This window comes from Lepidochelys kempii, chromosome 1 (assembly GCF_965140265.1).
Source record: "Lepidochelys kempii isolate rLepKem1 chromosome 1, rLepKem1.hap2, whole genome shotgun sequence".
Taxonomy (NCBI): Eukaryota; Metazoa; Chordata; order Testudines; family Cheloniidae; genus Lepidochelys; species Lepidochelys kempii.
Window position 1 is genome coordinate 14,881,747 of NC_133256.1, and position 123,363 is coordinate 15,005,109.

At 47.7% G+C, this 123,363-nt stretch overlaps 1 protein-coding gene across 1 annotated transcript; it reads left to right on the forward strand.

The window, feature by feature from the left end:
• Nucleotides 1–566: 566 nt before the first annotated feature.
• MYO7A (myosin VIIA) lies at nt 567–117,387 on the forward strand. Its single transcript, XM_073335284.1, has 48 exons — nt 567–1,204; nt 8,240–8,353; nt 13,227–13,379; nt 22,581–22,765; nt 25,429–25,550; nt 30,377–30,519; nt 30,626–30,739; nt 31,883–32,036; nt 34,011–34,087; nt 34,922–35,041; nt 36,533–36,675; nt 36,988–37,198; nt 37,920–38,055; nt 41,440–41,546; nt 53,519–53,656; nt 63,251–63,409; nt 64,506–64,598; nt 67,541–67,635; nt 71,082–71,166; nt 72,425–72,643; nt 73,259–73,366; nt 73,982–74,191; nt 74,641–74,844; nt 76,443–76,619; nt 78,624–78,713; nt 81,360–81,487; nt 83,478–83,604; nt 87,063–87,182; nt 88,080–88,253; nt 89,481–89,708; nt 91,615–91,785; nt 93,048–93,165; nt 93,512–93,638; nt 95,531–95,700; nt 96,272–96,462; nt 97,118–97,242; nt 97,957–98,114; nt 99,579–99,732; nt 100,522–100,677; nt 101,832–101,937; nt 104,966–105,079; nt 107,083–107,170; nt 108,162–108,268; nt 110,269–110,454; nt 111,274–111,390; nt 112,582–112,665; nt 114,960–115,079; nt 116,616–117,387. Exons 1-48 carry the CDS (start codon nt 1,100–1,102, stop codon nt 116,706–116,708), a joined length of 6,624 nt encoding a protein of 2,207 aa, XP_073191385.1. The 5' UTR covers nt 567–1,099; the 3' UTR covers nt 116,709–117,387.
• Nucleotides 117,388–123,363: the final 5,976 nt, after the last annotated feature.

Below are 123,363 nucleotides of genomic sequence, written 5' to 3' on the forward strand. Positions count from 1 at the left end.
GATGAAGATGGAGCTGGAATACAATGCACTCCGCTGACTCTGATCCTAGGGACTTTAATCCCAGGCAGTCATATTTCATGTTTACGCAGTGAGTTGGGGTCCTAGATGAGCAGTGTGATTGGGGTCCAAACCTGCAACCCTTACTCATACAAATAGTCCTTATGAGAGCAGTTCTCTGGACTACTCCCATGGGCAAGGATTGCAGGATTGGGCCCTAGAAAAGCAAAGCATACTGTAATTATGTTGATGTTGTTATTCACACTTGCAGGTAATTTCAATCTATAGTTTAGCCTGAGTTATCCCATGAAGCTATGCAAGTAATGCATCTCTGAACACCTTCCACTCAATTATTTAAAATCCAGTTGCTATGGAACTACTGTGGGTGATCAGTTTAAAGAAAATCCAGATGGCCTTTGGTTTTGGGTTCCCACTGCGCTTTGGTTAATTTGGTGTTGCAAGGTATTAGGTTAATTAAAAGCCATGTGTTACATGGGGACGACTACACTTGTGGATTAATAAGTATCCAAGAGTATTCAGCGACTCAGACCTGACAGACATCAAGTTGCTGACAAGTTATTTCACTGAGAAAGGAAGGGAAAGGAAAGAAGTCACAGTGAAATAAAGAGTTTTGCCTTGAATCTTACAGTGACATTTTCAGGAGGCCTGAAGTCCGAATTGCTGGTTGCAGCTTCCTTTACATCTCCTACCGAAGATCACCCATTACTGGAGACGCTGGGAGGACTGTAAGTGGAGAAACACGGTTGTCTGCTCAGTATATAGATTCCCACAATGCAAAGTAATTCGGGATAGTTCTAGCATATTCCAGTGGTGAGCCATGAGAAAAGCTAAAGCTTTCCTTAAGCTCTTCTTTGGAAACTCTCCTGTTAGGAGAAAATCTTTTCCAAGAACCACACTGTGGCCCAAGACAAACAGTTCCTTGCCGCGGAAGTGAGTGCTTATGATCATTGTTCTGCAACAGGAGGCATAAAGCAAACCAGCTGATATCTTTGAAGATTCCTTGCCAGCTAGCGGAGTATGTGTAGGAACCAGGGAAGCGCAGTAGTCTCTCTAGAATGCTAAAGAGGCAAAAGCCATCAACATGCAGCAGTGCTCCAGCGTGGTGGAGGCTGAAGAGAAGGACCAGGGCAAATGGACGCTGCTCCGGAATGTCAGCCAAGCCTTGAAACCCCGGACTCTTTTATCGGTAAGATAAGGGCCACTGGCTCTAAATGCTGACAATGGCTTTCAGACTCCTTCGAAATCTATATCACATTACAGTTTGATCCTCTGTAGGGCTTGTGCCAGCTTCTCGCACAATTACATCTGCACCTCCTTCTTTGTGCCCCCCGCCCCTCCCCGTGAATGGTACAACATCCCTGAGCTCATTTGTAAAGCCCCTACTCTGGCCACATTTATGCCCCTCTTAAAAAAAAACAACAACACTTCTACTGTGCTGATTACAGTGAATCGAGTTGACTTGTATATAAATTGCCTGTTCCCCCTCCCCTCACCTCTGTCCTGAGATTGTGAGCTCCTGGGGGCAGGGTCGGGAGGGTTTGGAATGTGCCTAGCATAGTGGCTACTACTGGTTGGTTCAGATATGGTTATTTATGAAATGACTGAAAGTGTTCTTGGTTCTGTGGTGCTGCGCCCTATATCTTGAATTAACCCCAAACTACCAAGATGCAGGGCATTTCATGAGGATTATTGACCAGTTTAATTGAGGTGTTTAATGGCCCAGCGCCAATCACCATGAAATGTCCTGGGCGGATGTTTTTGTTTCCATTGAACCTGATCCAAAGCCCACTGAAGTCAGTACAAAGACTCCTAGTGATTTCTGGGGACTTTGCATCAAGCCCTTTCCAAGCAGAAAAAGGAAATAGGGATATGGTGGGTCTAGCTGAGTTAGTCCAGGCCATCACAATTGCCTTTTTGGCCAGTGTTAACAAATGTAATTTTAATTTGTACTTACAGGGCATTTTGAAAAAATTAATATCCAGTATGTTAGCTAGTCAAATCATTTATTTATTTGTTGTAGTACAGTGGCATACAATAGAAGAGAAGTATAAAACTATACTTCATGATATTGGGCTACGTATTTATCTCTGGTGTCTGGTGACATAATGGGCCACGAAACTCGGCTGCTTAGTACTGACCCCCAGAACGCAGGTATAAAATATTTTCTTTGAGGGGTATAATGTAATCTTTATTGTACCTTTGAGTATTCTCTGGCAATTAGGGGCTTAGAATAGGAGACCTGGGTTCTGTCCACTGTGGTTCGACCAACTATAAAATGAGGATAATACTGTCAACTATTGTAAAATGCTTTGAGATCCTCCACTTAAAGAAGCTAAAGTATAAGTGCTAAAGTATACAATTTAAGCTGATATATAATTGAACAATATGTCACTTACTTTACCCATATGTTTTTTCTTTCCTCTTCTACCAATTTTTCAATTAGTTCTAAAGATAAGGTATCTATTTTTGATTCTCTAAGCATATAATTATTTTCCTTATTTATCAGGTACTTCTGAAGACATTTTGAGCCAAATTATAAGATTATTTTTTTAAACAGTAACAGCCAGAGCCTCAGTTGATATAAACTGGAATGCCTTCATAGACATCATTTGGTTTACTGATTCATATAACCCCTTTCATTAGAGGATCTCAAAGCACATTGCAACAGTAAACAAATATTGTTGTTATTATTATTAATTCAATACCGCTTTACTGATTGACACCAGCTGAGAATCTGACTCTAACTTTTCAAAGAGTTACAGGGAATCAGAGCCAATGTTTATCGAAGCCAACTGCATCTGAGTGGCTACATCCAGTCATTTGCAGTGTTACTCACCCTGTGTAACAAAGAGGCTGAATGTACGAAATTGTCTTTAGTAACAATCCAGTTGGTGGCACTGCAGTGTAACATACAAGACTGTAAGGAGCTGTTTATGTATTAGGCAATGTCGTCAGTGCTAAGACACTTCTGCATTTGGGGGCTCTGTCACACTTTCGCACAGCTCAGTTGAGCCTCACGCATCGAGCTGGTTTGAGAGCAGGAGTTGTAGCAGCAAGTCTCAGACACTAGAGGCAATGTGGGGCCTCCTCTGTAGGCAGCCAGCTCTGTCTCTGCTCTCTCTAGTCCCCCTGCTGGTGCCAGAGGGGCATAGAGCCCTAGGAGAAGGGGCTCTGCTAATAGAAAAGGCAAAGCAAGAATATGAGGAGCCAAATTAGGGTGACCAGACAGTAAATGTGAAAAGTCGGGAGGGGAGGGGAAGAGTGGGGGAAGCTTTCAACAATCCCCAGGCTCTGGCTCCCCCTGCTGAGGAAGTCCCCATCCCAGATCAAGAGTGTGGCATGCTGACAGGGCAGTGTGTGTAGGGAAACTTGCCCAGGGCTTCATCACCAGGTCTATCAATCTTGGATGAAGCCTTTCACAAACTCTAAATCCATACTGTAACGTTTCACTCCATATTCTTTAGGAAAATGTGCTTATGGTATGAATATGACATAACTGAGATATACTTTATGGAAGATGGGTCTTGTGAGGTATCATTGGAAAGATTATACTTTACTGAATGTGATTATCCAATTTGTATGCATGTATCATTTTTGTATCTAAAGTTAGAAATATGGACTATGTAACAGTTACAACTGGGTGTGTATTGGGAAGACACCCACCAGACGACAGGCCATAAAATTTGATGAACCATCAGGAAGGAACAACAAAACCAGGAAGATACTAATCCCTCTCCCTCCTGGGAGGTATCCGGGGACGTAACTGTGATACTATTAGGTCAGGTGGTCTTGTCACCTGATACTAAACATTACCTGGGACTTCTTGTAACTTTCCACTGGAAGAGAAGGGGGATCAAGTTTGGGAAACAAAGGATTCCCACCTTATGTAAATCCTATTTAAGGGTGGGGAGGATGGCAAATGGGACTCCTCCTCTCCATGGCCTGTCTGCCCAAGAAGAAAGACTACTAAAGCCACCTGAAGGGAAGGCAAGGGGGAGTCCAGACTGAGACAGGGGTCCAGTCTGAAAAGGAATATAACTGGAACTCTGAACCACAGAAACTTTGCAACCTGCCTAAAATAACATTTAGGATGGGAATTTACATTTTTGTTTCTTAAGTATATTGAGCTTAGCTTGCATATTTTGCTTTATTTGGTCAGTAATCTGCTTTGTTCTGTTATCTCTTATATTCACTTAAAATTTGCCTTTTGTAGTTAATAAACTTATTTCTTGTTTATAATATAACCCAGTTTATGAAATTTCTAACTTGGGGGGGGGAGGGGAGAAGTTGTGCATATCTCCCTCCACATTGAAGGAGGTGGTGAATTTCATAAACCTTTGGGTTTGTACCCCTAAAAGTGGTGTGCACGTGAGTGCTGGGGGAGCCCTCTCTCACAGAGCTGACTCCAGTCTGTGTCTGCAGCAGGGTGTGGCCCTACCTGTGTGTGTGTGCTGCAAGAGGCCGGAGAGCCTAATCCAGCAAAGCAGTAAGAGGGAACTCAGACTGATTGAGCAGGGGAAGCTCAGTTAAACCCCAGCACATCAGGTGGCATCCCAAAAGTGGGGTCCAACCTGTCACACATACATTTAAAAAAAGCTGAAATATACATTTATATGCAAATAAGATGCAAATAAGGAAATTTGCTCAATAATTAATGTGCATAAATGCTATACATGGAGATGCATAAAACTTGGTAGATATGGGTAGCAGAGTTTAAAGTAGTTGACTATTTAATAACAAGATACTGTATTTTAATTATAACTTGCATATGGCTGTATAATCCAGGGATAATACCATGCTGTTAGAGAGCTTATTCCTTCACTCTCCCACTTCCCTGGTCCTTCTCGCATGAACAGAGAGCAACAATACCCAAAGTCCGAAGGTGCAAACAATTCAATGTTTATTGGGGTGAACTTCCAGCAAGCTTAAATCCAAGTTCCTTTTTCCTTATTTTCGAATCCCAACTTACTTCCTATTTGCCCCTAATTTATATAGTAATATTCTTAGCTATACCTTAACCAATCATTTTACTGAAATTTACCTAACCAAACCTAACATATTGTAACATGATTAGCTAACCAATTATATCCCCCCACCTTAATTAGTTTACACCCAGCAAAATTAATTATACAGCAGACAGAAACAATCACAGAACCAGACAGAGACCATGCAAATAAACAATAGCAAAGTGGGAACTATAATGACAAAACAGTACAGAAGTGAGGATTTCACAACTACATCTATAAAGACATAAAGGTTTCTTAGCTGTGTCTATTGGTAAGTGAGTTCTTACCAGACAGAAAACTATCAACCTAAATTTCCTTTTACATCTTCTAGGCTCTTCCCTTTCTCTGGAGATGATAGATCGGATCACCTTCCTAACAGCCCCATATTGACTAGTTTGGAATGTGAGGATGTGACCGGTCGCTTCCCAGCTTATGGCTGCCCCTGCTGCTTAGCCAAAGGCATTGGCCTAAGAACAGGGCCTCAGACTGTCACTGTGAGAGAAGGCCCTTACACAGATTCTTTCTTGTATACCTCTATTAATAGCTAAATGATAAACATATACCTACATTCTTAAAGTATAGGCCTTTACAGGCAGGCCTGAATATCTATATCCTAACACATGCTGTTGTACTAAACAGTAGGGTTGCCATTGCCAGAGCTGGCCTAGAATTTTCAAACCTTGCTCAGGAAAAACTCCCTGAAAACATTGAGAGTTTGCTTAAGTTACTGGCCTGAATGATGACTTTAACAGTCAGTATTTAGGCAAAAGGCAGCATAGTACAGTGCCTGAGTGTGTGCTAATGCAATAAGCTAGCACAGTAAGGGTACCGGTGTTGCCAGCTCTCACCATCTTATTGTAAGTCCTGGAATATTTGTGGTTTCTCTGAAGGCCGTGGCTGCTGGAAGCAAGAGATTACCTGAGAACCTCAGGTTCGTTTAGAAAAGAGCAGTCTTCTAGCCTGCATCGTTGAGGAGAACAGAGCAAAAGGGTGAAGCAAGTTCACCCGAAGGGCTTAGAAACCAGAAGGCCAAGAAGATGAGTCTAACATTTATTATTTAAAATATCTCATGGTTTTTGTGGCCTGACTCATGATTTTGGAACACTGGGGGTTGGCAAGAGTTGGGTGCAGAGTGGAGAAGTATTGGGAGTGGAGAAAGCTGCGTGACCCGGGACCCCCACCTCAAAAGCATTACCGCGCCGTGGATTGGGTGGCGTATTGAAGACGTTGCCTCCCTGATGCCGCAGCAGCTCCCAGGGTAGCAGTCCATGGAGGCCGAGACAGCAGGTGCAAACAGCAAGAGTGCATGCATCTCCGCCTAGAGCCGCAGATGGACAGCCCCCAGCCTGAACAGCCTGTAGCCTTCTGGTGGGTTGGGGGAGCTTAAATGTAAAATTGCATTAAAAATAGAAAGGAAAAACATACATAGAACAGAAAAAAACGAGATCCTAGGGATGAAGAGGAAGAGAGAGAGAGAGAGAGTAAAGGGCTGGAAGAAAGGAGAAGAAGCAAGGAGAGATGGTAGCAATTGACCCAAGGCCTGGGGGACAGCCATCTAGCAATCTGTTGCAAAAGGTGGAGGTTCCACCTTCAAATGGTTGGGAACCACTGATGTACAGTGCATCGCCTAAGTCAATTTCTGGATGTAGGTTTCATTAAATCAAAGAAATGTAGGGCTGGAAGGTATCTCAAGAGGTCATCTAGTCCAAGAGGAGCATATGGCCCTCAAAGGGTTATTCATCCTCTCCATTCCCATTGAGTAGATGACCAGAGTGATACATGTTTAGCAATGTTTTATATTCCTTGTTAGTTGGCTATGAAAGAAATTGCTGCAGAAAGTGCAGAGTGCCCTTAACTCCCTTTGCCAGCAGTGGAATTGGAGGAGGCTCAGCACCTCCCAGGATCGGGTTTAGAGGCAGGAAAGAATTTCATGTTTTCATTGAAGGTTGGTTCCTCCTTCTTTGAGGACAATGGTGAACAACTCGTGGCGAGGAGTAATTTAAAACCCGTGTAGGAAATGTGGGGTCACATTAGTGGCCTGATCCGACAGTCCTTACTTAGGCAAAATTCCCATTGACTGCCTTAGGGAATGCAGGGTGATATGTCTAAAGCCTGCTTTCTAGTCACAGCGTCATGCTTGCATCGGAGTCACTTTTGCTTGGGCTGAGAATAAGCTGTTCTGTGCAGGTGAGACTGAGCTGGAAGCCGCAGTCAGACTGCTGCCCATGCAGAGATAGCAACCTGTTGTCTGCAGACAGTACACGGGCACTGCCCTCCATTCCAGGTTCTCTTCGGTGCCAGCTATACGTTGGACTAGCCAAAGACATTCACTGCCCAGCGGCAAAATAAACAATCTTTCCCCTGTCTCCTGCTTCCTGTCATGTGAGAACGGGCACAGCGCAAGATTCGGCCCCTCAGCACCTTTCCCTGGGCCCCTGTGCGGATTCAGACCTTCCCGTTGCACAGAGGAAAGGCCGGGTTTGGTCCGACCCCTCTGTTCATCGTTTTGCACTGGCTTAGGCAGTACTCTATGTGCACGACCCGCTGATGGGACCATTTGTCAACACATTTGATTCTGGTGTGGGAGGCTTTCGGGTTCAGATCAGACTGAACCTGTGTCTCTTGTTGGTTTTCTTTTAATGTCCCTCCCATGCCCACCCTCTGCCTGTGATGTTGTTTTAAAATATATTGTATTGAAAAAGGGGCAGACTAGATTTTACACACGTGAAAGGGTTTCCCATGAGTAGCGGTCTGATTAGCAGCAGGTCAGTTTGCCAGAACTGGATGAGAGAGGTAGCATACATTGCAGTGCTAGGGCCTAGTTGCCTCACACTAACCTTATGACCCGCCTATGAGGAACGGGTAGCATTGTTGCCTAGTGGGTAGGGCACTGGACTGGGACTCAGGAGACTTGAGCTTTATTCCCAGCTCTGCACTGGCCTGCTGGCAAGTCACTTCCCCCCTGTGCCTCAGTTTCCACATCTGTAAAATGGTGACAATGATACTTTACCCTCCTTTTGTGAAGTGATGAAAAGCTACTGATGAAAAGCACTATGGAGTTGGGTATTGCATGGACTCACGCTTGCACTCACACCCGTGTTTTGAGGTAAAACATTCAGAAATGACTCTATCCGGGAATGTTGAATCCTCCCTGCAGTGCTGTGTTCTTCTGCTCATCTTCACTGAGAACATGCCTATCCTCTGTTTCGTTTCAGGGGGATTATGTATGGATGGACCTCAAAACCGGTCGGGAATTCGACGTTCCCATCGGAGCTGTGGTCAAACTTTGTGACTCTGGGCAGATCCAGGTGGTGGACGATGAAGGCAACGTATGTATGAAGGAAAAGAGGATTGTGATTGTGTGTCCTTTGTATTAGTGTCAGATGTAGGGGCCCCAAATAGGGTTAAGCACTGGGTGCTGTACAGATGCACAGAATGATCCAAAACCCATTGAAATCAATAGGATTCTTTCCATGAACTGCCATAGACTTTGGATCGGGACCACACAACATGAGATAGTCCCAGTCCCCAAGGACATAGGTGGAAGACAAGATACACGGAGGAGGTGTAACAAACAAAAGGAGAGAAAGGGGGCGGGGGGAGTAACTTTGACAAGGGCGACCACAACAAGACAGTGCAGTAACACAAAGTAGCTAGTGAACAACTTGTCTATTTCAGAGCCAATTAAAGGGGCTTATTTAAGCCTTTTCCTGTTTCCAGTTTATTTTATTGGAGAGGAGGGATAGTCCAGGGATTAGGGTGCTAGCCTGGGACTTGGGAAACCTGGTTCGATTCCCTGCTGTGCCATAGGTTTCTGTATGACCTTGGCAAGTCCCTTACGCTTTCTGTGCCGGAGCTCCCAGCCACCATGGCAGGTGAGGGGACCCCCGCAGCAGCCCATCTCCTGTGGGTGACCCCAGAGCTCCCGCTTGCTGCAGGTGGCGGGGAACCCCCTGGCGCTCCCTGCTGCTGTGGCCGGCGTCCCCACCACCAGAGCTGCTCAGCCCCTGCGACCCTGGAGCTCCCTCTCACTGCAGTGGCAGGGGGACCCTGGAGCCCCAGTAGCAATGAGTGCTGAGCTGAACCTGCCTCCCCATTTTGTCAGGGATGTATTCCCCCTTCCAGGGTGGGAGCTGGGAGCAGTGCAGAGGCCGGCTGGGAGCTCCAGCCCCGGGGCAGAAAATATCACCGAGGTCAATGGAAGTTCTGGATCCCGTGACCTAATCGGAGCCTTAACAATAATACATAAGCCTTGCCTTTAATACAATGGACTCCAAAGAGATTTAAACTTAGTACAATGAGGTTTTCCAAGGATACTGCAGGAAATTGCAGTATCTGTCACATGCACTGCCCTGCCTCACAGGGGGAGGAGGGTTGAGAGGATAAATACATCCAAGATTGTGAGGTCAGACATGACAGTAATGGGGGGGGGGAGGCTGTGACAGGGCCTTGTCCTGCTCCTGTCTCTTTTCTAGCCACAAACCAACCACTCGGAGAAAATGCTTTGTGCTGTTTATTTACACTGTTCTTTCCTACCGCCTGTCCAAACCTTTGCAGCTCTGTATTTATCATAACATACAGTCCTTAGCTCACCCAGCCAAGGAGAGGGAAAGACAGAGGGTCTCTTTCTCTGAGAAGCCTGTCACTCTCTCATGTCCTTCCTGTGCCTTCTCTACCTCTTGGGTAATGAGCTAATTAGCCTTTGGGGCTCTCCTCAGCCCATCCCAGTCCACCAATGAGGTGCAGCTCTTCCTAATCAGGGCTACTCCAGAGCAACTACTTGTGGTTGTGGTCACCAGAGAGCTGCATGAGGTGCTGTTTCCCAGCACTCTATCACAGGGCCTATATAAATACTTTAGATTAGGGCTTTTAGTTACCACTGCTCCTGCTAGCCACTCCTCTTCTCCTATAGGATCCCCACTAACATCTTCCCTAACCTGCTCCTGAGTTCCCACCGAGCCCTTCAGTAGCCAGCCCCAGTCATCTGTACCAGTTTCTTGGTTTTTTACCAGTAGGGTTGTCAACCCTTCTGGATTGGCTGGGAGTCTCCCAGAATCAGCCTCCATCTCCTATTAAAATCTCCCAGATTGCCTTTAATCAACAGCACAGTGGGGCTAAGGCAGGCTCCCCACCTGCCCTGGCTCTGCGTGGCTCCCGGAAGCCACCGGCACATCCCTCTGGCTCCTAGATGCAGGAGAAGGCCAGGGGGTCTCTGTGCGCTGGCCCCGTCCTGAGTGCCAACTCCGCAGCTCCCATTGGCTGGGAAGCGCAGCCAATGGGAGCTGTGGAGGTGGTGCCTGCAGGCAGGGGCAGCAAGTAGAGCCGCCTGGCCACCCCTGAGCATAGCAGCCAGCGGGACGTGCCGGTCGCTTCCGGGAGCTGCCTGAGGTAAGCGCTGCCTGGCTGGAGCCCGCACACCTCACCCCCTCTTCCACCCCGCCCCAGCCCTGAGCCCCTTCCTGTACCCAAACTCCCACCCTGAGCCCGCACCCCCTCCTCCACCCCCAACCCCCAGGCTCAGCCTGGAGCCCCCTCCGACTCTCCAAACCCCTCTGCCACAGCCCAGAGCCTGCACCCCAACCCTCTGCCCCAGCCCGATGAAAGTGAGTGAGGGTGGGGGAGAGTGAGCAATGGAGGGAGGGGGGATCGAGGGAGCGGGGCAGGGCCTTGGGGCGGGGCAGGGTGTTTGGGTTTGTGCAATTGGACCATGGACAACCCGAGTTACAGAACAGCTTTGTAGGTCATATCATGCAGCACAGCCTCTGAGCAAAGTCTCCATGAGCTCCCGGCTGGATCCGTCTAAAGTGCCCGTTTTTGGCTCCAGAGCCAATTAAACCATAGGAATAATTTGCCAAACCTGAAAGGACAAACTTGCTTAAGGTGATGTACAAACCTGAAGCTCCAAAACCTCGAGAGCAGGTCAGGGATGAACCGGGCAGCCTGTGAAACCCAGTGGATCTGGCTACCAAGATCAGAAAAGTGGCTAAATGCAGTAATTATTCTCATTGTTTATATTACAGCAGTGCCTAGAGGCCCCCGCTAAGATCAGGCCCCATTGTGCTAGGTGCTGTACAAATAGGGTGTCCAGATGGCCTGGTTTTATTGGGACCATCCTCCCTCTCCTCCCCCACCCCCCGACATCCTGATTTTTCACACTTGCTCTCTGGTCACCCTATGTACAAATGCTGGCTAAGAAATAGTCTCTGCTCCAAAGAGAATAAAGAATAATAGGTTTTCAGGAATCAAAATGCCTCTGCAGTCCTCCTCAGAGCAGCTCAAGGAAAGGGTAAATGGAGCTTTGACCCATTCATCTAAATCCCCATTTCATGGACACAGGAATTGTCAGACCGATGGTCCCTCTAGTTTAGTAACCCATTTCCACAACTGACCAGTAATGGATGTTTCAGAATCATAGAATCATAGAATATCAGGGTTGGAAGGGACCTCAGGAGGTCATCTAGTCCAACCCCCTGCTCAAAACAGGACCAATCCCCAACTAAATCATCCCAGCCAGGGCTTTGTCAAGCCTGACCTTAAAAACCTCTAAGGAAGGAGATTCTACCACCTCCCTAGGTAATGCATTCCAGTGTTTCACCACCCTCCTAGTGAAAAAGTTTTTCCTAATATCCAACCTAAACCTCCCCCACTGCAACTTGAGACCATTACTTCTTGTTCTGTCATCAGCTACCACTGAGAACAGTCTAGATCCATCCTCTTTGGAACCCCCTTTCAGGTAGTTGAAAGCAGCTATCAGATCCCCCCTCATTCTTCTCTTCTGCAGACTAAACAATCCCAGTTCCCTCAGCCTCTCCTCATAAGTCATGTGTTCCAGTCCCCTAATAATTTTTGTTGCCCTCCGCTGGACTCTTTCCAATTTTTCCACATCCTTCTTGTAGTGTGGGGTCCAAAACTGAACACAGTACTCCAGATGAGGCCTCACCAATGTTGAATAGAGGGGAACGATCATGTCCCTCGATCTGCTGGCAATGCCCCTACTTATACATCCCAAAATGCCATTGGCCTTCTTGGCAACAAGGGCACACTATTGACTCATATCCAACTTCTTGTCCACTGTAACCCCTAGGTCCTTTAATGCAGAACTGCTGCCGAGCCATTCGGTCCCTAGTCTGTAGCAGTGCATGGGGTTCTTCCGTCCTAAGTGCAGGACTCTGCACTTGTCCTTGTTGAACCTCATCAGATTTCTTTTGGCCCAATCCTCTAATTTGTCTAGGTCCCTCTGTATCCTATCCCTACCCTCCAGCGTATCTACCTCTCGCTCCAGTTTAGTGTCATCTGCAAACTTGCTGAGGGTGCAATGCACACCATCCTCCAGATCATTTATGAAGATATTGAACAAAACCGGCCAGAGGTCCGACCCTTGGGGCACTCCACTTGATACCGGCTGCGAACTAGACATGGAGCCATTGATCACTACCCATTGAGCCTGACAATCTAGCCAACTTTCTATCCACCTTATGGTCCATTCATCCAGCCCATACTTCTTTAACTTGCTGGCAAGAATACTGTGGGAGACTGTGTCAAAAGCTTTGCTAAAGTCAAGGAACAACACGTCCACTGCTTTCCCCTCATTCACAGAGTCAGTTATCTCATCATATGACAAGGATGAGCCAAACCCCTCCGTCCATCACTAGCAGTGTTGGTGGCTGGTTTATACCCAGAAACATGAGGTTCTGTATCCCTTATCATTTTGTTATCCTTGCTAATAGTGTAGATATTCTTCTTTTTCATGTAAGGCCTGATTCTCACTTCACTACAGCCCCTTTACACCACTCTGGCAGTGCAAAGGGGGCTTAAAGTGGGCTTAAATTGCACACCCACTTTTAAAGCCCCTTTATACTTCCAGATCAGTGTGAAGGGGTCTGTAACTCCATGAGAATCAGGTCTATAAAAGTCTAATTCCCTTTTCTTTTCTTTTCTTTTCTTTGATCCTGCTAAGCCTTTGCTCTCAATAGTGCTTTGGGACAGTGAGTCCCACATGTGAACTGATGATGTTAAAACACAGCTATATCCTGGTCTTGCAGGGATCTGAGAGATCATTTCCTTTTCACTATGATCCTTTAAAGTTAATGGCTGTCATGCCCATGTACTGCATACATCCTTTCATCCTGTCCTTTCTGAATCTGTCTCGGGTGCATATCATGGTAGGCTCACTTTTGACCTCTTTCCCCTTTTTCTCTCCAGGAGCATTGGATTTTCCCTCACAATGCCAGCCACATCAAACCCATGCACCCGACCTCTATCCATGGGGTGGAGGACATGATCCGCCTGGGGGACCTGAATGAAGCTGGGATTCTGAGGAACCTGCTCATCCGTTACCGAGAGCACCTTATCTATGTGAGTGTCCACCCGGAGAATGTCATCTCACCCCAGCTTTGTTGTGTTTATTTTCATTTCTATCCTGAACTGGTCTAAGCCCCATGCGTACCTATTCTCTGCCATGTCTGCTGCAAAGTTTATATGCTGTTCCTGCAGGACATGAGATACCATTACACGTGGAGGTTTACTGAATTGGGGAAAGGATATATCTTCTGGATGTTAAGAAAATCTAATTCCTTTTATGTGACCAAATGGGGAGCGCCCCTCACCGCTGGGCTAGCGAATTCAAGTCCCACATGGGAGCCTGGGTTTACACCTGAGAGTGGATCCTGAGTGCAGGGAGTTTCTGCAGTTATGAGCAATGTGCTTTGGGTGAAGCATTAAACTGAGTTTCTCATTGTCCAAGTGGAACTTATAGATCCCATGGTAACAACTAACCATCCCCAGGTATTTGCCTGGGCGCGCTTTAAGATCGCAACATGTTTAGCTGACCTAACTGAGGATTACATGCATAGGGGATGTGGTTGAAGAATCCCCACAGTGTGACAGGCTCTGGGAATTAAATAACCTGCGATGTGACAAGGCAGTTTTCCCACAGTGACCTTGCAATACCTGGTGCGTGCACTTAAGACTTATTCATTCTGAATTTCCTGGTTTCTCTCAGCTGCGGTTTGATTGCTACGATATTTTTCTTAGAACTCTTAAGTTCCCGACATGCACACACCGCCTTAACGCTCCTTTAAGTGCTGTTTGACTCAGCAAAGCGACTGTAAAATCAGCATTGTGGATTTGCAGGTTTGTCTCTCAATGATCTCATACCTGGTATGCTCAGTTCCCTAGCTTTGCAAACTCAACTATTTCCTCCTGACGCCGCATTGCTGGTTCTAACACTTCCACAACCCAGATTCTGCCCTACGTAGCACTTGTGCAGCTGCATGGGTTTTCATTTAGGACATAATGTGGAGGCAAATTGAGCTGCACGGTCGTTCTGCTATAACATTACAACTCCAAAAGGAAAGGAGTCGGAGATCAAAGGGTCTTGGTTTGTTTTATCAGAGTTGCAGAATCGCTGGCTGTGGGCTTGCAGGGTCATAAGATGCACAGGTTTGTGCCTGAAGTAAAACATACCTGGAGTGCATGCAAGCATGCTATTTGATGTTGCCAAATAGTCAATGTGACCACAGAAGAATGGGGCATTTCTGGATAGCTCTTAAATTGTAAGGCTTGCAGGCACTCAATGGCAGAAGTACATCGTTTTGTGCCCTCACCAATGCCTATGCTGCAGTGTAAACTCAGGGCTCAAGCTTAATCTCCCTTTCGTATACACACAAATCATGCTAACCCAGGGCTCGGGCTAAGATCGTATGGGGATGAAGTGTTGGAGTTAAACCAGGGTTCAAGCCTGATTGCATTGCAGTGTAGATGCAGCCCCACTGGACTTGTGTTCTGGGATCCACCAAAAGTATCCCACAATCCCCCAGACAGACATTCTTTGTCCTCTGGACAGTCAAGTTTGGTGGGCTGTCAAGTTTTCCCATGCTGCACCACGAACAAGGCGTTAGCGCGGCCATATTTTGGGAGGACACTAGGAAGTCTGGGACATGGGTGGTTGGATTTGGGCCTGCATAATGCAGTGAGGATACGGGGTTCAACAATTCCTAACCTGGAGTTACAAATGAGTGTAGACGCTTAAGCCCTAGGTTAACTAACCCAGGGTCTGCTAACTTGAGTTCTACTAACCTGGGCTTACACTGCAGTGTAGACATACCCTCTAAGGTCTTTTTTTTAAACAATTTAAGGATTTCATTTAAAGATGAGTGATTCATAGGCTGGTAGATTTTAAGGCCAGAAGGGACAATTATGGTCATCTAGATGCTTGTTTGAATCTTAGGAAAACTATCCAAACCTCTTAGGTCAGTAAGGCCCGGCTGGAGAACTCACAAGAACAGGCTTTCCTAATATCTAGAGAGAGCACTCCGCCACAGAAGTAGGGGCCTGTTTGCAGAGCCAGATCTGACACACACTCTCTCTCTCTCTCTCTCACACACACACACACACACACACCCCTCGCAAAAGTTTGAGGGTGTTCAGATGCTTGAGTTTGGTCTCACACATGCACACACACACATATCTCGCAAAAGTTTGAGGGTGTTCAGATGCTTGAGTTTGGTTCAGGCCTGTCTCTACTTGTGAGATTTCTAGCAGACCCTGTTTCCAGGTAGGTCAAAAATATGGCAAGAGCAGCCTTTCCTTTTGGTATTTTGCCAGCTCCGCTCCTTGCCTCAGATGGAACTGGGGGTATGTGAAAATGAGAAAAAATGTTACATCAGCATTTTCCAAATCTTTCATAAATGCTGGGTTTGGTTCCAGAGCTGGGTGAATTCTCTGGCCTATGTGATGCAGGAGATCAGACCACATCCTCCTAATACTCCCTTCCGGCCTTGAAACCTATGAAGAACCAAGGCAGTCAGAATAGGTTTAGCAATAACTAAGGATACAATTTACTCATGGAGGTCACTGATTCTGTGACTTTAAGGAACCCCGGTGACTTCTTCGGCTGCACCCCTGCCACAGTGGTGGGGGCTGGAGCTGTCAGTCACCTGCAGCAGCAGTGGGGCTAGAGCCCCCCTTCCCCCGTGGCGGGCTCAGGCTTCAGGTTCCCCAGCGGTCAGCCCCTTCTCCCCTGTTATTTTTAGTAAAAGTCAGGGACAGGTCACGGGCCTCCATGAATTTTTGTTTATTGCCCATGACCTGTCCTTGACTTTTACTAAAAATAGCCAGGACAAAATATTAACCTTAGCAATAGCCCACCATTCCAGATGTTGAACAACGCACCTTCAGCTTTGCAGGAATCGGTCTGCAGTGTCTCACCAGCTATTGCATTGTACAGATTTTGAAGGGCGGAAGACAGTGGGGATGGGGCAATATCCTCCCAATAACTTTCTGGTCGCTTTGAGTGGAAGATAATTCCCTCACATTTTTGTTTCATTAGAGAGAAATGTGCTGATGCACTGGGAAGGGTTAACATAGCCTCTTAGGTTGGAATATGCATTTTTGGGAATTAGGTGAGGTGAGCTGGTTTATATGTAACAAACAGTTGTCTTGAGTAAAGGTAAAGGTCAGCTGCTTTGCAGTCATGTCTTCACTCAGCGTTTTTGAGGCTGTCTGTTGCTTCTTAGTGGTATTGACTGAGGACAGATTCTCCTCTTGGTTCCAATATTCTGCTTTCCCTGCGTGTGAGGTCTTTCATAGGCATCAATGAGAGTAATACATCCATCTTCAAAAGTTTAACTGACTAATTCCCACAGTCTGTGAAGCAGGTGATTAGTATTATCCCGTTTACAGATGAGGAAACGGAGGCAAGGGAAGTTAAAGCCAACATTTACGAATCCACATTTAGGCATCTGAATAAATGGCCAGATTTTCAGATTTTAATGAACAGAAGCTACAAGCATTCAGGTCCTCTGATGCTTGTGCCATTGATTTAGGAGCCTAGGTTTAGGCCCCAAATCTGGAAATGGTGTCCCAAGGCCCCATGGGATTCAGTGTCTAACCCACCATTAGCTATCAGGACTTCCAGGCCCCCAGCCCTGCAGTCAGGCCCTGCCGGTGATGGCTGATGTAGGAGACTGGGCTGCCCCTTTCTCATAGGCTGGCTGCAGACACAGTCTGGGGGAGGGGGAGTCAGGATGCCAGCTGTGGCTGAACGGCAGCATTCCTGGCAGGTTCAGGTGGTGGAATTAATGGGCTTGTCCAGGCATGTATGGGGGTGTCAGCCCAAAAGGCAGGGCGGGATCCTGTGGTCGTTTTCTGGGAAGTGGAAGCCCCCATGGGAAGAAAGTCCATTGAAATGTCCTGTCCCTAGTTTTCGGTGTGCGGGAAGGGCAAAGAGGGAGACTATTTTAGAGTGAGTCCGAGGAAGAAAAGTGACAGAGACAACAAACGGAAACCAAGAAGCAGGAAGCCAGAGGAGGGTAACGCGAGGGTGCTACTGTGCCAGGAAGCCAGTCTTGTGCTGATGTGCACCTCTCCAGCAGGAGAGCTGCCAGGCATGAGGCCTCTTGGAGCCCAGGGCTATCACGCCTGGGTGCAGCCTGAATCACCCAGCTAGATGGCCCTGTCCTGGGCCCTGGAGAGGCTGGCGCTCCTGTGAGCGCTCGCCTGGCTCTGACTAGGGCACAAAGACTGTGAACAGCTGCTGATTTAGAGGCAGGAGTGGACAGATCTCCTCCTGTGGGTTTCTGTGCAGCAGGGAGGGGGGCCCCCTGTTTCACAGGAGATTGGTGGCTGAGTTCTGCGTGCCCGGTGGATGCTGGGTGTCTGTGCCTCCAGCCAGTGCATTAACCTTTTATTAGATGTGCAAAATGCAGCCCCAGGTATCCGTCTCTCATTAGGAGTTTACCCCCTACGCAATGATGCCTTTTTAATCTCTTTAACAACTCCAGGCTTGCCCGCGCTCGCTGAAATACTACCCCATTCCCTTAGCCATACACTGTTTCGGTTCTACAGCAAAGTGAGATGGCTGCTAGAGGACTGTGCCTCCCCAAAGCTGGGAGAAGGAGACAAAGGGACTAGCACAGGCTTGGACAGCTGGGCAGTACAGCTGGGCCAATCCTTTGTAGCAAAGAATGTAGTCAGTGAGCTTTGCCCCTGTTTCTGTTTGCGCATTGTCTGCAAAAAGGCTGCGGTGACATTTAGGCCAGGTCTCCGCTGCCGGGGCACTCCCAGGACAGGAACACCAGTGTGCTGTCTGATCGACAAGGTGCTTCTCACGCGGACGCAGCTATACCACCTAAATATGTCTACATGTGCATTCAGGAGCTTAACTTTAAGCATCAACTTTGTAAGATTTTGGTCAAAGATTTTAAAATCTGTTTGACTAATGAAGCAAAACAGATTGGCTTTTTTCAGAGTAACAGCCGTGTTAGTCTGTATTCGCAAAAAGAAAAGGAGTACTTGTGGCACCTTAGAGACTAACCAATTTATTTGAGCATGAGCTTTCGTGAGCTACAGCTCACTTTTAGTTCTCACATCACTGAGGGGCTTTTGGTGGGGGGAGGAGGGGAGGAGGTTTGGTTGGAGAGAGAGAGAAATTTTGACAGGTGAATAAACTGTCCCTTTACATTATCTATCACCCTGGCAGAGGAAGAGTGAGTAGAGTTTTGGGAAGTGTGGCTGGCAGTTCTGCGCAGCTGCATATGTCCCTGTGAATGGAGCCAAGGTGGTAGAGACCAACCCAGCAAGCAGCGGTTCCATGAGGTACAATTTGCTCTCACCAGCTGAAAGTGATAGTACTCAGTGTGGTCCGTGACAGGCCTGCGCTGCTTGAGGGGGTTCCCGGCGCTGATGAATCACGGATGAATCCTGCAACGAGGCTTCCGACAACCTGTGTCTTTCCCGGTTCAGCTTGGGGAAAAGATTCGCCATGACTTGGCGAAAGGCTTTTGTAATCCTGCTCTAATACAATACGTATTTTCCTTTTTCTCCTTCCTTCTTTCCTTTTTAACCCTCAGACTAACTGTGGCGGGAGGGTAAGTATAACGCACAGAACTATCGAGCCACCTTCCATTGCCGCAACGCATTGTGACATCATCCACTGGCTCGCTCGTTTACGTTCACCATTCCTGGCGTTTCTCATTTGTCTTGTGCTGCTTTTCTGCTGCCCCATGAATGCACCCAAACCATTATCCCTTTGGCTGCAGTGCTTTGCCGCAATGACAGAAATGTGGCCTTTTCCTAGAAGAGCAAAGTACCGAGTCTGCGGATGGGATGCCAGATGGACAGGGCTATCACCTGCTATGTGTAAGGGCCCGGTTTGGAGGAAATAAGCAGATATGACAAAGTGAAAAGAGTGATGCAAGCACTGTTCTGCATGGCTCATGCTTGTGTGTGCTGAGAAAACCTGTGCTGAGTAGCAGGGGTGTTTTGTCATGACACTTGGTTACTGAGCAGGGTTTTGTCTATCTGGAGATGAACTCAAAGCCATCTGCTACTGAATAGGGGTTGCTAAAGTGCAGGAGTATCTGGTCATGGTGTGACCCTGCATTCTCTGAGCAGCAAAAACTCCAGTTGAAGCCAAGGCGAGTTTGGGGTGCTCTGGGAATCAGGCACAGAGTGGATTTGTTACGTGGCTAATGAAAATGTAGGTCACACGGGCAGTAACAAGTTTGCAGTGGAACAGCATTTCCTGGTGTAAACTGTCAGCTTTTGTAGAACCATCAACCATACGTACAGCCAAGCTGATCTTTACACCAAAACAGAGGGGCTTTACTCTTAACCAGACTTGGAAATGGGAATTGCAAATATTTTCTTGTAGCTGCCCTTTGGCCCATCATCAGTTCGGGGGCCAAAGTCTTGAATGCTGTCAGCTGTTAAAATTGGGCAAGCTGTTGTATTTGTCAACTAGAAACAAGTCAAACCAAGCTTGTCTCTTGAGATAACACAGGAGTTTATGCTGACAGACTCTCAATGATCACAAGAGAAAGGTCAGTGGGAACATCAAGAAAACATTCCGGCCAGTAATGGTTAACTCCTTTAAAAGGATCTTTGGCTGTAGTCAGAATCACGGGTCTTGGCCGGGACATACAAGTTACCACCAAAGGTTGGAATATAGGGATGTCACAAACTTGCGCCAGAAGCAAAGTCAGTCTTTCTGAGAATGAGTTAAGAGAACATGAAATGGGATATTTCTGCCTCTATGCACTGTTAAACATGACCTAAAATTGCCTAGAAATGCCACATAACTTGTAAATCTCACCAAGTTACGAAGCAGCATGAAAACTTCAGACATCTTTTAGGTTGTGAGTTCAAATCCAGCCCAGGATTCAATCAGAGAGTTACTCCCTTTTGTTGACTGTGAAATGAGTTCGGGGGTCCAGTCCAGCTCCCAGTGGACAAGGGTTCCTATGACAAAATCCTCCACAGCTGGCACTAATTGTCAGCCTGATTGAAAGTCTGAGCAGATGCTAAGGATTGAGTGGGCCATAGAGATGGAGATGGAGCTACCCTCCCATCCCTTCCAAATCAGGATTGAGGCACATTAGCAGGATTATGTGGAAGAAATTTGAACTGGGGCTGCCCATGCTGGTCTCTTGGTCTCTTAGTCCGGCCTTCTCAGGAGTGCTGGCCCAGTATGCTGATTCCAAAAGTGAGTAAAAATTCTAACTCACTCTATCTGCAATTTGCAACACATGTTAGCAAGAGAAAGCTGGACTGTGCCTTACTCTGTAATAGGGATCTTTTATTAATTGCCTGAAACCACCACAGAAACATTCTAGCTCACTCTATGTAAGCTTAGGGTCAGTCACCTATTGGCTGTCTAAGAAGGCTAGCTGCCATGGCTGCATTCCCAGGCAGCTCAAACCCCTGTTAAAGCCTAGTAGAGTTCTTTATCGAGGGAGGGGTCCCATGGAATGGGCTACTTGGCTCCTCCCATCTGGTGATAGTAGAACATGCTATTAAAAGGGTGTAAGGCATTTTATTTATTTATTTATTTATTTGCATTAAAACGACCAGCTCTTTCTTTGGATAGTGTATTCTAGGCAGTATTGGTCTTTTCATTACTTGGTCCACCAGGAGACAAATTGTGTCCTTAACCTTTGGCTTGGGATACATGACTCTTGTCCTGGTCTGTTATCTATATAAACTGGATATTCTTCTTTGAGTTGTGTCCCTGTGGGTGCTGCACTCTAGGGATCTTCATATCCTGGCACCTAAGATCGGAGATTGGTCCTGCTTTGAGCAGGGGGTTGGACTAGATGATCTCCTGAGGTCTCTTCCAACCCTGATATTCTATGATTCTGGGTAGCAGTGTCCGTTTGGCCCGCACCTGCACTCTCTCTGTCTCGTGCTGTGCTCTTTTGTTATATAGCGTTGTGCGGGCAAACCGCTCTCAGATCCTTCTCAACTGCCCTGGGCCTGAGATGGAGCCTTAGCAGAGCCTGTTGGCAGAGGTTCTACTTGTTTTTTTTTCTTACTAATTTTCCACAGCAGTAATAGAGCTTCAGTTAGTGTTAATACTTCCTTCTTCTATTTTATTTCTTTCCAAAAATTTTTTTATTTCGCTTGTAAAATAGTTGTCTCCTTTGTGTACGTTAGCTTTCTCTAGTTCTTCCCATTCAGTCGGTGGAGCACTTCTTAAATTGCAGTAGGGCCCTTCAGTTAGAGAGGCTGCACTGAGGTGCCAGCAGTTAACTTGGCACGATCACTCACGCACATCATAGGATATGTAACTTGGCTCGCGGTCAGTTCCTGTAATGGATTTCATATAAGGGGCCATGGTGCATGGCAGGGGGGGGGGGAGAAAGAAGGTGCACCTTGAACAGTGCTGTCTAGCGGCATTATGCCCTTGTCATTATACTCTCCTGAGGCACTAGGGGGGAACATGGTGAGAAGCAGCACCTTTAATGAGCTGCAATCTGAACTGTCTGCAGTGCTGCCTGGAGTCACCAGCGCAAACAGGGAGTGAGCCTGTGGGATCCCTGCCCCCAGACACTCCTCCTTTGGGGCCACTAGCTTTGCCAGCCATGCTAGCATGTCCCCCATCTTTGGCTTCCCCAGCACCTCCTGCCAAATGAAGGCTGCTCTCTGCATGATTGTGTAGAGGAAGGGGCTGCTTGCACCCTCTTCCTCCTCTGCCGCCCCCATGACATCCCCAAAGGAGTATCACAAAAGGAGGGTCGTAGGAAGGTGACAAAGGTCCCCAGGGAGTAGCTGTCCAATATCACAGCACAGCTCCAGGCTCCTGAGAGATCTGTGGTAGAGATGGATCAAAGGCCTTTGCTGTGACATACCTTTATTATTTGGGCTGTTTGTCAAATTGTAAACAACAGGGCTACAACAACACTGCAAACAACTGTATTATTTGGGCAGTCAAGGCAGTGGTCCCTCGTAACGCACCTGACAGATGTGGGTCTCTGGTGGCTCTGACTGTGTTTGTTGCAGAGACGGTCCCACGTTGAAAACCCGGACCTAAACTTCACAGTGATTGAAATCTGGCTCAGAGTTCAGGGTTTGTTTGTGTTGATTTGCACAGTTAGGGCTTTTGCTTCATTTTGACTCCAGAAGTCACCCTGCAAATGGCTTTTTGAAATGAGCAGTGCCTTTCCGGTGGCTGTTGAAAATCCCTCTCCTGTTTTGCCTTTGCCTTTGGTCCTGGGTACTAAAGCTGCTCAGGTGGGGCACCTCGTCCCGATAACCTTCTTTGTGCTTCTCCCCTAGACGTATACAGGCTCGATACTGGTGGCAGTGAACCCCTACCAGCTGTTACCTATCTACTCCCCAGAGCAGATCCGGCTGTACACCAACAAAAAGATTGGGGAGATGCCTCCCCACATCTTCGCAATAGCTGACAACTGCTACTACAACATGCAACGCAACAACAGGGACCAGTGTTGCATCATAAGGTGGGTTTGTGAATGTCAGGCCCAGCACGGGTCCCGAATTAGGACTCCATCCTGCCAAAGGTGCTGAGCATGCTCACCTTGGTTGCTTGTGAAAAGTGCAGGGTAGACCGCACTCACGGCTAAAGTCCAAAGAGTATTTAGCCAAACAGCACAGCATAGGCAGTGTCCGTGTCAACTTCCTCACACCAGCCTGTTAGTATGGCCCCTCCGGGAGGAGTGTACGGGGCGTTCAGAGTCTATGGGAATATCTGCGCTGGAGCTGGAGGGGTAATTTCCACTTCGGGGAGACGTGTGTCCTCTAGCTTCGATTGAGCTATCCCACTAATCAGGGCCACCCGGAGGATTCTGGGGGCCTGGGGCAAAGCAATTTCGGGGGCCCTTTAATTAATTAAGCGCCTGTTTAGTTTTTACTCACCCGGTGGTGCTCCGAGTCTTCGGCAGCGTTTCGGGGCGGTGGGTCCTTCACTTGCTCTGGGTGTGTTCGGCGGCACTGAAGGACCGGCCGCCGAAGTGCCGCCGAAAACCCAAAGCGCCGCTGAGTGACTAAAAGCGCCTCGGGGGGTGGTGCCTTTTTTGTGATCGCTCCCCATGTTCGCTCCCCTTGGCTACGCCACTGGCCCTTCCACACAAAAAGGTTGCAATACTATAGAATACTATATTCTCGTGGGGGCCCCTGTGGGGCCCGGAGCCTGGGGCAAATGGCCCAAGTTGCCCCCTCCCCCCACCCTCTGGGCGGCCCTGCCACTAACAACAGAAGTGTGGCTACTGCAGCGCGAGCAGCAGGATGGGCTAGCCACATTCCTGCCCAGGACCCTAGGTACTTCCTTGGGTGGCTAGCCCAACCCACTGCCATTCCACCCTGGCTGTAGTTCCATTTTTAGCATCTTAGCGCCATCACAGCTAGCAGGCGCCTGTCTTGCTGAGGTGGGAATTACACAAGACGTACCTGTGGCTTGGCCTTTTTGCTGAAGCTGATTGGTTCAGCAATTGTGTTCAGTCACAGAAGTTAAGGATGGAAAAGACTTATTAGAACATCCAGTCCAGTCCAACATCTCTCCCCATGCAGGGTTGGTCAAGCCTAGTTTTTAACATTCCAAGTGATAGGCCTTCTACCACTTCCTTTGATAATTATTCCACAGCCTAATCGAGGTGAATCTCAGGATGTTTTCTCTGATATCCATCTTAAACTTTCTCTTTAATTTCATCCCATTATTCCTGGGGTGACTATAGATGCAGAGATCTATAGCTTTGAAGACTAGAAGGGCCCATTATCTTCACCCAGTCTGACCTCCTGCATAACACAGACCATAGAATTACACCCAGAAATTCCTGCCTCCAGCCATAACTTACTCCATAGTTAAGCTGTCTAAGCACCTGATTCTGCCAAGCTTTGGAGCAGTACCTTGCTCCCGAGTAGGTTGGCTGAAATCCATGGGACTACCTGCACTGTAAGACACTGCCCAGTATGAATTAGAGTGGCAGAATCAAGCCTCAGTCAGGTGCTCTGAAACTCTTTTGTAGTCTGGACCTGATCTCAATAGAGAGATGGTCAGACAGGCGATCTCCCCTCCTTCTCCCCTCCTATTTACGCTCAAATGAATCGTCTGCAATAGCATCAGAGCCCCATGGCATCTATAAAAATGGCTTCCGTGGAATTGTAATGTTTTAGACGTACCGTGTGTATTCGTAGCTGTCTTTTAATGCAGTTCGGCAACTTGAAACAAGACAGAAAACTTGCTTCACTTGGCCAGCCAGCTGTCCTTTGAACACAAACAAGTATCTCTGATCCAAACTAATTCCTCTGTCTTCTCGATGTTTACACTCTTCAGAAGGCTATAATGCTGGCCTGAATTCGCTTATCGATAAGGCTGTAATTCTGTCACGGAGGTCACGGGTTCCCTGACTTTCCGGGATGTCTTCTGGTGCAGGGCTGGAGCAGCTGTCAGGCCAGGGGCCACCGGAGCTGGTGGCCCCTGCTCCGGTGGCCCCTTAACAGCTGACTGGCAGCCAGCCCAGCCCTGGGGCCGCCAAAGCAGTGGCTGGGGTTGGGTCAGCCCCTGCCACAAGAGCAGCAGTAGTCAGCCCCTGCCACAGCAGCAGCAGCGGGGCTGGAGCAGCTGCAAGCCTCATCAGCACTCTCTTTGCCCCTGCTCAGGAACAGGTCACAAGCTTCTGTGAATTTTTGTTTATTGCCCACGACCTGTCCCTGACTTTTACTAAAAATACCCATGACAGAATCGTAGCCTTACTTATCAACGGTGTTCAAACTGGACACAGGCCTGACCCCAAATTTAAGATCCAGGCCCCAGAGAACTTTGGGTGGTACTCCTGATCCAAAATCAAAGCTGGATCCTAAGCCTGAGGTTGATTCCTATCCCTGTGATAGGCCACACACAATCCCCAGATCCAAACATGAATCACTCTGAGGACGTTCCATGGTCTGTATTAGCCAGGAGGTCATCGTGGTCCCCTTTGGTCTTTGAATTTAGGAATCTGTGAATACATGTGAAGTTTAGGGGGTTTGAAATCCAAATGTAGAATCCACCTGTACTAGAAACACATGCCTTGAGATTTCCAGGTCGTTCATTTGAATGCAGAGTCCAGGGCCCTGGCAGTGGTGAGACAGGGCATTTACTCACATGCATTCCTTTCAACTTGTACAGTGGCGAGTCTGGTGCAGGGAAGACGGAGAGCACTAAACTGATCCTGCAGTTCCTGGCTGCTATCAGCGGGCAGCATTCTTGGATTGAGCAGCAGGTGCTGGAGGCAAACCCCATTTTAGAAGGTGAGCCTTGAAAAGACGGTGGGTGGAGGGAAACACTTCTGCTATTAATAATATGGAGGGGGCTAAGATTAAACTGCATTCCCAATAATTGCTTTACAGCAGGAACCAGAATTGCAAGAGCTCAACACCTGCCCCTGGGATCAGACTTTCAAAAGGGCTCAACCCTAGAGCTGGTCAGAAAATAGATTTTCCATCGCGTGGAAAAAAAAAAAAAGAGATTTCAGCATTTTTCTCCTCCCTAACTGGAACAAAATGCCAAAATATTTTGAAATTTTTTACTAACTGAAATTCCATGAAAATTTCATTTCAGGTCAATCAAAACATTTTGTTTTGATACATTCACAGCTTTTCGTTTTGATTTCAACCCTTTTTTCTTTTAAAAAGATGTTTATATATAAAATTAAGAAACTGCTAAACAAAAAGCAGTTTTGAAACAGAAAATCAAAAGAGTCGATGTTTTCAAAATGTTTTTTTCCAATTTTTTTTCCTAGATGAAATATAGTCAAAATTCATACAATATTGGGGGGGAAAGGGGGGTTTAATTGAAGCTGCATTTTCCAACAGAAAACTGTTTCGACAAAAATTTTCCAGTCATCTCTACTCAACGTACAGTATACAGAGCTGTTCTGAAAATCTGTGTGCTTCTTCTGGGGCAGAAATGGGCCCTGTGCTCTTCTTAAAATCTGTCACCATCCTGATGTAGACACGCTGCTCAACTAACAGCTGTGAAGGTTTTGCTCAGTTGTGATTCCGTACAGCACCTTCCATTGGTTTCGCTCACTGGTTAACATGAGCCTGTGTTTAACTTGATCAACGCCTCAGAACCAAACGCTTTGTAGTAGAAAAAGTAATAATAGCCATTCCACCTTGTGCTTTGATCAGGTTTGAACGCTTTAAGCTGCTTGTACAATAACACAGCTTTCTGGTTCTAGAAAGCTGCTGTGGAATGAATGTGGAGAGCCAGAATTCTGAATGAGTCAGGAGGAATAAACAAAAGAGTTCAAGGAAGATTCAAGACATAAGGAAGGCCAGATTGTCAGCCCTGTATTTACATAGGTGAGCAGGGACTCCCATGAATAGTCCGATTGACTTCAGCGGCACTAGTTTTGTGAGTTAACTGCTCATTGCCGTGAATACGGATTCACAGTCTTGCCCCAAAAGATGGTTGCAACTTAGAGTTGGGGGCCAGGGGGCCACCCTGATTCAAGTCGCGTGATACCTTACTCAGCAACTAGTCCTGTTGAAATCAATGGGAGTGCACACGTCGTAAGGTAACTACTCTGCAAGAACAACGAGGAGTCCTTGTGGCACCTTAGAGACTAATAAATTTGGGCTTTTGTTTGGGCATAATCTTACCCACTTGGTAAAGCAACTCCCATCTTTTCATATGCTGAGTATTTATACCTCTCTACTGTATTTTCCACTCCAAGCATCTGATGAAGTGGGTTTTAGCCCACAAAAGCTTATGACCAAATAAATTTGTTAGTCTCTAACGTGCCACAAGGACTTCTTGTTGTTCTTGCTGATGCAGCCTAACACGGCTACCACTCTGATACTCTGCAAGAGTAAGGGTGGCAGGGTCTGGCCCAGCATCATTGAAAACATTGGGCAAGAGTCCGACGTCCTTACTCAATAGTGCTTTACTTCAAAAGGAGTCAATAGGAGTTTGTGTTACTAAACCAGAGCAAGGGTGCCAGAATCTGGCCCAGTGTTACTGAGGTTCTAAAATGCTGCCATGTGCCATGCCAGCTGTGATAGACACCCTGGTGGACAGGCACATAACAAGATCAACAGCTTATTTCAGTCGGAACAGACTTGATCGAATGAAGTAATAAGACTTAGAGGGGAGTTTTGTCTGTCTAGGAGATTCAGCTTTGGGCCTTTAATTTGTGGGTTAAACTAATTATCTTTCTGAAAAAAGAAAAGGAGTATTTGTGGCACCTTAGAGACTAACAAATTTATTTGAGCATAATTAATTGTATCCAGTTTGCAAATTAATTCCAATTCAGCAGTCTCTCGTTGGAGTCTGTTTTTTTGTTGAAGAATTGCCACTTTTAGGTCTGTAATTGAGTGACCAAAGAGATTGAAGTGTTCTCCGAGTGGTTTTTCAATGTTATAATTCTTGACGTCTGATTTGTGTCCATTTATTCTTTTACGTAGAGACTGTCCAGTTTGGCCAATGTACATGGCAGAGGGGCATTGCTGGCACATGATGGCATATATCACATTGGTAGATGCGCAGGTGAACGAGCCTCTGATAGTGTGGCTGATGTGATTAGGCCCTAGGATGGTGTCCCCTGAATAGATATGTGGACACAGTTGGCAACGGGCTTTGTTGCAAGGATAGGTTCCTGGGTTAGTGGTTCTGTTGTGTGGTGTGTGGTTGCTGGTGAGTATTTGCTTCAGGTTGGGGGGCTGCCTGTAAGCAAGGACTGGCCTGTCTCCCAAGATCTGTGAGAGTGATGCGTGGTCCTTCAGGATAGGTTGTAGATCCTTGATGATGCGTTGGAGAGGTTTTAGTTGGGGGCTGAAGGTGATGGCTAGTGGCGTTCTGTTATTTTCTTTGTTGGGCCTGTCCTGTAGTAGGTAACTTCTGGGTACACTTCTGGCTCTGTCAATCTGTTTCTTCACTTCAGCAGGTGGGTATTGTCATTGTAAGAATGCTTGATAGAGATCTTGTAGGCGTTTGTCTCTGTCTGAGGGGTTGGAGCAAATGCGGTTGTATCGTAGAGCTTGGCTGTAGACAATGGATCGTGTGGTGTGGTCTGGATGAAAACTGGAGGCACGTAGGTCAGCATAGCGGTCAGTAGGTTTCCGGTATAGGGTGGTGTTTATGTGACCATAGCTTATTAGCACCGTAGTGTCCAGGACGTGGATCTCTTGTGTGGACTGGTCCAGGCTGAGGTTGATGGTGGGATGGAAATTGTTGAAATCATGGTAGAATTCCTCAAGGGCTTCTTTTACATGGGTCCAGATGACGAAGATGTCATCAATGTAGCGCAAGTAGAGTAGGGGCATTAGGGGACGAGAGCTGAGGAAGCGTTGTTCTAAGTCAGCCATAAAAATGTTGGCATACTGTGGGGCCATGTGGGTACCCATGGCAGTGCGCTGATTTGAAGGTATACATTGTCCCCAAATGTGAAATAGTTATGGGTGAGGACAAAGTCACAAAGTTCAGCCACCAGGTTTGCCGTGACATTATCGGGGATACTGTTCCTGACGGCTTGTAGTCCATCTTTGTGTGGAATGTTGGTGTAGAGGGCTTCTACATCCATAGTGGCCAGGATGGTGTTTTCAGGAAGATCACCGATGGATTGTAGTTTCCTCAGGAAGTCAGTGGTGTCTTGAAGATAGCTGGGAGTGCTGGTAGCGTAGGGCCTGAGGAGAGAGTCTACATAACCAGACAATCCTGCTGTCAGGGTGCCAATGCCTGAGATGATGGGGCATCCAGGATTTCCAGGTTTATGGATCTTGGGTAGCAGATAGCATACTCCTGGTCGGGGTTCCAGGGGTGTGTCTGTGTGGATTTGTTCTTGTGCTTTTTCAGGGAGTTTCTTGAGCAAATGGTGTAGTTTCTTTTGGTAGCCCTCAGTGGGATCAGAGGGTAAAACTATTTCCCCATGTTTATTTTCCCCCCACACTGTTCCTCAGATGTTCTTGTCAACTGCTGGAAATGGCCCACCTTGATTATCACTACAAAAGGGTTTTTTCTCCCCGCTCTCCTGTTGATAATAGCTCACCTTACCTGATCACTCTTGTTACAGTGTGGTAACACCCATTGTTTCATGTTCTTTGTGTATATAAATCTCCCCACTGTATTTTCCACTGAATGCATCCAATGAAGTAAACTGTAGCCCACGAAAGCTTATGCTCAAATAAATTGGTTAGTCTCTAAGGTGCCACAAGTCCTCCTTTTCTTTTTGCGGATACAGACTAACACGGCTGCTCCTCTGAAACCTATCTTTCTGAAGTTACAGTTACAGGAGAGGCTTGAAGCTGTTAGAAAAAGAGCATTATTGTACTGGTCAGCACAGGACTGAACTTGATGGAACTCCTGTGGAGTTACCCTTGTTAGAGCTCTGCACTAACCTCCCGCTCTAATGTGACATATGACAAATTATTTTAATAGGTGCTCTTTTTATGGGGATAGCTGTAGCCAAAATTTCAGAAAAAGCCTTTCTTTCATGGTTGTAGAAATAAAACAGACATTAAGGTCAGTGTGATTTTCCATTCGGGTTTCTATGTATATAGATCTTGCTGTGATCTGGAGGATGCACTTGGTTTGAGGCCTATATTCCTTAAATTAATATCTGAATTAATTAATCTCTATCGTGCTGATTTGTATTGTTTGTTGAACATGGGCTTCCTCTGGTGGTTGGTGTAGCACCTCCATATTTCCCTGGATGACCCACCATTCCTTTCTGTCCCACAGGCCAAATCGCATTCTCGTGTACTTATCGTCCTCCACCTCACCACCTGCAGTCTCCCCCTTTTGACATCACCCCACTAAAGTCTATCCAAAATGCTACTGCCAAAATCATCTCTCACCCATCACTTAGCTCAGATAACCCCCTTCTCCTTGAGCTGACAAATGTCTCTTTCTTCACACTGTCTCCTATGCTCCCCATAAACATCCCCATTTTTTCTGCCCTGGGTTGGATTGGGACTTATGACCTACAGGTGAAAGGCTCTGCAACCTGGTACCAATCCCCTGAGCCATCCGTGCTCCATTTTGTGTCTTGTTTCTGTTGCCCTAGACAAGACAGATTCCTTCCTGAGTCTGGGTACAGATCTCACCTCTGCCATATTGTGTTGCTTATTCACAGCTTTTGGAAATGCGAAGACGATTCGTAATGACAACTCCAGTCGATTTGGTAAATACATCGACATCCATTTCAACAAGCGGGGAGCCATCGAAGGGGCAAAGATTGAGCAGTACCTGCTGGAGAAATCTCGAGTCTGCAGACAGGTGAGGCTGCTGAGAAAAGGCAGGGGTGTGTATTGGTCTTTCCTTTGTTTGGCTATCGGCAGGCTCATCCTCCTAGCGGAACTGATTCCCTCCTCTTCTGCTCCAGGCCCAGGATGAGCGGAATTACCATGTATTTTACTGTATGCTGAAAGGAATGACAACAGAACAGAAAAAGAAGCTGGGCCTTGGGAAAGCCACTGATTATAACTACCTCGCTATGGTAAGAACAGCAGAGCAAGATCTTGGGGAGAACAGCTTAGGCCTTGTGACGTGTCCTGCTTACCTTTGTATATAAGGGAGTTACAACCAGAGCTGCGAGAAATGTTCCCTAATCTGAAACCGTGTCGGACCCACATGGTAACTTTGAGGTTTGTTGCAAACTTGAGACCCAGCCTAGAGGTCTATGGTAGCTCTGCTCCTGCAGGAGTGAGCCCCACAGCCTTAGAGTAGCAGCTGAAGAAGTCCTGTCTCTTGCATGTAGGGGCTTCTCTACTTCCATTGTTCCTGAGGAGTGGGACAGTTGAGGTGCTGCTTTTAGGTATGCTCGGCCCAGACCATTTAAAGTGTATTTGGAAACGAGGGCCGAGACCTTAAATGTGACGTGATGTTCTAGCAGAAGGCAGTGGAACGAGTGGAGACCAGGGCTGATGAGCGTGCCGTGATCTGTGTTCTGAGGAGGCATGCTGCTGCAGTCTGCACTAGCTGGCTATTTCCCAGGGCTGGTGCTTTCAAGCCCAAGTAGATCTCACTGCCATAACCCAAGTGGGAGGTGGCAAAGGCATGTGTAATCAAGTTATCATCAGCATGGGTAGGACAGTTGGAGATGGTGGAAGGTGATCCTTGCAACCCAGTATCAGTGAGGAGTCCAGAAGGGGAGGACTCCTGTACTGCAGTCTGTCTTGACCATCTTTGGCCATGTGTCCCAGATCAAAGGGGACCTGTGACGTGTTTTCTTCTGTCGCTATCTTGCTAGGGTTTAATGTCGGTCAGCCCTTTCTCATCCATATGCTGATCTCAGCCAGACACTGGGACAGATGGATGGCAGTGTTGTCACTGTAGGTTGCAGGTCTGTTTGGACCGTACTTTTGTAGAATACTTACAGTAGGGCCAAATCCAGAGGTCCATAGTCAGTTTTCACTCATTCATTGCTTAGAAAAGGTCCATGGACTTCAGCAGAAACTTAGCTGAGTGATAACTGAGGATTTATCTCATAATATGAGATTTTTTTCAATTGACTTTAGTGGGGAGAATGCGAGGGCCCAATATACAATATGGCTACAGATTTCTGTATCTGTGCTCTTATTGCACATACGCTGCTTCCTGCATGCACTGCATACACTGTGTCACTGCCCTTCCTTCCCAGGGTAACTGCACTACCTGTGATGGCAGAGACGATAGTAAGGAGTATGCAAACATTCGCTCTGCAATGAAAGTCCTGATGTTCACTGACACGGAGAACTGGGAGATCTCAAAGCTTCTGGCAGCCATATTGCATATGGGGAATTTGCGGTATGAAGGTAAGTGGAAAATAATTGCATATTTACTTATTTTAAATGCCGAACTATCTCGGATGCTGATACATCGTCCAGGTGCCAAAGCCGGTGAGATAATCAAAATACCTAGCTCTTGTCTAGTACTTTTCATCTGTTGCTCTCAAAGTGCATTACAAAGGAGGTCAGTAGCATTATCCCTGTTTTACAGATAGGGAAACTGAGGCACAGGGCGGGGAAGTGACTTGCCCAAGGTCACCTAGCAGGTCAGTGTCAGAGTCAGGAAGAGAACCCAGATCTCCTCACTCCCAGTCTAGTGCCCTGCCCACTAGCCACACTGCCTAAAGACAGAGTCTCTGCCCAAAGAGCTTGCAGCTGGAATTGAATTTGTACCTTGAATTTCATACATACTGAGCCCCCAAAATTGTGCTTGATGTCAGTGGTAGCAGCAAGTGTTCAGCACCTCTGAAAATCAGCCTGGAGCAGAATCTATCTATCTACCTACCCCACAAACGTCTGTGGTCCTTAATACAATGGTATCTCACCACCTTACAATCTCTAATCAGCGGTATCAAACTCATTCCATATGGCTGGCCTGATCCGATACCCTACCATTTGGCATGGGCCACATTCAGCAGAAGTGATTCAAATAGAAATAGATTAATATAAACCATGTTGGCAATTACTTTCATTTATTGTATGCCCCTCCAGCACCTCTTAAATGCAACCATGTGGTTCTACACCTGTACATGAGGTCCTGCTGGATTGCCACGCCAGAGTCAGGACTATGGGCATGTAATTTGTAGATTGCACCAGTGTGTTGTGCTCTAACTTCCCCAGGTGGAACCTGCTGGTGCGCACTAAATGTTCCTTAGTGTCCTGTTTGAAACAGGATTATATCAATGCACACTAGCAGGGTCTACACGGGACAGTTAGAGTGAAGCACGCTGCAATCACACCCCTGTTGTGAGGACTCTGGGGTTGCGTAGACAAGCCCACAGATCCATGGAGAGTCGGCGGGCCGGATGAATCTGTTCATCTGGCTGGATCCAGCCCACGGGTCGTACGTTTGACACCCCGGCCTGATGTATTGATCCTCACAACCCCCCTGTGAAGGGCTGTGCTGTTATCCCATTTGCCACCTGGAGATCTGAGGCACAGAGAGCCTAAGGGTAACACTTTCCAAAAGCACCTCAGTCTTATTTTCAGAAGTGACTTACAGTCTTATTTTCAGAAGTGACTTAGGAACTTAGGAGAAACAACCCTGCTGACAGTCAATGGGATTTACTCACCTAAGTGCCCAAATCACTTTTACAATGAGATTGAGGCTCCTAAATCAGTTAGGCATTGAGAGACTGAGCGCCGCCACCACACCTAAATGCCTTTAAAATCGGGGCCTAAGTGACTTGCCCAAGGGCCAATAGGAAGCCTGTGTCAGAGCAGGGATTTTAACTAAGCCCAAGGCTAATGTGCTGCTATCAGACCATCTTTCCTCTCCATTTTAAAGGCCCTGTTGTGCCCGGCTAGCATGTGTGTGTGATGGGGGTGGTGCCTTTCCCCTACCCTGTGCCACTTTCTTAAAGGTCAGGCACTTCTGAAACCCCTCCCTACTCTTCTGAGCAGTGGGGAGGAGGCAGGATCACGGCCTTGCCTCCCTCTGCACGGTGCCATGGAACGGGACCATTGACGCTCAGGAATGAGCCTCACCCCAGGAAGGGTGAAGGGGTGTAGCAGCAAGGACCTGCATCGGGAGCTACGAGAGGAGTTTGGCCTCCTCACCCCCAGGGATGGTGCAGCTCCTCACTGTCCCCAGCTGAGCCATAGATTACAAGCTTCTGATCTAATCCATTCTTTGAGACTGAGTGTGGGTGTACGGTGAGTGGCAGTCAGAAGTGGTCAGATGCAGCACCCTGGCAGGGAGCGCTCCGTAACCTAGATGAAAAGGGACTGACCACACAGTCAGCTTCTGCCCATGTCTTCTCTGTGACTTTCCCCATGCAGCACGGATGTACGATAACCTGGATGCTTGCGAGGTTGTTCGCTCTGCGTCGTTAATCACTGCAGCTTCGTTACTGGAGGTCAGTTGCTCTTCTGTCATATTATCTTGTTTGTTTCTTCCTGGGATTGCTTATTCCTTATATTATGATAGTGCCCAGAGACCCTGATCTAATTGTGTAGGGTGCTTTGCTAACAGAGGTAGAAGCAGTCTCTGCTCATGAAGAATGTAGAGAGCCCAATTGCCGTTTGTGATCCAGCTGCTTTACCCTAGTCTGACAGCCTAAAGTGGGTGCACACTGATTGAAACTCTCCCTGGGGAAAACCCCAGGCATAAGGAGGTTCCCCTGGTGACATATACTTGCTGGAATGGCCCACACCTTTTGTAGCTCCGACCATTGGGCTCCTGGCCCCTAGAGAGCGATGTATAGGTTAGAGCAGCCCTGAGGTCACTCTCATTTACATCCAGGGTTGGGCATGCCCCTGGCAAGATTGAGAATACAGGGTACTGTAAAGTTACTCAGGTGTATAAGTATTTGCAGGATCAGGCCTATAAACCCCAGGAAAAGTGGTTTTGTTGTTCTAGGTACTCTCATCACATTCCAGTTACACCTTGCACTGATGTGCAGTAGCACTTCACAGGTTAAAAGGGCTTTACAAACATGAACTAATCCATCCCTGCAAAAACCTCTGTGGCATAAATGTTAGCTCCCGGCTGCGGCTGGGTAAACCAAGGCAGAAAGGCTGAGTGAGTCACCCAAGGGACTGACTGTGGAGGGAGTCAGTGTCTGAGCTGAGATTGGAGCTCAGGAGTTCTTCGCTCCCAGCCCTGCGACCAGGCCAGTAGACCGCATCGTTCCAAAGAGCTGTTTGTGTTCTGAATCAATCAGCTGTACGTGTTGTTGTACCATGCTCAGGTGGACCCTCAGGATGTGATGAACTGCCTTACTAGCCGCACACTAATCACGAGAGGAGAGACCGTCTCCACCCCGCTCAGCATGGAGCAGGCGCTGGATGTGAGGGACGCTTTTGTCAAGGTAACACCCCGTGTGCGCTCATTCTGGCGTTTTCTTTTTAAAACGTGCACCCGCCCGTTTTCAAACAGATTTAGATTCTCCATCACTAGGAAGTCATTGATCTCAAGCGGGGCATCAGTTGCTAGGTGGACTTCTCTGGCCTATGTTATGCAGGAGGTCAGATTAGACCTAGTGGTCCAGTCTGGCCTGGCCATCTATGACTCTGTGTTAGTGCCAATTCTGGGGAGCACATAGAGAGCTGTGTCATGAGCTGAGGTGGGCCTATGCCAGAACCCCTGGCTTCATGAGGTTTCAAATCCAGACCTGAGCCCATCTGGACTCCGACAGCATCCAAATTTAGCTCTTGGGGTCTGTCTCTGTAATTGGTTGAACCAGCACTGTGAGTCTGAGCTCTTCTGAACTTCAAGGAAGTGCAACAGACCCAAACCCACGGTCAGATCCTTAGCTGGTGTAAAACAGAGAGGCTCCAGTCGCCCCCAGAGCTGCACGTTATGCTTCGGGCTTATCTGCAACAGTGAGGTAAAGAAAGACAGACAGCATAGAAATAGTACGCTGTGAGTAGGTCTGTGTAGCATCGGAAAGGACACAGCGCTGTGGGGATTCAGGGCAATGAAGGCTTGTGTTATGGTGTGAAGGAGGCATGGCGTTTGCTTCACAACATAGGGTGTACCACACAAACAGTGCCCTGATCCTCGATGGCAAGTGCGGACCTACCCTACCCCTGAGCTCCGGGCTCAGGTACAGCAGGTCAGGTCCTTGGACTGCCTGACTGGTGTGCAGTGAGGATGCCCCCACCCTGCAAAGTTCAGATCTGTCTCCACTTCCTCCAGGTTTGTGGGGATTTGAATCTGAGGTTTTAGATCAGGCCCATCTCTGTGTAGTACTACCTTGGATTATGTGACACAAGGTGATGTCTGCAGTCCCAGGAATGCTGAGGCAGTGCCCGTTAACTCTGGCTGGCTGCTGCTGTGCCATTTAAGGAAGCAGGGTCTTACTGAGGCAGGACTTCCTTTATTTACATAGCAATGTAGCATCTCTACTGATCTGCATGCGGTAGATAGAAGTCCAGGAGGATTGTTTAGAGGTGTGGGCAGCCTGTGATAAATGGATATTTCAACCCCTGATCTTAAATAGAAATTGCATCCTGCAATGCAAACTAGAGATGGACCTGTAGCACATAGTTTGCACCCAGAGCCAAGGCCACCGAAGTCTGGGTGTATTCAGATCTGGGATTTTGCGCTGGGCTGTCTTTAATATAAACTTGCAAGCTGCATGTTCCTGGGCTGCAAGCTGGGCAACTGAAGCTTTAAGCCACCAGTTCTGTGTTAATGACTGCCACTCTGAAGCAATCACCTTGCGGTGGAATGTGTCCTTTGGGGGAAAGTCTAGTTTGTGGGGCTTGTACTGGAGAGGGGATGTCACCACAGGTTGCAGGCCAACAGGGTGAACAACAGCCATGTGTCACCGAGCTCCATCTCTTTGATGATTCAGGGAATCTACGGGCGGCTTTTCGTGTGGATTGTGGAGAAGATCAATGCTGCCATTTACAGGCCTCCCTCCCACGAACTACAGAGTGTCAGGAGGTCCATTGGTCTTCTCGATATCTTCGGCTTTGAGAACTTCACTGTGAACAGGTACAAATCCTGAGACGCCATTGCAGAGCCTGCATCTAGGACCCACCTTAGTGTGTACTCTCACCAGATCTCACAGGCTAAGCAGGGGTAGGCTGGATAGGAGACCTCCAAAGGTGACGTGTATGGTGCTAGGGTCTCAGCAGCTGGTGCTCTTCCTTTTGAGTTAATACTCAGCCAGTGTCAACCTCACTGAGTGGCCTAAAGTGCTTGTGAGTATCCCGTAGAGCATATGAAGTGAAGGGATGAACAGCTACGTGGAAATCAGGGGGATACACTGAATCTAATCTGGTTTTGTCAACCTCATCTCCCCAGTTTCGAGCAGCTCTGCATCAACTTTGCAAATGAGAACCTCCAGCAGTTCTTCGTGCGCCATGTCTTCAAGCTGGAGCAGGAGGAGTACAACCTGGAGAACATTAACTGGCAGCACATAGAGTTCACCGACAACCAGGATGCCTTGGACATGATCGCCATCAAACCCATGAATATCATATCACTCATTGACGAGGAGAGTAAGTTCCCCAAGGTATGTTTGGGGCCAACCATTCATCCTAGCCACTCCATCAGTTTCACCTCTCTGTGTGTTGTTAAACTGACTTTGAGTTTTACGGTTTCAAAATTACGACACAAGTTTCATGCGAACCAGTTTTAGCCAATGGGCTGATATGGTGTCATCTGTGTGTTCAGTATTACCACTGTGCGATTGGTCACTTGAGTCACATGGTATTGTTTCTCTTCCCTGATTGCATGACTGCAACTTTAATAAAAAGTGGGGAAGCCATCCTGTATATAGCACTATATCATATATCTACCAAGTGCATTTGTGACAGCTGCCTTCTTGGTTGACACACCAGAGACCGAACCAGAGCTAAAAGCACAGCTTCAGAGAAAGAGCTGACCCTATCTAGGTGGGGCTGTAAAAGACTTTTATTATCTGCGGATCAGGCACAGAGGAGTTTAGGTTCCATATTTGTTGCCTTTACTGGCATCTCAAGTTTTCTTTCACCCTTTGTTACTGTTGCAAACAAACTCATATTTATGGTGGTGAGGGTGTACGTACAACAGCCTTGTTAGGGAATGGTGTGGTCAGATTGTTTTTATTTTAAATTACTCTCCTCACGTTTTCTCCCCGTGTTTCTCTCGTTGAAACAAACTCTTATCCCACTGCCCTAATGAAAAAGAAACACAATGATTATTTGAGAACTATTTTAATGGGACAAGAATTGGCCTTTTTCTTACTTATGCAGGGTACAGATGCCACAATGCTGCATAAGCTGAATTCCCAGCACAAGCTAAACACCAACTACATCCCGCCGAAGAATAACCATGAAACCCAGTTTGGCATTAACCACTTTGCTGGTGTTGTCTACTATGAAACCAAAGGTATCTGTTGTTGTGGGCCGGCTTTAGGGAGCTGCTTGGTTAGGGTGGGGGAGAGGGACAGGGCGGGTTTCCATTGTAAAACCCTCAGCTCTGTGGATGCTGTTTGTTATGACAAGGGAGCCAGAGGCACTGAGAGGGGAGTATCCTGGAAATATTAATGATTTGTGCTGTCATTCCTGCCCGGTTTGTTTCCCGTTATTTCCTTTCTTTGTGTGTGGGTCTGTGTCTAAAATGCCAGGCAAAGACCGATTTTGGCCACCTTCTGGGATTAGAAGAAAAGAACTTTGGCTAGCATTTCTACCCCTTATTGCCAAAAGTTAAACATCTAAACGCTGCAGTGAGAATGATCATTTTTTTTCCCTCCTCTCCTTCCAGGCTTTTTTGCAGGGCCGGGTCTGTAGGTGTCTGTCTACTGCCTAGCACAAGGGTGACCTGATCCCACTTGTAGGCCCTACTGCAATACAAATAAATAAAAATAAATTGGAGTGTACGTAGTGTGACTACCCCTTACACCAAACCCGCTGGGTGCCAGCAGCATGCCTGATGTATCACAACTCAGAGGCAATCACTGTAAGTGCTTCAGCAGCTAGGGCCATGTAGGCGCCAGCCCTGGTGGGTCCCAGTAACCACCCCGACGTGGCTAAGGGAAAGGGTATATTGATAGGGCTGGCAGGAAAGGGGAAGACTGTAGATTCCTTAGGTACAGAGGCTAAAACAATCACAGTTCAAGGTCAGAAACAGCAGTAAATGTGTGGGTCCCTGGGGCAATCCACTTGCAGGTCAGGGCTCTGCAGGCATAGTGCCTGGGGTCCCCTCTCCTGCCCAGTCTCTATTCCAGCAAACAGGAGCTCACAGGTTTCCAGGCCAGGCTCAGTTAATGTCTCTCACTGGGGGCCCCACTGTGCTGACTCTCTGTCCAGCTGTTGCTGCTTTCCCATAAGTCCCACTCAGACCTGCACCCAGCTCTGATGTGTGGCCCTCACAACCTGTTCTACCCACTCCTCTGTGCACAGCTCCTGGGGCTTCTCTCCAGCTCCCCGCCGTCATTCGGCTCCCACTCACAAACAGAGCCCAGCCACCTTCTGGTTCAGCACCTTTTCCCTTACCAGGCATGGGGAAAAGAAAGCGCAGGGGGCTGATGGGAGTCACAGGAGGCTTCAGTTGCTTTCCAAAAAAACAAAAATTTAAAGTATTTTTTTTAAAGAACTAAAATCCTTAAAAGTCACTTCTTCCTTCTGACCATACCTGAGGTCGGGTTTGATGGCCAGGAGTTCCAATGTTTTTGCTAAAACGTTTCAGAGTAAGCCCATTTGTACAGTGGGTGTACGGACTGAGCAGCACTAGCATATACAGCTGTAAGTGTGTTTCTTCACTGACCACTTTGGGCTGTGTGATGGGGTCAGGACTCAACACCGCTGGCGCCTCCCTCTGGTTGCCCCGGGAATTAGCTCCTGTCAGCTGCGGAGCACCCTTGGCGCGTGGTGGCTCGCCCGTTGTCTGCTCTGCTGCCTTGAAACCCGGGTTGCTCCCCGCTCGGTGGCATCCTCTTCGGGACACTGCCCTCCAGCTCTGTCCACTGTTCCAGTCTCACCCCCTTCCGGCAAGTCTTTCGGCTTGCACCTGCCTCAGTGGCCAACCACAACCCCAAAGTCTAGCCCTTACTTCAGGAGCAGATTGCAGTCTGTCTTGGCCCCACTCCCCTGTGGCCAGGTGCAGTGTAAGGGGGGGACCCAGGCCAACTCGCTACTCTGGGTCCCAACCCAGGGACCCTCTAGCGGAAGCCTCCTTCTGCCCTCCTTCTCTCCCCTCTTGTCCGACTACATTCCCTTTGGCCCTGTGCACCTTCTCGACCCTTTTTAGCAGGGCCCGCAGCCTGGCAGGTAACTGGGCCTCTGCTCCCCCGAGCCTGCCCAGCACTGCTCTGACTAAGGTGCTACCTCCCTCACCTCAGGAACCAGTCCTCCCTTGCTAGCCAGGGAGAGACTACCCTCTCCTCTGCTAGGCAGCCTTTATATAGGACCCAGCCCGGCCCTGATTGGCTGCCTCTCCCTTTACCCTGATTGGCTCTCCACAGGCCCTTGCTGATTGGCTGCTGGTCTGCACAGCTTCTCTGGCCTGCTCTAGCTCTTTTTCTCATGGAGTGGGGCAGCCGCCCCACTACAGGCTGGATTTTCAAAATGTGCTGTGTGATGCAGTGCTTTTGTGCTCTATCGTTTGTTCATACAAATGACATGGTTACACGCCTGAGCCCAATTTGCCCATTAATGCCAATGCAAGTGGCTGAGGCATATGGAAATTCAGTCATTTGCACGTGGAAGTAAATGCCCTGTGCATACAAAGGATGCGTTCTTAATCCAGGTTAGCTAACCCCTGTTAACCCACATGGGTTAAAATAGCAGTGAAGACACAGCAACTCTGCTCTGAACGTGGGTTATAGCTGAGACTGGGGTTGAATTTGAGCTGCTAGCCTGAGTTAAATGCCAGGTTGCCATGTCTTTGCTGCTATTTTAACCCCAGTTAAATGTCTTGAGTGAAGAACACACCTTTTTTTGCAGTGTAGATGTACCCGAAGTTATGCATGCACAAGGAGTCTCATAGTCTCTTCAACTCAGCCTCACACCATGTCTGCCCTTCCTCCTCTCCCTCTTCTCCCCTGATCTGTCCCCCTCACCTCTCTCCCTTCCAATATCTTTCCATTTAGCTGATCCCTTCCTATCTAACCCCATCCGAAAACACAGTTATGGCACAAACATAGTTTGCCACCAATACATCATTCACTGTCTACTCCTCTGTGTGTGCCTAGCACAATGGGACCGCATCTGTGGCTGGTCCCTAAGCACCACCATACTGTGATTATAATTAATAATAATAACAAAGGGAAACTGAAGGTCAATTTTTCATTGGCACTTCATGATCCTTAAGGGCCCAATCCAAAGCTTGTTGAAGGCAAGAGAAAGACTGTCATTGACTCATTGACAGAACAAGGAGCAATGGTCTCAAGTTGCAGTGAGGGAGGTCTAGGTTGGATATTAGGAAACACTATTTCACTAGGAGTGTGGGGAAGCACTGGAATGGGTTACCTAGGGAGGTGGTGGGATCTTCATCCTTAGAGGTTTTTAAGGCCCGGCTTGACAAAGCCCTGGCTGGGATGATTTAGTTGATATTGGTCCTGCTTTGAGCAGGGGGTTGGACTAGATGACCTCCTGAGGTCCCTTCCAACCCTACTCTTCTATGATTCTGTGACTCCAACAGGCTTTGGATCAAGCCGTAAGTGTCTGCAATACGATCGGGCTGCAAAGTGACTGAACAGCTGGCTGCGGGACATATTTTAGCTCATGTTTCACTCTGCCACCTAACGCACATGTTCTTCCTTTGTTCCTGTAGGGTTTTTGGAGAAAAACAGGGACACGCTTCATGGAGACATCATTCAGCTGGTCCATTCCTCGAAAAACAAATTTATCAAGCAAATCTTCCAAGCAGACGTGGCTATGGTAACACGCCTAGGAAGATACTTAATTGTCCGGTCTCATGTAGTTGGGATTCCTGGGTGGAGAGGGAAAATTTGCAAGGAAACCTACAGAAGTGATACTATGTCTTGCATACTCCAAACCTGTTTTTGTAATGGATTAACGTAGTATTAGCATGGGGTCCTAGACACAATCACTCTAGTAGTCACAGCTCAGCAGGACCGTTCATAAAATATTGTTATCTAGCTCATCACCTAGATAAGGCAGTGATTGGCATGATAGATATTAATTATTTTTATTGTTTTATTTCATTCTACAAGTATGAAAGATCTATAGATAGCTAAAGCTGCATAGCAGACCAGATATCCAAAAAACAAAACCAAATCTTTGCTCTGAACATTAAAGTCTTAGGTCACAGACAGGTCCAGAACAGTTACCATCCAGAGCAACAGTGAAATGACACCATCACTAGATATTAAGCCAAGAAAGCACTAAGCGCGGGACTGGGGGAGGGGCTGGCGAGAAGTGAGGGTCTCCAAACAATGGAAGCAGAGAGACAAGTCACCATTTCTGCTTTTCTTAAAGGTGAACTATAAAGCTTACATCCCCAGAACTGTGCCCATGGAGAGAATATAATGTATTCCCTCCAGACAAACCACAGTGCTAATGGGTTGGTTGTTAAGGTTGTGAGGGGAAGCACTGAAGAGTTGGAACTTCCTAATGTGGAGGTTGCAGACACAACCTTAACTCTTGTGAGTACGTGTCACTACGACACGGGCTTTACTTATGGGATCATAGAGTATGTCTCAAACAATACTATGTGAGAGACATTTTTTCTTGAGCAAGATGAGCATCTACAATCTCCAGAGACTCTTCTGGGAGCTCAACAACCCTGCGCCCCAAAGTAAAGGAAAAACAGCTTTTCATGATTATTATTGGCTTTTGATATGTAATATGTCATTGGACGTCTTGTCATTGGATGTCTACACGTATATTCCCTGTGGGCAAATCCTGCAATCCAAAACTGCAGGACAGCAGAAGATTTAGGGATAACATTTTCAAAAGCAACTAAGGACCAGATTTAGGTGCCAAACGATGCAGATAGGCGCCTATTGGGGATTTTCAATGGCACCTAGGTGCCTAACATGCATTGGTTTCAATGGGTTTTAGGTGCCTAGGCCCTTCTGAAAATCCCGCTAGGTGCCTAGCTCCATCTTTAGACACCTAAACAGGTTAGATGCCTAACTCCAGTTGATCTCTATGGGAATTAGGTGCTTAAGAAGTTTAGGCACTTTTAAAGAGCTCACTGTAAGTGCCTAGGTCACTTTTGAAAATGGGACTGAGGCTCCTAAGTCATCTAGGCAGTTCTGAAAGATTTGCCCTTAGCATGATAGTTGTGCTCCTACTGAAATCAACAGCAAAGCTCCCATTGACTTCAGGGGAGCAACATCAAGAATATAGGCCCCATTCAGTTAGGTGCTGAAGTAAATGTCTAACTTTCAGCACACGAGTGGCCCTACTGACCTTGATGAGACGACTCGTGTACTTAAAGCAACACACATGCTTAAGTACTTTGCTGTGTTTTCTTTTCATATTTTTGTTTGTTCTTTTTTTATCATCCTGAAAAGCTTGGCAGTTCACCTTGGAATGATTCTTGCTTGTTTGGGGCGTGGGGAGGCAGCATAAATTTAAACTTTCATAATCCAAAGGATCAATAAAACAGATCCTTTCGGGCTTGCACGGCTGTCCAGACTTCTTCAGTGACACCTTTAGCCAGCTATCGCCCCCTAAATTCTAGCCCGCACTCTTCAGCAAATTCTAAACAAAATACTGGCGATCCGTTTCAGCAGAGTTGAGCTGCATACGCAAGCTTGGCATTGTCTCAAATGTAAGAATAGAGAACTTTTAGAGCATCAAGTGACTTTCTTGAAAATAACCCCTTCTTGGATAGTTTTAGCTTTCTGTGGTGGTCCTCTGAATCTGTCCCTGGTGTCAGTCTCTGCTCCCTGGTATTTTAATGATGACTGCTCTTGGGGTTTTTGGAGTAAGGATATGTCTGCACTGTAAATTAAGGTGTAATGGTAACACAGGTTGGCAGACCTCCACTAGCTTTAATATGGCCAGCGGGAGCAAAAATAATGTAGACCTGGGGTATGGGCTTCAGTGGAGGCTAGCTGCCCGAATAGAAGCCTACCAGATACCCTAGGTACGTACTCAGGGGGCGAGTCTGGGCCAAGGTTCTCTGCTATTGTTACCCATGCTAATGAGATCAAAGCTAGCACAGGTGTGCCCAGCTGAGCTACAGTTGCACCTTAATTTGTGGTGTAGACATACTCTATGAGATTTGAAAACACCTCTCCGATATGGGACTGGAGGAGGAGAAATTGTTGCATTACAGCCAGAGACGACCCCTGCCTGCCGATAGTTGGGGAGCATTGTGAGGGTAGCAGGCCTCAGAAGTGTTATTGAACATGCTCGGTCTGTGTGAGCATGCTCAGTACAAGCCAAACAGCAAATCTGGGGTGGCACATGACCCCACATGCTCCCCCTGATTGCAGTCCACCTTAAAGTGGCCCCTACATAACATAGTTTGGGAAGAAGCCTCCGATACCCAAATCCAGCTTTTGACCTTAAAAATATCATGCAACAAAACTGCAAAGAGATTAATTTTTTAATGGTTTGAACTGCTTTTGATGTTTTCTTTCAGTAACCATAAAATTTTGCAATGCAGCAGAGTTGTGCACAAACGATAAAGGCATGGCTGATTTGGGCTGGGATTTCCTTCTTGTTCCCTCTGGTGCTGAGCGTTGGTGAGACAATCTCTGGATGTACCTTCCAGAAGAGACTCATATAGGAGTTGCCATAACAGATAAAGCCACTGGTCAATCAAATCTAGCATCCTGTATCCAGCAGTGACCAATTTTTGATGCTTTGGAGCAAGCTAGATAACTTACGTACCTAGCCAAATGTATCTAAAAGCGGCTGGCAGATGGAAACCATGACGCTGCCTGGAGGCATGACATTTGATCAGCCTAGTCTCAGTGCACAGGGAACTTTGGATGCTGCAAACTGAGTATTGCTATAACACAGTGCAATTTTAGGCCCTAATCCACCAAGTGTTAATGCACGTGAGTAGCTTTATGCCCAGTTGTGTTAAGTTATTCACGTGTGTGTTTGCAGAATTGGGGCCTTTCTTTGTACAGTGTCTCTCATACAGCTCAGTCCTGCAAGGCATTGGATTTAGTCGGAGTTGAGGACGTGGAGGATCTCCCAGGATTGGGGTCTGCACCAAAGCACTTAGACTCATAGGCCTGGTCTACATTACACAGTTCGGTCGACGTCAGGCAGCTGACATCGACCTAGATATGTCAGTGTACACTCTACAACCTTGTCCCGCTGACGTAAGTGCGCTTCTACACTGACATTATAACTCCGCCTCAGTGGCGTAGCTAGGATAGGAAAACTGGGTGGGCTCCGGCTTTCAGGTGGGCGGCAATGACAGGGGATTATGGTTTTGTGGGATGCTGGGCCAGGACAAGTGGGGATCCCTCCCCACCCTTTCCCCCTGCAATCCGCCCTCCCCCACCCCTGCTCCTGCCAAGGAAATGTGGTTGGGGTTTGGGGGCTTGCCCCATCCCCCAGTCCGGCGCTCCTGCCGGGGAGCTGGTCCCAGAGTGGGGTCTTGACCCGCTCGGAGCTCCTGCCAGGGAGTAGGGTCAGGGCGCAGTTTGGGTGGGCTTGGATGCTAAGTGGGTGGGCCATGGCCCACCCAGGCCCCCTCATGGCTATGCTCCTGCTCCACCCCCACGAAAGGTGTAGGGCTTATATGGGTGTAGTTAGGGCAATGCAGAGTCAGTGTAGACACTACGTTACTTACCTCAGCTGTTGGCTTTCTTGACAAGGAAACTGGGCTGTTAGAGCCCGACTGCCCCTGGCTCCTCGCTCAGGGAGCTGAGATGCCTGGGAGACTGTCCCCAGCTCCCGGCGGGGAACGGAGAGGCGAGAGCCTGGGGGGCAGCTGGGCTCCCAGCAGGCAGCTGCATGGAGCTGAGAGCCCTGGCTCTCAGCCCCCCACACTGCCCCTCTTCAGTCGGTGAAAGTGCTCCTGGTGAAGACGCGCACCTCCCACGGAAGGAAGGTAGTGTGGCCATCCGCTGTGGTGGCTGTAAGTCAGCCTAATATAGGTCGACTTAAGTCTGTAGTGTAGACATGCCCTTAGACTTTAAGGCCAGAAGGGACCCTCATGATCATCTAGTCACACCTCCTGCACATTGCAGGCCACAGAACCTCACCCACCCACTCCTGTAATAGACCCACAACCTCTGGCTGAGTTACTGAAGGCCTCAAATCATGATTTAAAGACTTCAAGTTACAGAGACTCCACCATTTACACTAGTTTAAACCAGAAAGTTACCTGTGCCCCACACTGCAGAGGAAGGCAAAAAAAAAAAATCAAAAACCCAGGGTCTCTGCCAATCTGACACAGGGGAAAATTCCTTCCCAACCCCAACTATGGCGATCAGTTAGACCCTGAGCATGTCGGCAAGACCCACCAGCCAGACACCTGGGAAATAATTCTCTGTAGTGACTCATTGCCTTCCCCATCTAGTGTCCCATCCCTGGCCTTTGGACCTATTTGCTGCTAGCAGTCGCAGGTTGGCTATATGCCAATGTAGGCAATCTCATCATACCATCCCCTCCACAAATGTATCACGCTCAGTTTTGAAGCCAGTTAGGTTTCACTTGACAGAGTTTGGTTGTACGGTTGCAGAGAGAAAGCTTATGACAAAGGGGGATGGAAGTTAAAAAATAGAGCAGGCTGGGGAAAATATCATCTAAAGTTTTGCAATATTTTGTTTCTGATTTTTGGGGGAAGGGGCCTCAAACTTTAGTTTATATGGAAATTTTCTGACCAACTGGCACTAAAAGTGGGGGAAGAAGGGAGAGAGTTAGGGAAACTTCATTAGATTTTTTGTCAGCATTTTGTTGTTGTGGACATTTCCCAGCCAGCTCTGTATTAAACATTCTGGCTGAAGGGGAGCAGTTGTGTTTCTTAGCGGGGTTTGAAAAGGGATGGAGAATAAATGATTCGGAGAGAGGCAGGAAGGTTGTTCCAAGTGGCAGGAGCTGTGGGACGAATGCCCTTTCACCAACAGTAGTGAGAAAGCTGTGAGGAGGCCAGTGTTTAGATAAGTGGAAGGAGAGAGGATAGAAATAGACACGGTCCCGAGAATTATCGCATTGTTCTGGGAGGCACGAGTGGTGCCGAATCACAAGGACTGACCGAAAACTCAGAACTCCCCTCTTAGTTATTCCTTCTTTTCACTTTTTTTCTATTCTCTATCTCTCTTTTTTGCCTTTGCTTCTTGTAGTTTCTCTGTGGCTATGCATCCAGTACTTTTGGCCAGTCACCAGCACCCACTCCAAAGGTAAAATAAATACATGAGTTCCTCTTTGAACGTTCACTTCTCTTTGATAAATACTGTGCTCCTTCTGGTTCACTCCTACCCCTGTGTTGTTTGTGATGGACCTGTCACAGCTGTCCATCTTGTCCACAGAATCTGCTTAGGCTGTGTTCAGTAGATAGAGGAATATGAGCCCTTGTGTGTATTTGCTAGATTCAACCCAGGAAAGCTGAGGTTCTGCAGAGGACCCAGCGATGATGGAAAGCCAGTTTGGATAAAGTCATAACCAGCCCACACTCTTGGTCTTTAAACCAAAACCTTTTTTGAGGTTTGAATAATTATGGTTAACTTTCATTGAACTCGATAGGCTAGATCTTTGGCTGGCCTAAATCAGTGTAGCTTTGTTGACTTCAGTGGAACTACGCTGATTTGCACCAACTGAAGATCTGGGCCAGTTCCATTTTCACACAGCTCAGGCCTTCTGACTTTCATCTGGGAGAAGAGGGGGGCTGTTTGATTGTATTGGCGGCTCAGTTGGAAGTACCGCTATTCTCATGAGCCGGCTTGTTCTAAGGATAGCTCAAACTGACCCCAGAGGATCAGATACTGTAAGTATTAAACTTTTGGGTGCTTATCCAAACTGGAGCTCTTAACCTGTCAGAGGTCCTTCCGAATTAACCTTTAGTCTTCGCTCTCGTTCTGATAGCTTTCCAAACCTTCCCTGCTTCTTGTTTGGCTGTCGTGTAGCATATAGTATAATAGAGACTAACATTTGTGGTGCTAGAATTGTGGTTGTGTCAGCATTTCCACGACAATCCTCTGATATCAGGAGGGTTATATTAGAGATGGGCCTGACTTGCAAACTTCAGATTCAGATGTGGGTCTGAATTTTAACCTCTCCCAACTCTGCAACAGTCCAGGGTGGCTGAATTTGGAATTCCAGTGTGGGCGCTTATAAACAGAGGCCCTGGTTTTAAAAAAAGAAAAAAAAATTCACATCCAAATTTTGAAACCAAATCTTCTTCCTTTCTGCTCTCCACGTTCCAGGGCATGTGGGCTGTAGAGTGTCATTTGGGCCCATCTCTAGTTTTAGAACTTCGCTACACACCAAACAATCCCTTCGAGGCTGAAACGTGATGGGTTCTAAACACAGGAGAGAATTGATGTGGAAAATGTTTGAGAAATGCAGCTGCCCAGTTTGAGTTTGAGGAAAACAACAGGACAAACAGGTTTTACCAACTTCCTCCATTTTTCTGCTCTCTTCTGGCTCAGAATAACTTGATCTTTTAAAAATAATGAATTAAAATAGTAATTGTTAAGCACTGAGTCAAGCGGTGGAATGGTCATGTGGGAGCATATTTTTAATCTGTGCTGATTTTGATGATCTGTGTAACAGAGATCCTAGGGCGACAATAATACTTAGCACTATTAAGTAGCATTTCAGCATTCTTCAATCTCAAAGCACTTTCAAAGATTGTAAGCTGTTTGGGGCAGTGACCATCTTTTCATTTGATGTCTGTACAGTACCTAGCATAACGGGCTCCTGATCCTTGATTGGAACCCCGAAGGACGTCCCACAATAATTTTTTTAATAATAAAGAAGGGGTACGTATCACTGACCCCAAATTTCAAATGGGGAAACTGAGGTACCAAGAAGCAATAGTGAATTATTGAATTCTAGTGAATACAGCACTCAACACTGACTTGGGTGACCTGAGTTCTATTCTGGACTCTGGCACTGACCTGTGTGTAACCTTGAATGAATCACTTTGCCTCTCTGTGACTCGGTTTCCCCTTCCACCCTTTCTCAGTTTGGTCGTTTGGATTGTAAGCTCTTCATAGCAGGGTCTGTCTCTTACCTCACCTAGTACAATGTGCTATGTTAGTACAAATCGTAATAGCGAGCAGTGAAATGACTTGCCCAACACATAAGAGCTCAGTGGCTGAGCTGGGAACAGAACCCAGCTCTCGGCGCTCTGTCGTGTGGGCCTCATTGGTTCACTCACTCACTACTTACAGAGATGTATGTATGTAGCAAAATATACGGTAAGACAGTGGTTTTCAACCTGGGGGTCCATAGACTATGTCTAAGATTTCCAAAGGGGTCTGCACCTCCCCTTGACATTTTTTAGGGGGGTTGTCAAATGAAAAAAGGTTGAAAACCCCTGCTGTAAGACAATGGTACAGAATTGCTATGATCCCTCAGTGCACATCCCTGTCTTCTTGCATCCTGAAAACCTGGATCCTTCACAAGCTTCAGGAAGCAAGCGAAATAGGTTTTTTTCTGTCACAAGCTCAGTTAGTTACCTCAGCTGCTCAGAGCCATGTAAGTGCTTCCCAATTGAGTGAACTCCTTCCATTCCTGAAATAGACAAATCCTTTCTTAAGGGGAAGATTCCCTCGTCTGGAACCTCAACCTGCCACATGTCTTGCGTTGCTGAGGATGTGTGTGCGTCTCTGCCTTCCCCTCCATTAATGCCGGTGTTCTGCGAGTGCAGATCCTCTTCCTCTTTGAAGAATGTCACTGTTGCCGTGAGGCATTCAGTGCCTACCCCTGCGTTCCTTGCACACCCCGAACTCCAAGGGAAGTCAGTGAGAGTGAAGCTACTGAAGGACTGTCAGGTTGCACCCACACCCTATGGCTTGGCATTCATTCACAATGTGCCTCCTTTCACTTGGACCTTTGGTGACATGGGCCTGGTGTCAGCTTAGGACCGGTGCATGTCTTGAACGCTGCAAAGGCAAAAAGCACTGTGTCTGCCAGAGGAATGGGCTAGTAACCGTCCTCGCTGGTGCTAAGGAATGATGCCCAGGTGCTCCAGCCTTGACCATGGAGAGACGCAGGCAGTCAGCACTGGGCGAAAGCCTGTGTTATGTCCCGCCAGCGGGGTCAGTGCTGATTTGTATCCCGCGCGGTGTTACTGCGTACGGCAGCCTGCCGTTTTCTGGCTGTAGAACCCAGGCTGATCTAAGCTGCTGGAAGAACGTGCCTCCAAAGCGTGTATGAACACTGTGCAGAACACATGCCTTCCCGCATCTCCCTTCTGTACCCGTATTTCCCACCTACATCGTCTGAGTCCCTTTGGGTTTTTTCAAAGTGGAGAAATTATTTACTTTAGGCCAGCCTAGTTTGAGACCCAAATCAAACTTCTGTCTTGGCTGGCCATTAGAGAGGCCTGCTAGCCTTCTGCTGAGGTACAATATTTATGGCATTGTCCAGAAGCCCCAGTTCCAATTGGGGCACATATAGTGCTGGGTGCTGTACAAACACAAGTAAAAAGATAGTCCCTGCCCCAGAGACTTTTACAGGCGAAAGCTGCAAAAGCTAGGAAGTATATTACAATGAGAGAAGCTATGTGAATGCTGGTCTTTCTCCAAGGGATACCTTCTGACCCATGGAATTTTGCTGCTTTTGGAGCAAAGGAATTTCTTTCTCCCAGGTGACACTGACCTGGCCTTAACCAGTCTTTCTGGAAGGTTCTTCTACTCCTCTTTTTGACCCCTTAGTTGGAATAAAAGAAAAGGGCCTGATTCTCCTCTCCCTGACACTGGTGTACACAGGAATAACACCATTGAATTGAGTGGAATCACACCAGCATGAGAGGAAAGTCTGGTCCAAAGCCTTGCTTGAGGTTTGGTTGTATAATTTAATTTCTCACCCGGATCCCTGGCCCTAGTGTTTGTCACACTGCGTTTTTCAGAGTGATCTGTGTACAGAGGTGAGATGCAATGTGTGGGGACCCTGCAGCCGCTGAGCACTCTATTCTGATTGGTCGAGTCGTGGACTACATAAGCCCTGCCTGTATATAGAGCAGTGGTTCTCAACCTATTTACTGTTGGGGGCCACATCCAATGCTACCTGAATGGCCCTGAGGACGTCACAGGGGCCGCAGCTCTGTGCTGACTGGCCTCAAGCGGCCTGAGGGCCGCAGGTTGCGAATCACTGATATAGCGGCTGGAGTGTTTGGAACCTAAGTTGCTTTCTGGCAGTTTGTGTTAGAACCATCTCCCCAGTCAGGCACTGGACGAGGCACTGAGGCCTGGAGGTGAAACCTGCACCGTGCCCCTCCGCAGGCGTGGGAAGAGATAGGGAGAGGCGGACGCTGAGGAGAAGCTGGGCAGCAATCTAGAGAGGCAGCATCGCCCTCGCCCCATTTTAAAATGTTCCCCATTTTAGGAGGCCTTGGAAGGCTTCTGATGACCTCTCCGCCGCAGCCTGGCCGAACAAGGGCTCCCGGTCAGGCCCAGATCGTTCTGCTGGGAAAGGGGCACATTCACTTCCAAAATGGGAATTTGCTAAGCCTGGTTTCTGCCTCTGTGTCTGCTTCTGACCCCTCCAGCAGCCAGCCCGTGGTGCTGCACTGGAGGTGGCTACTTACACTGTGGTGCTGTTGATCTAAAGCAGCCCCATCCCATTGCCCTCCCGCTATCCGAGCAGTATTATTGCTGACACAACCTGTCCTCCTCAAACCAGACTCTGCTAACAGGGTATTTATCACCAACTCCACAGCGCTCGCAGGGGTCCGGGTCTGTGCCTGTTGATATAAATTACACATGTTAGCAATGTATCCCTGTGTGAAGGTTTGCTGGGATAGCTAACGGCTGCGGCACTAAACTCTCCTGTTCCGGCATTGCTGGGTTTTTCTGGTGTGTGCATGAGCTGGGTTTGAACTGTTCACTTTCCCTTTTGGAATTCTATTATGACTTTCTGTTTTGTTGTTTGGGCTTCATTGTACAATCCCCTATGGCCAGAGCTGTGCAAAATTCCTGAGAGTTTTCCTGCTGGGTAAAAGTCTTCACTGTTGATGTCCTCCAGAAAGGTGCTACGTGTATGGTTAGCACAGTGCCCAGAGACTTTGGTGATGGGCAATTTTAGCAACTGGGAAAAATACATAAAATTTGGCAAATATTGCCAATGATAGTGGGGCCACTTTTTGTCTATAGCCCCTGTTCATCAGCCAGTAAAGAACACAAGGCCTTTAGAAAAGACCTGGCAAAATCCTTTCTTTTTGGACCTTCCACCTACTTCTCTGGAATCCTCCCAGGATTGATTATCTAGTGATTATCTAGTGGGATGTCCATGTCCCATGGAGTTACAGTCTGATGCCCAATTCATCCGAGTCCACTGGTGTTACCTACATCCTCCATAAGCTTTCTTTAAACATCTAGATAGCTTTTGATGGATAGTTGAACCCCATAGATCTGAATAGGACAAGGGACACACGATTTATTACTCTGCTTTATCAGTCTAATTGATGCACATTGTAGGACGTAACCCAAACACGGTTAATAGAGATTTCTTGATAAAAAGGACTCAGGTAAACTAAATTCTGCTGCACTTTCCTGGGGCTTAATCTTACAAGGCTTTCAAGACCTGCTCTGTTCATAGTTTTCACCAGCTAGGGAGAAGTGGCTAGCAGATTGAAATGTAATGTACACTAAGCCAGAGCGCTAAGGCTTGTATGGATTTTTTAAAACCTACCCAGAAAATAGCAATTGAATGGACATCCACAAAATCACCCTAACTCACCCCAGATTAAGTTCTCCCCGCATCAATCCAGTTAATATCCTCTTCCAAACACAAAGAAGATGCTCCCAACATGAATCCACTCAATGGAAGCTGGGGAATAAACAACCCTTGCCAGCATCCCCTGAAAGTCAGCAAATCCAAGTTCAATACTCTTCAGTGAAAATGCCCTGGTGCTATTTAAGGGCTTGATTGTGCCCCTATGGGCCTGAAAATCCAACAGTCAGTAAAGATAATTGGAGTCTTGCATGACACTATTGGCAAATTACAATACTCCTGGCATTGGGTCTGCTGTGCTGCCCGGTGCATCAGATAGGGCAAGAGCCACTTCGTATCTATGTGCCCAGACTCAAGGTCCACATAGCCCACACAGAGTGTAAGGCTGAGACACCTCACTCTCCACTGTGGTCCAAGTCTCTATTCACAGACTTTATAGACGGATACGTTTTAAGGCCAGGAGGGACCATTAGATCTAACCTGACTTCCTGTATAACACCTTAACAATGCAACAAGCCAGTGCAGATCCTTGTTTGGAGCATCAAGCAGGTCCATGAGAAATAAAAATTGTGGCCTTTTCTTTACTATGAAGCTCCTGGGTTCCTCTGCCTGGAGCTAATTCCAGCACGCTCAGGGATTTCCTCTAGTCCTCACTAAGCAAGCATTATGTAAGGCACCTTTGGCTGACTGCATGGTCTCATGCCACATGCACTGTCTGGAACAGGGAGATGGAAATATGCACAATTGGGCCAGATCCTCCACTTGTGTAAATAGAGCTGTGCTGACTTCCACCAACTGAGGAGCTGGCCCAACTCATAGCAAACTATGAACCTGAAATCCTCATGGGCAAAAACCTCCATGTAGTTTCCAGAAACAGATGATATTTCAGCTCTCCCCTTTGCTTCCTCAGCCAGTAAGTCTGAACGCCATCCGTGCACCACATTTGACACACACCCCGCCCCTGCTCCAGCTAGAGAGGAGGTTCCCAGTGACTTGGCTAGAGGGGAAAAGCTCTGTTATCTTTTCATTTCCTGAGACAGATTTGTTGTGGTTCCACTCTCTTCCAGGGAGCAGAGACAAGGAAGCGCTCGCCGACACTCAGCAGCCAATTCAAGCGATCTCTCGAGCTGTTGATGAGAACCCTCAGCGGGTGCCAGCCCTTCTTCGTCCGCTGCATCAAACCTAATGAATATAAGAAGCCCATGGTAAGCGCTGGTTCTTCCTCTTCGCATGGTGTGTTTTGAGTGTCCTTATAGAGGCAGGTTTCAGAGTAGCAGCCGTGTTAGTCTGTATCTGCAAAAAGAAAAGGAGGACTTGTGGCACCTTAGAGACTAACCAATTTATTTTAGCATAAGCTTTCGTGAGCTACAGCTCACTTCATCGGATGCATACTGTGGAAAATACATAAGATGTTTGTATACACACAGACCATGAAAAAATGGGTGTTTATCACTACAAAAGGTTTTCTCTCCCCCCACCTCTCTCTCCTGCTATTACCAGCAGGAGAGCAGGGGGGAAAAAACCTTTTGTAGTGATAATCAAGGTGGGCCATTTCCAGCAGTTGACAAGAACGTCTGAGGAACAGTGGAGGTGGGGGGGCGGAAATAAACATGGGGAAATAGTTTTACTTTGTGTAATGACCCATCCACTCCCAGTGTTTATTCAAGCCTAAGTTAATTGTATCCAGTTTGCAAATTAATTCCAATTCAGCAGTCTCTCACTGGAGTCTGTTTTTGGAGTTTTTTTGTTGAAGAATTGCCAATTTTAGACCTGTAATCGAGTGACCAGAGAGATTGAAGTGTTCTCCGACTGGTTTTTGAATGTTATAATTCTTGACCTCTGATTTGTGTCCATTTATTCTTTTATATAGAGACTGTCCAGTTTGGCCAATGTATGTGGCAGAGGGGCATTGCTGGCACATGATAGCATATATCACATTGGTAGATGTGCAGGTGAACAAGCCTCTGATAGTGTGGCTGATGTTATTAGGCCCTGTGATGGTGTCCCCTGAATAGATATGTGGGCACAGTTGGCAACGGGCTTTGTTGCAAGGATAGGTTCCTGGGTTAGTGGTTCTGTTGTGTGGTGTGTGGTTGCTGGTGAGTATTTACTTCGGGTTGGGAGGCTGTCTGTAAGCAAGAACTGGCCTGTCTCCCAAGATCTGTGAGAGTGATGGGTTTCAGGATAGGTTGTAGATCCTTGATGATGCGCTGGAGAGGTTTTAGTTGGGGGCTGAAGGCGATGGCTAGTGGCGTTCTGTTATTTTCTTTGTTGGGCCTGTCCTGTAGTAGGTAACTTCTGGGTACTCTTCTGGCTCTGTCAATCTGTTTCTTCACTTCAGCAGGTGGGTATTGTAGTTGTAAGAACGCTTGATAGAGATCTTGTAGGTATTTGTCTCTGTCTGAAGGGACACCATCATAGGGCCTAATCACATCAGCCACACTATCAGAGGCTTGTTCACCTGCACATCTACCAATGTGATACATGCCATCATATGCCAGCAATTCCCCTCTGCCACGTACATTGGCCAAACTGGACAGTCTCTACGTAAAAGAATAAATGGACACAAATCAGAGGTCAAGAATTATAACATTCAAAAACCAGTCGGAGAACACTTCAATCTCTTTGGTCACTCGATTACAGACCTAAAAGTGGCAATTCTTCAACAAAAAAACTTCAAAAACAGACTCCAACGAGAACTGCTGAATTGGAATTAATTTGCAAACTGGATACAATTAACTTAGGCTTGAATAAACACTGGGAGTGGATGGGTCATTACACAAAGTAAAACTATTTCCCCATGTTTATTCCCCCCCGCATTCCTCAGAAGTTCTTGTCAACTGCTGGAAATGGCCCACCTTGATTATCACTACAAAAGGTTCCTCCCCACCCCCCGCCCCCCGGCTTTCCTGCTGGTAATAGCTCCCCTTGCCTGATCACTCTTGTTACAGTGTGTATGGTAACACCCATTGTTTCATGTTCTCTGTGTATATAAATCTCCCCACTGTATTTTCCCCTAAATTCATCCGATGAAGTGAGCTGTCTCACAAAAGTTTATGCTCAAATAAATCTGTTAGTCTTTAAGGTGCCACAAGTACTCCTTTTCTTCTTATAGAGGCAGCGTTTACATGTGGACACAATACAGTAAAGCCCTGGACCCATTGAAGTTGATGGTAAAACTCCCATCGAGGTCCATCTGTCTGTCTAGAAACCTGATCTGCACTCCTTACTCATGCCTGGAACCCCACTGATGTCAATTGAAGAAGGGTTTGCAGGATCGGGTCCTTTCTTTGTAAAGCATCTTCTACAAACTGTCCCCCAAAATGTTTTACAAAGTGAGGGCCTCATCCCGGCACCCTTAGAGACCCATGCTGGAGCCTCTTCCCTTTATGAAAAGCCCTATAGATTTCCATAGAGAATGGTGGTCTTATAGAATGTTTGAATGAAGCTGTAGAATTCAGGAGCAGGGCTGCAATTCTCCGTTCAGTTCTATGGGAGGGTTTAAAGATTCTGCAGAAATCATCTCCTTCTATAGGTTTTTAGGTTGATTGCTTTCGAATCCTATTTGATTTCAATAGAACCTTCATAGTTTCACCCCTGTTAGAGCAAAATCTAAGAAGGTTCTATAGAAATTATATAGGATTCTAAAGCAATCAACCTAATAACCTACAGAAGGAGATAATTTCTATAGACATTTTTCATGTGAGTCAGGCTTGCTGGATTGTGTCCCTAAATGCAGTTAAAAGAACAGATGTTAGAGATACTGAGAGGCACAAGTGAAAGGTTAGCAATGTTTTCAGCTGCAATTTCCAAGAAGATGCAGAGATGAGCTGGAAAGGCCTGTTCCAGTTTTAATGTTTTCAATCTAATGAACATATAACAGCCCATTAATCCATCACCTTTAACAGGCAGTGAGAAGTGCATTTTCACCAAGCCGATTGACCTAGCAGCTGAAAGTCAAAGGAAATAATTACTCAGCCATTGAAAATTACTAATACATAGTAAAACGATGATCTGTTTATTTGGGTTTGTTATGACTATTTAAAATTCATTAGTACTTTGGGGACAAATTGCAGTTACCAGATGAAAGGGAAGATAACACTTATGCATATCCCCCAATAAAGTAAACTCTTCAGGGTCTGATCCTGCATTCTTTGCACACTCATAGTTCCCACCTAAGTCCCTTGGGTGTGCAAGGACCATGAAGCATTGAGCTCCTCATGCTGTGTGCTGAGCATCCCCAATTCCACACTTTGCAGGGTTGGACCCTAAATTTACTAAAAATCTCTACTGGTCACTAATCATTACTTATAATACTTGAAAAGAGATTCTCTTACTTATTCCTAGTTTGCTGTGTGTTATGGTTTGTCTGTGACTGGTGTCTTTGTAAGTTATGTATACACTGGGCAAAATTATGCTGTCTGTTACATCTCTGTCCAGATTTAGTAGCTATGGGCAGAATTTAACTCTGAATGTTACCAGGGCAAAATGGCACAGAAATTCTAAAATCATAAACTTCAGTTTGGTAATTTTATCTATATATTTGCAGCAAACATATATGTGTGGATCTGTTGATTGGCAAAACAAATATGGTCAGACAAATATTTTGATGGCTGTCTATGAGCAGGTTGTTCTGGCCCGATGTTTGTTTAGTGGGAGAATGGGAGAGACCGAAATTTAAAAATATATATAAGTGCACTTAATTGCATGTTAACCTCAAAACATAATACTAGTGTTTGTTTATCAGCAGAGAGGAGCCCAAATCAAAACCACGTCACTCCAGAACTTGGAGTGTGTTGAAAATTACAACCTGGATCCAGATGCAATTTTAGCAAATTGTTCCAAAACCCCAGTTTTGAACTCCCCTGAGTTTTAAAATGATCTGGGTTTGGAATTTTGCATCTATTTAACCACTCTGTAAAGACCAGTTCTTGCAGCCCCCAAATCAGTCGTGCCTACTCACACCAGTAGCCACAGGGGTGTCAGTGAAACTATTCATGAGCGTGCGGATTGCAAGATTAATCCAAAAGAGACACACAAATTGGACAGTTAATGCTAAGCTCCGTGCTGCAGCTTTGTAAGATGTATAATGTGGTTTTATGCTAAAATGAGAGTGTTTATTTTTTGAATGAGTTTAAAAATACAGAACTGAAAAACAGATCATGGAACCTAAGGCTGTGCAGAAAGGTTGTGAAAGAAAAACATTTTTTGTGAGTTAATTTTCTGTCCCAGGATATAAAGGAAAGTGTGCTGATAATGTTAGGAAATGGGATAGCAGGAAGTGAAAGGCCAGCGGAAAGCCCTGGTCATTTGTTATTTTACATCAGGAGTCAGCAACCTTTCAGAAGTGTTCAGAGTAACAGCCATGTTAGTCTGTATTCGCAAAAAGAAAAGGAGTACTTGTGGCACCTTAGAGACTAACCAATTTATTTGAGCATAAGCTTTCGTGAGCTACAGCTCACTTCATCGGATGCATGCAGTGGAAACTGTAGAAGATCTTTTTATACACACAAAGCATGAAAAAATACCTCCCCCCACCCCACTCTCCTGCTGGTAATAGCTTATCTAAAGTGATCACTCTCCTTACAATGGCCCAGAAATGGCCCAACTTGATTATCATACACTTTGTAAGGAGAGTGATCACTTTAGATTAAATTAAAATGCAGAGCCCCCCAGACCGGTGGCCAGGACCCGGGCAGTGTGAGTGCCACTGAAAATCAGCTCACCTGCCGCCTTTGGCACGCGTGCCATAGGTTGCCCACCCCAGTTTTACATGATTTTCAAACTTTTGTCCATAACTTTTTTGAATGTTTTGCTTCCCCGTGAAGCTAACTTTGGAAAATGACTTTGTTTTCACCCAGGTGTGTCTGAGTGTATTCTCTTGCTCCCGAATGGTTGTTTCTGAATAGTTGTGTGGTGTTGTAAGTAGTGTGAAAGAAACAAATGTGATTAATGAACAGATTGTGGGAGGAAAGAAAAGAATATCCATAAATTGGCGGCAGGCTCTGTAACGTAGGAGCTCACTTACTGCCCAATTCAGGAAGATATGTAAGCACATGCATAACTTTCAGCATGTGAGTAGCCCCATCAACTTCAAGAGGACTGTTTGTGAGCTCAGTTACACACACACACACACACACACACACACACACACGTAAGTACTTTCCTGAATCAGGGTGTAACAGGGTGGGTCTGCCCCTTTAAGATCCTGGGGCCAGCCAGCCTTGTTCAGTTAGCAGACCCAGCTAGGCAGGGGTCAGGTGATGCCTGTAAAGTTCTGAGAGAGCTCAGTTCTGGGGAGTTGCAGGAGGGAGGTTTGCTCCTGGGTCTGGATCAGAGAAAGGGGTACAGAGTGAGAGGACTCCGGGCCCTTGCAGCTTGCATTGGTCAGGGGAATGGCCTTGTTTTTCGTTACTTTGGGAGTTTATTTCAATTAATAAACCATGCCCCGGGGGAAGGGCCCGAAAGCATCTCTAGCATAGTGTTAGTCCTGCTGGGACTGGGGAGACAGGCCAGCAGCCCTGCCCCGGGCTTGATCCTAAGACTGCTGGAGTCAGTGGGAATCTTTCTATTGACTCCATGGGGCTCTGAGTCAAGTGCAAGGGCCAGATTCTGCTACCCTTTGTTCACAGCGAGTTGCCCCTGAATCTGCAAGCAGCGGATGGTTACTGCTCGGTATTAGCAAGGGTGGCAGAATCTGGCCCTTTATGAAGAGGAATTATTATTAAGGGCACTCCTTGCAGGCTCTCCAACAGCAGAAGGTTTGAGACACGGGCCGCTCTGTAATCTAAAACTCCTGCTTTGTTAATTAGGGGAAGGATTTTCTTCCCTTTTGGCTTCCTGAATGACAGGGCCAAATTGCCACAAGAGAATGGTGTCAAGGCTGCTACTGCGGCCTCAGGGCTCCCACCCATCCGCTCCGTGAGGAGAAATGACCAGACAGTCCCCCAAGCTCCCTCTGCATCTCTCCTGTCCCCAATCCAGGAGGCCCACCTCGAGCAGTGCCAGCACATAGTGGCGAGGTGGGGGGTGGGCTGAGACCAAGCCTGCTTGTGTTACAATCACTTCGTCTTTACCCTGAGCCCCACACTTGGCTTGCACCCACCTGTTACACCTTATACTAACTCTGTAAGTTCTTTGGGGCCAGGATATTTGTACAGCACCTAGCACAATGGGGCCCTGATCTGCCTGGGGCCTCTGAGCAGTACTGGAATACTTGAATAATAATGACTAACCCCCACATGATCCCTCACAGAGCACAGCTCTGAGGTGCTCAGGGTGTAGAGACTTGTGCAGGGTCCCAGCAGCATCCTGCCCCCCTCCTCTCCAGCAGGCCTGAACTGGTCCCAGTAAGTCAGACCCCCCCACACACATGGAACAGGGGGCAGGATTTGCCCCTCCGAGTCCGAGGTGTGTGTCTGTGATGTCCTGAGAGAGCTGGCTGGGAAGGTCCCTGTAGTGAGTTTCCCCTTCTCAGCTCATTATTAAGGGTTTTTGTGCTTCCTTTATTTGACATTTGAAGCTGAACACTTGTGTAGGGCTGGTAACACTGAGCTGGGGCAACGCGCTGTTGGGGATTGAGCTGGGGAACCAGGATTCCTGGGTCCTGTTCTCATCTTTTGTGCTAATTCCCTGAGCCAACAGTGGACAGGTTGTTAACATCTCTATACTTTGGTTTATCTGCTTGTACCTTGCCCGATGCGGTCATCATTGATTATTGTGTTTCAGTGCTCAGCGAGAGAGAAGGCGCCTTGGTGTGTGGAGAGGTTTTATCAGATGCCCTTTGGGAGGGCTGCATTACACAGGTCGGCCAGGCCATTTGGAAACTATCAACCACATTAAATCAGAACTGTGCTGTCGCTGAGCCAGGCCAGGCACAGCCACACGGCAGAAGCACTCCTGAGTTCGCTCCTTCTCCGGATCTCCCAGTGTGTTTTTGCCCTGACCTATGTCTGTCTGTCAGAGTTTAAGCTCTTCAGGGCAGGTACTTTCTTCTTCTCCCTGAGTGGAAGGATGGCTCAGTGGTTTGGTAGATTTCAGAGTAGCAGCCGTGTGAGTCTGTATCCGCAAAAAGAAAAGGAGGACTTGTGGCACCTTAGAGACTAGCAAATTTATCTGAGCATAAGCTTTTGTGAGCTACAGCTCACTTCATCGGATGCATTCAGTGGAAAATACAGAGGGGAGATTTATATACACAGAGAACATGAAACAATGGGTGTTACCATACACACTGTAACAAGAGTGATCAGGTAAGATGAGCTCTTACCAACAGGAGAGAAAAAAAACCTTTGTAGTGATAATCAAGGTGGGCAGTTGACAAGAATTTCTGAGAAATGGGGGAGGAGGGGAGAGAATAAACATGGGGAAATAGTTTTACTTTGTGTAATGACACATCTACTCTCAGTCTTTATTCAAGCCTAAGTTAATGGTGTCCAGTTTGCAAATTAATTCCAATTCAGCAGTCTCTCGTTGGAGTCTGTTTTTGAAGTTTTTTTGTTGAAGAATTGCCACTTTTAGGTCTGTAATCGAGTGACCAGAGAGATTGAAGTGTTCTCCGCCTGGTTTTTGAATATTATAATTCTTGACGTCTGATTTGTGTCCATTTATTCTTTTATGTAGAACTGTCCAGTTTGGCCAATGTACATGGCAGAGGGGCATTGCTGGCACATGCTAACCCAGGAACCTATCCTTGCAACAAAGCCCGTTGCCAACTGTATCCACATATCTATTCAGGGAACACCATCATAGGGCCTAATCACATCAGCCACACAATCAGAGGCTCGCTCACCTGCACATCTACCAATGTGACACATGCCATCATGTGCCAGCAATGCCCTTTTGCCATGTACATTGGCCAAACTGGACAGCACGAGCATTCCACATTAATGGTTTGCTTTGTGTCCCCGAGCAGATCAGCACAGCACCCAACGGCTGTCAGAAACGGTGCTTTGAAAGGGGAAGGGTGCATGTCTCCAGGGCAGCCAAGTTCAGAACAATGAGCAGAGAGGTCACTTGAGGAATTATGGGACCGCTTTGGAGGCCAATTACAGCACAGAAAGCAATCAAGTGTCTACACGGGCAATAGAGCGCTGGGGCCTCGTCGAGGTGGTTTTTTTGCAGCTCTGCAGCTGCTGAGTTTCTGCACACAAAGTGGTGTGGCCGTGTGTACATGCCTGCAGTTTGAGCGCACAAAGCTACTTTACTGCGCAGAAACTTGGCAGTGTAGACAAGCCCTTATTGTTGTTGTTCATTAATAAGAACAGCCCCAAACAGTTTGAACCCCTCTATCCCTAATGACAGGTTTCAGAGTAGCAGCTATATTAATCTGTATCCGCAAAAAGAACAGGAGTACTCATGGCACCTTAGAGACTAACAAATTTATTAGAGCATAAGCTTTCGTGGGCTACAGCCCACTTCATCAGATGCCTAGAATGAAACATATAGTAAGAAGATGTATATATATACATACAGAGAAGGTGGAAGTTGCCATACAAACTGTAAGAGGCTAATTAGTTAAGATGAGCTATTATCAGCAGGAGAAAAAAACTTTTGTAGTGATAATCAAGATGGCCCATTTAGACAGTTGACGAGAAGGTGTGAGGATACTTAACATAGGGAAATAGATTCAATATGTGTAATGACCCAGCCACTCCCAGCCTCTATTCAAACCCAAGTTAATGGTATCTAGTTTGCATATTAATTCAAGCTCAGCAGTTTCTCACTGGAGTCTGTTTTTGAAGCTTTTCTGTTGCAAAATTTCCACCCTTAAATCTTTTACTGAGTGGTCAGAGAGGTTGAAGTGTTCTCCTACAGGTTTTTGAATGTTATGATTCCTGATGTCAGATTTCTGTCCATTTATTCTTTTATGTAGAGACTGTCCAGTTTGACCAATGTACATGGCAGAGGGGCATTGCTGGCACATGATGGCATATATCACATTGGTGGATGTGCAGGTGAACTAGTCCCTGATGGCGTGGCTAGTGTGATTAGGTACTATGATGGTGTCACTTGATAAATATGTGGACAGAGTTGGCATCAGGCTTTGTTGCAAGGATAGGTTCCTGGATTAGTGTTTTTGTTGTGTGGTGTGTGGTTGCTGGTGAGTATTTGCTTCAGGTTGGGGGGCTGTCTGTAAGCGAGGACTGATCTGTCTCCCAAGAACTGTGAGAGTGAGGGATCATTTTTCAGGATAAGTTGTAAATCTTTAATGATGCACTGGAGAGGTTTTAGTTGGGGGCTGAAGGTGACAGCTAGTGGCATTCTGTTATTTTCTTTGTTGGGCCTGTCCTGTAGTAGGTGATTTCTGGGAACTCTTTTGGCTCTGTCAATCTGTTTTTTCACTTCAGCAGGTGGGTATTGTAGTTTTAAGAACGCTTGATAGAGATCTTGTAGGTGTTTGTCAATGCCAGGGCCCAGCAAGCTGCACCATTTTCCAAAGCAGTTTCATTTTCTGCTTGAAGGGGGGGGATTTAGCGTGAATGCTAACACACAGCCTTCCAGTTCCCTGCAGTACACTATGGGTCGTTTCTTGATCCCATTGTGCAAGTGGGAGTTAAACAAAGGGATGGAGACTAACGTGCTCAGCACCTCACAGGATCAGGCCCTCCCATGCTGCAGTCCGTAAAGTTTCTATGGAGAAGATGTTGTATTTGTTCCCCCCACAAGACTTCAGATTGTCCCCCACATTCAGTCTGGCCTTGGCTGGATGGTACGGCTTAAGCCAGTCCACAGGCCAGCGAGGTTTGATACCAGAACCAAAAGAACCCCTGATGTTCCGGTCTGATTTTCCCCCTCCCCAGTTGTTTGATCGGGAGCTGTGTGTTCGCCAGCTGAGGTACTCAGGGATGATGGAGACCATCCGGATCCGCAGGGCTGGCTATCCCATCCGCTACAGCTTCGTGGAGTTTGTGGAGAGGTATCGTGTCCTCATGCCTGGGGTGAAGCCGGCGTACAAGCAGGTACAGGTTTAAGCAGAGGCTTGGATTTTTATCAAAAACCATCATGCTAATGCCCTGGAGAAAGTTAAGAGGAAGGAAGACCCAGTGGTTAGAGTGCTAGCCAGAGACCTGGGTTCAGTTCCCTGCTCTGCCACACTTACTGCGTGACCTTGGGCAAGTGGTTTTTAGGACCAGATTTTCAAAGGTGCTTAATTCCTGTTGATTTTAAATGGGAATTAGGCACCTAAGTGCTTTTAAAAATCTGGCTCTTAGTCTCTGGGCCTCAGTTCTCCAGCTGTAAAATGGGGATCGCACTTCCCTGCCTTACAGCGGGGTTGTGGGGATGCACACGTGAAAGACTGTGAGGCCCTCAGTTACTATGGTAACGGAGGCCCTCTCAGCACCTTAGATAGGATGGGGTCTATGCGAGACTATGATTCAGCTGAGCTCAGAAGCCCCAGTAACAGTTAAACTAACTGGATGAGCCTGTACTGCCTGAAAACTGCAGACAACACATTCGCAGGGACCACAGGGAGCCCACGGAGGGATGGCTGGGGAGCACAGCTGATACTACTAGCCAGCCCAGAGATGGGGCCTTTCTGGGCATGGCTTGCCCCTCATGTGCCCTGGCATGGCTGCACTGGGGAAGTCCTGGCTGCATCGATTCAATGGGTGTAGCAAGCAGGACCTCTCCCTATGCTCCCCACAGGCCTTGGTAGGTGTTACTATCAAAGGCATAATGCTTCTGACCCTGCCATTGAGGCGGCGTGCCTCCTCCCTCTTCCACCACAGCCCGGGCCTCTGCAAGCCACGATGCAGCCCACTGTGTTGCTCCGTCACTGCACATCTACTGTATAGACACTGCAGTCAGCAGTGACGGCCACTGCCATGGATCGGGGATTGAGACTAGAACGAATCGTCGTCTTCATTCACCGCTTCTAGGCCAGCCAGGAGAGGGAAGCATGCAAACGAGGAGGAGCCTCATTAATGTCACTAGATTACGCCAGTGTAAAACAGGTGGAAGTGAGATCAAACTCCACCCCATGTTTATAGCTGGTAGGGGCGGCTGGTGTTCATCTGAGGCATAGGCTAAGTCCCGCTGCCCCATTTCTCCTAGGGCGACCTGCGTGGAACGTGCCAGCGAATTGCTGAAGTGGTGCTTGGGAAAGATGATGATTGGCAGATTGGCAAGACGAAGATTTTCCTGAAGGTAAGATGCTCTCAGGCTGTCCATGCATTGAGGGGCCGTTAGAGTAATAGAATCATAGAATATTAGGGTTGGAAGAGACTTTAGGAGGTCATCTAGTCCAGGGGTGGGCAAACATTTTGGCCAGAGGGCCACATCTGGATATGGAAATTGTATGGTGGGCCATGAACGCTCACAAAACTGGGGGTTGGGGTGCGGGATGGTGTGAGGGCTCTGGCTGGGGGTACAGGCTCTGGGGTGGGGCTGGGGATGAGGGGTTGGGGTGCAGGAGGGTGCTCTTGGCTGGGACCGAGGGGTTCAGAGGGCGGAAGGGGGATCAGGGCTGGGGCAGGGGGCTGAGGCACGGAAGGGGGTCAGGGGTGCAGGCTTTGGTCAGTGCTTACCTCAAGCAGCTTCCAGAAGCAGCATCATGTTCCTCCTCCGGCTCCTACGCAGAGGCGCAGCCAGGTGGCTCTGCATGATGCCCTGTCCCAGATGCTGCCCCTGAAGTTCCCACTGGCCACAGTTCCTGGCCAATGGGAGCTGCGGGGGTGGCACTTGGGGCGGGGGCAGCTTTCTGGCTGCCCCTACGTGTAGGATTTGGAAGGGGGGACATGCTGCTGCTTCTAGGAGCTGCATGGAGTGGGGCAAGCCCCCAACACCACTTCCTGGAGCACCAGAGCAGGGAAAGCCCCAGACCCTGCTCCCTAGTGGAGCATCTGGAGGGCCATAGTTTGCCCACCCCTGATCTAGTCCAACCCTGAGCTCAAAGCAGGACCAACCCCAACTAAATCATCCCAGCCAGGGTTTTGTCAAGCCGGGCCTTAAAAACCTCTACGGATGGAGATTCCACCTCCTTAGGTAACCCATTTCAGTGCTTCACCACCCTCCTAGTGAAATAGTTTTTCCTAATATCCAACCTAGACCTCTCCCACTGCAACTTGAGACCATTGCTTCTTGTTCTGACATCTGCCGTTAGCTTTGAAGGACTCTAACACCCATCCCAGTCGCAGGTTCCATAACTAGAACTAATCCCCATCCACCACCCAGGTCTCTGGCCTGATTTGATGGGGACTGGGTCAGGAGATGGTGTTGGATCCAGATCAGGTGAGAGTTAGGAGTCAGAGAATGGGTGAAATCTTGGCACTCTGCTGGCACAGAGCCTGGCTGGGATGTGCACACGCACTCATACCCGCACGCATGGCACTGGTCATATCCTGAGCGGCGCAGGCCTCTCTGTGAGAATGCAGGCAGCTTTGTGGCTGCCCAGCTGTATCCCCAGAGCAGGGACAATGACTCCACTGCCAGACGTGGCAGCAGAGTCACTGAGGAGGGGCTTCAGGGCTCAGGCAGTGCCCTGCCTAGGTCCCTGCAGAGGACGGGTGAGGGGAAGCTCCCTGGCTGACTGACACCCATGGAGACAGTGAGAGAGTTGAGCTGTTGAGTTGCTCCCTTCACTCCACCCCCTGCCCAGGCTGGCTGACAGCCCCTGAAAGCTCCATAAGCCAGGACAGGGGCCCACTGCCCCAAAGATCCCACTCTGCGCACAAGCAGTAGGGGATGGCGGGGCAGCACAGGTGCCCTGTGATCCCCTCCTCTCCACCACCTGCTGACATTTCCCAAGGCTCTTCCCGAGGCCCTTATCATCAGGCCCTGTCAGGCAGATGGCGACATTGGTCCCCAAGGCTGCCATAACCCATGGGGCACCTAGGTGGGGGAGAGAGAGGGATCTGGCTCAGCAGAAAGCCAGTGGGCGTGACAGAAAGGTCTGCAGCACCCTAACGCACCGAGCGGAAGATCAGCAGCTCTGTGTCCCTCGCGATCGGCAAGGCCAGTGCAGTGCTGCTTAAGGAACCCAGGGCCCTGTATGGCACCATGAGACAGCGGCAGTGTAACAAAGAGCTGTCTTGTTCTGACGGCCCTACTCACGTGCATTTGTTTTTACGATCCCATCTCTAAATCCCTCCAGGAAAACAAAGCCAAGTTGTCAAGGAGCGAGCCAGGAGGCAGATGGGATTTCTCTAGTGTTTCTCAGATGTAATCCTGTTCACTTATTTTTAAACATCTCCCCATCTATTTCTTAGAAACTGCTCCTGACATCTCTTTAGCTTTCCTTTCCAGAGAGCGTTATCAGGACCCTGCAGCTGTCCAGGCAGGAAATAGGGAAACGAACAGGTTCTGAAGGGCAGTGCAAGGTCGGGTAAAATGGGAAGCATGCAAAGTTGTATCGATGCACCCAGCTCCTGTAGCAGCCAGGAAAGAAATTAGTACAGAAATCAATTTGGAGAATACAGAAAGGAGGCTAGAATCATGTGACTTGACTGAATTCCACAAAAGCAAGGAAACACAGAGTGAAGAGGTGCCATTTTGTCCTTAGCCCGCCTTACTATGTTCAGGATTTGCAGCTCCTCTGCTTTACTGGAGGAGGGAGTGACGTCTAGTAGTCAGAGCAGTGGACCAAGACTCAGGATGCCTGGAGTTTGCTCCCAGCTTTGCCACAGTCTTCTCCAGTGCCCTGCTTCTGGTGTAGTCATTAGTACCTGCACAACGTGGGTGGGGAACGCTACTGAATCAGGTGCGTGGAGCAACCTCACTTGACTGACTCTTCAGCTGACAGTGTAGTGAGCCAAATGTCAGAGGGTGACATAATTCACACACACACTTTTACTAAGCCCTGCAGTGCATGCTGCCTCTGGGATGAAGGGGTAATGCTCAGCAGTGACCCCTTCTGGTATATTAGGAGTGGCATGGATGAGCGGGAAAGATTCAAGTCCAGTTCTTCTTGATAGGAGGGGGAATGGCTGTGCTATAGAGCCCCAAACGTAGTGAGTTGTAAAGTGGGACATCCTTAGATGTGACTGGGATGGCAAGAACCTCTATGGGGAGGAGCCTTATACCATCCCTCTGTTCCTGTCATGGGATGGCCAGTGGTCACAGGGTAACTGTTGTGGCGGTTCATTCCCCAGGATCACCATGACATGCTGCTGGAGATTGAGAGGGACAAGGCCATCACTGACAAGGTCATCCTCATACAGAAGGTAGTTCGTGGGTTTAAAGACAGGTATGATATGCCAAGGAAATGCCTGGTGAATATTGGGGGATCTGGTAGTGCGACTGAGTAGCACACCATATTGCAGTTCATGGCACTCTGCTAAAACAATGTCCTCTTTGCCTCTGTTACCACTAGCTTACTCTGCCCATTCACAATGTGACTGGCCTATTGCTTTAGCTTGCAGTGAGCGCAATAAAGCCCCCCAGGGGTTGACATTATGATATAATTGGTGCTGGAGCTGCTCAGAGCACGAAGGAAATTATTAACGTATATTTTCAGGCTGTCAAATTTCAGAACAACGGGAGTAAGGATTTCTGTCCACACTCAGTTCTGCACTTGACAGAGGCACTCTTCATTGGCCAACTTTAGTCAGACTAGCAGACTATTCCAAGATCTGCGCCAGATCTTGGTCCCATTGAAGTCAATGACAAAATTCCAGTGGGAGACTAAAGGGAGGTGATATTTAGTCTTATGGCAGCAAAGAGCAATAGTTACAGTGCCACTCATCCCAAGGCGCTGTACAGCCATTCCCACTGAAAACCAGGCAGCGCAGAGATCAGATGCAGGAAGCCAACCCATGTAAAGCACACTGCATAGCAATGTGGGGGAAACAGAAAATGATGGCCAAGGACTCCAGGACGTAGTCCTGTCCTTAGAGAAGCAGCGCTGAGTATTGCTCAAAGTCGGGGACTAGCAATCAGGGCTTCTGTCACCTGTCCCTGACTCTGCCGCTGGCTTGCTGTGTGAACTTGGACTAGTGACTTCTTATTTCATTCAGGCCCCAAATGTGTGCTGTGCACCTCTTAGAACATTGAGAAGACAGAAAGGGCCAGATCATAGAATCATAGAATCATAGAATATCAGGGTTGGAAGGGACCCCAGAAGGTCATCTAGTCCAACCCCCTGCTCAAAGCAGGACCAATTCCCAGTTAAATCATCCCAGCCAGGGCTTTGTCAAGCCTGACCTTAAAAACCTCTAAGGAAGGAGATTCTACCACCTCCCTAGGTAACGCATTCCAGTGTTTCACCACCCTCTTAGTGAAAAAGTTTTTCCTAATATCCAATCTAAACCTCCCCCACTGCAACTTGAGACCATTACTCCTCGTTCTGTCATCTGCTACCATTGAGAACAGTCTAGAGCCATCCTCTTTGGAACCCCCTTTCAGGTAGTTGAAAGCAGCTATCAAATCCCCCCTCATTCTTCTCTTCTGCAGGCTAAACAATCCCAGCTCCCTCAGCCTCTCCTCATAACTCATGTGTTCCAGTCCCCTAATCATTTTTGTTGCCCTTCGCTGGACTCTCTCCAATTTATCCACATCCTTCTTGAAGTGTGGGGCCCAAAACTGGACACAGTACTCCAGATGAGGCCTCACCAATGTCGAATAGAGGGGAACGATCACGTCCCTCGATCTGCTCGCTATGCCCCTACTTATACATCCCAAAATGCCATTGGCCTTCTTGGCAACAAGGGCACACTGCTGACTCATATCCAGCTTCTCGTCCACTGTCACCCCTAGGTCCTTTTCCGCAGAACTGCTGCCTAGCCATTCGGTCCCTAGTCTGTAGCTGTGCATTGGGTTCTTCCGTCCTAAGTGCAGGACCCTGCACTTATCCTTATTGAACCTCATCAGATTCCTTTTGGCCCAATCTTCCAATTGGTCTAGGTCCTTCTGTATCCTATCCCTCCCCTCCAGCGTATCTACCACTCCTCCCAGTTTAGTATCATCCGCAAATTTGCTGAGAGTGCAATCCACACCATCCTCCAGATCATTTATGAAGATATTGAATAAAACCGGCCCCAGGACCGACCCCTGGGGCACTCCACTTGATACCGGCTGCCAACTAGACATGGAGCCATTGATCACTACCCGTTGAGCCCGACAATTTAGCCAGCTTTCTACCCACCTTATGGTGCATTCATCCAGCCCATACTTCCTTAACTTGCTGACAAGAATACTATGGGAGACCGTGTCAAAAGCTTTGCTAAAGTCAAGAAACAATACATCCACTGCTTTCCCTTCATCCACAGAACCAGTAATCTCATCATAGAAGGCGATTAGATTAGTCAGGCATGACCTTCCCTTGGTGAATCCATGCTGGCTGTTCCTGATCACTTTCCTCTCATGCAAGTGCTTCAGGATTGATTCTTTGAGGACCTGCTCCATGATTTTTCCAGGGACTGAGGTGAGGCTGACTGGCCTGTAGTTCCCAGGATCTTCCTTCTTCCCTTTTTTAAAGATTGGCACTACATTAGCCTTTTTCCAGTCATCCGGGACTTCCCCGGTTCGCCACGAGTTTTCAAAGATAATGGCCAGTGGCTCTGCAATCACAGCCGCCAATTCCTTCAGCACTCTCGGATGCAACTCGTCCGGCCCCATGGACTTGTGCACGTCCAGCTTTTCTAAATAGTCCCTAACCGCCTCTATCTCCACAGAGGGCTGGCCATCTCTTCCGCATTTTGTGATACCCAGCGCAGCAGTCTGGGAGCTGACCTTGTTAGTGAAAACAGAGGCAAAAAAAGCATTGAGTACATTAGCTTTTTCCACATCCTCTGTCACTAGGTTGCCTCCCTCATTCAGTAAGGGGCCCACACATTCCTTGGCTTTCTTCTTGTTGCCAACATACCTGAAGAAACCCTTCTTGTTACTCTTGACATCTCTGGCTAGCTGCAGCTCCAGGTGCGATTTGGCCCTCCTGATAACATTCCTACATGCCCGCGCAATATTTTTATACTCTTCCCTGGTCATATGTCCAACCTTCCACTTCTTGTAAGCTTCTTTTTTATGTTTAAGATCCGCTAGGATTTCACCATTAAGCCAAGTTGGTCGCCTGCCATATTTACTATTCTTTCGACTCATCGGGATGGTTTGTCCCTGTAACCTCAACAGGGATTCCTTGAAATACAGCCAGCTCTCCTGGACTCCGCACCTGGCATCAATGGCGGTGGGTGCATTGACATCAATGGAGCTACGCTGATTTATGCCAGCTGCAGATCTGTCCCACAGTCCTTATTCGGGTGAGGTTAAAATCTAAGACTAGAGGAAACAGAGTAGGAAGATTCCAAATGCAAGGGATGGGGGGGAGGAGCGGGGGGGCGAGGGGTAAGTCACAAGAGCCTGGGCCTGAGGTGTCACCCAGCAGTTCAGGGCAGGACCGTTGATCACCTAGCCCTGGATTGGCACATTTGGACTGCTCTTCCCATACCTGTTTTGGACAAAGCACAGGGAATGGGCAGAGAAGAGCATGATAGCACCACTACAATGCCTCTGCTTCCTCTTGCATGGGAAAGGAAAGCTGGGACTGGCATTATCCGGCAGACGACTGAGCTCAAGGGGGTGGAGGTTACTCCAGCTTCCTCCCTTACAGTCTGTGAAGAATGTGGCCGGCTTTCCCTGTGGGCCAAGGTGACGCTAACCCCCAGCAGACCAGCACAAAGTGTTGTAATGCCTTTCCAGGTCCAATTTCCTGAAAGTGCGACGTTCGGCCCTGATGATTCAGAAATACTGGCGGGGACATAACTGCAGAAAGAACTACGGTGCTGTAAGTGTTGCCAGTTGTCCTTTATGTTCTTTACCGCCTTGGTCTCATTGTCTAGGATCCAGATATCAGTTTCCCTTTTGGTCCAGTCAAGCTCCCCTGAGGGGAAAGATCAAAGGGGGGAGAGCTGGCTAGTGTGTTGGGTGGATGGAGGGAAGGGGGGGAAGCTATACCCTCGTTGCCCTCTGTTCTGAATAAAGGGAGCGACCGTCTCTTTGGTTGTCCTCCTCATGCCTTTGTCATGAGTTGAACCCATCTTACAGCAGCTGATCACCTGTGGTCCTGGATGGCTTATGTTGTTTCTCAGGAGGCTGCAAACTCAGGGCCAGTATTAAAGCTGCTGGAAGTGGTATAGCTCTGTCCTTGGAAATGCACTGGATCCAGGTTGTCCCTCAGACTTTACTGCAGCTGCAGCCATATTTTTCTAACAGTCCCCCCACTCCACAACCCCATCCAAAACTGCGCAGGTGTGGCTGACATCTTATGGTGTCCTGGGTATTTACACAGGCCCCCTTAGCATCCCCAAGCATGGCAGATCCCAGAACTCAATAGGGAGTGTGGGACGGAAGAAGAGAATGCACCCAACATGGTATATGACCCTCTTCTGGACCCAACCCAGCAGAAGACCTGCAGGGGGCCCACCATGACATTTGCCCTGCTGAAGTGTGCAGGGGGCAGGCTGAGAATGGGAGGGTTCAAGGCCAGAGGGATGGCCGTTCTCTGCAGTATCATCCCCCACGCAACCCAGCTTAAGCTATGCCTGACTGAATCAACGTAAGTGCCCGCTCCTGTGATGTGGAACTGCTTGGAGGAGACAATGTAGTGGTAATAGCCATGACAGGAGGCAGGGGGAGATGCTGGGCCTCCTTGTGCATGGCCCTTTCTACCTGTGATTGCCCTGAGATCTGCATAGATCTGGGGGATCTTGAGAGTCAAACCTCTGGAGGGAAGCACAGGGAGGAGACTGTGCTTTATGGGTCACTGAGCCCATAAAGACTTGGATCTCTAGCCCGTGGGAAAACTCCCGTTGACTAAGTGAGCTTTGGATCAGGCCCTCAAATCCAGGCACCCTTTGTTTCTCTGCCATCTCACAGCAGTTTTCCCCTGCTTTCTGTGGGGGGGAGCGGGGGCTCTTTGCTTGTTGCTAATGTCATCAGATTTTTATTTTCAGCTGCGAGAGGGCGGACGAGCGAGGAAAATCTGATTATGGCCAGTGAGACCCTCAGGGGCCCCCAGTGTCTTAACTCTGTTTCCTTTGCAGATGAGGATTGGGTTCCTGAGGCTCCAGGCCCTCTACCGTTCCCGCAAACTCCACACGCAGTACCACATGGCTCGCAGACGCATCATTGAGTTCCAGGCAAGGTGCCGAGGCTGCCTGGTGCGCAGGGCCTTCCGCCATCGCCTATGGGCTGTCTTCACGGTCCAGGCTTATGTCAGGGGCATGATTGCACGGAGGCTGTATAAGCGCCTTAAGGGAGAAGTAAGTACCATGCAGGAAATGCTGTTTGCTAGCACGTTTGCTGGAGAAAGACAGCAGCCAGTTAACAGGACCAACAGGGCTGGTTTCCCCAGAGCATGATAGGCTTTATAACATACATCCTATGGCCTTTGTCTAGCTGTCAGTGTCTCTCTGTCTAAGGGTGTGTCTACACTAGATTTTTTTTAACCTGGAGTTAATTGATTGCCAATTAACTTGAGTTAGTTAACACTTTGGTGAAGGCTAATATGGGCATGCCCCAAATGTTTGTTCCAGGATACAAAAGTCTGTGGTTACCCTAGAGGTCAGCTCCCTAAATACCATAGAGAGAGGCAGATCACAGTAGTATGTGGATCACTGACTCTGTGCAAGGGAGTGCAGAACACAAACTCTTTCCCCAAGGTCTTGACAGAATGAAATAAAAATCAGAAAGGAAATGTGAAAGCTGGTAGCCTCTCTCGGGCTAGAAACTGACTCCCATTATGTTAGTGTTCCTTGAGACATACCAAGGGATAGACCTGTGTTTGTGTCTGTACTGCGTGCTCCTGTGATCTGGATGTTAGCAGGGCAAAAGTGCTAACTGCCTTTTTAAAAGCCCACTTGTGTTTTCTTTCCCAGTATCACCGCCGTCTGGAAGCAGAGAAGCTTCGTCTGGCAGAAGAGGAACGGCTCAGGAAGGAGATGAGTGCCAAGAAAGCCAAAGAGGAAGCAGAAAAGAAGCACCAAGTACGTCCTGACTTTTCTCTTTCTTGGCTTCTCTTTAGGGCCTGATTCTACTCCCGCTGAAAAGTGTAGGGGCAGAATAAAGTCAATTGAAGGCAGCATCCCAATAAATAGTATGAGGACTTACTGTCCTGTTGTACTGTTCGTATTTGATTCAGTAAAGGCGTCCCTATTTTAACTTGAATGAAGCTAGCACAGAATTTCCAATCTGCTACACCAGAATGCCACAGATTATGCTTATTCTTTTGGGTACTATGGGACTGCATAAAGGACCCCTCCTGAGACTGGAACATTGCTACTGTGCTAGGTGTTCTATGTACATAGAGTAAAAGTTCTGCACCTGGGACCTCATGCTCTAAATAGCCAAAAGAAGAGAGAAAGAAGCATTGTTGTGTCCATTTTGCAGGTGGGGAACTGAGGCACAGCTTTAAGCATTGTCCAAGGTCACACAGTGAGTCAGTGGCAGAGCTGGGAATTTATCTCAGATCTTCTGCGTCTCAGTCTAGTGCTTTAACTCCAAGACCTTCCTTCTGCTCTAAAGCCAAGGGGCCATGCTGCAGAATTTAGGACCAGCTTGCCAGAGAATGCACTCTAGTCAGCGTAACCATTCTCTTCTAGGTACGCCTTGCCCAGCTGGCCCGGGAAGATGCTGAGAGAGAGGTGAAGGAGAAGGAGGAAGCCCGTCGGAAGAAGGAACTCTTAAGCAAAATGGAGAAGGCCCGAAACGAGCCAGTGAACGACTCAGATATGGTGGACAAAATGTTTGGATTCCTAGGGACCACTTCGTCTCTGCCAGGCCAGGAAGGACAGGCACCCAATGGCTTTGAGGTACTGCATGGAGATGGAGCAACAGACAGGACTTGCCAGTGTTGCTCAGAGTAATATATTGGGACAGATGGCAATCCATCCCATCTTGGTTCAGCATCATCACCCTATTACCCTAATGGTTTGCTCTTGGAGTGCTCATCATAACTCTTTTTCCAGGGTGTTCACACTTGCTGCTTCTCCTACTGCCTTTGGGAGTCTGTCCCACAGAGGAATTCTCCTCAGGATAAAGAAGTATCTACAGACCTCACGTGGCCCGGATCCAGCTCCCCTTGAAATCACTGGTTTCAAGGGGAGTTGGATTGGGTCCTTTGTGCCTATTCTTGTCCTAAGAACTGATCCTGGTCCTATTGAAATCAGTGGCAGAACGGGGAGCAAGGTCAGGTGCAGGGTGAGGGAGCTTTAAAAAACACAAAACCAAACAGGGCGTGTATATTTTCCTCCCTCTCCAGGACCTTGAGCGAACCCAAAAGGAGCTAGAGGAAGAGGATTTAGATGCAGCTTTGCCCCTCCCCGAGGAAGAGGAGGAAGACCTCTCAGAGTACAAATTTGCAAAGTTTGCAGCCACCTACTTCCAGGGCACGACGACGCACACATACATCCGCCGGCCACTTAAGCAGCCCCTTCTGTACCACGAGGACGAAGGAGACCAGTTGGTGAGACAGGAAATAATCCAGAAATGTCCTGGTCATGAAGAATGGGGCTGGATGGTTCAGCGGGTTGGTAATAGGCTACAGAGCCCTTCATTTCTAGGACACCCATTTGAATCCATCCCAGTAGAACACACGAGTCTGAAGATAGTTTAGGAGCAAAGTCCTTATCTGCTATTGGATGTCCCGTGTGACATTCATGGATGGCTTCTCTTTCTATTGGGCAAGTGACCACCAGCCTTTTTACAATAGTCATGTGGCGCACCCTAAGGAAATTTCATTTGCAATGTGCTTGAGCACCATGTTTAAGAAATAAAACAGTGCAAGCCAGTAATAAAACAAACCTCCCCAAGCATTCTGAACCTGAATCTAGTACTTGTGTAGCAGGCTAGAGTTAGAGCTTAGGAGGCAGAGGGCCACCAAACAGGTATAAATATACAGCAGTAGGACAGTCTGCTCCCACACTGTCCCACCCATGTGCCTCAGGATGGGAAGTCAGTCCACATGCCCATTCAGTCCTTGATGTCTCTGCTGAGATGCTCTGACGGTCAGGGCTGGCTCCAGGCACCAGCGAACCAAGCAGGTGCCTGGGGTGGCAAATGTAAAGGGGCGGCAGGACATCGGGCTCTGGGGCGGCAATCCTCCCTCGGCGGCGGTGGGAATTCAGCGGCCACTCCGTCACAGCGCGTTTCGTGCTCGGCGGCAATGCGGTGGCAAGAATGTGACTCTTCTTTGGTTGCCGGCAGCAATTCGGCAGCCGCACCATCCACCTCTGTGTTCGGCAGGCAGGATTCCGCCTCCCCATTCGGCGGCAAAAAAATTTTTTGACCACTTGGGGGGGCAAAAACGCTGGAGCCGGCCCTGCTGACGGTGCCCACTGTGCTCGTGGTGACCGGTCTGTTAGGGATTGGGCCGAGAGCCACTTATACAGGGTGTGCACAGGAACTGTATAGGAGACTTGTGCCCAAACTCCTTAATGGCCCGACATTGTATAAAAAGATGGATCGTAGTGTCCTCCCTGTTTGTTATTATTCTACTGGCCTTTCTCTTCGTGCAGCTGAGAAATGATGGGACAGAAAACCTCAACTTAGTAAGAAACCCTTTTTTGATACTAACAGTCTGATTGTTCTTTTTGGGCGGGAGGGAGCAGAGGCAGGGACTTAGTTTGTTTTGGATGATCTAATTTGAGTAGTTTCTCCTTCATACACGACTTTAATGGAGAAGGGGGTCATGTATTTTCCAGACTGCAGTCCATGTTGCACAGTTTTAGTTTAATTTGCATTTACAGTACACATTTTAATGAACTAGTCATTTTGCACTGTATACTCACCACTAGCCTCTTGTGGACAGATTCAGAACTGCTCAATGGTTTGTCATAGACCTGCTAACAACCAAAGGAGAGTCTCCTTTAGCTCAAGTAGCAGGGGCCTGTGCTTTTGGAGCAGGGGATCTGAGTATTATCCACGCTGTCATGAAGTGTTTAGTGCTGGGATGGGACCAGTCACTGGTGGCCATGGCTTTATTACAGTCTAATACACACAATTAATTATATTAACCCAGACCAAGCTAAGAACTCTAGTAAGTTACATCTTTATTGCAAATAGGCAGCACTGGCAGTGTGGATCACTATTCTTCGTTTCATGGGAGACCTTCCTGAGCCGAAATACCATACGGCTATGAGCGACGGCAGCGAGAAGATTCCAGTGATGACCAAAATCTATGAGACTCTAGGGAAAAAGACCTACAAGAAAGAGCTGCAGGCTCTGCAGGGGGAAGGAGAGGTGAGAATGCTCTTTCCTTTAATGTTACAGCTCTAGAAGAACCCATATTCTTGATGTACCATTCATGAAAGTAGAAATTTATCTATGGAACGAACTGCTGATGGGATTGATTGAGGCAAATAGTTTTGTAAATTTCATCCGCCACTGTGCTAGCAAGGAGAAAACTACAAAGGCTCTCATCCCTTATGTTTCAAAATATAAATTCTATTCCATATAGATTCTTATACCGCCCTCCTCACCCTAGTATTCTACTGATGCAAAGCACTCTAGCAGAACTAGGTATTATTATGATTATTAGTGCGTTAAGCTATGTGGCTAACACTTGTCACATGTGGTTCATTCTCTCATCCTCTCCCCAGGCATGTGTGTGCGGTGGAATGTTTTTGGTTGGATTTAAATGAACATGTGGCTCTGTGTTTGTGTTAGTCAGGCCAAAGATGTGTGGGAGCGGTGAGGTCTGGGATTGTCCCACGGGATTCAACCCCTCTTGGGGTCAGAAGAAAATTACTCCTATGGTAAATGGTATTGCACCATTAGGTTATTATGGGACAAGTACACTTCACCATAAGAATCCATCTTTGGCTGCTGCCAAAAGCAGGACAAAAGACTGGATAGACCATTGGTCATTGCACTCTGGCAGTTCGTATGCTTTCGTCTTTGAGAATCTGCCTTATACAAGATGGCAGAACATTTTCAGTGGCCTGGCTTGCTGGTGGCAGGATGTGATAAATGGTACTGCTGCTCTTAGATGTGTTTGTCAATTACATCAAGGCCCTCTAGAGCAGGGGTCTCCAAAATTTTTGAATCGCGCACCCCCAGGGCCAGCTCTGGGGAAGCAAAAAAAAAAAAAAAAGAGCGGCCGCCGGCGTGCCGCCGAAGACGGAGCGGGGAGAGCCGAGCGGGCGCCGGCGTGCCGCCGAAGACGGAGCGGGGAGAGCCGAGCGGCCGCCGGCGTGCCGCCGAAGACAGAGCGGGGAGAGCCGAGCGGCCGCCGGCGTGCCGCCGAAGATGGAGCGGGGAGAGCCGAGTGGCCGCCGGCGTGCCGCCGAAGACGGAGCGGGGAGAGCCGGGCGGCCGCCGGCGTGCCGCCGAAGACGGAGCGGGGAGAGCCGAGCGGCCGCCGGCGCACTGCCCAAGGATCAAAGGTCCGTGCCGGCGGCGCTTCTTCAGCGGCGCTCCTCATGCCGTGCACCCCAACGGATGGCCTGGCGCACCCCACTTTGGAGACCACTGCTCTAGAGTCTAAGAACAGCCACCTTTGTTTGCCACTTTTGGTAGATCTAAGTAAATAAAATGCCTGGTTCTAGTCATATTCCCAGAAACAATGATATAATGTAGCAATTTCATTAAAGCTGCTGGTGAGGAAAGTAATCTCCATTGGGATCTAATTATGTTAAAATATACATGAAGAATCAGGCTTGGTTCTGTATAATTAACCATTTTTTAAATTTTTTTCATTGGACAGAAGATCATATTTCAGTCGGCTGTAGCATCAGCAGAGCCCCTAGAGAAGAGAAATAAAATGTAACAATGTATTTTTATCTTAGAGACAAACTGTTCTTCTTGGACAGTAATATTCTCATTTCTCTGGGTAGTATGAATGCCTGGTTAGATTGAATTAGAAACGGATGGATGGATATTCATAAGCGGCCAGCTGCTTCTAATCCATAAACTACATATTAGAGATGGGTTTGAGCTGTAATTTACCTTCATGTCAAACTTTCCTAAAATATGAGGTTGTTTCAATCCAGGTTTTGATTTGGCCCATTAAAGAGACAGAGGCCAGCTGCAAAATTGAGATCCAGATCTGAGCATTACAGTGGGTTGGAGGAAATTAGATATAGGGGTTTGGTTCTGGCCCATCTCTCAGAAATATCAAATCAGTGCTCCGAATCCACTGAAAATGTTGCCATTTCTAAAAGCTGATGAGCCGGATCCACAGGAAACCCATTCTGCAGGGTTGTGTGTGTCTCAGGAATAAGGCTATATTTCTTGCCTTTGCAGAGCGCTCACATAGATGGCCACAAGAAGAACAGTGTGCGGCACAAACTGGTCTCCTTGACTCTAAAGAAGAAATCCAAACTGACTGAAGAGGTGAGAGGAAATGCTTTGCGGCTGGTTACCACAAGTGGTATTATATTATCTGCAGGGCTCTCTGACTCTCTCCTGCTGCTAACACAACCAGACCTTCTCTGGGGTTGCTGCTCGCTGTGTCTTTGGGGGCCTGAAAGATTTAAGGATTCTTTAAAGGGAAAGGTTGGCTCCCCATGTCTCCTTGAGTCACCCTGCACCTCATGCCTTCTTCCCCACTGTTCCCTATGCCTGGGACAGCTCCCACTCTCCAGTCATCAAGCCGTCCATCTCCTCTTTTCACACCCCTCTGTCTGCATAGACTTCCAGTGAGAGTCGCCCATCCCTCTCTGTTGGCCTGTACATTCTCGATCTTTCTCGCTTCAGTCCCACCCTGCTCGGCTTTAGATTCCGAGTGGATTTTCACAAGCACTCAACATTGGCCTAACTCCTCTGCCATTGATATCTGTGGTCAAACTCCCATGTGAGCCATTCGGCCAGTGCTGAGCACTTCTGAAAATCCCACTCTTCGGCTCTTGGGGCAGAGAATCCTTTTTCTTGACACATCCTCCTTTTTATACGGTATGGTAGAGAGTGGTTCACAGTCAAGCTGGAAGGGCATATCACGTGGAGTCCCGCAGGGATCAGTTCTGGGTCTGGTTCTGTTCAATGTCTTCATCAATGATTGAGATAATGGCATAGAGAGTACACTTGTAGAGTTTGCGGATAATACCAAGCTGGGAGGGGTTGCAAGTGCTTTGGAGTATAGGATTAAAATTCAAAATGATCTGGACAAACTGGAGAAATGGTCTGAAGTAAATAGGATGGAATACTGTAAGGACAACTGCAAAGCACTCCATTTAGGAAGGAACAATCAGTTGAACACATACAAAATGGGAAATGACTGCCTAGGAAGGAGTACTGCAGAAAGGGATCTGGGGGTCACAGTAGACCACAAGCTAAATATGAGTCAACAGTGTAACACTGTTGCAAAAAAAGCAAACATCATTCTGGGATGTATTAACAGGAGTGTTGTAAGCAAGACATGAGAAGTAATTTTTCTGCTCTACTGCATGCTGATTAGGCCTCCACTGGAGTATTGTGTCTAGTTCTGGATGCCACATTTCAGGAAAGATCTGGACAAATTGGAGAAAGTCCAGAGAAGAGCAACAAAAATGATTAATGGTCTCGATAACATGACCTATGAGGGAAGACTTTAAAAATGAGTTTGTTTAGTTAGAGAGGGGATAACAGTTTTCAAGTACATAAAAGGTTGTTACAAGGAGGAGGAAGAAAAATTGTTGTCCTTAACTTCTGAGGGTATTACAAGAAGCAATGGGCTTAAATTGCGGTTTAGGCTGGACATCATTAAAAACTTCCTAACTGTCAGCGCGTTTAAGCACTGGAATAAATTGTCTGAGGAGGTTGTGGAATCTCCGTCATTGGAGATTTTTAAGAGCAGGTTAGACAAATACCTGCCAGGGATAGTCTAGATAATACTTAAGAACAGTCACAAATTGTGCCATGAATTCTGAGGGCTGGATTAGATGACCTCTCGAGGTCCCTTCCAGTCCTACAGTTCTATGATTCTATGATGTGCGCTTATAGAGGAAACCAATAACAGCGATCACAACCACGAATGTGCTTACAGCCTTACAGCCATGGTGTTGTGGTTTTGGCTGATGGAGCATCTTTTAATTGTGTTACTGGTTTTTTAATGATGATTGAATAGAGATGAGATGAAGAGTCAGATCCTCATCAGTAATAGGCTGGTGTAACTCCACTGCCTTCTAATAGAGTTATCCCAGCTGAGGGTGGGGCTCGGAATTGTGGCCTATGGTGCTGTTGTGGAAAAACTGGGGCAAAGGAGTGGTCTAAGACAAAACAGATACTATAAGAAGATGCTCTAGGTCAGGGGTCTCAAACACGCAGCCCATGGGCCGCATGTGGCCCGCGGAGTTATTTGCTGTGGCCTGCCAAGCTCCCTGCGCTCCCCCCTCGCCCCCCCGAGTTATTTCCTGTGGCCGGCAAATTCCCATCCCCCGCCACCACCCCCAGCACACCGCGTCCCTACTTCTCTGCCTCCAGGTGCTTCCCACTGCCAAACAGCTGTTTGGCAGCGCTTAGTGCTTTCCAGGAGGGAGGAGCGGGGAGCCGCACACTCAGGGGAGGAGGCGGAGAAGAGGTGGGGCAGGGGTGGGGATTTGGGGAAGGGGTTGGAATGGGGCAGGGAGGGGGCGGAGTTGGGTTGGGGACTTTGGGGAAGGGGTGGGAAGAGGCAGGGTGGGGTCTCATGGAAGAGGTGGAGTGAGGGTGGGGCCAGGGGCAGGGTGGGGTGTCAGTAATCCTCATGTGGCCCTCCTGGTGATCTGAGTTTGAGATCCCTGCTCTAGGTAGATTGATTAGACAGAACTTGGTTCACCTTTATATGTACTATACAAGGATTTGGGGGATTAAAAGCAAAAGAGCTGCATCCAAATTACTGGTAAGTTAGAGGGTAAAATTGAAACCCTCTGAATAAACAGGAGATGGGGTTCTCCTGGGAACTGTCATGACTAGATTATAGTCCTACTTGGGCGGGGGGCAGCTGTTCATAAAGGCCTGGGTTGGAGGAGGGGAGAACCATAGCAACAAGTTATCCAGAAAGAGAATAATGTCTTTGGTTGACAGGTGACAAAGAGACTCCATGACGGTGAGTCCACCCTCCAAGGCAACAGCATGCTCGAAGACCGACCCACCTCCAACTTGGAGAAGCTGCATTTCATTATTGGTAATGGCATCCTCAGACCAGCATTAAGGTTAGAAATCAGTGCAAAGAGTCGACCATCATTCTCTGTTTTTCCCCCTATTAGTTAAGCTGCTCTCATTTAAAAAAAAAAGGTTTTTGCTAATCTGTGCGATTGATTAAAACATGTATTACACTGTTCTTCGAGCTCTCTTCCTCTGTATGATTGGGGCTAGGCTCCCATCATGTTTGTTGGATGTTCATTTCAGGCTTGATCCAAAGTTCACTGGGGTCAGTGGAAAGGCTGACATAGACTTCATTGGACTTTGGATCACGCCCCCGGTTATTAGCATTCCTTTTTTCTTTTCACTGCTTATTTTTATCCAAGCCATTACAGCCTAAGTTGCTGGGTCTTCTTTTGTTAGAAGAATAGATTTCTTTTATTGCATACAAAAAACTATGTTAAAAGAACATTGTTGCAATTGCAAAGTCAAAACTCAAAAGACAGGAAAAGCCGAATTATGATTGCCCATGCTACCTTAATTCAGACCCTTTGTGCATATGCATTCAGACACAATCTTTAATTACAAGATCATATGCTGTTTTTTCCATCGGACCCTGCCTCATTCAGTGCACAGAATGGACAGTGCTCACTTAATGAACAGCTATTCAATATTTTGTCCTACTCACTGTCCAGTGTGTGGCCCTTGGCCTTATTTCTGCACATTATTCCAACCCTGTTTCACGCACAATTAATGTATCTTCACTACAACTCTATGAGATGAGGGGGTGGTATTATGCCCATTTTACAGATGGGGAACTGTGTGATAAAGGCAGATTAAGGTTAAAATTGTATACTGATTTAGGGGGCCCAATTTGAAATGCTTCAGACCTGATTTTTCAGAGCATTATATAGTGCTCGATATATTCATAGCAGGAGGACCTCAGCTGCTTTTGTGAGTGCCTGGTAGCAGATAGTAGCTGTTAGGGGATGGCGTATGCTGGCAGACTCTGTGGAGAATTCTGCTGCCAAACTCCTCTGAGCATGTGCAAACTAATATTTTCAAAGGCTCATGAACTTGGCCAAACATGGGTGGATTTTCAAGGGGATGGCAAAAAATACCCCCTGACCACAGGGCAATCCCCATACCAAATTGTAAGTCCCTGTTCCAAAACGTGGCGGCACTTAGAGCTTCTCAACAAAACAGACGTAAGAAGCTTTTAACATGGACAAAACACGTCTTTTTCCTAAACCTCGTTCTGAGAAACAACCAAACTGTTTTTACTGAAATTTTTTTAAAAATCAGCATAGAAAATTTCAGCCCAAGCAGTTAAAATTTGGCCAAGTTTAAGGAACAGAAAACAGGGTCTTCTTATGGAACGTTTTGGACCACCTCAACTACAGGGTGTCATTCTCTGCACCGCCTCTGGTATGTTTTGCCGTTCATCCCAAAAGCTCACAAAGCTCTTCACGCAAACAACATACAAGGCTCATTTTACCCACCACTGACAAGATGCTGCTGCTAGGATGGAACATGGTGGCTGTTTGTTTAAATGGACACAGCAACACTACGTAGCAACTCAGCACGAGAAAGCTGAGACTTTCAAAGCTGCCTGGATGCCCAGTTCCAGAGCTGCTTTTCGGCAGCTTTGGAAGATCTCAGCCAAAGTGTAGAGGAATGTCGTTTCCATTTGAATTTGCAAGGGGGATTTCTGTAGGAGGGATGTAATTGTCAGAGTTAATTGGCCAGGGCAACAAGGTTAATACCCCTAGACTGATATAAAGTGCCATGGGACCTTTAATTATCAAGCCGTCAGGGTCTGGTTTTACATCCCATCTGAAAGACAGCAGCCCCTTTAACATCTAGTAACAGTTTGCAAGCCTGAGAGGCAGATTTCACCAGAAAAAGTAGCAAATTATTCATTAAGGGCTTGATCCAGAGCCCACTGAAATTATTGGAAAGACTCCCATTGACTTCAGTGGGCTGTGGATCAGGGATCCACTGAGAGAGAAATGGTATCTTGAATGATTGGCTGGGATCTAACCCTGATTTCTGTTGCAGGGACGAAATCTATTGTCAAATCTGCAAACAGCTCACCCAGAACCCTTCCAAAAGCAGCCATGCCAGAGGCTGGATCCTGATGTCGCTCTGCGTGGGATGCTTTGCTCCTTCTGAAAAGTTTGTGAAGGTGAAGAGCGAATGTTATTTATCATTTGCCTGGCGTATCTATTTATACATTTCCTTTCGCAATGCTGGAGCCAACTCTTCTCTTTGGTTTCTCTGCTTGTTGACTGTGTTGTGACTCCCTTTCCACACAGGGTCTGATTTTACAGGAAAGCTCTATTGTAATAAAAGCCCCAGTTCAGCTAAGGACTTAAGCACGAGCTTTAGCCCCATCGAAGTTAAAGTTTAGCAACTGCTTAGATCGTTTCCTGAAATGGGGCCCGAAAGGCTATTCTTCTACCCAAATCATTGAATTATAAAGAAGAATAAATTATTAGGAAATTGTTTTTAATTGAAACCAAATCTCAGATCTCAAGGCCGTGCAGAAATTTGAATCCAGATCTGCAGCCAAACTTCACAGCTGACTTGTATTTCTACAATAGGCTAATCTAAGCACACCTGCAAATTCGGGATGCTCAGATCCCAGTTTTGCAGCCTGGCCCTCTCTTGTCCTACATATAATAGCCAAGAATAATTAACAGTCCTATAGGAAGCTGCCATCCGGAAAGGCTGGTAACACAGAAGAGGGCTCAGAGAAAGCAGCTGCAGTTTATGTATGTGAGAAAGCAGGGACTTCTGGGGCCACATTTTCAAATGCATGCGTCTGAGTTGCTTCTGCAAAGAATATGCAAACACCTACGGGAGGCCAAACATCCATATTCTTGCACAAGTGGGATCTGCACATCCAGGCAGCATGTTTATGCCTGCAGTTACCCCATAGGAATATACAAAGGATAATTTGTATATGCAGATGGGGTTTTTGAACACTAAGTTGATGCCTCTGCTACGCTGGTAAATGTGTCTATCAGTGGTATTACAAGGTGAGCTCAATTTTGCTGAAATAAAAAAAATCAGCATAGAAAATTTCAGGCCAAGCAGTTAAAATTTTATTTATATATATATATATATACACACACACACATATATATATATATATATATATATATATATATATATATATGTAATGTGTGTGTGTGTCTGTTTTAAATTAACCCCAAATCTATGAGTGTATTTTGTTCGGTTGTTCTACCCCCCTGTATTCTACTTCCTCATGTATCCAGATGGAAGCCAAGACCTCTAGATGAGCAACCTTATCTCCCAAAGTACTGGGCATCCAGCAGCTCCCACCGAAGTCACTGGGAGCTGCTAAGTGCTCATCACTCTTGCAAATCAGGCCACTTCTTTGGATCCCATTTTTAAAAACAATTTTGGCCTAAATCCATATTTAGGTCCCTAGATAAAAGTAGCCTGACTTTGAGAGGTGCTGAGCACCCAGAATCACGGTGACTTCAATGGGGCTACTCAGGCTTACGTTTAAGCATGGGCTTAAGGGCTTTGCTGGGCTGAGTACTTAGCATGTTGCAGGACTAGGCCCTCAGTCCTTGCTCAGGCAAGACTCCTATTGCCACCATGAGAGCTTTGCCCAAGGAAGAACTTCAGAACCTGTAGCCTGATCCCAAACCCAGTGAAGTTCAGTTGGAGCATTTCCACTGACCTCAGTGTAGTCTGGATCAGGACCTTGGTCCTTAGAGCTGAATCCAGGAGCCAAATTCATCAATAGAGTTCTTTGTGTCAGCCACAAGCCCTTCCTGTAGGGAAACGGATAAGGCAGATAAATCGTGTGTGAAACAGCGGAAGATTCCATTATGCTCAGAAATGAGACCCAGTAAATCACGTCACTAGAGATGACCCATGGAGTGTTTTAGTCTGTGTTTAAATCTCTGATAAAGGAGGACTTATTTGGGGAGAGTGCAGCACATCTAGAAACAAGTTGTTAATAGTCTTCAAAATATACCCTTTGGCTGGAACCCTGGCCCCACTGAAGCTAGCGGCCAAATTCCCATTGACTCCCGTGGAGCCAGGATTTTACTCTCTGTAATCGTGGGCTGTTGCATTCTGGACTCTCGGTGACTCCCTCTGAGGTTACTGTTAAAGGCCCCGATCCTGCAAGGAGCTGCAGGCAAACCACTGGGGTCTCCTGTACAGATGCCATTACAGAATCAGGACTTAAAATGTCAAGAACTCTCTTTTTTAAAAGTATTGTAGCTGTTAAATGCTGGCCGTGTGCACTGCTGGCAGAACTCATCTGAGGGGATATGAACTATATTTTCTCTCTCCTTCTGTCTCCTTTTGTACTATTTGATGGCAAAAATATTTGTAGATTTTTTTTTTTTGGACTCTGGTGAATACTTCTGTTTTGAAAGTACATTTATCAGGAGCACTTATTCTGATTTATTTCAGAGTTAGCAGAAAAATTCTGCATCAGCCCCAGACTTTACCTACCAATTCCAAAGCTGTTAGTTTTGTGGGTGTGGATTTTAGAGGTGATGCCGAAATCAGGTTTACCATGCAAACTCTGTTGCAACTATTACCACGGAGTGCCTAGCTGTTTATCTAAGTTATTTATAGAACGTCTAAGTTATGATTTATAGATCTAGCAAAGTGATTTATAGAGCCTCCCAGTTATGATTTATAGAGCTGTCTGTCTAAGTTATTTATAAAGTATTTTCTGTCTGTTATTCTGGGGAGGCTGCTGGGTTTAATTTTTTTCTGCACAAATGTGGTTGCATTTTTAATACATGGGTCAAGTACACAGACTCCTGGATAGGACCTCTTTAAAATGTATATTTTTAAAAATCTAAGCAAGTAAATACCTATCTAATGTATTAATGACGTATCAAAATGTTCTCTGTGTGTGACACAGGGTATGTCTACACTATAGTGGGAGGTGTAATTCCCAACTCGAGGAGACGTATCCATGCAAGTTCTGATCAAGCTGGCATGCTAAAAACAGAAGTGGAGCCCCAGCAGCATGAGCAGCAGGACGGGCTAGCTGCCCATGCTCATGTGTAGCATTTCAGCTGTGATCTAGCAAGTGGCTATCTCACAGTGCAGCAGCGATATTTCTATTTTTAGCTTGCTAGCTTAATTGGAGCTAGTGCTGGTTTGTCTTCTTGAGCTGGAAATTACACCTCCGGCTTGTAGACATACCCTTTGAGTCAGAGAATTTAAGGTCAGAAGGGTCCACCAGATCATCTAGTCTGACTGGCACGTCACAGGCCACTAAACTTCGCCCAGTTGCCCCTGCAACAAGCCCATTAACCTGGATTAGACTAAAGTGTTACAGCCCTCAGGAGACCAAACTATTGTGTGCCACATTCGGATAATAGGTGGGACCAAGCTGCACCAATGCGCAAGGCCCCTGCAATGGCAGGGAATTGATTTGGTGTGTGCATTTGGTTAAATTCAGTGTTTATCTCCCCACTGCTCATTACTTACAGGTCTATTTGATTTATTCCCCCCTTCTGACCAACGCTGCAATAACATTTTGGGCGGACAGTCTTTAGAATGGAGCCATGGACCTGTGTTCAAGCCAACAGCAGCCGTCAGTCGTCTAACCAATACATTCTCTCTTGCCAACAGTATTTAAGGAACTTCATCAATGGAGGTCCTCCTGGTTACGCTCCCTATTGTGAAGAGAGATTGAGGAGGACATTTGCAAATGGGACTAGGACACAGCCGCCCAGCTGGTTAGAATTACAGGTCTGAATCCCCTAGAGCAAATAGAGTGTGTCAAAAAGGTTTTATTGAAATGTTGTTGAAAGTGACTTTTGACTGAACAGAAATTTGCTTTAGAAAATGTCCATTTCTGTCTGAATTTTTCAGATTTTTGTCGGAAAATTTTCTTCTGTCCGTGACGACTGAAAATGGGAATGAACAATATTTTCAGTTTTTAGTTGTCGTAAAACAAAAAGTTTGGTTTTCAGGTTTTCATTTCTTTCAGCCAAAACCTGACAAATTCAGTGGAAGTGTTTTTCTTTGAAGTGTTTTGTGGGGAAAGAAACAAAGTTTCTTTCCAGCTCTAATAGTGAATGCTGTTCCATTTAGAGGTATAAACATTTTCTCACAGTCCCTTAATAGGATGTTGTCTCTCTTATTCTGAGGATTAGCAGTTCAGAAGCAGAAACTATGTCTTCCTTGTGGAGAACAATGATTATGACTGACTTGCATTATCGTCAATCCACTTGTTACTGTTCCTCTTGTCTGCACTCTTCTCCATCTTCTTGTATTTTGAAGGTGGTACAGAACTGCGTTCCACGTAGTTTGAGGCAGTGGGTATTATCCAAGTCTCTACACAGATTTAAAGGTTACACATGCTTCCAGGATTCAATCCACTGTCCACTGAAGAGAATCAAAAATTACCATTGACAATTAACTGTATTAATTAAAAAATTTGGGAGTTGCAGCTGCTCCCCATTACTCAAGTTGTGACTCTACATTATGCTGTGGAGAAGTATATTGCAGCCATATTACAAATGTAGCCATAAGTACTAGAGCAAAGGATCCAGAAAAGGCACTGTGACTGTTGAGAGATAACTTGTAAATGGGCAAATAAATCAAGCTTGTATGCCTTTAAAAAGTTTGACTCTAATCTCCTAGGCGACCAAGTCCAAGAAACCTATCATGCTGCCTGTTACGTTTATGGATGGGACAACGAAGACGCTGCTAACTGACTCTGCAACGACCGCTAAAGAGCTCTGTAATTCCTTAGCTGACAAGATCAGCCTGAAGGACCGATTTGGGTTTTCGCTTTACATCGCACTGTTTGACAAGGTACGTGCTGGCCTAGATGCCTCAGAGAAGGAGAAGGTGGCTCTTTTCTGATATAGAAAATATGTATCTTCAGGGTGGCATTTCTGTCATGTGATGAGAGTGGGGAACTGAGCACTAAGTCATTGTGTCAGTAATGAACTTTTGGAGGCTACCGGTAGATATGACTCCCTAAGAATAAAGGTCAGAGTCAATGAGAAGGCAAAATAGCCTGAGAGTAAAATTTCATCCAGTCAGCCAGTAGCTACAGCCTGCCTGTGTAACTCCATCTACTCCTAATAAACTGTCATGGCCCTGTACCAGATATGGACTGGCTACAGAGCTTGCTTCTGAGCAAGATACACACCAGATGTGTTCATCATTAATGCACTGCCAGGTAGCTTAAATAAGGTATTTTTACACGCACCGCCACCTAGTGGTTGAACCATACAATACAGTTTAGCATTCCATTACATAAACCTTGAAGTCTGGACAGAGCTGTGTCGTCCTTGGAAATCCTCTGGTCTGTTTCGAAAGCCTATGGCAGGTGCGTGTACCCATGTAATGTCTGGAGAGAGACATTGCACTCAGTCTGGCTTTCAATCAAATGTTCCGAGCACAGGCATGGAACCTGCACAATCAATAATAGCATCATACACGCAAACCATGGGCTAGATTGGGCCTTTCAGACACAGGTCCGGTGGGCAGCACAGTGCGAGCTGGCTAGCCTTAGAGAGCTCCCGGAAGCATTGTGCTCAGGGAGACAGAATCAGTCCCACAGTTCCTGGATAGCAGAAGGTCTGTGGCATCCCATAGGAGAGTGCAGCATGTTCTCCACTCCATGGCTGCCCATCTCTGCTGGCTGGTAGAGAGGGGACTGGGTTTTGCACACACCCCTCCTTGTCCCTTTAGGAGAAGCTGGTGCTATTGTGGGCTTTCACTCTGAGGAGTTCTTGCAGTTGTGATTGGCCCCTGCACAGGGGCATGGTAGGAGGGTGATGGGGGCATCCTTTTGCTCTGTGTTTGTACAGCACCTATCACAGTGGGGGCCTGACCCATGACTAGGGCTCTTAGGTGCTATGGTTATACAAATAATACATAATAATAAAGGCTCCTTGCTCCCCTTGTGGAGTATAATCTCGTCCTACTAAATCACGATGGGTCTCTCCTTTCACACGGAGTGTGGCAACTGCTGCTAAAAATATGGTGACCCAGCATGTACCTTCCCTGTCGCCCTCCTGCCCTGGCCAGGTCTCATCCTTGGGGAGCGGCAACGACCACGTGATGGATGCTGTGTCTCAGTGTGAACAGTATGCCAAAGAGCAGGGAGCCCAGGAGCGCAACGCGCCATGGCGACTCTTCTTCAGGAAGGAGATCTTCACCCCTTGGCACAATCCAAGTGAAGACAACGTGGCAACCAACCTCATTTACCAGCAGATAGTCCGGGGGGTGAAGTTTGGGGAGTACCGATGTGACAAGGTGAGTCCTCAACAATGGCAGACCTTGGCCCCCTGGCTTGGGAAATTGGGCACGTGAATATTCTGTTCTCATTTAGGTAGGTAGGATCCAGAATCCTTAAAATGAATGCTGTTCTTGCTGTCTGTCTCTCTACTAATAAGGGACCCAACACCATGAACTTCCTACATTAAGAGCCAAATTTCTCCCCTGGAGAAACTCACAGACAACTCTCACCGAAGTCAAAGGAGCCAACTTACAAACAGCAAAAATCAATGGGAGGTGCCCCTGAGTATCTGAAATCGGTGGGAGCTGCACATAAGCATCCCAAGGCAAAGTCTGGCCCCTTGGCTTCAGTGACTAGTGATTCTGACTACCTCAGTGTTTGGGTTCCCAACCTGAGAGACCTTAAAGAGGACTGATTTTTAGAGAGCCAGATACTCAGCACTTCTGAAAATCAAGCCCCTTCAAGGTATGTCTAATTAAGCACCCCAAAATTGTGGAACCCAAAAGTACTTGTTACTTTGAAAATGTAGGCCCTAATCTTCAAACGGAGTAGGGACCTAAATACCACTGAGAATCTGGGAAGGATCTGGGACTGGGTGTTTTGTCCTCCTTGTTTTTAAAGTATCCATGGACTTCATCCAACATATCTATCTTCTGTTCTGTCTGCTTCTAACCCTTCTTCTCCTGAGCTCCACATGAGATTTCTACTGTGTGTCTATAAAGTGCCCAATCACCATGATATCTAGATTACCTTCTTGTATCTCTGCCTCATTGACTCGCCATCTCAAATCTTATCTGTAGTCCTATCCTTTGTCCTTTGCCTATATCTCTCACTCCCAGTCTCCACTTCTGTAGCTATATCATGTCTCTATAAAATACTTTGGGATATAGTTGATATGAAAGACATAATACAAAATAAAGGTGTATTGCATTCAGGTATCTGTTCTTCAGCAATTTGCCTGATTTATGAAGAGAGAGGTGGATTTGCTCCGTAAGTGCAAGAGATGTGCTGAGGCGCAATTGATTTATACTCACTAAGCCTTGTCTACACTAATAGAATTACCAGTTGCTGACTACAGGTATCAGAAAAGGGTGTCATTGAACCAGTGCTGAACAGGATTGAACTGCAAGTGTAGACAAGGACAGAGTTGTTCACGGTGCTCAAACCTGCTCAGGTTTTAACCAGAGTTCCTGGCGCTTTGCTGAACTCAGTTTGCTCTCAGCTAGACTTGTGCCGATCCAATGTTCAGTATTGGTTCGGTTGTAAACCTTGCTGACACCAGTTGCCAGCAACTGGTCGCTTTGCCAGCTTAGACATGGCTCTGGAGCAAACATGGCCATAGCATCCAATGAGATGTTATCTGCATTCAGGTGACACCTCTGGTGTGAGAGGTAATTTCGTGCATCTCAGTGCTCAACAATGGATGCTGAACCTGCTTAATCAAAAAGAGATGATGCCATCAGTTGAACTAAAGTACTAGAGCCTTTGGTAAGCAACATTCAGAGAGGAATTTTCTCTACTCTTCTGTTATCCATTGATCTGCAGTTCATGTAACAGTTGCAGTGATCACTGCTAAGCACATGAGACCCAGTCTTTCTCCCACTTGAATGCAGGTGGCATCCATAGAAAGGGGAGGTAGTTAAGGAAGTATTTGTGTGATGTTTTATTCATTGAGGAGTTAGTCACTTAGGGCACATCTTCACTCGCTCTCCCAGCACTCCAAAAACCCCCCACCTTTTTTCACCCCCGAGCGAGAAAGTTGCAGCGCTGTAAAGTGCGAGTGTTTAGAGCCTGGTCTAAAGCCCAGTGAAATCCCTTTGAAATTCAGTCAGTCTGTGTCAGCAAAGGGTTAATTGAGCTCCAGGAGAAGGGAGGTTAAAGTGACTCCCTCCTTGTAGTTTCTTTCCTTGTTGGTTCCTACAGGAAGAAGACTTGGCAGAACTGGCTTCCCAGCAGTACTACGTAGACTATGGGGCGGCGATGGTGCTGGAGCGACTCCTGAACTTAATCCCCTCCTACATCCCTGACAGAGAGATCACTGCTTCGAAAACCGTGGAAAAATGGGCTCAGCTCATTATAGGTGCACATAAAAAGGTAGATGTTGGCCAGAGGGTGAGCTCCAGCAAGGCTCTGTGCATGTTAAACAGCTAGCAAGTTTGGCTGCATCAGCCTATGGGGGTTCAGTCTCAGCCCCATCTGAGGCTGAGACAGAAATGGATTTTTCCCCCAGGGATCAATTTAGAGCCAGGGGCAAAAACCAGAGTGTGTAGCCATTCTTGATGCCAGTTGGGTCACAAATGAAGGAGAGAGACACTTCAGTGGTTAGGTTTTGCACTGGGTTTTGAAGCAGGAACTGAATGGCAGGAAGATATCACAGAGGGCCTTATTTTTAAGGCTAAGACTGTATCACTGGGGATTTCCACTTAAATCATGGGATTCTTATATGGTGGTGTTACGGCTGTGCCTAGAGGCACCGGTCAGGATAGAGGTCCCAATGTTCAGGGCACTGTACAAACACACTGGCCACCTTAATACCCAGTGACGTTCTGAATGGAGCCTGGTCCAAGGGTGAGGAGATAGCTCAGTGGTTTGAGCATTGGCCTGCTAAGCCCAGGGTTGTGAGTTCAATCCTTGAGGGGGCCATTTAGGGATCTGGGGCTAAAATTAGGGATTGGTCCTGCTTTGAGCAGGGGGTTGGACTAGATGACCTCCTGAGGTCCCTTCCAACCCTGATATTCTATGATTCTATGAAGTCCTACACAGCCTGGCTAGGTGTTTCCTCAGAGGTCCATTCCTGATGGATTTCTAGCTTTGGAGGAGGGCAGGGCAGAGCAGAGACTCCATTCATGACAACAGGTTTTGAGATAAAACACTATGGGCCTGATTCTCCTCTCACTTCTTACACCAGTGTGAGACTTGTGAAACTTCCTGGACTTCAGTAGAACTGCTCCTGATTTATACTCCTGGAGAATCAGGCACCAGGACTCCCATGGCTTTGTCTCCACCACTGGGTATTGTTCATCTAAGTACAAGGGCTGAAAGGTCCTATTGGATCATCTAGACCTTCCCCTGTCCCTTCCAGTGCAGGACCATTCCCTACAGTGTATTCTCCATACCTTTGTCCTGTCCAGTCCTTTAATAACTCAAGTACTGGGGCTTCCACTACTTTCCCTGTGAGTTTTTTAAGCCGTTGGTCTCATCCTGATACTGTCGGAGGTCTCGTGACTTCAAGATCTTCAGCTGGTGTAAACTGATGTAGCCCCATTGATTTGTTTTTAATTAGACCTCTTCCTGGCTTTTACCTGGGTATTGTTGATTTGTTTTTTCATGCTGGTTTTGGTTTGGTTTGCCTGTAGGGAATTTATACCCAGAAGAGAGCAGACCCCAAAAAAGTCAAGGAAGAAGTGGTGGATTTTGCACGTTTCAAGTGGCCTTTGCTGTTTTCTAGATTTTATGAAGCCTTCAAATTCTCAGGTAACCCAGCAGAGAATGTGTTGCCATAGGATGAGCATCCATGAAATAAAAGAGAATTATATATGCTAGAGATGAACAAGACCTACTGGGTGATCTGGTCCATCCTCCTGAAGGCACAGGATTGCCTTGTATAGCACTTAGTGCAACCTGGCTATAAATGTCTCAAGCTATGATGCTTTTACCACATTCCCCTAATGAGCAAGGCGGGGACTTTCTGGCCTTTACAACTTGATTTGAGAGCTAAAAGTCTGTCCAATTTGTAAACCATTTTTAACCAGCGTTTTATCATTTACAGTCAGATAGTTGCCTGCACATTTATCTATTGTGCATATTGTCTTCAACCCAGGGCCCAGCCTGCCTAAGAACGATGTGATTGTAGCTGTGAATTGGACCGGAGTGTACTTTGTGGATGAACAAGAACAAGTCCTCTTAGAACTCTCCTTCCCAGAGATCACAGCTGTCTCAAGCAGTAGGTAAGGAAGAACAGAATGAGTCAGTTCATCCTTGTGTTGAGGTAACGATGTGTTAAAACAGTTGTTAAAAATGGTGTGTTGAATTCCTTGGCTTTAAAGGACTTAGGCTATGGCTACACTACAGAACTGATAGAGGCTCTAAGCTGATGGGAAAGAGCTCTCCCATTGACTTAATTCCTCCGGCCCCTGCACACAGCGATGGCTAGGTCAGCAGGAGAGCTTCTCCCACTGACCGCGCCATCCACACTGCTGCTGAGGTCGGTGTAACTTACGTCACTCGGGGGGTGGCTTATTCACACCCCTGAGTGACATCACTTATACGGATGTAAGGTGTAGTGTGTGCATAGCTTTAGCACGGAGCTGCACTGTAGGAAGCTTAGGCCAGGTCAGGGTGCAGGGAGACATCAAAGCAGCATCTGGTGACTTAGCTACTGTCTCCTCTGCTGAAACAGGGTGCTATTTGGCGGATTCTGCCACACTTGCCCTTTTGGCCGAGTGTTCAGGAACATTCATTCCAGTTGGAGTTCTGCAGCTACATCTCTCACATCCCATGCACTCTGCCAAAACTGACCTGTGTGGCTTAAAGTTAGATGTCTAAATCCATATTTAGGCATATTTTGACTCAGGGGGAGTTACAAATGCCCAGCAAGCACATTTGGTTCTTAAGCCTCCTTTATTTAGATGTCTGACATAGGCAACCCTAGTTTGACAGTATTGGTCTCAATCTTTATTAACCAGCATGGTGGTTTCCCTACTAGCAGTTAAAAGAAAGGACACTAAAAGCATGTGATGTTTTCCACAAGGCAATACTTGGAAGCATCTTCTTGCAATTAATCAAGCAGGAGCAGCTTCCTCTTGTCCAAGGGTAGAATTTGCTGTGTTGTGTTAAGGGGCTTATGGGCTTGTCTGAGGCTTTTCCTGAGCACTGTATACATGTGAAATATTCAACACAGAGTCAGAACAGACTGCAGACATAAAGCATGTCTTGGAAGCACATGAAGAGAACTACATTCCTGCTGAACCTAAATTGAACCTCAAGGCCATTTCTGAAATGAAGCAGAGACCAGGGTACTTTGGCAGTTCTTTAGATCTATTCTCCTCTGCACCTTGCTCTGTACGTTACAGAAAACTTCTATGATATTCTTGCTAGACTGATTTCTGGTAGGCACAGGCATGTTCTGATTTCTATTATAGGGAGGAGTCAAGGATAAATTTGTCTTATTTACAAACCGAATTAATTCCGCCACACAGTGGTACCTCCCCATAACTTTGAATTTATTATTATTTGTATGGGCCGAGGACCCTTAGTCCTGAAACAGGACCCCATTGTGCTAGGCGCTGTACAGAGACAAAAAAAGACAGACCCTGCTCCAAAGAGCTTAACTGTCAGATTAGAGCTCCTGCTATAGATTTGCTCTGCTCTTTCCCCCATTCCCAATCAGCATTCTTCTTCACCACACAACACAAAAGTGACCAGGCACCAAACCCAGAAAATGAAAATGACCTCTGGTGTTTGTTATGCGGGAGGTCCGGCTAAATGACCGTAATGCTCCCTTGTGGCCTGGGAATCTGTGAGCCAATTTCGCCTTCACGCTAGGACCAAATTTTAAAAACTCTCCACCTGAGTTGTGCCAGCAAAATGGGTGTGCGTGTACCTGTGTGTGTGCCTGGATCCCAGATGTGCACTTGCCCAGCAGTGTTTGTATATAGAGGGAAGCCCATTTTGACAGTGCTCCATGCATGTTTGTCCTCACGGGTGGCAGTGCGTGTTTACAACAGGCGCACGTGCACATTTTGCAGGAACGATGGAGGTGGCCAGTCGTGAACCTTTTCCCCCAGATCTCGGGGTGACACTGGCTTAATGAATGTGTTTCCTATGATCCCTGTTCTAGAGGGGGAAAGCTCCAAGGACAGAGTTTCACCTTGGCCACCATTAAAGGGGACGAATACACCTTCACCTCCAACAATGCAGAGGACATCCGGGACCTTGTTGTCACCTTCCTAGAAGGACTAAGGAAAAGATCAAAGTATGTTGTCACTCTCCAAGACAACCCAAACCCTGGTGAGTAAACTGACCAACCCCAAGGCAAAGAAATTCTCTGGCTTTAGGGCAGGCAATCGTTCGTATGTCGCTCTGGGAAGGCTGCCTGCTTCTCCTGCAAGAGGAGCACTCATGTATAAAAGGTTTTGTTTAATCACGATTGGATGTCTCTTTCAAAAATATATCCTCTATCTCAACCAGAAGATATGGGCTTGCTGCAGGGATTACTGGGTGAAATTCTCTGGTCTGTGTTCTGCAGGGGGTGAGATTAGATGACCACAGTGGTCTCTTCTGACCTTGAAATCAGTGTGTAAGACCTTTGGTTAGAGTGGGATTTTCAAAAGTGCCTGAGGGAGTTGAGCATCCAATTTCTATTGAAAGCCAATGGGATTTGGAAGCCTAACTCTCCTCGTTCCCTTTGAAAATGCCAGCCCAAGCACTTCTGTAAGTGGTATTTGTTCACTATACACATTTAGCAATCACCTGTTTTATAGGATCTGATTTCCCAGGGTTAGGTGTGTTAGGCAGGCATGTAGACAAGCTAATTACTCCAAAGGATGTTTGGAAATAACAGCAGCCACTTCTGCTGCAGTGGGAGAAGAATCTGGATTCCTCAGCTTCCTTAAAGGAGACCTGATTGTTATGGACCAGGACACTGGAGAGCATGTCATGAACTCAGGCTGGGCCAATGGGGTCAATGAAAGGACCAAACAGAGAGGAGATTTCCCAACGGACTGTGTTTACGTCTTGCCGACTGTCACCATGCCACCTCTGGAGATTGTGGTAAGATACCCTAAGGGGTGGTGCATCTTGGCAGGTCCCTGATACAAAAGCCATTGAAGTCAAAGGGAGTTGTTCCATTGTCTTCAAAGATTAGATCAGGCCCATAATCTCCCTGATGATGATGTGGTGGAAGCAAGAAATGACTAAGAGGGTAAACAAGTCATCGGGTCAGAGGGGAACCAGATTTCATCTGCCTGGACAACCTATTAGCCTTTCCACTGGGCTTGCTAGTTTGAAAACCACCCACTTTGGACCTAGAATATGGCTGAATCTTCTTAGATGTCACTGCGGCTTGAATTTGAAGATGATATTTGGGCAGGGGAGATGTGTCTATGCAGCTATGAATGAGAGGGGAAGTGGGTCCATAAGATACTTTCTGTCTTAGGATGTGATCCACACTGTAGAAACTTTTGAGATCCCCTGTGTTAATTACTAAGAAATGCACGAGACTGCATAGTTCCACTAAGATTGAGCGTTGTTGCTGTTTATTAGTTTGAAGTTAAGAGTTTGGTGTTTTTTCATTCATTCATTTCATTCATTCATTCATTTCTTTCATCTTCAGTCTTTTCATTTTTCATCTGCTTTCCCTCTCTGGACACACAAAGATTCTTTCATCTAAAATACATTGACTAACCATGACTCCTGTATTCTCTAGGCATTAGTCACGATGACCCCTGACCAGAGGCAAGATGTTATCAGAATGTCCCAGCTGGCGATTTCGGACAGTGAAGAAAGAGTGAAGCCGTACACCTTGGAAGAGTTCTCCTATGATTATTTTAGGTGAAGCTTTAAAAAAAAAAAACCTTTTCAGCCTACATAAGGGACTTGAGTTCATTCCTAAGGCAGAGCCGAATCAATGGCTGCATTTCAGGATTATTGGAAGAAATCTTTAGATTTCAGCTTGTCTGGCCCATTATGACTACAGCTGTGATTTAGGATGTTGTGTTTTGCATATAAGCTGGCAGAACATCGGAAGTCTGATCATTACATGAAATTTTATGGCCAGTGTTATTCAGGAGGTCCGACTAACTTATGGTCCCCTCTGGCCTTGCAGCCTCTGAATCATATGTAGAACATTACACAGGATCATGGAAATGTAGGGCTGGAAAGGACCTCAAGAAGTCATCAGGTCCAGTCCCCTGCACTGAGGCAGGACCAACTAAACCTTAAACTATCCCTGACAGGTGTTTGTCCAACCTGTTCTTTAAAAAACGTAAGTCTCTTCTGGTATGGCAAATCCTGTGTGTTAACTCCAGATAAACTAGAGCGTGGCACCTGTTCTAGGCAACTAGAGGGCTTGCCCAGTGATCACTGAAGGCAACAGAGAGACTCCTATTGACCTCAATGGGAGTTGGATTGGACCCTATAAGAGCGCCCTAATGCAGAACTGGGGGCCTTACATTTGGCCCCCAAATTCAGAAGCTGGGCTCCATAGAACCATCTCATCCCTCGTAATCTCTCCACGTTTCCTCATTGCTTTGTTTTTGCTGCTAGGCCGCCTCCGAAGCACACTCTGAGCCGGGTCATGATCACCAAAAATCGAGGAAAAGACAAATTGTGGTGCTACACCCGAGAGCCCATCAAGCAGCCCTTGCTGAAGAAGATCCTGGGCAGTGAGGAGCTGTCCCAGGAAGCCTGCATGGCGTTCATTGATATCCTTCCAGTGCTGTGGAAAGGTTGCCCACAATAGATCAAACCGACATAGGGGCACGGCCCAAGGAGTCACATTATGGGGTGATCCAAAGCCCACTGAAGTCAGTGGAAAGACTAACATTGACTTCAGTGGGCTTTGGGTCAGGCACCATGAGTAAGGCTATGATTATGTCACGGAGGTCAGGAAATCCGTGACTTCCAGAGACCTCCGTGACATTTTCTGTCCTGGGGCTGGAGCTGTCAGCAGGCAGCCCACAACTCAGAGTCACTGCTACCATCAGGCCCCACAGCAACTCCTAGCCTCCAGGCAACTGGGGTCCCCCAGAGCTCCCAGCCCCTGTTGGTGGGGGCGGTCCCCTGGAGCTCTCAGCTGCCGAGGGCGGCAGGGGGACCCCGGAGCTCCCACTTGCTGCCGGTGACAGGGCTCCCCGCAGCTGCCCACCCACAGTGGATGCAGCGGGTGGCAAGGGGACCCCAGAGCTCCCAGCTGCTGTGGTGGGGCGGAGCAAGGGGACCCCAGAGCCCCAGCAGCAGTGGGTGCTGAACCCTCCTCCCTTCCCATTTGGTCAGGGATATTTTTAGTAAAAATCACAGACAGATCACGGGCAATAAACTAAAATTCACGGACACCCGTGCCCTGTCTGTGATTTTTACTAAAAATATTCCTGATGAAATCTGAGCCTTAACCATGGGACTCCATACAAATGCTAATGATGAGAGATGGGTCTGAACCAAACTCCTGGACCCAAACAGCCTTGACCTCTGAGGGCCGGTCAAAATGCATACACAGACCCAGATGCAGATTATGCAGATGACCTGCATCTTTATAAGCTGGATGCACCAAACTTGGATTCAAGCATTATGGGGTAGTTAAAGCTCATATCCTAAAATTGCAGTGTGAGCCATTCCTTAATAATAATAAGCGGAAAATTTGGTCCAAAATGGGAGGAAATTTTTCGATGAAGTTTTCATAATTTTTTTTCCTGTTTTTTTCCCCCAACCAAAATTAAATTCAGAAAATTCATTTCAAACACACTGTACTAAACAATAATAGTTACAATTGAACTAACAGGATGGGCCAGACCCCTTAACTGGTGTAAATGTGTGTAGCTCCATTGACTTCAACAGAGCTATGCCAGCATACACCATCTGAAGATCTGGCCATTAATAATAATAATTCCATGGCACTTACATGGTCAGAAGAAAGGGTCGCACTCATTCTGGGCCTATGTGTCCCCCCCAGCCAAGACTCTCCACCCTAAGAAAGCAAGATGACACATAAGGGTCTATGATTATGGGTGCCATCCAGAAGGATCCCAAAGCACATTTGAAGATTAACTATATACCTACCACCAAAATGCAGCCACCTCTGGAGTGATGCATAGCAACTCTTTAATTGGGTCGTTATCAGAAGCAATTCCCTAAGCCTCCTTGTTGCTGTATCCTTGACTGCAGCCGTGTACCTGTGCTGAAGTATATGGGTGACTATCCATCCAAAAGAACCCGCTCAGTCAATGAGCTAACAGACCAAATATTTGAAGGTGCCTTGAAAGCTGAACCATTGAAAGATGAAATCTATTGTCAGATCCTCAAGCAGCTCACTGACAACCACATCAAGTAAGAGTCATTCTTCCCCATGTATCCCACTCTAACTATCTGTGTCAGGTAATGCAGGACTGACGGGGGGGTTCTGCAGAATGGGTAGGCCCAGAAGTCTTCCGTTCTCTCTGTCGTCTTTAAAGACTTTTATCATCACTTTATCTACCATCTCTGTGCTGATGACTCCAATCTGTCTGTCTGCTCTGGACTTGTTTCTGTTCCTCTGCTTCTGCATTTCCCTCTGGTTCTATGACATCTCCTCCGGGGCAGACGTCTTGCCATAAATTTAAGTTTAACAGGATCTACATTTCCACCTATTCTCCGTTGCTACTGACCCTACACCATCCTCCCAGTCACTCAGGCCTATACTCTGGTGTGATCTTTGACTCCTCCCTCTTCCTCTCCCCAGACATCCAGCCCAGGTGCTTATGTGGCAGCTTCTTCCTCCACAGCAGTTCCATGGTCCATTCTCTACAGTTGTCTGGTGCTGGTGAATCTTCTCTCTACAATCTCTGCCCTCTGATGTATATGTAACCCCATTACTAACATTAGTGTCAGTGCGATAAGGCTTGAGATAAGCAGCTTTCAGACCCGAATTCCCGTCTGTGCTCAAGTTCCTTACCCAACTCTGACAGTGTTGAATGGGATGAAAGTGGGGTAAATGCCACTGATAGCCACTTTCATGCCCCTCTACACTGCCAGAGCAGTGTCAAGGGGGGCCTTAGTGTAACGGAGGTTCAGACCTTTCTGGTAGATAGTGTTCCTTTGGGGAGTTTGATTTTCCTGTTGTGTGTCTGTCTCTTTAAGGTACAGCGAAGAGAAGGGTTGGGAGCTGCTTTGGTTGTGCATAGGCCTTTTCCCTCCCAGCAATGTTCTCCTGCCACATGTCCAGAGGTTTCTCCAGTCCCGGAAGCATCACCCCCTAGCCACAGACTGCATACAAAGACTGCAGAAAGCACTGAGGTATGGTACCACATTCTGCTAGATGTGATGAGCACACCTGGTAGATGTGATGGGTTTGTGTGTGTGCGTGCTATTTGTCAGCATTTGCTGGCTGAGGAAGTGGGGAAGGGTTAGAACAAAGCGTTAAGCATCTCTCTGTCTATCTACTCCAGTGGACAGGGCTCTGAGCTGGAAGTTGGGTGCTGTGGGTTCTGTTCCTGTCTCCGCCATGAATGGCTGTCGGACCTTGGGCAAATCCCTTTGGGGGAGACGCTCAAAGGTGCCTAACCCATCGCCTTTCTCTGCGAGTTGAAAATTTCCCCATGCATCTTTCTGCCCCTCTGTTTTCCAGCTGTGAAATGGGAATAACTCTATTTACCTTCCTTTAATAAAGCGCTATGAATAAAAAGCCAAGTAGTATTAGTCTGGCTATCCACGCATTCCTAATATACCCATCGCTGTGATATCCAGGAGCCAAATAAACACATTCTCCCCCTTCAGAGCTCTGCTTAACCCTTGCATCTAGTAAGAGGCCCATAAAATCCTCCATGGCTAGGCTGCTCTGGTGCTATGACAGCTACTTACTATAATAACCACACCTCACTGGCTGTGACCTTGAGCTCCCTCTCGCTGGTCATTGTAGCCACCTCTTGTCTCTCTTCAGACACTTAGACTATCAGCTCTTTGAGACAGGAACCATTCTTTTGTTATATATTTGTACAGCAGCTAGCACAATTCAGCCCTGATCCTGCTTATGGCCTCTAGGTGCTACCACAATACAAATAATAAAATAAAGCAGGGCAGAAGAATCCTTGCCGTGACTACTTTGTCTGCTCATATTTCCATGGGCCGTTCTGGGGGAAGGTAGATTGGATGTGAAAACTACAAGATGTATTCATTCCTGTACCTAACCAGAGCAGCACCCCTAATAAATCATAGATCTTTCAGCCCCTTCTCTGTTGTGTCCTCCTTTTGGCTGCTGGGTAGCCACGCGGGTGAGCCCTTTCCCAGCTCCTATCCTAAAACCATTTTCCATGTAAGAACTCTTTCCATTTTGTGTTGCTCAAGGGGTTTCATTAGTTATGGATGATACTATTCTGTTTTTGTCAGGTATAAAAGTATATCAGCAGCGAGTTCTCCAGTGCCATATTCACGGTAAACCTCCTGTCTTATAGGAATGGCTCCAGGAAGTATCCTCCCCATCTGGTCGAAGTGGAGGCAATTCAACACAAAACCACCCAAATTTTCCACAAAGTTTACTTTCCCGATGACACTGATGAGGTAAAAGGGAGGAAAAAAAATCTGAATTCCTGCAGGACAGACTTACGTTTTCTCTAATTAATGCCCAACCTAGGCTAACATCAGTTCTGGCTTGGGCTAGGCTTGCGTAAGACCATGGAGTGCAATAGCGAGTCATAGATGTGGACGCTTAGCTACACGGATCAAAATCAACATGAGTTTGATTCATTGCCATTTCAATTCAGGTTTTCGAAACATAGACCCTGTTTCTCTTGTCTCTTCTGCTGGCGAAGTTAATAGAGGGACACCAGTGTCAATCTCGGAGACGGGAAGCGGGACCAAAGCCACCTCTAATTATAAAAGGAACAAACCTGATGTGTGAATGTGAAAACATGTACCCTTTCCTCATATAAGTAGGGGTCTCCCAAATTTGCATCCGTGAAAATCGTGTCACAGACCATGAAGTTTGTTCTCCCCCATGACATCTGGTCTCCGGCAGATCTGAAGGCAGAGGGGAGAGCGGCAGCTGCTGGCCAGGCACCCAGCTCTGAAGGCAGTGCAGCAGCCAACAGCATCAGGGAAGTAAGGGTGGCATGGTATGGTATTGCCACCCTTACTTCTGTGCTGCTGCTGGCCTTCAGTGACACTGACTTCAGAACTGCTGCTCTCCCGCCGCCCAGCTTCAGGCAGCACCGCCGCCAGCAGCAGTGCAGAAGTAAAGGTGGCAATACCGGGACCCCCCCCCCCCACAATAGGCTTGTGAGTCCCTTTTGTGTCAGGGGCCCCCAGTTTGAGACATGCTGTGGAGAAATCGCACATTTTTCGTGGATTGGTCACAGCATAAATAACAAATTTTGTGGATGTGCAACACATCTGCAAAATCTGTTATTTATGCCGTGACCAAACTGTGAAAAATGTGTTTGATTTCTCCGCAATTTAAGTAGACCCCCTACATATAAGTGTCCATCCCATTCCTTCATGGTCTTATCTCAACTAGACTGTCAGCTCTTTGTAGCCAGCAGCATGTCTTTTATTGCCTGCTAAGCACTCTGCACGCTTATGGAGATGAATAGGAATATTTATGCATGAGCAGCTTTGTGTGTGCAGTTCCTGGCATGTGCCATTCTTACACACTAGCACTTAGTACTGCAGGAATGCACGCACAATCTTGTTGTGTGGATTTGCACATCTAAACACTGTTGCTGGCAGGTACAAGACACAGAAGGTGACGAATGCCCAGACAAGTGAGTGCTTGTACAAAGCTGGGCATGCACAAGGGGAGATCAGGGAGTGTCCCCCTCTGACAGGGTGGCCACATCTGTCGTAGTCTGTCATGGAGATCTTCGCAGCCACACTGAGATGTTATGTCTTTAGAATTCTTTCCATGGGCAGGTCTTCACTACAGATCTGAGATCAATCCACCGGCGGTCGATTTAGCAGGTCTAGTGAGGACCCGCCAAATCGACAGCAGATCACTCTCCAGTCGACCCCTGTACTCTACCTCCAATGAGATGAGTAAAGTAAGTCGACAGGAGAGTTTCTCCCGTCGACCCCCCCACAGTGTAGACCCCGCCGTAACTCGACCTAAGACACGTCAACTCCAGTTACGTTATTCATGTAGCTGGAGTTGTGTAGCGTAGGTCGACTTACCGCGGTCGTGTAGACATAGCCTAAATGTGACAAGAGACAAGCCAGACAATGGTTTACAGACACATCTTGGGCAGCCCGAAGGCAGACACAGTGGGGACTTGAATGTTAGATGGGTTAGCCACCGATGCACCCATGGTGATCTGCACTCTAAAGGCTGCACAATCAGCTGGGTTATGGGCACAGCAATGGTGTGACACTCTGAATATCATCAGGTCCTGTGCTATTCAAAAGGATAGCCAGGAGCATGGAGTCGTACTACCCCCAGACAGCAAGAGGCATGTGTGCCCTTCCTGGGTAGAATGATGTCTGTAGGCCTGGGGCATCTCGAGCCTATGCATAGGCCCAGTGTAGTGTCTCTCCCTTCCTCTCATTGCACAATGAAACTGCATTTCCTCCCGCCCTGAGAACCAACGGCAGCTGAAAAAAAAACCCCAAAGCCCTGTCCTGTGCAGATTTGGGCCCCCTTTCACTGATTTGGGGGAGAGAGGGGTCTCAGTTGTAGGGTGCCCGCATTGGACTTGATTCACAGAGCTGCAGAGCACCCACAACTCCAGCTGAAGTTATTGGGAGCTGGAAGTTGCTTGGCACCTCTGAAGGTCAGGAGCCAAAGTAGCTCAAGGGAGGCCCACAAATCACTGATCACTGGTCAAAAGTGAGCCCCGGGAATGAGTGGAAAGGTAGGAATGCCCTGAGTCTCTGAGGCCGCAGAAGCAAAAGCTGAGCACTGACAGCTGCTCAGAATAAGGAGAAGAACTGGAACCTGCTGATGAAGTAGGGAGATCTTAGGCATCGCCTTTCTCCCCTTGAACAATGGCAGTGATACGTTAGCACAGAGGTGGGCAAACTAGACCAACCTGCCTGGCCCCTGAGCTCCCGGCTGGGGACGCTAGCCCCCAACCCCTCCCCTGCTGTTCCCCTCCCCTGCAGCCACGCCGCCGCACCCCCAGCGCTCTGGCCCACCGCTCCTGCTGGGCAGCTCGGTGGCGTGGCTGGCTCCAGCATGGTAAGGAGGCAGGGAACAGGGGGTTGGATAAGGGGCAGGAGGTGCTGGGGGGCAGTCAGGGGACGGGGAATGGGGGGGTTGGATGGGTGGGGGGCACTGAGGTGGGCAGTCAGGGGGCGGGAAGTGGGAGGGGTCGGATAGGGGACGGGGGCCAGGCTGTTTGGGGAGGCACAGCCTTCCCTACCCGGCCCTCCATAAATTTTCACAACCCCGATGTGGCTTTTGGGCCAAAACGTTTGCCCACCCCTGTGTTAGCATCTAGGGGGGACCAGGAAGAATGCACAGAGAAGCAATGGTGTAACTCAGCAGGACAGCTCTGCCTCTGTGCAAAGAGCACCTCTAAGTTCCCCGCGAGAGAGGGTAACCCAAGAATGAACAGCGAGGTGGCTGAGGTGTGGGTTCCACCTCTCTTTGCAGGCATTTGAAGTGGAGTCCAGCACTAAAGCCAAGGATTTCTGCCAGAACATCTCCAGCAGACTGCTGCTGAAGTCATCGGAGGGCTTCAGCCTCTTTGTCAAAATCTCTGACAAGGTGAGCGGCGCACAAAGCGATCGGCCACGGATTGAGCAGCTCTGCGTTGCAGAGCCTTTGTTGTGCCATGTCCCACTGGTGTAAATCATCGGCGCTCTGCTGAAGCCGGTGGAGCTATGCCACTTTACACCGCCTAAGGGCCTGGTCCATTGCTCCTGAGCGCCTCCCTGCATCTGACCCCTGGAGATTTCTAGTTAAAGGGCCAGGCAGTCCTGCAGCCCCTACTCACAAGCCTCATCCCACTGAAGTCAAAGGGGTTACTAATGGCTGTGTGTACAGCTGATGGGAGGGCTGCAAAACTGGGTTCTGCTGGAGCTGGCTACATGATACTGTCAGGATGGGGTTTTCCAAAGCACCCAGCGATGGCCTAAGTCTGCTCCAGTTCACATCAATCCCATCCCCAGTCAGTGACTTCAATCCAGGCTGAGCACTTTGGAAGATCCCACTCTACAGCTTCAAGGCCTGATCCCGCCCCCCTTCCTGACTCCCGTGGCAGGGCTGGTGTGCATAAGGATCGCAGGACAGTGCCCTTAAATTCTGTAACGTCTTGCATGCCAGTTGCATCTCAGACTGCTGTAGAACATAAGAACAGCCATACTGGGTCAGACCAATAGGCCATCTAACTCAGTATTCTGTCTTCCAACAGTGGCCAATGCCAGGTGCTTCAGAGGGAATGAACAGAGCAGTGCAATCATCAAGTGGTCAATCCTCTGTCATCCACTCCCAGCTTCTGGCAGTCAAAGGCTTGGGACACCCAGAACATGGGGTTGCATCCCTATCTTGGCTAGTAGCCATTGATGGATCTATTCTCTAAGAACTTATTTAATTCTTTTTTGAGCTCCATTATAGTTTTCGCCTTCACAACATCCCCTGGCAATGAGTTCACAGGTTGACTGTGCGTTATGTGAAGAAATCCTTCCTTTTGTTTGTTTTAAACCTGCTGCCTGTTAATTTCATTGGGTGACCCCTGGTTCTTGTGTTATGAGAAGGCTTAAATAACACTTCCTCATTCACTTTCTCCGCACCAGTCATCATTTTATGCCCTCTAGCATATCCCCCCTTTTAGTCGTCTCTTTTCCAAGCTGAAAAGTCCCAGTCTTTTTTAATGTCTCCTCAGATGGAAGCTGTTCCATACCCCTAATGATTTTTGTTGCTCTTCTCTCTACCTTTTCCAATTCCAAACTATCTTTTTTGAGATGGGGCGACCAGAACTGCACACAGTATTCAAAGTGTGAGCCTACCATGGATTTATAGAGTGGCATTATAATATTTACTTATTATATGTCCCTTTCCTAATGGTTCCTAACATTTTGTTAGCTTTTTTTTACTCCTTTTTACTTTTTTTTACTCCTTGTGGGGTTAAATCATCCAAAAGGCAGATAGTCTGCTACAAATGACCAAGGAGAGAAGTATATAAATGCTTTGTGGGTTGAACAAATTGAAGCAATTATTTACAGGATCAACAACAAAGAACAGTGGTATTGTCAGCTGCATAACCAAAGGCATCACAGAGCCAGGAGCTGATAGCCCCTCCCTATATGGCTCTGGTCCAGCCGGACCTGGAATATTGGACCAGACAGATAGTGACCTATTAGAGGGGAGCAAGAGGACGATCACGCTGCTGAATAGACTGATTTACAAGGAAGGATTAAATGTGGTACACAAGAACTGTCCAGAAGCAATGGAAAGATGAAGGGAGATGAATTGATTAGGGTCGAACAAGAGAAGATAACTAGGAATAACTGGATGAAATTAGGTGAAGGACAGCGTAGAAACAGCTAGGTCAGCAATAGCTTTCTGATGGTGAGATCTGTGGAAGCCTCACCATCTGAGATATTTAAAACCAGCATGGGCAAGGCACTGCAAGACATACTGGAAGAAATTATCCCCCAGTGGCAGGGGGATGGGCTAGGCTAGCTCACATAATAGGCTTTTCTCCCCTATAATTCTCTGATTAGCTATTGTTTGGTTGGTTTTATTAACAGTGGAATGTGTTTCCACAGGTTATCAGCGTCCCAGAAGGAGATTTCTTCTTTGACTTTGTCAGACATCTTACGGACTGGATAAAGAAAGCAAGACCTGCAAAAGATGGTAATAATGTCACTCTTCTGTTTTGCTGCCATTTCCTCTCCCAAGTAGAATGCTGGCCAGGGAGGTCTCATAGAACCCATTGAAATAATTTTTAAAAGGCTCCTCTTGCCCACCATAACATGATGAAAACTACATCTGTAATGTGTTTGGCACCGTATAATGTTTGGGTCTTGGATATTCATGTAAATCATGTCAGCAGCAACTCTGCACCTAAGCAATGATCCATTCTTGGGCAGAGAACAAACTTTTACTCTTGCTATCCATAACTTCTAAAAAGAACTGCACAACAGCTAACACCCAGCAATTCTCCAAGCTCTGACTACTTATACGTTCAGTTAGAGGGCACTTAGTGTCTTTACATTACTTAAGACTTTATATTGCCACCTGACAACTCCCAATAATTTCACAGTATCCACTTTAATCCTGTTCCCATTTCTATTAAGGGAATCAAGAATCTTCTGTGGTCAGACAGGTCACAGGTGCCGAGGGCTAGCAAGGCAGAGATCAACTAGACCATGCCTCTAAATAAGTGACTTCCCCTGAAGGTTGAAGTTTTGTGGTTGCTGTCCAGACTTTGGCAGATGCAGAAACTTTCTGTGCTTTTAGCATTGCTTTGCTAACTGAAATGCAGCTCCATTAACTGGCCCCAAGTAATTTTCCAGAAACTGCCGCAATACATTATAATGCTGTTGCTATGAAATTAAATCCATCCTCCTTTCATTCAAGATTTGCAAGTGAATCCAGTGCTTATTTAAGTGAAACCCTGAAGACCACTAACTTAAGAGGTCAAAGAGCAATTTAGGCAGCCACTCTGTAGCCAATGCACTTCAGTCATGGGCTTTAACACTCTTGCTATTTCATCCCTGAACCTCCTGCATCAGGGGCTGTGAATTGCTCCAAGGAGCGAGTGTCTCTTTTATACAGGTTTCCATCTAGTGGCTGAAGCGTTTGTTACAAGCCTAGTCAATGTTGAACGGATTCCTTTTTGCAGGTATAGTGCCTTCTCTCACATACCAAGTGTTCTTCATGAAAAAACTGTGGACAAACACCATACCTGGGAAGGATTCAATGGCAGACTCCATCTTCCACTATTATCAGGTACTCCATGAGTTTACAATACTGCGGGAGGTCTGGATGACTTGGGGAACTAGTAAGGGGATAAAAAGGCTTCCTCCTTCTACATCAATAGCTCAAATCCAACTCACACTAGTAGTGACAAATAGAGGTTTCCATGTGCTGGCTGGACTGGAGGTCTTAGTCCAGCTCCTCTTGAATAGGTGTCGCCATCAATGTTCCCTCTAATTTTTGACAGGCCGTGTGCGCAAAAAATGTCTTCTGTGCAAATTGTTGTGCTTCTGTGCAAATTTTTATGTGCACGGTGTTTCGCCATATGCACAGGGTTTAGGATCTGTGTGCACATGCACACAGCTTAGAGGGAACAGTGGTCGCCATCATAAAACCATGGGTCAGAGGCACTAATTCGCCCTCTTCTTGGCAGTCTCAGCAGAGAAGCCGCACTCTGAATAGCCTGAGATTTTTCATCTCTTTCATGTCAAGGTGATCTGCTCAGGTCAGATTCGAGTGGCAGAGACAGGGCAGAATGCCGCACCACTGCTGCACTTGTTCTGCAGCTAAAGAGAGATCTCTGTTCCTCTGGACAGTCTGGCCAGCTACTTTCAAGTGTGAAATTCATACGCACACACCATTGATTACAGTCATTCTTGATAAAATGGTTGTTCAAACACGAACGTGCCTCCTGCTGATTATGTCATACAAGATCTTGTTGACAGATGAGGGGTACTTTTTAAATCATTTTCGAGGTTATATAACATAGGGGGGAACTGGAAAGCTTGATTTGAATAAAAGAAAAAGCCATTAGATTCCAAATGATCCCCCTCAACAGCTGAGCTCCTCTGGGCCAACACAAGTTGCAAAGTGCGTTAGAGTATGAGCTAAAATGGCCTTGGCCAAAGCAGTCTGGCTGAGAGATGAGCATCTAGTGGTGGCCGAGGTAATCCAGAGCTGGTGCTTTAACAAAACATTTCCACCCGCCCCAGCACAATGATGATTTCAGAAAAATATTGCAGTTCCCAGGCAATTCCTCCATAACTAGAGAGGGGTCAACAGCAGCAAATGCCATGAACTCCCCTGGGGAATTCCCCATATAGATTGAATTTACCTGGGAAGCACTTAGTTATCGCTGTGATGGCAGCCATTGAAGAGATCTTTAAGATTGTAAGAGGTAAATGGTGCTGTCAGTTACACCTCTAAGGAACTGGCTGTAACTTGCATGGTGAGAGGGCAGAAGGGGGGTGATCAAAGGAAGAAACAAACAGGTGTAAAATAAAGCAGGGAGAGGCCTCAGCTGCATTGCATCTGCCACCAGCAGTGCAGAGGGGAAGACTCATTGGGGATGAGCCTGCCTGCCTGGTGCCTGAGAGCCAGGCTCAGAACCAGAGTCCAGCCAATCCACAGGTCTCACGGGGTTGCAGTTCAGGAGCAGGTTTTGGTTCCCCTCATTTTGGGCCAGTCATGATGTCGCGCTTTAGGTTTATATCTGGCTTCACCGAGGCTCAGGCTCTGCAGATCCAGTGTTTTACCCGGGACCCATCGCTAAGATTCAGGTTTTTCATTCAAATCCCCAAAGCTGTTAGACTTGGGTTCATTTCAAACGCGGGGCAAAGATCAGGTGAGACCCTGTTTTATTGAGCCCAGATTCCTGGCCGCAGTAGTGCAAAGGGTCTCGGTCTGGACTTCATGAAACCCCCCTTCCCCCCAGGGCCACCAACCATTGTGCCTTTCCAGTGCTTCTGAAGGGGAAGGGGGTCCCAGCTAAGTGGGGGTTCCAGGGGTGGGTTGGGTTGTGGGATGGAAAAGGCTGAAGATCACTGCACTAACACAGCCAGCTTTCAAGCAGCTTCCTTCTATAGCTGCCGACCTGCTAGATTTCCCTTAGCCAGCGTCTACGTGGCATTTGTCTTGGGATGGTTGGGTGCTGCCATTCAAGCAGCCTCTGTCTCTCGGGACAAAAGGACGTCTTTGAGAACCTGGATGTTTGTGACCGCCCCCGTTACCTTGTGAAACGCTTTCATGTGCAGGAATTACCAAAGTACCTGCGTGGCTACCACAAGTGTACCCGGGAAGAGGTCTTACAGCTGGCAGCTCTGATCTACAGGGTGAAGTTTGAGGATGACAAGTCCTACTTCCCCAGTATCCCCAAGCTCCTGAAGGAGCTGGTGCCTCAGGAGCTTCTCCGGCAGCTCTCTCCGGACGACTGGAAAAGGGTAAGGAATGGCCTGGATAACACCGAGCCAAGCTCAGAGAGCGGTGCTGCGGGTATAGCATCTCGACAAGCTTGTGTGACAGCTGCCATCCTGTCCAACACAGCAGGGACTGAACTGGGGACCTCCAGAGCTAAAAACATGAGTGCAACAGCTTGAGCTAAACCTCCTTAGGTGGGGCCGTAACAGAATCGATGCTCTGCCAACCATGCCCAGAGTGGGACTGGTAACTCACTCACACTAGTAGGTTACACTTACACCATAGGGAAGCAGCGCTCAGGGCCCAGCAAAGATCAGAGCCCCATTTTGTGAGGCACTGTAGAAGCACATGGTAAGAGACAGTCCCTGTCCTACAGAGCTTACATTCAAGACAGACAAAGGAAGCGAAGATTGATTATCCCTGTTTTATGTGTGGAGAACCAAGGCACAGAGAGATTAAGTGACTTGTTCCAGATGAGACCGGGAGTCAGAATCAAAGCTGGGAATTGAATCCAGATCTTCCATGCGCTAGCCCAGTACATTAACCACAAGACTCTCCTTCCTCACTCTGGAGAAAGCACTTGTGGATAGTCAAACCTGTACTGGCTGGAAGATGGAAAAATAAAGTATAAGGTCTTTTCAGGCTCCTGCGTCTGCACGGGCATAATAGCGAATGGGCAGGTGAGGGCACGGTGGATTTCTGTTAAAACAGGCCGGCAAAGTCTGATGTTTTGTGGCAGGAATAACATGATATCTGTGTGTCATGATGCTCTTTGTATTCAAATGTCCTAGTTCCCAGGTGGTCTGGCAAACCCTTCAGTAATGTCATGTTGTCCTTTGCAGTCCATTGTGGCGTATTTCAATAAGCATGCAGGCAAAACAAGAGAAGAAGCCAAGCTTGCCTTCCTAAAGATTGTCTTCAAGTGGCCTACATTTGGATCAGCCTTCTTTGAAGTGAAGGTACAGATTTCATTGCGTGTGTCACCTGGCAGGAGCAGGAACCCCGGGAAATGGCTGGTTCTCGCCGCTCCTCCCCCTGACAGATTATAAGGATTTCTAAAGGGAAGAACTGCTGGCTGTTCGGTGGCCACTGCCTGGGCCACGTAGGCTCGTTTGCCAGCCTGCTCCCTCTAATTAGGTACTTCCGTGGTACTCATCATTGTCAGAGGACCTCCCACTCATGAGTGGATCTGTCCTCTGTGTGGGAGGGCAGTGCTACTATTTGCCATTTTACAGATGGGGAACCGAGGCACGGGGTAGAGTGAGACTTTCAATGGGACTTGTGCTCCTAAGCCACTTAAGAGCTTTTGAAAGTTCTGTTTTAAGTGACTTAAGTGACAGCCAAGGAGTCGATGGATGAGCCAGGAATGGATCTCAGGTCTCCCGAGTCGCAGTTCATTGTCCTAGCCACAAGACCTTGCTTCCCACCCCTTGACTTGATTCTTCCTGGATGAGCTGGAGGCAGAATGGCTGGGTGTGTGGGGAAGCCTGCGTTGTCACTGCCCTTATTGGTTCTGGGCTGCAGGACTGAGGCCTTTGGGAGTTAGGTGCCTCCATACCTTTGTGGATCTGGCCCTGAGTCTCCAGAACTGTCTGGCCAGTATCTCTGACCAGCACTAAGGAACCTAAAGCCAAACGTAGGCCGAGCAACGGGAAATGATGCAGTTGGCCCAGGATTCCTTCAGACCAGAGGTACTAAGGACAGGAGAGTCAGTGCATCAAGCAGAGGTGATCTGAGGAGGGAAGGGCCACCTGGGGCTTCCCACTGCATCCCAGCTCACCCAGTCCACAGGCAGGATGGCTCCCCTACCAGCTGCTTCCATTGGCAAACTGGGCGGGGAAAGAAATGGAAAAGAAGGAACTTTAAAGCCGCCAATCGCTTACTCCTTAAAGTCACCAGGTGTTTGAGGCGGGGGTGGGGAGTCTCGTCATTAGCTGGATGGCTGTTACCATAGCAGTGAAGAGGCCTTGATTTATTTTGAGCTTCCTTAAAAGGATAAACTAGAGCGCGCTCCATGGGCGAGCTAAAACGCAGCGGGATTCTTGCCATGAGGATGCTCCTTCCATTGCTCTGACAGAAGGGGCCCTCAGCCGCGAGTTGTCCACTCTTCTGGGCCTTTTCATGTGACTGCTTCTTCTCGTTTCTAACAGCAAACTACCGAGCCAAATTACCCAGAGATCCTTTTAATTGCCATCAACAAGCACGGAGTCAGCCTCATCGATCCCAAAACCAAGGTAAGCCAGACACCATCAGTTACTACCTGCGGAAAGCTCAGCCATGTGCAACGGGGCCGGGTGTGCCTCCCAGGGCTAACGTTAGCAACCTGTGTGTGTGGGGGGGGTAACGTTAAGCATCTAAATCAATGGCCTGATTCTTGAAGGTACTGAGTCTTCTCCGCTTCTTGTGAGGTCGCCAGGAGCTGTGGGCACTCAGCACCTTGAAAAGTCAGGCCACTTGGGTGGAAGTCTGAACACTTTGGCCGTGACTCTGGGGTTTCTGAAAGGGACACGCTGACACAAGGTGGGGCTCACCGCTCCTGCCATTGTTTGCACTGCAAGTGCCATGGGCCAGGTTTGCACACATGAGTCCATTGTGAGGGTGCAGATGCCCTCTGCCCCAGCCACGATCCTGCCTGGACCTCCCTGATGTGCAGTATCCCTTTGGGTGCTGCAGCATGATACCCCGTGTGCTCAGCTGCCTAGTGTGACAGAGGGCAGAGCTATTGCTCCCCCTCTCTCACCTCTTTCCCTGCTCCCCTTGGGATTGTTTGCTCTCCTGAGTGCAAAGATTGCAGCGATTGGATGTGCAAACCCTCTCCTGGTGCAGAGGCAGTTCCCTTTATGTTGTGCTTTTGTGCCTCCCAACAGCTGCACATGGCCCAGCCCCAGCTAGCCCTGTGTGCAAAATGTAGGGTGACCATACGTCCCATTTTGGCCGGGACAGTCCCCTTTTTAAGCTCTGTGCTGGTCATTCCGACTTTTTTGACAAAAACTGGCCTTTGTCCTGTTTGCTCTTCCTAACTGATCAGTTGGGAAGAGCAAACGAACAAATGCCAAATTTACCAAAAAAGCTGGGTCCGCTGCCCCCCTTAGGGGGGCGCGGAGGAACGTTGTAGGGGCAGTGACGCGAGGGGCCAGGAAGAGGGGCTCGGGGGCTCAGCCCCAGCTGCGGGAGGTACAGAGCTTGACGGGGGGGTCAACCCGAGCCATGGGTGGCGCAGAGCTCAGGGGGATTGTCCCTAGCCCCAGGCAGCAGTGAGGGGGCAGCTCTGGTGAGCCCTGCAGGCAGGGGGGGCAGCTCGGGCAAGCCCAAGGCCATTCCGTTTTTACTTTAGGAAATATGGTCACCCTAGCGAAATGGCTCTTATGTTTAATGGAAAGTGGTGTTAGGTACACACATCTCAGGAGTGTGTAGCCTGCCTAGCTAAATGATGAGGAAGGGAGAGAAATGACGGCTGCCACATCAGGGTTGCAAAACTGTATGGAGGGCCAGGTAGGGAAGGCTGTGCCTCCCCAAACAGCCTGGCCCCCGCCCCCATCCGACCCCTCCCACTTCCTGCCCCCTGACTGCCCCCCTCAGAACTCCTGACCCATCCAACCCCCACTGCTCCTTGTCCTCTCCCGGGACCCTCCGCCCCTAACTGCTCCTCCCCCGGGATCCCACCCCCTGTCCAACCCCCCCTGCTCCTTGTGCCCTGACTGCCCCAACCCCTATCCACACCCCCGCCCCTTGACCAACCCCCCTGGAACTTCCACGCCTATCCAACCCCCCCATTCCCCATCCCCTGACCGTTCTTCCCCATCCAACCGCTCCCTGTCCCCTGACCGCGCCCAGCCCTGAACCTCCACCCCATCCAACTGCCCCCTGCTCTTTCTCCCCGACTGTCCCCTGGGACCCCTGCCCCTTATCCAATCCCCCCTGCTCCCCGCCCCCTTACCATGCTGCTCAGAGCAGCAGTATTGGCAGCCCCGATGCCCGGCCACAGCCAGCTGCCCAGAGCACAGTGGCTCTGCGAGCTGAGGCTGCAGGGGAGGGTCCAGGGGCTCGCTTCCCCGGCTGGAAGCTCAGGGGTCGGGCAGGACGGTCCTGCGAGCCAGATGTGGCCCACGGGCCGTAGTTTGCCCACCTCTGGCTTAGGAGCACCATTGCTTGGGACGTGGAAACCTAGCCTGGATAACGCACCAGTTCCTTTCCTAGTCCTTCATTGTTGTCAGTGAGCTGTGGCTCAGACCCGGAGAGGGGCCAAACTTAGATGACCTCCTGCGTAAGCCCTGCATAAGAATTGCCTAGTGGCTCAGACCCATGGTCCCTCTAGACCTCGGGCCTGTCTCCAACAGCGACTGTGGGTTACAGGAAAAAGGCAAGAACCCCCACTGATCTCTCCCCCTCTCCGTTTCTGGTGGGACCATGTCACCTCAGGAAATGCATTTGGTTTGTTGGGGTGGGAAGCCCAGAGGGAAATGAGGGGTTAGCCGCTGGGGATTCAGCATATGTTCAAAGTATCTGACTGTCCTTCTGCGCCTCTTAGGATATTCTCACGACTCACCCCTTCACCAAGATCTCCAACTGGAGCAGCGGCAACACGTACTTTCACATCACCATTGGCAACCTGGTGCGGGGAAGCAAACTGCTCTGTGAAACGTCACTGGTAAGGAGAGTTCAGGGCTCTCGCTCAGTCGCTGAGCACAGAGAGCAAGAGGGGGGATCTAACTGAAGGCTGAACCTCCAAAGCCGCACCCTGGGTTCAAATCCTCTTTTCATGTCACATTGCCTGTGTCCGAGCGTCTGGGCCAACGGGCTTTGAAATGGAAGAACAGCAGTGTGCGGCAGAGAATTAGTGAGCTCACTAAATATGTCCCTGCTTCCCTGCAAGCTACGGCTAAGACATCACTGGGTCTAGCACAGCTGTTACTGGTGCGGGACTAAATCGGGCTTCAGGCAGGGGCAGTGTTGGAAGTAATTCTGCATTTTGGAGGGGGAGGGGCAGGTTTCTGGAGCCGGCTGATTGAAAAGGAAACTGCAGCTGTTTGAAGCTGCTCAAAGGCCTGGGATGTTGGACTAAATCCTGTGGAGATGGATGGATGGGAAGAAGGCAAGCGAGGTGGCCAAGTGTGCAGGATAAATTCATTTATTCACTCCCTGGCTGTGAGGGCAGGAACAGAGGCCATAAGCTGTGCTACGTACTCACAAGGGCCAAACCCTCTGCTGGTGTCAGGGGAGCTGCACTGATTTACACCAGCAGAGGACTGGCACATAGAGTCCATTTCAGCTTTGCCCAGGGCAGTAGTAATGGCTTAGCCTGTTACCCCAACTGATGGCCCTTGTCTGTGGGTGAGGGCTCTGAATGTTCAGCCAGGTTAGTCACCAGGTGCTTTATAGCAAGCCGAACAGGCAGCATCACCACCGTAGCAATCTGGTGCTGTGCACTCTGGAACTGACTAGCATGCTCTAGACTTAGTTCAGGTCTTAAATCCAGTACCAAGCTTCTCTGCCCACCATCCCATAGTGAACCAGAGTCAGTGATACTCTGTCATGGCTTGCTTTGGGTGACGGGAGAGCATCACAGTCTGGTTTTTAGCTCTCTGCCCCCATCGGAGCAGAGGAATTGCCAGACTGGATCAGACCCGAGCTCCATCTAGTTCAGTATCTTGTCTCTGGCCATAGCCAGCACCAGCTGCTACACAGGAAGATGGAAGAACCCCACTGTAAACTGACATGGGGTAATCTGCTTGCACATGAGGTCTGACCCTGATCTCTAATAGGTAGAGATTAGCTTAAGCACTGAAGCATGAGGTTTATATCCCTTCCAATATTTATCACCATTAATTATAATTACTCTGGAGATTCTTGATATCCATATAATAATCAAAACCCTTTTTGAACCTGGCCACAACAACTTCCTGTGGCAGAGTTTTCCACAGTCCAATTATGCGCGTGTGAAAAAGTATTTCCTTGTATTGATTTTGAACTTGCCATCTTTTCATTGACTGACTGTCCCCTGGTTCTTGTCAAAGGGCGAGGCCTCTACCAGGCAAGGTTCAAGGTTGTGGTGGTAGGGACGCGGAGGTGGGTCGCTGACGAGCCTGGTAATAGTTCATACCAAAGGCATTCAAGGGACGTGATCCGGCGACCAGCAGTTATGCTGTCTGGGTGATGTGTCTGATCTCTCATAACTTCCTACCAGGGCTACAAGATGGATGACCTCTTGACCTCGTACATCAGTCAGATGTTAACAGCCATGAGCAAACAGAGGAGTGCAAAGGGCAGCAGCAAGTGAACTGAAAGAAGCCACTGGCAGGTGGCCATGGAGCTAATTCACCAGCTGAGGCCTGTGGGATACCCCTGCAGCTGGGGCCGAACCTTTTCTGCCCAGATGTGGAAGATGATCCGGACCCCATCAGAAAGCTCATCCGACTCTGACCTTGAGGGCTCGAGTCCCATTTCCCCTTCCAGTGAGGATGACTATCTGTGATGCTGACTTCCAATTCCCCCCTCCTCCCTAGTAAGCCCTGTTTTAAACTTCTAAGCTTTCTAGGTGACAGACAGTGACTGATCAACAGAGAAACTCCAGCGGGATGTTTACTATCAAACCAAATGACTGCAGTTTGCAAAGGATTGTAGGAAAAAGTTGTGAGTGTCATTTTTAAAAAGGGGAAGGTGGTCAGGGTGCCGTTAAGGGCTTTGGAGAAGTTCTGGGCATCTGAGATTTGCAGATCAGTCACCTAACCCTGCTTCATTGAGAAGAGAAATCCCATCTACTCTACTGGAGGTATCTTGACATTACAACAGAACAAAAAGAAATCCATTTGTTCTAAAAAAAGCCGAGGGAAAAAGTGCATTTAAAATAGTGGTTGGTTTGTTTCTTCTTAATCCTAATTGAACAGCCTGTACCACAGCAAAGCGATGATGGGAGACGGGCGCACAATGTTGGAGATATTTAAAGGTTTCGTTTCTTATTCTTGTATTTATTTATTTTTTAAAGAGAACGACGGTTTCTGGGAGGCTGGCTCTGGGGAAGGCCCCACACAGCTCCAAAGGCTTCCCCCAACAGAACCGCTCACACACCCAGTGCCCCATTGTCAAAAGGATGAGACTGAGTGTTCAGAGGTCACTCGCTTCTAATTAGGGGTGGCCTAAAGTTCAGCATTAAATCCCTACTTGGCAGCATGGAAACTAGGCTGCTAAAGACAGCTGACCCTGCCCCCTCCGCCCGCAGAATGCACCTTGCAGGATCAGGCTCTTAGCTGGAAGCCTGACTGTGGCTTTAGGTCCTGAGAGGTGGACAATGTTGGCTAGGCCATTCTGTGCTGTGTGAAACGCTGCAGAATGGATTTGTTCCACAGCCACTTTATAACAATAGCAGGACATCCAGAGGGAAAGCAGAGCCCGTGTATAAGAAAAATAAACCGTGTCTGCAGACAAACCTCCCATCGTCCTCTGCATCTCCGCTGCTGTCTGCTAGGCTGTAACAAGTATTTGTTCTGTGTCACGTTGCTGCTTACTATTTACCCTCTGCATTTCCTGGTTTGCTTCAGGTGGGATGCTCTGATGGGGATGGGAAGCTTCCAAATTCTGGGACCGTCTCCCATCTCTGCAGTAGACTAACCTAAAACTTTGGCCCCGGCCAGCCCCCTAGGAGCTGAACTTTGTGGCTCGGCCCCACCTCTGATTTTTAACTTTAGCTCTGACCCATTGTGGCAAAGGAAGGTTGAATAATTAGACCTGGCTATAAACATAGGCCTAGTTCCTGATGCAAAGTTCATTAATTGGGGGCTAGCAGGAGAACGCTACTGAAAAGCAGAGAAACTTAGGAGGATGCCAGCTCCTGTGTTCAGTGCCTCGCCCCTGAGATCACAGGCTATGCCCACCTCAGCCTGACAGATGATCCCAGCATTCGCTCTCCGCTGCGTCTCCTAGCATCACTGCGTTTCAGCTGAGAGTAGACAGTCACTGTGTGTTTTTAGGAGGCCTTACACTGCTGTGATATGAACACAGCTAAACCACCCAGGCTCACTGTACTGGGCCCTAGAACATACATAGCAGCAAGGGCCACGCCACTGCTCAACAAGGTGGTTTGGACCAAAATTCTGCCCTGAACTCTGAGTCAAAGAGGGCGTCTCCTGCATCGGTGACTAGAACAGTTAGTGGCACAACTGATCTTTTCTGCCCGTAGCTTCCACGGCTCAATCGAACAGATCATTCATGTGGGAGCCTTTCCATCAACTTCAGTGGGCTTTGGATCATGCCCTTGGTTAGCAACCCAAAGCCGCCACCTGTCAGTCAGCTCCGCCACCAGGCACAGCATCAACAAGCCTGGGCACGCAGCTCTGAAAGGACAGTAGCCCAGACTTGGGTGTCATGGCATCAAACAGGGAGTTGTGTGTAGCCGACTAAAGGGAGGATGTGGCTGATGCTGTGAATGAAATTTAAGTCGTGTTGTATGGTTGGTTCCCAGCAACCAGCGCTTGAAAGGCATGATCTCAAGGGGCTGTGACAGCAGCTGGGCCTATAAGAATCGGCTGAGGTTGAGTTTTGATTCTAGTGTCACTAACACTGGGTGGGTCTCAGCAAAAATGTGCTTAGTTGGCTCAACACCTTTGATTTGCCTCATACGAGCCCAATCCAGAACAATCGGTGTTGCATTCTCACGCTGCTCGTCCCAACACTCAACTGTCTTCCTCTGACCTTTCCCTCTTCCCCACCGCTCTCTGCCTCGCTCAGCACTCGAGAACACGGGTACGACATTTGCACTGTCTTACTGTCCATCACTGGACTTCGCACACAGCAGTGCACAAATTAACTTCATCGTTATCTCCTAAACAAGGACCATACGTAAAACAGTGACACTGGGCCCTGTTGTTCCACTGTTCCTGCATTTGACATGCATGAGGGGCTGCACATAGACATCTGAAGGCAGAGGATGCAACTTTGGCCTGGTTCTGAACCACTTTCCGCCTGTGTAAATAGGGGCGATTCACTGATGTCAGTGGCGTTTCCCTGGAGTACGACCAATATGGGGGTCAGAACTCAGCCTGCTAGGTCACCCAAATCAATCTTTCGTGGCCCTTTTCCGCTACACCCCTAGCGGCAATGGTTCATATTGCACTCTTGTGAGCCCCCTGTTATTTTGCCCTTCCCGTTGCCTGGCTCTGCAGGCTGCAGTAGGCCCCAGCCATTCATTACTCTTGCTCCGTTTGTACTCCGTAAAAGACGATCACTGGTTTCAACGCTACCACGGTTGTGCCACCTCGACTCATTCAACACAGTGCGAGTCATGCAAGCAGCAGCCTGGCGCTCACCCCAAACATGCAGCTATTAGCCTGAGCGTGTGTTTCAGTTTCAGAAGTCCCTTTGGGGTTTGTGTGTGTGTGGGTCTGTGTCATACCTTGCGTGTATTAGTGGCTGTTTGTTTATATTCACACACGCAATGTAACATGAAAACTTACGTCTGTGTGAAATACGCTAATAAAAAAAATAAGAATAGAAGGACTCGTGAGAGGCTCTTTGCAGTTCCGTTCGTTGAAGAGATGGCTACGCGGTGACTTGTTCATGGTCTGTAAGTACATACACAGAGAGAACTGAAAGTAGGGAGCTCGTCAGTCTACCAAACAAAGCCGAAACAAGCTCCAGCGGCTGGACACTAACACTAGATGCATTCAGGCTAGACATACGGTGCAAATTTTTAACACTGAGGTTGTCAAGCTGTCTGGAGGGGGCTCAAAAACATGGGTGCCACCTTCGGGCAGACTGTCACGACACTAGCCCCCAATTGGTTGTGAGTTCTATACTTAAGAGTTCACCAACCAAGTAACAAGTGTGAACTCCTCAACAGCCTTAGCATGGAGTCACGAACAGGCCCCTTGGGCACTCCGGGTTCTCTCTCCCCACAAGGTAAGGCTGCCTTTGTGATAGATGGTCCCTTACACCAAACACTATTCAGGGTACTCCCAGTCCCATAGGACCAATCACTTATCTCAGGTCAGTGGCACCCCAAAACTCTCACCAAAGACAACTTAAGAATGGCCATATTGTATCAGACCAATGGTCCATCTAGGCCAGTATCCTCTCTTCCAACAGTGGCCAGTGCCAGCTGCTTCAGAGGGAGTGAACAGAACAAGTCAATTATCGAGTGATTCATCCACTCCCAGCATCTGGCAATCAGAGGCTAAGGACAGCCAGGGCATAGGGGGATGGCATCCCTGCCCATCCTGGCTAATAGCCATTGATGGACCTAGCTGCCTTGAATTTATCTAGTTCTTTTTTGAACCCTGTTAGAGTTTTGGCCTTCACAACAGCCTATAATAAGTAACGCTCATTTCTTTTTCTGAGTTAATTAATTATGTACACAGTTAAAGCAGGTAAACATATACACACAAATGAGTTACAGTCTTTCTTAGGTTTCAGAAGGTAATAGATGCTGTTGTAAAATGCTTAAAAATCTTTGCCCCCCCATCCCTCAGCACCGAAGCAGCATGTGGACCCAGTTCCTTATTATGAGGCCTTTTTAATTCCCTTCCCCACAGTTCAAACTGATGGAATGTGTGTGTGTGTGTGTGTAAGGGGGTGGGGGAGGGCAAGGGGCGGCAATCACCAAAGTCTTTGTCCTCTGACGTTTCACAATGGCTCGGTTGGTTGCAATGGGACGTCGTGCGTGCAGGACCAATACTTTACGCTAATTACCGGTAATGCTTATTTCCTGTTTGGTGAGTTACACGGTTACAGAGGTTTACAATGCAAACTCTCTGCGTCACTTTGCACCATGGACTGCAGACGTTCTAAGTGAGACCAAGGCATGCAGCATCCTACGATCACTTCATCAAGTCTCAATACTAATCACATTCTTAGCAACATAACATCTATTCTAACAACGCTAACACACAGGTAAGCCAGACTGGTTTCCAGCTATGCATTGGTCAGTGAGGCCTAGGGGCCTTGGCATGAGCTGGTGTAACCCACACACCATTCTGGGTGTGGTGTGCTGTCCCATCTAGTGGCACTGAGCAGAGAGAGATAAAAGTTGTCTTTTAGCTCGTGCGGTAGAGGCTCATGCACTAAGCTCCAGAGGTCGCAGGTTCGATCCCGACAACCGGAATCTGTCAGTGTTACACTGGCACATGGGCTTCCAGCATCCCAGAGGATGATTAACTGTGGAACGGATTACAAAGGGCTGTGGTGGATCTGCTAGATCCTGGCATTTAAGTCATGCTTGGCTGGCTTTCTAAATGCTATGCGCTAGCTCAGCTCCGGGTTGTGGGCTTGACGCAGGCCGCACTACAGCGTGAACCTCTACGGCCTGTGCTGAGCAGGAGGTCAACCTACCATCCATGAGCTTAACAGTCTCGTTGGGCCTTGCTCTGTGAAAATAAAAGAGCTGTGACGATGGGGCGAATGATGATTGCTATAAAAATAAATCCAACACTTACCCCCTTGGCTTCTGGGCATCATTTACAGCAGAAGGGCTAAGGGAAAAACCAGCACCATTACCAATCTCCTGCCTGCCCGAAAACTGAGCTGGTATGTACTTGTATGCCATAGTGCAGGGCCTTTGGCCCCCATCTGGTTCTATAGATACTGATAGTTTGGGGTTTTTTTTTTAAAAAAAGAGTTCTTAAGGAGGCAAAGAAAAAATTTCCCCTGTGCAGTTAGCCAGGCCTGAACCTATAGTGCAGCGCCCTCCTCCATTCAGCTCCACGGAGCATTGGCTCTGAAACCTAATGACTGATGCTAAAATAGCAATAATAATATTGACTCTCTCAGTGCTGGCAGTTTTATTTAGCAGAAACATGCAGCTATTCAGGGATTGCCTATGGAGCACAAGGTTGGGCCCATAAAGTATCGCCATGTTTTCCTCCCAATCTGAGGCTTGTATGTGGAACACCTGCTGAATTCGAGTGCAACAGCACCAGACTGTGTGAGCTAAAGTTTATTTCAAATAGCAATTACAGTTTACAGCATGCATCAGCATATGTTCAAATGCACGGTTATGGTCTAAACCTGGGAAATGTGCACATGGTTCGTCAGATTATTGAAAAGCTGCATTTAGCGACTCCCATCATGTGCTATCAGCAATCTGGATTTTAAAAAGGTGAGGTGGGGCACAGTTATAAAATGCCGTCTAAAGAGGAGAGCCAGAGAAGCAGGTATTCCCCTGCAGCAGACCCCATTAAAGCGAAGGCCAGTGCTATGGAGTGGGCCCCACTGCAGTAAACCTACAATCAGCTACCCGACCTACCTTTCTTGGCCTCTCTCCTGAGGCCAAGGAAACCAACTCCCCAGCTCTCAAACCCCCCCACCACAGCAGGGGTGATGCACCTTGGCATGGGCTAGCCCCTTACACCACCCCCATGGACCACAGGTAGCATAGGCCAAGGGAAGTAAGCCTCCCCTAACCCAAGCCATGGTTCACCTCATGCTCTGCCCTGAGGCCCCGCCCTCGCTCCCCTGAAGCCAGTGGGGCCTCAGCTCCAGCCGGCGGCCTGGGGCTTGGGCCAGCCATCAGCCTGGGTGGCTGGGTTGGCCAGAGCGACTGCGGTGGGCTGGCGGCAGATGGGGCGGACGGGCTGGGACACCTCCTGCTGTTGAGGGGGCAGGGCTCCAGCTGTGGGGGTGGAGGCTTCAGGGGTCTCGGACACAAGGGGCAGGGCAGGAGGGTCATGCACCATCCATGGGCACCCCTGTCTGTGCTCTACCTTGTCTGTGAGAAATACAGGACTCTATGACCTGGAAAACCCTTCACCAGCCCTCACAAGATCTTCGCTCTGCCCCCTCCCAGCAGCAGCATAGAGAGGATGTTAAAGCCCCACCGGCATGGCATACGGCAGCCATACATGGATGTGCCGAGGCTGGATGGGGCAGACACACATGCTGTATGCAGCCCAGGCTCTGGGCTATTGACTACCTGGAGAAACTCCTTGTCTTACCAACACCCACGC

Excerpts from the sequence above, each read along its gene's own strand:
- MYO7A (XM_073335284.1), top strand. The coding sequence starts at position 1,100 with ATGCAGCAGTGCTCCAGCGTGGTGGAGGCTGAAGAGAAGGACCAGGGC. Across the intron at positions 25,551-30,376 it reads GGCAAACCCCATTTTAGAAG|CTTTTGGAAATGCGAAGACG; the intron begins GTGAGCCTTGAA and ends GCTTATTCACAG. Across the intron at positions 41,547-53,518 it reads TCCAAGCAGACGTGGCTATG|GGAGCAGAGACAAGGAAGCG; the intron begins GTAACACGCCTA and ends ACTCTCTTCCAG.